General features: G+C 32.0%; 4 protein-coding genes across 7 annotated transcripts; all 4 read left to right on the top strand.

The window, feature by feature from the left end:
• Positions 1-31,739: 31,739 nt before the first annotated feature.
• Positions 31,740-96,282, top strand: LOC126833561 (probable G-protein coupled receptor No18). 3 transcript variants are annotated; one of them, XR_007684965.1, is made up of 4 exons: positions 31,740-32,024; positions 74,047-74,121; positions 91,375-95,704; positions 95,866-96,282. XR_007684965.1 is itself a non-coding variant. In XM_050564979.1 (4 exons), the coding sequence occupies exon 4, from the start codon at positions 91,390-91,392 to the stop codon at positions 92,521-92,523; it is 1,134 nt and encodes a 377-aa protein (XP_050420936.1). In that variant the 5' UTR covers positions 31,740-32,024; positions 74,047-74,121; positions 81,389-81,449; positions 91,375-91,389; the 3' UTR covers positions 92,524-96,282. The 3 variants fall into 3 exon arrangements, 2 of the variants coding, with proteins under 2 accessions (XP_050420936.1, XP_050420933.1); XM_050564979.1 differs by adding an exon at positions 81,389-81,449 and having other exon boundaries at positions 91,375-96,282; XM_050564976.1 differs by having other exon boundaries at positions 91,375-96,282.
• Positions 96,283-103,465: 7,183 nt separating this feature from the next.
• LOC126833837 (uncharacterized) lies at positions 103,466-108,917 on the top strand. The gene is made up of 5 exons (XM_050565399.1): positions 103,466-103,631; positions 103,792-103,978; positions 104,999-105,163; positions 107,632-107,895; positions 108,659-108,917. The coding sequence occupies exons 1-5, from the start codon at positions 103,466-103,468 to the stop codon at positions 108,915-108,917; spliced, it is 1,041 nt and encodes a 346-aa protein (XP_050421356.1).
• Positions 108,918-109,235: 318 nt separating this feature from the next.
• On the top strand, positions 109,236-115,081 carry LOC126833416 (N66 matrix protein-like). Of its 2 annotated transcripts, XM_050564745.1 has the most exons (4): positions 109,236-109,378; positions 113,633-113,992; positions 114,107-114,412; positions 114,899-115,081. In XM_050564745.1, exons 1-4 carry the CDS (start codon positions 109,333-109,335, stop codon positions 114,958-114,960), a joined length of 774 nt encoding a protein of 257 aa, XP_050420702.1. In that variant the 5' UTR covers positions 109,236-109,332; the 3' UTR covers positions 114,961-115,081. The 2 variants fall into 2 exon arrangements, with proteins under 2 accessions (XP_050420702.1, XP_050420701.1); XM_050564744.1 differs by having other exon boundaries at positions 113,633-114,412; positions 114,899-115,078.
• A 10,011-nt stretch (positions 115,082-125,092) lies between these two features.
• On the top strand, positions 125,093-132,399 carry LOC126833483 (ovomucoid-like). Its single transcript, XM_050564853.1, has 3 exons — positions 125,093-125,232; positions 126,064-126,294; positions 131,266-132,399. Exons 1-3 carry the CDS (start codon positions 125,202-125,204, stop codon positions 131,322-131,324), a joined length of 321 nt encoding a protein of 106 aa, XP_050420810.1. The 5' UTR covers positions 125,093-125,201; the 3' UTR covers positions 131,325-132,399.
• Positions 132,400-137,274: the final 4,875 nt, after the last annotated feature.

Below are 137,274 nucleotides of genomic sequence, written 5' to 3'. Positions count from 1 at the left end.
GTCAATAAGTGTCGGTGATATTACTTATTTAATTCTCATTTTTAGTTTTTCTCACATTGGATCTTACCCAATAGTTTCAGCTGACGATAGTAAAATAATGTGAACAGAATAGCACATTGTAATGAAATATTACGGTGCACCGGAACCTATTCTATTTATTAATATCATTATTATAATGAACATATAAAAAATACAATACCTACGGGTTTGCATAACAATAAAAATGATTCCGTTTGGTATATTAAGAATTATGTATGTACTTTTATTCCGAGTAACCCAAGTAATATCATATGATCAACGGTCTGTATCTAATTAGAATAACAATGTATTATGATGTTTTGCTATTGAAAAGTAACATAATATGAATATGCGTATAATATCTATGTATTTGTGTTGTATTCGTTCGTTTAGAAAAAAAAAAATACTCAACTGATACTTGTCTAGTTCAATAACAATTGGTCCGTTTTTGCCATCATTGCAAAATTTCTAGTTATTCGTCTTCAGCCATAAGCAACACTCAGAATATGGCTGGCCCGCTATTCTCATGATAATGGGCATGTAAATATAATCTACTGCGGCTGTTATGCACTACGTCCTACAATAATTATTATCGTTATCTGTCGAAAACACATCAAACAACAGCTTCTGTATGGAATGATGATTTCGGTATTAATAATTAAAACGCGTGGAATACTAAAACCGTGTAGAGACCATTATCGTTTCCACATTACAGCTAATTCGTATTCGTATACAGATATGAATATATGATCAATAGTCATTAGGTATAGTGCACCCATACTAGATAAAGTTAATCATACATTATAATAACATTATCGCAGAGCTAATCTAAAAACATCGAAGCTGACAATAATTACAGCACTCTTCACTAAAAAAATGGTGTCGATGGTATTACTGTTATAATAAAAGTTTTTGATAAAATAGAGTTTATTGTTGGTATTTTTTGGTTCTTGAACGTTTTATCGCAGTAACAACTATAGTGACCGTATTTAGCGCAGTTAAAGCATAGCACGATTTAAACGTGAATAATGTATTACCTATTGTAAATGTTCTTATATTGTAAGGAAGGGTATACTTTTAGTTTTCTACTTGTTCCCGTACATAAGTGTATTTTGGTGTAATTCTAAACTGATTGGGTCGTAATGCCTGGGCATTATGCAGTATTATTGCTTCTTAGCTTTAAAAAACGACACACTAATAATGTTAAACGCTTTTGTTAGCTTTGCGCCAGAGTTAAGAATGTACTACTTTGGTTGATTAACCATAGTGATACCAATAGTATTGAAAAGCATAACATGGCTTGGAGATCGTATGCGTTATTTTAAAAGATTTACCTGTTCTTTGTCGTTATTCCTCGGCTTGGTTCACAATACCAGGGATTCGCGTATTCTGCATTATTGTTCGATCGGAGCGGACCAGAATGAGTATCTTTTTGATTAGATAAAGAAAACGTTGCATATTAAAATGTAATCCCGCTCGGGTTTTCCTTTTATCGGTATTGGTCGAGCGGTTATAATAATATTAGGAGTACATTTAATGCGTATAGTCAATATTGTACTATGTGCTTATATGTACAACATACGGTATATTATAAGTATGTAGGATCAATATCATCAATATCATTTGGCGAACAGTTATTTTATGTATGGATAACTCGACAAAATCCATTATGAAAGGGTCCGCCTAGCATGCAAACGGCGTTTGCGATGACAACATAAACTTTAAGATATGTAAAAATGAATAAATATATCAGCAGATTTATTACTCGAGTTCGTTGTGCGTTTCCCATTGGCGTAATTTGGTTGATTTAAGCTTAATACTTAGTAACGTTTTTTAGTATACAATTTTCTTATTTCATAAAAAAGATGTACATCAAGTTCACCACTGGATGATTACGATGAAAAATCATCTCCACAATCACACATATACTATGTGAAATAAAGACAGAAGGATTGTCGGAGAAACCCCTAAAGGAAGTATTATTGTTGGGAGTCCGACGACAATACAGAGGATTCGTTGAAAAGTAAAGGAATAAGGGTGGATTGGCTGATAAGATATACATTTTTGATGGAGGCGGAATGATGGATTTATTGGGGATAATCAACTGAAGCAAAGGCCCTATGATAAGATGAATTTATTGATAAAGACTAGTAGGACTTAGGAGTCACGACAATATAGGATTGACCGATTAGATAAAATTAAAAGAGGGTAGAATGCTTTTACTTCTCGTCTCGTCTACGTTTGGGTCGAAATCACAATTATTGTTTTATAAAATTAATACAAATTATTATAACATGACCTTAGAAAATAATGTTATGGTGACAGCATGTTGTCAAAAGTTTAGATTTAAATTCAAGTCGTTTAAAGTGACAAAATATACAGCAATAAATTGTCATTAGCCACTTTATAAATCGGTATTTCTGTGATATTTCTCAAGTTTTTTGTACTGTATAATTTTCAGTATAAACTTATACTGAAAACTTATAACTAAAAATAAGATCAACAACTATTATTATACAATGGGTAATTTTGGTTTCAATGAATACTGTGAAGGTTCCATGTACATTTTATATCTTAGTCCGGGAACATTGTTTTGGACTTTTCGTTATTTTATTTTCCTTAGAATTTGTTTGGTAAATTATTATTAAATACAAAACTAATCTAATATTTCTCAGTCTCTCGGAAACGAGCCTATTTCGAAGAACTTCTTACATGATAAATAATATAGTGTTGGGGTGTCCTCATAACTCCAAAGTTTGAAATAAGAATCATAAAGTTTATAAGACGGTTTCAATATATTATATACTGTAAGTAACATGCAAATTTCCTGGAAAAACTAAGGTTCCAAAATAATTTCTTAAAACAAAATGTAGTACAACAGAATCGGTAAAAACTTTTGATAGGTTTTTACTTTTACAAAAAATTTAGACGATACTTAATTATTTCCCGAGAATTACAAATTAGTTACGCTTTGAGTCATACGTTTTAAGTATTGCGATTCAATCTACATAGTAGTGAAAGTAATATATTTATGTTCTAATAATGAAATGAGAAACGTGATTCATACATCACAAATTTTATGAACAAAACAAACAATCTTTCAATATCATTTTTTGAAATTTTAGTTTTTGTATTAGTGTTGAAAAATATTTTTTTTTGTAGTATTTACATAGTAATTGTTGCAATGGAAAGCTTTGAACCAAAATTATTAACTACGGTCTAAACGTCAGAATAGATAAATGGTATAAAGGTAATGTTTCAATGTTTCGACCTTTTATGATCAAACGTTATAGGGTCGTCCATTGCTAAAGCAAAATATAAGTTTTCAATACAACGCTAATAACGAAATTCCAAGTTTGATGCTTTATTACCTATTTCTTTACCATATCGTTTGCTACTTAGTTCAGAATAAAGCAATTATAAAAGAAAACATTTTTTCTTAAAGAAAAATAATTCACAGTGGGTCTTTTTAGCTGTAAACATCAAAGGTACGCTTTTACTTTAATAAAATGAGTGAAATGCCTATAACTTCTATTTTAGTCATCGTACGGTAATATTATGTAAATACTAAATTTGTTATTACCTAAAATATTATTAAGTGACAAAGACATCATACTTTATAACGTTTAAGGTACGTTTACAAGCAATAAATTAAAAAAAGTAAAATGGTTATTTGAAAGATTCACTTGCCAGATATAAATTTAATATTTTATTTGATAAAATTCGCATATTCACTGCTCGAATTTAGACAATAATATCATAATACAAAAATGAATAATTACTGTACAGTGGTAAACAAATTCAATCAAAATTATTGTATTATTCCATTTGTGAATTTATTTGTCTCCGTTATAATAATCGTGTGATTTTAATAAATCAATAAATTCTATTGGTCCCCATGAAATATACCAATGCTGTTAACAGTAACAATACTGATGATAATTCATATTGTCATAATCAGAAAAACCTTTTATTTTACTATTGTACTCGGAGCATTCTATCGAAATAATGGACCAAAAATGTTGTTATAACTATCTGCTAGGCTTTCCATTAGATGCGTTGACCCTATTGAGAATGTTGAGTACCGTGTTCTCTGGTTAAAAACCATTTATTATTTTTGAATGTTCATATATAAATATAATATCTAACAAAACCCATACAGGAACACATACTTCACGAAAAAATACAAAAAAAAAAATACTACAATAAACAGTAAATTCCATTCAAGCTTTGTTATAATTTTTTTTATAAATAGTTAAACATTTCCTAAAAAAGATGAGTTTTCCGGAAAATATGCAAAAAGAATTCGTTATTTAAAATCCCCCCAAACACTTTGCCAAAAAGAAAATATTTCAAACCCACCTTTTTTTAGAATTGAGAAAACATATATTTATAAAGTAAATAAACACTATTTTTTATTTTTTTTTATGTCTAGTTTATTTTTATTTCCAGAATACCTAATATTTCATTTAAATGAAATACATTTTTTGAATTTTAATCTCAAATATATTAAAAAGAAAAAATTAATGAATTTTTTTTATTTTTAAATCTTTAAACTAGGAATATTAAATATTAATTATTATTATAATTCGATCTCCGAATCTACTTCTAATTAAAATCATTAATTCGACAACAAATGTTTAAAACGTTCATAATTATATAACGCATGGTTAGTGGCAAATTATATTATAAAAAGTAATTTCAAATTTACGGTTGAAATATAAAAAAAAAATATATATAAATATACGTCATATAAGTATAATTATACTTTTATCTTCATTGCATTATTTTTGTATTGTACCGTTTGTTTGCGTTGGACACTAAAAAGTGAATAAATCATAATTATCATGACCTTCCTTAAAATCGCATTGTACAGGAAGCTATCTTCTGAAACTAGTGATTGATGATTTTTTAACCTCGCCGAAAGAAAATCATTGTAAATATTATTATTGTTATTATTTTCATTTAAATGCGTCTGCTCATATATTATTCAGAAAGAACAATGACCTGTCCTGATAATGTTGCCCTGACTAAAAGGGCAACTGGCAAGTGTGCGATTTTAGGTTGTATGTCTAAAATTATTATTTGTTAGCTAAATTATTATTTAGTTTACAGCCAAGCGGCCTACAGCAAAGGGAAAAACAATTAAAACAGGCTGTCTGCTAATTTTACATATTATCGTGGTTTAATCAGGCTTCAACAACTAGGTTATTAGGCTTATATATTATAATAAACTATTTTACTAATAATATTTATTTATGAATTTTAATAAATATAGTTCGTAACTTTGATTACAAAGAGAAACCAGAAGATGCAATATCATGTTTTTTGAAATAGTAATTAAAAAAATAAAACACGAGCCAGCTAAATAAGCTCTCAAAAGGTACTTGTCATATAAATGTAGAACTATTTAAAAAATTGAAGTATCTGTTTTTCAATATATATATATATATATATATATAATTTTCAATTTAAATTGTTTTAATATTTTATGAATAGAAAAATGTAAAATTTATATTTAAATATAAGCAGTATAAAAAAAACAATTTTGTTGATATTATTGTTTTTCTTTGAAAATGTATATTTTAAAAATCGTTTAAAATTTAATTAAAATGTTTTTTAAATAACTTACTCTTAAATATATATGGGTCTGAGTTTATAGCTTGCGGCTCTTTTAGATTTTGAGTTGCTATTCATTTATGTAATATACTGAGTCTAACAATTGTGATATACCCTTCTTGTATCATTTTTTATTATGTTTGAGCCAATTATTTTATAGTTATACTAAATATACTTGTAGATTTACATACGAAAAATATCACCAAGATAGAAAGCATGCCTATACTTAAGGTACCGTACCTTATTATTCTGTTTGAATGAAAGTCTTCAGTAGTATTATATAATATTATTGTAAGCAATGTGATTTTAATGATAAAAGGATTAAAGGATAGTTTATAGAATAACTGCTGAGAAAGTAGAGATAAAAGTTTGAAGAAAGAAGCTAGAGAAAATAGTGGAGTAGCTGCTACTTGATAAGTTTGATGGAAACTTATAGGACACCTATTATTAACAACAGACAGAGTTCTGCATTATTAGCTAGATTAGTTATCTACGTACAATTTTTCATCTAACTAATTTAGATAAATATTATACTTATACCTACTATGAAGACTAGGCCATATTAAAGCTAGGAGGGGGGATTTTTTTTGTTTTTTATGTGTTTTAGTCATAATTTTAGGACCTTTTAGTTTAAAATTTGTCAGGAGGTAGGACTCATATGTAACCATAACTTAGTGAACAGGAAAACATAGTCTATATTGTGCCTACAGACATGAAATAATTAAACTAGACGATTTTGTGCGAGGTTTATGTCATCGAATTATTGGAGCTCAGAAAGTTTGAGAGGCCATCGCTCAATTTCAAGACGGTTAAATACACAATATTTTTGTCCGTTAATGTCGATTGTTTAATTCTCACATAATAAATAACATTTTATATATTTTTCAAATTCAATTAGTTCTTGACATTTATTGTTTTTTTCGTTAGTTACTTTTGTTTTATTTTGTTTACTATATTTTGAAATTTTTTTTGTTTTCCATATTATACTTTTTTTGCATTCATTTTTTACACAATACCTACGGTTTTCATATTTATACATTTTTGGTAATTAATTCCTGAAATGTATTATTTATCCTTTTTTAATATATTAAAATATATTTGCTGTTGTATTGTGAACTTTAAAAAATTAAATTACAATAAATTTATAATTTTTTTGTTAATGTAACATTCATATTTTTCTTATCCTTAGAATATTCATGTACATACGGTGTCTGTCTGCGCGATAATCAGTAATATATTTTACAATTTCAAGGTACAAGGTATAAAATTAACAAGAATAGTATAATATATTATTTAAAAACTACAATTGACCTCATAAACCAGTCACTTTTTACACAGTAAACTGAAACATCTGAAACTAATCGCCGCCATTTATAAAACATAGCAATACACTCGGTTTCTGGTCAAAGGTAATTTACGCGGTTTCGACCATTGTGGGTATTAATAATTTAACCATTTAAGTCGATCAAGCGTAGAGCGATATTACATGTACAGATTTACAAACGAAATAAATTGGTAATTTTCACCCACTTAGTTAATTCGATTTTAAAACTACCGAAGAAAGCGGCAAACTCAACCGTGTGTGTGATTCTGTAGCCCGTAGATTAGTTTGAAAAGAATCCAAAAATAAAGTTAAAATTTGATAAATGCCCTTCGCAAAATCAATACTATTAAAACAAATTGAAGTGGAGAAATTCCTACCGAATGCGGTAATAGAAAATACTGTTTAATTTTCCAAAGAAATTATTATTAACGTTACAGTGTTTTGCAAAAATTAAATCAATTAAAAAATTGACAATTTCTATGGAAACCTTTTAATTTTCTCTTGCAGCATATAAGTCGCAGTCACTCCATATCAACCAAAAGCTTTTTCCTTTTGACACTTTCGATCGTGCTCCGTGGCGAAAAAACGGCCGGCGAGCTGTTACAAGCATATTATATGTTATTCATATTATAATCATTCCCACGCTGGCAGCATTGTTCTACACCGTGTTGTATGCATGTTGTTATTATAAATTCTAATTTAAAACAAACTGTAAGCTAAGCACGTGTCGGGTTCAACGCATATTTTTGAATAACTTTACCGAACTACGTTATCTTAAAAGTCGAGAAAAAAATGAATCAAACGTGTTATTCAAAATATTAATTAAATACATTGAAATATGTACTCAACTGTAAAAAACGACTGTGTAGACATCTAATTATAAAACATCGAATTATTTAATGTTTTTTTTTTTCTTTATAATTGATTAATTTTTTCTTTATTTAAAGATAAGGACAGTTGTGGCTCGAGAATATTTTGGAACGCTTAATTGTTTAATTAGCTAACACACTTTGCTCGATTGCAAGCTTAGATACAAAAACATTGTAGGTCTTCTAGAATACTTTCTTAAAACTTTGTCGTCTTTGTTCGTGATTTTTTGAAATCGATTAATTTAATCACAACATTTGATTATTTTTGTGTAGATTAAATCACACTGTTTTTAGCAGCAATACCACAATCCTTGTAACTTTGACAAACCTTAGTACTAACATGAAATGTTATATCAGTATAATGTTTACTTTGTCAAATTTCTGTTAAAAAAAAACCCAAACTATTCAGAACTATAAGCAAGTGTGCCCCGATTGGTCGGGTAAACTTGTCTAAATGTCCGTAGGCTAACGTAGGGAAGAAACTTCTGCAATATCCACAACAGTTATACAGATATTGTACTGGACCATAATGTTATAGCAGCTGTCACATTAATATTATAACCAATTTATTTTACTAAAAAACGTAGAGGTAAATGTTCACAAAACAGTGCCAGGTGTCATTCGTGAAGTTATTGCGCAGTTAAATGGTCCAATGCATCCTGATTTTGTGTTTCTTTACGGTTCCCCAAACAATGACAATTAAACAAGTTAAATAAACTTTAGTTGTGTGTAGTTTGGAACCTCCGCCCAGCATGTTTTGCATGAATGATCGTTAGAAGAGTACCTACTCGACGATGAACAATACAAATATTATGTTGTTTTTGACTCTTGAACTTGTTTCAGATGTAAGACTATATAAAAAATGTTTTTCTCTGTCAGAGCATTGTTTGAACTGGAGATATTTTCAATTCGTTTGCACAACAAACGATATTCGTTGAAAAATTATTATCTTTATCCAAGAAATAACCTACAGGTAAGTCTATGTTAAATCATATTGTTTATTTAGGGTCTTTTTAATATTAATAACCTTTCGCCGAACTGCGTGGAAACAATTGTTTAGAGCTCTAGTTTCTTTTTGTCAATATGCTTGAATTGATAACTCTAAGAACCATGTTATTTATTTAATAGCAAGTAATAGTATGTTATTGATTTAACGTGTTCAATATATCAAAATATTGTTTATCGTTAAATATAATAGTATACGAATAAACATCATTTTTCTTACGATACAAAAGTACTTCGACGTTCCGGCAACTAGTAAAAAAAAAAAAAACACACTTAGAGTATCTCAAAATACTTAATAATTTGTTTTTTTGTTTTTTTATGTTTCGAGCAACAGCGTGCTTATAATATAATAAATCGTTGTAAATTATTAAACGTCGAAGAAAGTATTAATGTTTAGGAGATGGTTAAGCGTGTGTATTAGTGGAAAATAAAGTTAAAGTTTTCCGGCGGAAAAAATTGTTTATTTAGCCATAACGTCGTCCTTAAGTTTGAGCATACCGAAATATGGCTTTCAAGTATCGGCAAAAATAAAAGCAGAAAAGTTTTCAACGATCCCAGTAAATCACTATGCATTAAAATATCACCTCATTTACTTTATGCGCTCTTTCATCGTATAATTACACACCGTGGAAGTTTTCGCTTTTAAAATTTTAAAGAACTTTCTCAAGTGAATTTATCTTCATTTTCGATTCAAAGTCGACAAGTTATGTTAACAAAAAATATAACGTGTATTTTATGTTTTTTTTTTTTTTGTAAATATATAATAATAACAGCATACCTACCGGTTAAACATGTAGATTCTCTATGAAAATTGCTGTTAAAAAATTTAAAACGTTAAAAATATTTACTCTCGTCAAAAAATCAACATTAATTACGATATTTTTTTTTTGCATGGTATTCAAATCAAACAACAAAACTGTTCGACGGTTTTATTTCCTCACCATCGCTCGAATGCTGATTAAGATTCCGCCAATGGCAATTAACTTAAAATTCGATATATAATTTATGTATAGTGGGTACGACCAGCGTTTCAATCAATACTGGCTGTCTTATGAATTGGTGTAATCAACCGAGACAGTGGTCTGTCAAATGGAAAAACGACTTTTCCAGTTGATTTTTCAAGAATTATATTCAGAGCTGAAAATCGTATTCACATTTTCTTACCACACGATCTCGACTACTCGTGCACCCCTGTAACTGCTGTCCGCCTTTAGCCAGGGGCCGGAACAACCATAATTTTATTGGGGGAGTTGGCCAAAATAAGCATAAGTAATTTTTTCACTACAAGCCCATTTTTTTTTTAAATTTCAAAATATTCTCCAGAAATAAAATATTTGTATGTACACCAAAGCTGTGTTTTAATAATATTTTATCGTTTTCGATATTGAGTATAATGAAAACATGCACAATTCAAACGGCAGGGACCATATAATTACACTTGGTTTGCTAATGTGATAGTTAACGGCACAAACAGATCTCGGCTGTCATATTATATTAGCCTTCAAATCCCTATCAGCTGTTATGCATGAGCGATAACAACCTTTCAATATGAGTTCAATGTTGAATCCGTTCCAGTGGACTAATTTCTTGTTAACTCAATCTATTGACGAATGGTTAGGTTATTAAACATAATCGTTTGTACTATGCTGATTTTTACTTATTTTTGTATAGTATGAGTGAACTTCTTCAGAGCACAGAGTCAAACAAAGTAGATGTTAACACATTTTTGTAAATATATTACCTACTCAGCGCCGTGTCTTATTTCATGAAATAATGCAAATAAGTAAAATTTAAACAAGTTTTTTTTAAAGTAGTGTGAATTGTGTTAAACGTTTTTAATTTGATTTTGTTATACATTAATTTCATACTGCCATTGACGACGTTTCATTTGTGTTATTGATTACCGCGGTTTCCTCGATGGTAATTATAACAAATAACACTATTACTGTTCTGTTGCTGCTACTACTATTATTAATGTACTAATTGTTGTTAATACTACTAGGTTAGGCGTCGGATCACAGTTGTCTAATATCCAATACCGATCCGAACAATAATAATAATAGTTATAATGGAGCCGACGACATGACAAATAATCAAATATATTAAACGTGTATCGGAACAGACCCAGCTGGCGGTCATAAATCAACGGAGAGTTTCACAAAGTGTTTGTCGGATATTGGTTAGTTAGAAGGGGTGATCTGCGGTGTCGTGTTCAGCAGTTTTTGCCTAGAAAACATGCGACTGTTGACGGGGGGAGGTCATGGGCCTACAGTAATTATTATGACTAAAAGTGATAAAATATCTTTTAAATAAAAGCTTCGGTGAGAATCTGTTTTTCTCGATTTTTAAGGGGAAGAGGTGAATTTTTTACAGGTACAATTTCTGATCTATAGATTTGCTACACAAAAAAAATCGGTTTAGCGGCTTAGAAGTCACCGTGGGTAGTAAGTACGACACAAAAATATAAAAATAAAAACACATCATTGTAAATAAAGTACCTTCTCAGCTCCTGGTCGAAGCTAAAAATCTCCCAAGGTGAGAAATGGAACGACAGGCAACCCAGTTAAAAATTCTCAACGATACACACCCACACACATAGACGACAACATGTCTAATATGTATAGTTTCTAAGTAGTCTACTACACTTATCTAATAAGTAAAATATATCTCGGTACAGTCGTGGCTCGATAATTTGGCCCGGCGCGATAACGCGATACCAGTGGTTTTCTGTACATTATGTCATTCACTAACTACATTGTTGGTAAACAATTAAAAACTGATATTGTTTTATTAATATTTTAAACCAAATGTTTTGCGGTACATTTTTTTTTGTAAGCAAGATTTGTGTATACAAATTTCATCAATAAAAAATAAAAAATTAGTTTGGGATACGCTTACTGATAAACGCCGCCGCCCTATCAAGTTATCTGGGAGCGACTGCAGCGGTTTTAAATAATAGCGCAGCTTACTCTGCTTGAAATAATGTTATTGTTTCCTATGGCATTCAGGATGATCAGATGTTATGTCACAGTTTTGTATGGGATATGTCGTTTGAAATATTTACTGGGTTTTCAGTTATACCTGCCTATTTAAAATATCGGCTTTATCCACAGGCAGTACCGGAACGACAGCCACGTCCCAACCAACACAACCTTTAAGATGAAAGACTTTCGAGCGAGAGTTGGCAAACTCAATATGTAACAGAAAACCCTGTTAACATTTTAAGTAAAAAGTTATTCCAATTACATTTTTATTTAAATATTGTTTTTATTTGAAATATATTTTAATTTACTTGATCAAATACAATTTGATTTAAAATACATAGGTTTGAGTTTACTGTTTCGAAAAAGAAATTATTTTAAGTTACTTTTTTAGAACTTCAAATAGTTTTTTTAAAACATTTTTTATTTTAAAATAATTATTTAGGGTGGCAAAAGGAGCGTTTTACATTTAATTCATATATTTTTTTTATTTTTTTATTTTTCATTATTTTTTTATTTTTCATTAAATATATTTAGAGTTGAAAGTTGAAATTTCATTTTAGTAAATTAGTTTGTGTAACCGTGTTTTTTACTATGTTGTGTTCGTTACAATTTACATAATTTTGTTTTAAATAGGCAAATGAAATATGTTGGTGCTTTATTTTGACTTAACAGAGATCCGCTGGTCAAGCATAGCTTAGAGTTAACGTTCCTTAACATAAATTAAATATTTTTCGCTTTGACGCGATGCTGAAAAGGAATTGAGCCTACAGCGTTGGTTTTCTTTTTTTTTTTGACAATAAATAACTAAGCTGAGTCAGTATGGTCGTTGTACAAAGTCCACTATAAAGATCAGTAGCTCGCCATGGTCGGCGTGGTTGTTCCTTAAAACGGTCGGTATTTATTTTCGTATATTGTGCTGGACATACGATAAAATGACTGAACGAAAAAACCATTGCTTGTCGGTCGACCGAATGGAATTCCATTTATTTTATTATTGACTTTATCTATTGCCGTTTGCCACCGGGTAAGCGCATTACCAGGGATTTACATAACGGACCGATCGCATTTCTATTGTGGCCATAATAGTTTCCTGTACGCATTTAGGTGTGGGAGTATCCCGTTTATTTTTTTACAATATTTTATTGTTGTCGCATAGGATAATTTAAAAAAATATATATACCGATTGGGTACGATAATAATTATGTACGTTTTATATAGGTACCCACCTCTGGTGGGATCAATTATTATTATTATTATTATTATTATTATTTATGGCAGTGTTCACAATATATTATAAAATGTACGTGGTCTAAATAGAAAGTGAATAATAATAAAGAGAAATATCTTAACTACGTAACCGTCTGGTCTCAGCAGTAAACGCACATCCGGAGCTGCCCAACTGTCCCTCCCTTAGGTCTTTTACAACCCTTAGCGTGTATATCAAAAACGGTGCCTATCTAAAATGCCGTTGCATTGTCAGGAAGTCTTACCTACGTTTCCGGTGCCACCACCACCATCACCACCGTTGAACGTCTAAGCAGAAATGACTTATGGGAGGTCGCAGATAAGATGTCTTTCCGTACATGTATACCCGTACAACAGCATCTTATGTTTCTATTATAGCGTTCCAATTATACAACTTATCTAGAATTTATTAAGATATTAAGAATACATCCTGTACCGTTGACGATGACGACTTCATCGATGCGTAAAGACCTAAGACTCGAGTAGCACAATCAGACACCAGTTATTACTAATACAATTGTTCAATCGGCTAACGATAAAACTCATTAGTCGCAATTCACCCTTCGATTTAGGAACTCTGAATAAGTATATTTATCTAACAAGTCGGGAAACCTACAAAGTTTTAAATTGACTGTTCGGTAGTTCTTTAAGGAATAGCTACAGAAATAATTAAACTTAAAAAATTGACAAATATGCACAGGTAGTCGGTCTGAGAAATGAAAGCGTATTGGATAAAATTTAATTAGTAAATAATATAACATTTTACATTTAAGACAAAAGTTTTGTATACTATATTATGTATTGTATAACCCAAATGTCATGTTACCGACATTTTATCTATAAAAAAAATATTTTAGAAATACATTTTCAAAAAAAATCGATACTATATAAAAATATTTAAATTAGTTTTTCGTATTCAAGTTAAAAAAAAATGGCCACATATATATATTTTGGACTTGTTTATTAAAATCATAATGTTATAATAAAACCATGACAGTTTTATAAGCAGTTTTTTTTTATAAGTTTTGATTTATAAGTTCTTAGCATTTAAAGGCTATTCTAAGACTGAGTTGACTGTAATATTGTTTATTTTTCTACGAAATGTTCACCTACACTGTTTTCCTCACAATAACTATAAATAACCTAACATGATTTAAGTAGTTTACTATTTGACTTTTACAATTTAGTCTTTAAAACTACCCTCAAAAACGTATTGTTTACTTGAGTATAATAAATATAATTCTTGGTAATTTGATTGGAAAGCAATTTTATTTGAACCTTTTTTTAGCTAACGCAATATTATTTCAAAGAAAAAATTACTGTAATATGAAATTTGGATAACCCTGTAAATTTATATAGTTTTTTTTGTGAAAAAATATTTCTCCATTATTTTCGAAAAATTCATTATATTTACCACTTTATCGAAGGTACTTCCGTCGAGGGTTAATACTCAGCAGGGCGTTTTACAATGAACTTACCTACTTCAATTATTATTATGCTAAGTAACGGTGACGTACCCAAAACGTGTCGGTAATTTATATTATTTGTATAAAATAATAGAAAAACTGATTGAAAAATAAATTACTTGTATTAGACGAAATGTTTGTATTTTTTACCGAATTTTTTTGTTTCAGCACTTGTGACCGAGAGAACGGCATAATTGCGTTAGACGTGAGACATTGTCATGAATTATTAAAAATATAAAGAAAGAAGATTTTTTAAAATTATTTGATAAAGAAATAAACATAAAATATGCGTCATTTTTGATAAAAAAATAATTGCCCATTAAATGCAGGTATTTCAGTAAATAAATTTTGTATTGTAAATATTTAAATGTTTACAAGGTTACAATATAACACAATAAAAGAATACCAAATGAGAATTTCACGTTTCACTAAAAAAAAAATATTAATAATAAACGACAAGATTTTAAAATTAAAAAGAAAATAATTGTTTTTGATTTCCAACTATATCTTGACTTGTACAATTATTGCATTCGATCTGAACTCACTCTTTTGTTTTCAAGTCTTGCTCTTGAATCTAGGAATTCTCTATATTTGTATTATACATAAATATGTCTGTTCCTGAAAGACATAACGATCCGGTCCATTTTTTAAACTTTTCAGGATAAGCAAAAAACAACAAAAGTTGCGCTACAATATAAGTGTACGGCTATGTAATCATATGATAACTACGGAATTGGATTATTTTGTTTTTTGTTTGTATCTCCTAAGATATTACCGATAGGACTTAGATCATTGTGAAAAAAATAAGCAGGATTAAATTTCGATTAAGTAAGAAACAAAACCTCATTTTAGTAAAAGGTCGACCTGGATCGTTAAGTCTCTCAGCGGTACGGGTGTATAATATATGTTTATATTGTTTAAACGAATGGTCTGGAATCATTCGGACAAAAAATTATTACTTTTTATTTCGAAGAATATAGAGTTCAAAAAAACCTAATCTAATCATATATGAAAAAAAAACATAATAAATAATTTCCGGTTATTTGAGTATTAAAAATCAATAGACCAAAACAAACATTTATTTCTGTTAAATGTTATTTTAACAGCATGTTTAGTGTAATTCAATTTTTTTTTTTTGGCAATTACCCAACATAAATTACAACATTTGTTTTTTAAAAAAGTTTTTTATTTATCCTTTAAATATTAAAAATAAATTTCAGACTTGGAAGATAGAATGACACTACTTTTTCAAAACTTACTTGAGGGTTCTTGTTGAAATAATGTTAGCTTCTTTAACTTTACCTACTAAATTAACATTAACCAAATATTGTCTTTTATCCTGTATTATAAGTATACCTAATACTTCTACATCTAAGTCATCGAGTCTTTTTCAGATTGTTATTTCAAACTTTGCCGATATATTTATAGGTGATTTATTGCTTGTCTTTACCATAACGGTTAACAACACGTTGCATACATAAAAGCCTCTAAATGGGGTTTCAACGATCTAGGCATTAGGACTTTATGACTTTTTATGAAAACACAGAACAGACCGACTAAATATAATAATATCATAATATTATTAAAGACGGCCAATATAAAATCAACAACAAACATAATGCTATGTCACAAACACACCTGGGTTCTGGTAAATTTACTATTTGACAAAAAAAAATATAGCATTGTTTAAGCATGTTGTTAGTGTAAGTTGCACTGTGTAACTCTGTAAACGTCTCGACAACCTAACTCGTTTGTTACTGCGATTGCCGACGAATTCAGTTGATAATTTATTACTTGTGTTTTTTTTAGCAAAAAACTAAAAAAGACAGTTTAAAAAGTTACCCATTTGTGTTGTACAGACTACAAGCCCAACGAGTACAACTATGATATAATTGTAGAAATGTTGTCCGTTCTTGGCGGTTTTTATTTTTTACAGAACAGTTTTGTTATTGCAAAACCACAATCCACAATATTTACTTGAACTTATAGGCGTGCGTTTTTGGGTAAAATCGATACATTTTGTTTGGTTTTTGTGAAAAACAAGTTATATTAGCAAAAAATATTTTGTTTTTTTCGCTTCCTTTGACGGACTCGCTCGTTAATTACCGATTTAATTTATAGAATGTTTTTAATTTACGTTCAAACTTATCAGTTTAGTTGTTTCCCAGTTATCGAGTAATTTGCGCGCTAAAGTGTTTTTGCATTTTGGAAAATATACAAATAGTTCAACAAAACGTAATAATTCATCGAATAATCCTATTAATTTGCAAAATGATTTAGATAATTTGATCAGTTCGGTGCAAGAGTTATGTGCTCTTATCAAATTCCTCGAAGTGTGCAAGCATTTCGTTTTGCCAACGTCGAACCACTTTTTCTTCTTCGCACTATACAATACTAATGGGATAGGTCATCTTACTTCTACGTTTCATGCTCTAATCTCTGCTCTCTCGTATTTCTTGTTATCGTTGCAATTCCAAATTTATCCGTTTGATATATATATATATATATATATATATTTTGCTTATGCATTGATTTAATGTACTAAGTTCACACTCCTATCTCAATTAGTTTGTTTGAATTTGATTAATTTTATTATTATAAAACCTTTTTTTTTTTACACAACACAATTATTGCGTTGTCTCTTTACAACATGGAGGAATGATGATAAAACTAGTGTAAAAAATTGTCATTAACAGTTGGAAACGAATGTACACTACGTTGCAATTACTATGTAATTATTTATTTAATTGGATATTTTTTCAGCGTCGCTTGGAACTTAAGCTTAACATCGTTCTCGTTATGACACTGAGCACTTTATATTAATACAACTTTGGCCGTTTTCTTATTATAATATTATTCGCTGTTTTGTATATTTTAATGTAGCAAAGGATTTTGACGCTAATGAAAAATGTATTTTTATAGAACGGACGTGATTTCAAACTATATAAAAAAATCAAGCCACCAGACTTAAATAATTCCGTACACATAAAAATAAGTATTTTGTAGCTTGCAAATTATATGGTTATAACTATAATTATTTTGTTAATTGACTTTTTACATGCATTGTGCGTATTATAAATAATAGTATTCAAAACAAAGTATTATATTTACCGTACGGTGTATGTTTAAATTAAAAAAAAATTAAATCAATAATGTATTAAAATACAATAAAAACGAAATATCTTAAGAATAGCTAAAAGTGAACGATAATACTGTATGTTGGTAATTGTAGTAGCAACGGATTAATTGGACTTTAAGTGCTCTCATTCGTTTGTGTGCCCCTTTCTGGTGACGCCACGATTGGGAAACTCCTTGCTACATTAGGGGAGATGTAGCAATTGATGGATTATAATGGATGGCTTCAATAACAAGGGGATAGTCTCTCATCTTTCAACTGGATAATTGAACAACAACGAACCTATTGTAGAGTCATCTTATTATGCTATGTAGTACCACTAAATTACTTTCAATATTCGGTTGCAAAGCGTATCGTTTATTAAAGTATGCAACGTGAGTCATGAGAATAGTTTTAAGCATTTCGCCAACTTATCCGTTCGTCATACAGTGGCTATGTAGTCGACAGATCTAAGCATCTAGCACCGATATCGTTTCCAGGTTATTGTGGAATCCATTTTCTGCATGTAGAGTTTGTGTTGCCCTTTGGTCTGTATAACTTTAATTTGGTTTTGCTTCAGCTTGCTCAATTGGAATCACAATATCAAAGTGATATCCATAATAACAATGGCTAATGCAATTTAATAGCGTATATTGTAATCTTAACAAACTTCATTGAACCGCGGTGGTGATTTATTTACTAGAAGAGATCTAAGATAATTATCACTCGCTGTGGAAATTGAAAACGTAAAACGAGGAAATGTGGTCCTTATCAAAAACGAAGAATACAATTCCTTAATAGAATTTACTAGAATCATTAATTCCAGTCAAGGAATCTCACACCAGCGTGGATTGACTTTTAATGGTAACGGACCTCTCATTAGTCGCGAGTGGATAGCAGAGAGAGATTTAGATTTCTTTAAATAAATAATCCTCTCATTTTACGAAATCGGTTTTGAATTAGTTATTTAATATAAATATGCAGAATGTATTAGAATAACCGAATTGTACAACTCTTGTTCGGAAAGGATATAATTGCCTTCAAAGAATGATGTGTTTTAATTTATAAGTATTGAGTTATTTGTATTAATAGTATTGCTAATTAGTCGTCTTGGGACATGTTTAATTTGTCTTGTACAACATGTATAAAATGTATATTGCACTGATAAAGTCTGCAAAGTCGTACACAGCAAATTTCTTATTATCTCAGTGATCTTTTCGAAGGTTTTTTTTAAATTCTGCAAGTGTTTCTATTTTATTCCATTTCATAAATTGAAAAACCGACCTAGTCACAAAATCCATAACATAAAACGGTGTATGTGTTTCGAAAAAAGGCAATTACTTCGAGTAACATCTGTATTGTTGTATATTAATATAAAACTATTGTTATAATAATAATAATAATAATAATAAAAAGTTACAAATAATAATTATCCGACCCATTAAAAATTATAGCTAAGGAAAGTGCTGCGTTTTAACGTTGTTTTTATATTTGCGTGCTTAGAGCGACCAGTGTGGTCGTGCCGTTTATATACTGTAAAAATATATCAAGTGCAGAAGAAGTCATAAAATTATTTTCAGAAGATTATTCTAAATGGGACAAGGCTGCAATGCAAATGGTTCATATTTTCCAGTTGTGGGGCGGCGGAGCAGGACATCTGTTGCGTCGCAAAGCTATATTGAATTGTAATATAACATTAATAGTTTTTGATTAATGGCTTATTTTTTCATACATCGTTGGGTTTGAAAAATAATATTATACTATTAGTACTAAATATATTTTAACACGGCTTGAACACCATAGTCATACAATCGCGAAACGATTTTGTTGTTTCTCAATACTAAGCCACACAACAGTGCATTAAACGATATTATGATTATGTTGCTTTACTGTCCATGTACTTATGTACCACACATTTTGCAGCTGAGAAATGAAGTGGATGGAAATGTTTATTAAAATTTATACATTTTTTGTAATACCTTCAAAACGTATAGCGTACAAACGTTTAAATTTTTTTAACACTTGTATATATATATATTTTTTTGCAATATTATTTATAACGGATCTCAATGTAGGAAAGACTCGCGTTAAAAGCGTACGGCGTTTATTTGATGGACTTTTGGCATTGGCGGTATAAGAGAAAATATAAAACGGACCTAAAATTAGCCGGCCGAACGCACACCCGTTGGCTCGGAGTAAAGTTAAATCAAAAAGTAGCGCCCGGCTAAGTATAAAAAAATAAAAATAAAGTACAGCGGGCATCCCGTTCTCGAAAAACGGCTACATCCGGCACGTTAAAAGGAACATAATGTCACGGTGTTACACACAGATCAAACGCTGTGTACTACTTACCAACAGTAATTGTACGCATATACCGACCGTGGCCGCCGCCCACACACGGTCATGGTTTAACAAAATTGTAACCCTTTCGCCGTGTCACCAAATACAATTTAAGTAATACTAAAAAACCCAATTACTCAAGTCCCCGGGAATTCGCGACCGTGGTCTAGCTCGAAAACGTCACAAACACAAAAATATAATATATAAAGAATGTTTCAAAAATTTTTCGGAACCTGAAAATTTAGCAATAACTATTTAAACTTGGATAAAAAAAGTTACAGTGCTAGATGTTAAAAACTGATTTTTTTTTTATACTATAGACTGTTTATAGCAATAGTCACTCAGGGAATTGTAAACGTTATCAAGTCGAAATGTACACTATTTGTTATGTAACTACAATTATTACATCTATAAACGTTTCGTTAAAGTTCAATATCAGTTAAGTTATCAGACTGTCATACTACCTATCATTTCAATCAATTTCTGTAGTAGTTATAACAAATAGTGTACATTTTGGCTTGGTAACATTTTCAATCCCAGTAGTTATACTTTCTCATCAAACGAATAATGTTATTTAAAAACTGTTTATATGTTTTTTTTTTTTAATTAAAAATAGGAAAACTTTTTTTTATAGATTCTTGACAAAACCTAATAGTAACTAGTTACGAAAATCAGCACACTTTTCACTTATCTGTTTATTTAAGTAATAGCAGTAGGTATCGGTATTATAAGTCATATAATTTTGGATATTTGGTGCTTTCTTACCATATTGCGGGTTTCAACCCACGCGTGTAAATATGATGTTTTTAGTGCGAGTTTATGAGTTATGAAAAGAAAATAAGACACAATACACAATGGATGTTGTATTCTACTACGGATATAATAATAAATATAAAAAAAAACCCAAAATCGCTATGTAGCCAAGCTTTTTGTTTTTTTAATACCAAAACCGTAATAATAAGATCAAAAAAAAAAATAGTAAAAATTTTATTTTAAAATCATTTTTATGCACAAAAATTTGAAATTCGTTTTACAACCCAATATAATATTATGTATGTATTGAAAAACTATAAAACTGTTTAAAAATATTGAAAACGTTTTTACGTTCAAATATGCTCGTTCGTTCATTTCTAGTTAGCAGAACCGTAGCAACCGAATCTCTTCTGGCGCCTGAAGCAAATTTGAATATATGCTGCCCCCTTAAAAAAGTTGAATAGTATTAAATGGAAGAGCAATGTGCAAAAAACATATAAAGTTTTTCAGAATCACAATTATATTTTTCTCGATTTGATTGTTGCAAAATCGCAAATAACATCCTCAAAATGAATATCTCTAGCATCTTATCTTTTTATAGATAAAATATTCCAGTTTGATAGTCTGTCCTGGCCCATAGTTGACCTTAAATAATTCTTTATTTAAAAATACTTGGGATACCGATGTCTAATTTAACTCTCCACCAAGTCAAGTACTTGGACGCTATCCGGTCACCTAACCTATAAATTCACCCATGAAATTTTTTTAGGACGCAGACTACATTTGGGAAAGAGTAATTTTATTACATTTATTAATTCTGATTAATTTTATAAAGTATTCATTTATAAAATTAGTATGAATCGTTTTGTATTAAAATCGATGTATTTATTTAGTTAATATCTATGATAATAGCGATTCATGTAAAATACTCACAAATAAAGAACTTTATAATCGTGGAAATAGTTGGGACTCAAAGCGGTCTTCTCTTTTGACGTTTTAGATCAAAAAGGCTGACAAAATGTCGACTACTTAGAATGGTCTGATTTCAGTTTTGTAAAAAATATTTGAATTCGTTGGCTACTTTATCAGGTTATGTCGGAAACATATTTTTTAATGTAAAACAGTGGGTTTTAATAATTTTTTAATAAAATTTATTTAATTACAATAAAAATTGACTTTTTTTAAATGAATTCGAATATTTTTACCCAAATACAATCGGACTATCCTAAGCAGGCGTAGTTTTGTCAGGCTTTTAGGTCTAAAATACCACCAAAACGACGTTAACTAATTAAAAAAAAAATGTATAATTAAAATAATACTTTGAAGCTTTTACAAATTAATCTGTGACTAAATTTATTGATATGGCCAACATTTATTGAAATCCCCTTTTCCTTAAATATTGCCCATACAGAACAATAGCTGGTAATCGGCTCAATACAAAAAAATAAAAAGGAAAAAAAACAACACTAAATTTGAATTTCAGATATCGAGTTGTGCTTTTACTGTGGCCGTTTCTATGTTGGTCTTGATTACATGAATTCGAAACAATGCAATGGTACCTACTTAGACTTGGTGTGCTCCTCGGACGATTGCTTTTTCTCGTGTCGAACGCATAAAAACCAACGCCGAGATACTTAACCGTTTTGAGCAATTTGGTCTTTTGCATTTTCCCGGGTCAGCCTGGGTTGAACGGGCAAATGTGTTTTTTTAGAACACCTATTGCTGTTGCTACGCGCTGGTCACTCGTTATAACCACAATAACGCTCTTATGATATTATAAAAAAATAAATCAAAATAGCGCCAAGGTCAGTCGGTAGGTACTGAATTCTCACCAGGTCTGAACGTTCTGGCTGATTGTGTGTCACTCTGCCAACACAATACACACAGAACACTGACACATGTTTGGTAGGTATTGTGTAAGTATTGCTCCACATAACAACCGTCATCGTTGCTTATTTTGCCGCGAAATCCAAAGGGGGGTAGTAGTCTAGTAGACAGCAACATATTATTCATTAATTATTATTATTATTATACTGTAAAATTTTGTTATTTATCGATCAAGGCAAAGCGGATTATGTACAAACTGGAGCGGCAATGGACGAGCACGCGTGTCTGAACACACGACTAAATACTAATCAACGTTGATTAATATATTATTATTGTTATTATTATAGTATAATGTCATAAATATACACACAGACCAATGTAATGATATTATTATGTCTTCACAGCTTTGCGGTAGTCGTGTGTGACGTTCGTGTTAACGGTTAGGTATTATTCCTCTTGACCGATCCGCCCTAGGCGAATAATCGACTAAGTATTAATAATGATCAAACGATAAATACTATAACCTATATGACGGGCGTGTTAGAGTGTAATATGTATTTGTGATCGAATAACGGACGTGAGCGGTTAGGCGTTTGTCGATTAATCCCCTAAATAGGGAATTTTAATATAGTCCTTATTGTTGTTCTTCATAGGAGTCTGTCGTCTTATCTATTAGTATTCATCATTTAGCATATTGACCCAAATAATAGTATTGCTTATTTTGACGCCGACGCGCTTGACCGTTCTAAGTTTTAAGTATTTAATTTTCACAAAAATGTACTGTTTGTAAAAAAATACAGCTAAGATCCAATAAATCACTTTGGAATAAATAAATCTACGAAGCTAAGAAAAAGATAAGATATCGTTGGGTTTTTTTTTAGCCATTTTATTGTGTTAACCGGAAAAGGTATTTTTAAAAAAAATATATCTATACTTTCAACGGGCAAAGAAAGATAAGTTGCCTTACAAATAACCGCGTACGACTCGGTTGATAACACCCCAAAGCGCTCGGCTGGAAATTTGCTTTTACCGTTTGGAACAATGCGAATACAGACCAATTCTGATGCGGCATGCTCGTACGTGCCTCGAGGCTATGCTTTGCATTCCACGCCTTATAATATCTGCAAATTAGTTTTATTACTTTTTTTTAACGTACTAGCTCGTATACTAAATGAGTTTCTTTTCTGAGAGAAAAGAATTTCCAAATTATATCCAGATCTTGCATGTTTTTAATTTTAAATATTTTGTTTAGCAGAGGAATAAACACCTCGATATGACTAGTCGAGGCAGACATTGTATTAATAAATGTTAAACGATTCACTTATATTATAAAACTCAGAAACAACATTAGTACACATAAGTCTGATGTCAAAGTTCTTATTTTTCTGCTATTTCCAATTACCTTTCGTCTCTTTTATTCTATGTTCAACGTTCACTTACACTCATCATTGCTCCTATCACCACAGTCTTATAAAAGTAAAGTATATTATCCTTTAAATGGCATCTCTCTGCCACGCAGCACCCTTGATATCTCTTTCCAACTCATCCGACTGATCCCAATTACTTCAATATCTTTACTCTTATCATTACAAGCTTTCCTAGTAGAACATATTCGTAATTATTTTCTAAAACTTCTGCTAAACTCGAGTTCTAAGTGTTTTTTTTTTAGCGGTCCAACACCGTTTTAAAATACAACTAATTAAAAAAAAAAAAAGTTATTCAGTTTACGTCGAAATGAATGCCACTTTTCTTGACATTAAAATATAAATATAACAAAACAACATTTTATTTTTATTTTTATTTATAAGCGTCAAGAACAAAGTCACAATGTAATGTAATATTATTACAAAAAAAAAAAAAAAAAAATTGCACGACAGGCTAAGCGGCCAAATAATTATCTGCAATATATTTTCCCGAGCATGCCGTGTCTCACATTACTAATTATTATTTGCTGAATAACTTATGACGAGTTTATACGATAATTCAGTTATTTTATCAGGAGGCGCCGGCGGCTCATTTATAATCATGACATACTTACATGTATCGTAGCTAAGGTTCGGGTAATTTATGATACATAATTTTTCTCCTTTGACACAGCGGTGCCACATTAAATATAAATAATTGTATTGCGACATTTGATAATATTGATAACGGCTCAGCGACCGCGGCCGTAAATAAAGTGCGGTAATCATTTGAAGAAAATATCTCTACTTTTCACTGATACTACTCTACTTTTAAGTGATCCACGCAAACGAGTTGGGCATAAATTATTGCCGTCGAATTATTTTATAGACCAAATATGGGCATTGATAAAACATTTAAATTAACTAATTCATCTAATATAATAGTATGTACATACCAAAATCGTATCAACTTCTCACTTGGCAAAAGCTAAGCAACGGAATAATATGAAGGGCAAAGGGGAAAAACGGTAGTAGTCACATTATGAAAATCGTTTTTTTAAATAGTTTTTTTCAATTTATGCCAATAATTTTATTTATTTATGTCAAAAGATTGTTTAAACAAATACATTTATTATTAGAGTAGCGTTTAATGTGATGTTTTTTGTTCTCATGTATGAGGTAGAGGAATTCACGAACTTTGTTTTTGCTATACTCTAAAATGTTCATAATGTGACAACTACCGTTTTTCCCCTGTGCCCTTTATATGTTATTTCCAATCGAATTATACAAACAAGTTTCCATGGATTTTACTTTTAAAGTACAACAAATGTTGTGTATGTGTTTGGACTGTTTTCTTTACATGTAGCCAGTCTGTAAACCAGAAACCGTTCACACAGAACGTACTTTGTTTTTTACAAGTTTCACGTGCAAAATCGCCTTCTTCGAAATCGACATAGTTCAAATTTTTTTAGAGTAATGTGTTATGCGGCTAACCTTTTTTCTCAGAAGGTGTGAAAACTTATTCTTCATTCAATTTTGTCGGGCTTGGAGGTGATACTGAAAGTAGACTTAGTGTGTACTGTGTATATGTAATTTATAACAAAGTTACAATCAGAACTTTTTTTTTTTTATCGAGCAAATAAGAATAGGAGTAATAACACAGAACTGCTTGAGATAATACATATTTCTTACCATCTTTAAATTAAGATAAAAACATTTTAAAGACCTGTGACCGTCTCGACCCTAACACGCTGTGTCCCATTGCTTTGGATTTTTTATAAGCGAACGCCATATTGTAAAGAACGCTATAAATTACAAAAGCCTAAGTAAAATGTATTATTTTCATGTTTACATTTCTAAAGGGTAACGTGCATTTTTGGCCCTACTTCAATAGTTCGTGTTGGGCAATGAGTGCATACAAGCATATTGTATTCGTTATACTTGTTTTAAACAATTTTAAATCATAGAATTTCTCGCATAACTAAAATTAATTGACATTAGGAAAAATCTACACGAAAGAATGTTTCTGGTTAGTGGATTTGCGCGCAGTTTCATTTATAATATTTTTACAGTTTAAAAAATAAAAGCACAAACGTTCTGTATTAGTTACGGACAAACTCATGTATATTATTAGACTGTTATAAATATCTTTGCCAATATCTGTAAGCATAATATAATCAAACGGCACGTTATGCTAATTGGTGCACAGTCGCTGTTAAACTAAGAGCGTAGACATTTTACTGGTGGCCTTTAAGTCGGTCCATTTAATTTCCACCGCATTCAGGAAATACGCAGATTACACCACATGTTACAGCTGTAATTATTATAGTACACATCCAGTAAACTGACAGTACATTGTGTGCGTTCCGAATCCTCTTCCGGTTAAAGTAATTGTGTCTAATAGTGGTTATTGCTAAAACACCGGACAACCGACGCGTAGACCTAACATCTGAACATGTCCAACAACGTTATTCGAACAACGGAACTCCAGTAACATTGTCAAAATTGTAGCTCCTTGACACGTATATGAATACACGCGTTAACCTTTCTGCTAGATTACACGAGTTTCTCAGCGTTCTACATTCCATTAGCTAGTATGAAAACGTCAAGTGGGTGTTGACAACGAGTTTTGACAACTTTTTTTGTTATTGAAGTAAAATTATCGCACGGAAATATATCACAAACAATAATATTAATGGTCAATATTTAATTTAGAAAGATCTTAAGCTCATCCGATATTATTTTATATGTCTAAATGAAATATAACACGTCAAGAGTAACATTTATTTGAAAATATATTGGAAAACAATTGTAATTTATCCTATAGAAATGACTGTGATAGTCTGGCAAAAAGAAAAAGGCAATTAATAAAGTATACTCATTACTGTATTAATACATTATAGGCAAACTATAAAGTTGCCCATACCTTACTCCTTAAACTTGGGTGGAGTGACGTCCTCTTAAAACGAATCATTGTTTAGATATAAATTGATTACCTTTCCTTATAGATTACCATTATAGATATAAGATATTTACTAGGAAGATACCGGCAAACTAAATAAATTACAAACGGAGACAGAAACAATAGCAAAAATGTTATGTTTTAAATATTTATCCGTCCGTGTTTAAATTAGTTTTCAAAAGCGATTATTCAATTTTTATTGAGATATAGATTTGGTTTTAAGTATTTTTAATTGTTTTACAGTTGTTATAATTTCTAGGGTATTAAGAGACCCCTGTCAGTCTCAAGGCGGCCGAATTTGGATACACCCTAAAAAGTCTGCAGTGTTAGTGATTTTACATTGTTTTCGCTTCATAAAATATACAAAGCTGAGTAAAGTCTTTACGACCGGACGCCGTGGCGGTTGCTGGCGTTCGGTCGTTAGGGTTAAAAGTACCTATCAACAACTTTGGAGAAAAGTTTCTTTTGAATATCCCTGTATGGAAATAAAATTTCACACACACACACATACTCGAGCACTACATCGTTCCATACGTTAGCTGATTATTATTGTGACCAGATAACAATTTTCCGATATGATAACAATGGACTGTTTTGTTTCGCTCACAAATTAATTTCTGATTGATTTGTTCAAAAGCGGAGATAGACACGGTCGTGCCACGCGTTATACAAACGATGAGAAGTTCGCCAGATTGGGCACGTGGCGTCTAAAGATTAAAATCAACCACGCGTCGTATTTTGCGTGTTAAAACGTGTTTTGTAATAATTAATTCCATCCGAGAAATCGCACCAAGTGAGCGTTTGAGCGTGCATTGCAAGTTTCGTCCATATGATACTATCGTTTCTGTACATATTTCTATATTTTAGAAATTATAAAATTATATTATCACTCAACGTTGCAACTTTTTAAATCTACTAACGTAGTTCTATGATTTTTTCATAGTAGGCAAAGAGAACAAAATATTGTTTAAAATAAACACAGACATTTGCATAATTAGACATTTTCTCGAAGTTCAGTTGACGTTTGGTGGTAAATAACTTTACAATAAATCATTATATTTTATTAATGTTTGTTTGAGAAATTGAAAAACGTAGTTCATACATTAAACGAAAATCACTATAATATTTAGGAAATATTATTGAAACTTGTGCGTTGTTAACAATTATTGATTTTCCGCTAAAATGTTAGGCAAATTTATATTGACAACTTAATTATAATATACCATTGCTTTCAACAAAATATGATATCATTGTGTGAAAATGTGTGTATTTGATCCAGAACCGCTCGACCAAAACTTTCACACAAAAGATCAATCGATCAGAAAATATGTAGTTTATAAGACAAAAAATAAACCGTCTAAATAAACCGAAAGTATGCTATTTTCACTAAAGTAATTGTAAACTCTAATTAGGGGTTGTATAGAAATATGACTTCGATAAAAATATATCCATTGAGGTTAATAATTAATGTTCTAGTAACGGTCAACAAAATTATACTTCTAGTTTAATATAGTAAATATGCTAACAAAGTTTTCTTTACCGATTAACATAAAAGTGTCACGGGGTAGATCAACCGTTACGGGGTAAGAACAACTTAGGGTATAAACAACTAAGGCGGTGGAGCCTTTTTGGTAATTTCACCGACCCTTATTAGGTAGGTGAAGTTTCAAAGAACAAGGTGGTAAGGCGATCAAGGGAAATGTTTCCAATTATTCGAAATTGTGTTATATTATAGCTGTTGTAATTGCTATTATACATTTTCGCACTACAATTTAAGTAGAACAAATCGTTTTGCGAATGGTTTTTATGTCGTTTGTTGTGACGTGATGTGAATACAAATGTTGGGCTGTACGGTAGATGTTTGTTCAGTAGAAATAATATGTATTGTTGTTTCTCACAAAACACGATTTTTTGTTCTCAAAGAAATAAAATATTGTATTTTTTCGCGATACACGTATTGTTTGCAAATACAACACCTTTGAGTACTTTTCTAAAAAACAAACCATTATTATTTTAGATAGACATCCCCTCAAGGTCGTTTACATTCTACGGAACTATATTACACGAACATCTAAGTCTGGCAAGACCAATTTTTGCAGTAATATTATTGTTTAAGACGATTGCGGTCCGGCCGTGGTTTGGGTTAGCCGTTTGTTTAATCAAGTCGGTTGGCATCGGGCCGGCACCATCCGACCACAATGACACTTCAGCGCCACAGTGAGATGAAGGGACGATAATTATTTGGCAAATTTCCTTAAAGTCGTTCACCCCAATGTAGAGTCTCTTATATTTATTGTTTTGGAAATAATAAAGATAAAAGTACTATATTGTGTAGTTTAAAAAAATTTACCTAGGCGACCGTAGCGAGAACAATGTAATCATACCGAGTTAAAACTATAGAAACTTTTATTTTTGTTACTTTTTTTCATTTGCAATTTTTCAACGCAATTTATTTACGTAGAAATATCCATTTGCGGACTAACTGAAACCGCGTTTTTGTTCTTATTGTTAATCCACTTTTATTAAAGAACCATTGTGTTTTTTTTATTATATAATTCCCGCGTTCAACCCTTTTTTTCTTCTTTTTAACCTCATCATAAAATAAATCACTTACGCCAGTTCTCCCTGACCCAAAATCTGTAACAGCATAGCAGGTGGTCAACACCAGTCACCACCGTGCTTGTGACGTGAAAATTAAGTTTTATATTGTACTAGAGCCGCGGTAGTTTAAAATTACTATACTTTAAAACATGTGTTAATTTAATGTATGCATAATTTTACATAATAATTAGTTTTATCTTTATCTTGTTGTTTTTTAATATAGTACTATTGTAAATGTAATTATTTTTCGGCAACCAACGAGCAAACTTTAACAAACATTAAGAACAAAAGCGAAGTAGATAATTTGATAGCTACAAATGTTTATTTTTTAAATTTATTAACTCTTTTATTTTATTTTAACAAAGATTTAATGTGTTTTATTATTTGCAAAACACATGATTTTTTTTTTGTCGCCATTGCCAAACTGTTGGTTATATTGCAGATGATAAATATTTAACCGAGTAAGTTTATAATTCATCGGTGTGTGGTTTTCTACCTTAGAATAATAATTGTTAAGAGTGTTTCTTTGTTTTGAATTAATGTAACAAAATAACAACGTCCATCTTATAGTCATTACAAATATTGGTAACGCTGAATTATCATCGGTTTAAGCATGACCGTGACAATGGCGTGAAGAACTCAAAATCACATAGAAGCAAATTTAACTATTACAGTTTATTTACGCTGTACAATTATTTCAAAGACAACTTTTGCTCTGAACTAATCGTTTGTCAGTCTACAGACAAAAAGTTTGGTTTGTTCTTGTAACGCTATGTATACTTATACTTAAAAACCTTGATGATAAATTATATTTGGACTTCAAGACGGTGTTAAACTTTAACGTTAGCAATGAACAGCTGTTGCGGTTCACTATCCTAAACAAGTGTAATCAACATTGTCGGAGTATAAGTATTATGCGATTTTTAAATTATTTATAAAAAGGTAACATCAGTGGAATATATATTGATAGGTAAAATTCACCAATGAAGAGATCGAAGGAAAGCTCAAGGTTTAGCTTGTTATATAATTAAGGTAGCCGGAGACATGTAAATTGGAGAAACTATTTGAGGTCATTTATGAAAAAAAAAATGTAACGGTAAAGGAATTGATGAGGCGAAAGGAGCCATGTGGTGGTGGTTAATGATAAAGGGTGAATATTATTATTTTTTTTTCCATTAAATTCTAATAATGTCGACAACGGCGCACGTTTCGAATCGGAATATTAAGCACGAGGAATGATAAGAACGTGGAAAAATGAGAAAGTAGGTAAAATGGAAATTTAAATAAGGACGATTAGTGTATAAGAGGTAATACGAAAGAGATGGTAAAAAATATAAATAGTCGTAAATAACCTAGTTAGTTTGGGCTGAATAACTATGTAATACTGAAGTTTCCAGTATAAGAATAAACAATTTCAGCCAAGTCAACTTTTGGAAATAATTCAGGGCAATCAAATTAAAATAATGCTTATTAGAAGTTAAAAATTACTATCTGCCCAACCCCGAGCAAATCATAAGCAAAATTAACTATTTGAATCATTTTTCACAGTTTACTCGAATAATTTGGCTTGGTAATTTTCAGAAACACTTTTTATTAGAATAAATTATTTAAAAAAACACCGTTCGAAAATATTCAGACGTTAATACGTTATACACAACATTGGTGAAGTGTAACGAGCACTGTGAATCATATCGCAACCGTTTTTTAGGAGATCAGCGGGGGGGGGGGAGGTTAGGGATTTCTAAAACCTCGAAACTCAAAATTAACGCTACGTTTGTTTTTATTTCGACAAATGTCTCGCTAAAAAATAAATGTAGCCCTAATTTTTAATGGGGTTTTTTGCCACCCCCTCCCCCCCAATCTCTGCCAACGAAAGTGTGACCTCTCCGACGTGCAGCAGCAGCTCCCCTTTGCGCGGTCCAAAGGGGTTTCTGCTAAATTATATACATTTTGTCGCCATTCAATTAGGCAGGTGCTCGTCCAGCAGAGGGTATGTATTGTTACGGTGTTGACGTCGCAAGTATTTTGACGCGGATACGCGACGTTTCCGGCTATTGTCCTTGCCGGGACTTGGGCAGAGAGTGTGTGTGAGAGAGAGAGAGGGCCGGCAAAGTTCGGCCGGCGCGGTCGTGACGGCGGTAAAACGCCGGTTTTCAGGGCGCGGAGATCGGTCTCGCGGCAGTGATGGTAGTCGCCGCCCGTACCCTACAAACGACAGTCCGGGACCGTACACGCTCCGGGCCGGCCGACCGACCGACCGTCCTGCCGTCCCTCGTCGTCTTGTCAGCAGTCAGCAGACTAACCGGAATCCGAGCCGGTGTGTGTACTTAAGTAAAAAAAAAAAACCCGTAAAAAACCGCGGTCACCCCCCGGAGAGACGAGTCTTTCGAATTTGGACAGCACGTGTGTCGGCGACTTGAACGCGAGCCCAACTGGTCCACTGGTTCGGTGGTCATGTATTGCCGGCCGCTCGCCGAAAACCCACTCGGATAGGTGAGTTTAGAAAAATTGAAAAAAAAATTCAATACTTGTTAATGCATCGCGGTGTTGTTAAAGATACCCGTGTATATCTGTGTGATACTATGTGCCATGTCCCCCCTCCCCTCCCCCAAAAAAAATCATTGCTTACGTATAATATTTTCAATAAGAATTTGTTTTAAATGTCCATAGTAAAATTATTATATAGTGTCGATAAAGTTACCTATTAAACACTCTACAGGCACGTTGAAGAAGTTTTGGTCTTTTAATTTGGTACTATATAAACGATTTTTGACGACAAATAGCGTTCCGAGTGCTATTGGAAGTGCGAAGTGATTTAATTACCGTCAAGAACAGTCCGAAAAGCAAATTAACTACCAACAAAATACGTCCTAATTACCAAGCTGTTAACTACACATCTCAGTTTAACCTTTAAATTAAGATTTTTCAAAAAATTGCCTATACTTAACTACTTAATAAATAAGTCATATCATTTCCCATTAAGTTCCAGTCCTGTACAACTCGACGGGGTGCATCCGAATCGAGTTCCACTCGACTATTTTCTACTATTGTATAGTAGTGTAGATATGGCCAGTGTACTCCTTGGACAGTGAATAAAATACATTGTTTTTGTTTTAAACTTAAACGTTACGGTGTTTGTCCAAGTAACGGAGTGAAAAAAAATAAACTTTCGTCCCCAAACGACGATAAAGTTTTTTTTTGCACATCACGGTTGGTCACTTAAAACTTTTTTCCCTCACAAATTACAACTACCGTTTTTTTAACCCTACGAGATAGGCCTTTCTTACAAATTATTTTTTTTATTAATAAATATATATTTCTTCGTATGTCATGAACTGTATGTAATATCTATGAAAATCAGAGCTCGATTTACACATTTTAACGTCTAAGTAACAATGGAAAATTTTGGATTATCTAGTTACGCTTCTGTCTCTCATTTCCACTCATCATCTATATATCACTAACACAGTATAATATATTATTTCATCCGAAGTCGTTGATATGAGTCTTAAAATTTATCAAGTAATAGAAAAAGGGTACCGAAAATAGTACCAAAAGAATTGTTTGACAGACAAATTTGTATTTATTTTATTACCTTTGACCGAGTTAGGATAGGTTTTAAGTACGGGTATAAAAATCACTAAAACACGTCTATTACATTAATAATGCCGATATAATATTATATTCCATTTTCATTATTATTTTTTAATACACTTTACTGTTGGAAAACTTGATTTTATGTTTTTTAATATAATATCACACAAGAGAGTTGTCTAGTAAGACAAATATATATATATATATATATATATATATATTCATAAATTACTTTTGTTTGCTTTTTTTTGTGATCTTTTTTCGTAAAATTTTACTTGGGCCTTTTTTTACATTATTAATAGTTCATTTTTTTACAAAAAAATTATGTTTTTTGAATTAAAAAAAATATTGTCTATAAATAAATTTGTATAGTACTGACAGAAAAAATGTACTAATATTTCCAAAAAGACTTATAATTTATTATCATGTCTTGTCAGAAAAATGTCATGTAGAAAATGTTCTTTCAGTATTATGAAAATATTTTTAAGTTTTTACTTCTATTTTAAATATATAATGGTATTTACCAAATTTTAGTAGTATCCTTAAAACAACATAATATAGTGTTATGTGTTTTTTTTAACATTTATGTATGTCTTCTGCCAAAGTATAATTTTTATAATATTTACTAATTTTCTAACAGCACTTTGAAATATTAATCATTTTTTTTTGCCGTCTGGAAGTACACTTTGTATACTATAATAATATATTTTCTATGAAAATGTTTATGTATGTAATATTCAATACAGATATTAATAAAATGCGTGATTTTATTCCATACATCTTCCGTTAATGTTACTGCCATTATGAAATATTAAAACATGTAGCAGACATATGTGCTATAAAAAAGGTTTTTCTTATCGTTACAACTCGAGTTTTATTTTAAAGCTCGACGTATTTTATCATTTTGATAGAACAAAACATAATTCGGATTGAGAAAAAATATATAAATATATAAATGTATATATATATTAATAATTCTATAGACTATCGACCGTTATAGTAATGTTGAATGTGAGGGAAAAATATAAAGACCCGGAAAAGGATGATTATTAATGCAACGTACGGCTTTAGGGAAGTGTGTTTTTGGGGAATGGCCGGGTGTGTCATGTATGTATATATTATAAATATGATTAAATATCTAAGGTATATACCTTAGATATATTAGGATTGTTTGTTTTTTGTATTATTATAGTGAAATTTCTTACCTAGAGTCTTTTGTTGATGGGCGATGGTAAACAATATTATATATTTTATTAAATAACAACCACAGGTGAATGATTACTCAAGGCAAAGTACCCTGAAAACGTATTATAATAATGTAAGCATATTTATGGCGAGTGGTGTAATTTGTTTTGATCAAAACGTCTCGGCTTTTGCGCCAAAAGTACGGATATTATATTAGAATATCAAGAAAAACATTAGCCATCTGATTATAAAAATGTAAATAACGTACACGTTTTAAAAAAAAATAAGAAGGCATGAATTATTTATCGCGAGAGAATAACAATTAATTTGAAGAGCAACCGTACTGTACTGTAAAAATTAATTAAAAACTTACACTGTATAGTGACGAGGAAAAGGTACCTTATAAAGTTGCAGTCGACCGGTTTGTACTAATTAGCCTTCTCGGTTTTGCATACAAAATGTTTACTGTGTTTTCAAAAACCTCTATTACTACATAAAATATTGTATACTTATAATTAACCATCGCATACAACGTCACTACAATATAAAATTAGCTATGACTGAAATAATAAGATAATTAGTTTTTAGTTTAACGACGGCTTGTCGATTTCATATTGCAGTTCTTTATGCTAACATACTGTTGAGATAACTTTTGGCTTAAGTTTTATCTCGATTATTCGACTATTAAAGGCGTTTACATTAACCCAAACGCAAAAAGGTCAGTGGCGGCTCTACACAAACGGGGTTTGATTGTACCATGTACTTGTGTGTTAGTCGGAATGTAAAAATGTTAGAAAATTCAAAACGAGTAAATGCAATATAAAACTCATTTTAATACACTACGTGTCCGCCACGTTAACAGGAATTCATTTAGGGAACACAAACGCGGAAACAGTAACGCTTTAAATTTATCAAGACATGTTTCGTCTGTAACAGGTTCACAGTAACTGGCAAGTCATTATCATTATTTAGTCGGACAAATTGGTTGTAAATCTTGTTCAGTCAAATTACAAACATTAAAAGTTAATGGTTATTCAAGTAAAAACCCGACGCGGTTAAATTATGATAAATTATGCAAACGTTAATTTCGAAGACTACAAACATAGCGTGCTGTTATAATAATAATATAAAACAATAATAATTGTTTTATCGTCCAAAATATTGTTGCGAACGTCAAGATTCCTCCGGGTTGTTTATAGTTCCTTTTTTGTTTATACATTTTAGATCGTTTCATTATTAATATAAACAACATCCTGGATAAAAACGTGTACATACTTGTTGAAAATGAACAGCGTTATTTAATATAATGTACAGTATTACATAATAGCGATATGTACGGTATTGATACAAACGACTCGGTTCAAGAATCGACACTGGATTGGGATTTCAAGAGGAGATACTGCAATGTTATTTATTTGTTTTTCTTTTTGTCAAATGAAAAATGTAGTATTTTGTTGTATAGCGTGATTGTTCCCTGGACAACGAGAGAAAGAACTTGCACAGAATCACTGTCTGCGCAGGCGCATAAGAGAGTAATGCGTTTTGGTTATTGCGCAAGTTCCTTCTCTCGCCGACCGGAGTATTGTAATATGATCTATATCGCAAAATGATCTATTTCGCCATCAAGCGTCAGCAACGATGAGAGTTAGGCAATAACTTAAGCTGCAACGCATATATGCATTGATATTGCATATGTAACGCGCCGTATGATGGAGCAAAATAATTACTCGATGAAAGTACCTAATAATTTTTTCGTCTTCAGTAATTGTTGTCGTTTCGTTTAAAATGTATTCATTTATTAATACTCACTATGTACAACTATAATATTTTATCAGTTCTTTTAGGTTTTATTCAACCCGAATTCGGGACACCAGCTTGTTACACAATATGTCTTGGCTAAAGAAACGATCATGCAAAAAAAAAAAAAAATAATAAAAACTATAAAAGGTTTTCAGAATTTCATTGTACGGTAATAGTTTTAGGAGGAAAATTAAGTACATTAATGCTAGTAGATTAAAAACGTATTACAGTCCACTCCCGTTCCCCGGCTTGTTTGTGCTTGTTAATAGATAAATATAACGTTTAAACTAATATATTTTGAGAAATAAAAACTTTTACGCTCATTTGCCTAAAGTATGCTAAATTTGATATTGGCCTTTTTACATCCTAATAATCAATAAACTATACCATGATAAATAATTATGCTATGCATTTATTGCGCGTTCGAATAAAATATATTGCTAGGATTGAAAAGTAATTAAAATGCATATATATTATGCGCGTTTACATACACCCGTAGGGCTGCTATAGCGAGAGGGGTTTCGACGGGTTGAAACCCTTTTTAGTTTTCCTTTTTCAACGCTCTGCATAGGGCGGATAGGGGTAAACTTTCACGAGCAGTTTATATATATATATATATATTACTGCGAAACTGTTATTACAATGATAGCGAAGAGTTGGTATTGATTAAAGTGTATAATGTGTTCACAAAAAAAAAAAAAAAAATGTTTACTATTATAATACCTATGATCAAAATAATTGTGCCATCAGTTATAGAAACCCTTGAAAAAAGTCACGTACAAAAATTGTTGTCTCTGTGAGAACACTAGAATTTAATAAAGCTGATTATTTCTCTCATTAAGCAACAGAGTGATTGGAATAATCGACTGCATATTAAAACGTCTCCATAATATATTTTAAAGACTCTTATTTTGTTCTATAACGTGAAACAAGTTTTTCATCTCGACCGAAAGCAACTGTTATTGACAGCTGTTATCAATAGCTCGTTGACAACGAGTGTTGATGAAATTAGTGTTTAATATATTATCATATATGTATATACATATATTTTCTCTTGTTGTTTACAAACCAATGTTAATCGATAATAGCAATTTGATTGGTAATTCGATGCGCATGTTATTAATAGGAACACTACAACGATAGTATTATGTAATAATAACATATTGGCAGTTTTGTTTGTAATTTGGCACGCCGATTTCTCTGCCATCTCTTCCCATTACTAGCGTAAACAATAACAGTAAACAGACTAGATAGGTCACAGTGTTTACATTACGTTTATCCTTATTGCGGTACGGGTGGTATGTGTACCGCCATTAACCAATTTCAAATACTGTGAAATCTTTTTTCAGACAGTAATAATTGTTGTTTTTGATCTCGTGGGTTGTGCCGCTAAAAGGATTCCCAGTAATTTTTGTCGGGGACAACAACGGTCTAGGCTGGTCGTCGGACTCAATCAAATGCAATTTCTAGTGAAAAAAAAAATCATTTCACCGCAAATGCCCGTGTATTTACGAATAGGTGTTACCTCGAAGGTCCGTGAGTGTAAAATATTGTCAGACCCAGATTCCAAGAGCATGTCACCATTTATTTTCTCCGATTGTAAGTACGGAGAATGTTGGTTTTTGAAACGAGTTCAACAATACTATAGTATAGTGCGACCACCTCATCTCCAGAGTCATAGTGTTTCGTTTTATTCAAGCAATCCAAGTAGTTTCGTCGTCTCTTTATTATCGTCCATTCAAAGTCCACACTACGAGCCTGTCCACTGGATGAGTTATAATAAATGACGAATAATTGTTCTACAGCAGTAGAACGGTCCATCTTAAATAACTAACAGTGTATTGGCTTCGACGCCTTTCTCTTTGGGGCAAATGTTTACTTTAGTTTGTTAAATATTACAAAAATTACTCGATATGGCGACACGTATTTATATATAAATATTTTTTTTTGGTGACAATTGCTTAAATTTAGGTTTTATGTGCATAGTTGAGTAATTATTTTCTGTATCTGTTTTGCCCTCGGCGTTCGAGTAATTGAAAGTTGTTGGACGTATCGCTTGTTCGACGCATTAAATTTTCTCGCGTTAAACTAAAAATACTTAGTACTATTATAAAATGCTATTTTTAATTTTTCAATAATAGTTCTGGCTTCCGAAAGAGTGCCTGAGGTCAAATCTCTCAGGCGAACGCCGTTGGGTCGAATTGAAGCTTTTTATTTTGGCGTCATGTTCTTCTATTAGTTTTACGGGATTGGCTTTTGCAATATTTTTGGTAGAGAATGAATTCTCCATTTGCTCGAGGCTATGTCATAGTGTGTAATTGCCTTTGTGTATTAGTGGCGTTAATACAGTGAGTCCATATATATGTATATAAACATCACACTATACAGATAGAAATTGTATAATAATTACTTAAACGTTTGCGTGGTCTAGCGGCTAGTGAAATTGTAACACACAATTATTATTAAATTCACTCGTAATGAAATGCAGCAATAAGCTTGAGAGTCATATTTTGTGTAACATTATTTTTTAAAAGTTGGTTTACTCGTCTGGGATTACAATAACTCAATACGTCGTACTTTTGTATACATAATTTTTTTGTTGTGTATGTTATGTACATTTTTTTTTAAACCTAATATTAGTATTCACAAGTCGTTCGGGTCGGCTTGTACACGTGTAATACATTGTACATATAAGGTACTTATATGCGCGATTGATACGCTTGACACGTCAGGCGCTTGAAGAATATAACGTCAAACTTACACTAAGAATGTAAAGTATAAATATGAGAAATGAAGTAGCATTAGGTTAGTGGCTAGGTGTGATTAGGGGTGCGCCCGTTTACTTGGTACGGCGTTGTACTTACTATTTTAAAAGCATTCAAAAGTAACGCATGATGAATAAACTGTGTAGTATCGATGACGATATTAGTCTGTACTCGGCCTTTATTTTTTTAATGTGCTTTTATTTTGTGTTATAGTTCTTTTTTGTTCTCCTTCCCCCGAACACGCTGAGCTTAAAGAAGGTATTGATTCTCTCAAATTTGTTTATACATATGTTTAATTTGTTTACATTTTCTTTTTTTTTAATGAAAATACTTACACATAGGTTCTAGTCAGGTGACAACAAATACATTTTAGTAGTTAACAAAAAAAAAATTTTAAAAATGATACTATTTGAGCCTATAATCTAGGTCAAACGACTTTCGCTGTTATAATAATCATTGTTGTTTATTTTTTTCAATACTAAAGTCGGGTCAGGTTTTGTCGGTCGGTTGTTGGTTTTGTACAATTACATAGTATTGGAATCAATTGTTCTTTGTTAACATTTTAATTGACGTTACGACCACAAGTGCGGTGTCGAATAAAGGCTAAAAGTAGTAGGCCATATATATATTCTTTTTTTTTTTTTTTTTGACGTGTACAGCGTTGGATTTCGATCACAACAATAATAAGTTTGGTCTGGGAACAATGCCGGGGAAAAGAGCAAAAGTTAATTAAATTGTAATCTCTTGCGGGGGGAATTGGAAAGCCTTGCCGATGGAAACGAGAGACGTATTGCGTTTTATGATATATGCGACAGTTTTATTACAGAGCCAAGTAAAAGTAAACCCGTTAAGATCAAAGTTTTTGTGTCGGACTCCAAACCTAACGAAAGTATACGATGTGGTTTTATTTCATTGTTAACTTAACGTGTAGCCTCTGCCTTGGTTGTTTTGTTAAATAAAAACAGTTCAACTTCGATCTGGCGATTTTAATTAGCTTAAAAACCTAATTAACATCTCGCAAACTACAAGTATTTTAAAATATAACTTAGCGATAATTTGTATTGGAATATAAAGCATGCTTCTTAACAAAACCACGACAATTACATTACCGTTGGACTAAGTTTAACTGCTACAGTTTTTAAGTTGAAATGTTTTATTTTTTATTTTGGAGGTTACTTGCAGTATAACTGGTATAGTGAATACAATATTTATATTCTCTAAGTGGTCTGTTGATATAAAACACCTGATCTTCAATGAACATGAATGTTTTTTATTAATGTTTAAATATTTAAAGGCTTGTTCGTAAAAAAATTATAAATAATACAAATTATCATAATTTACTACTACAGTTTATTACTAATATTAGGAGACCGCGTGTTGTTTGGTTAAAAAAGCAACCGGATGCATTTAGAATCAATTGATTATTCACTTAAACTTAACATATTATTCGAATAAAAAATTATGTTTCTGTATATACTGGCTTTAAATATTTTCCAAATGTAGTATTTTTAATAATATAATATTATATTATATATAAATTATAATATTTTAAAATATAATTACTTGAAAAAAACACTTTCAAACTATTGAAATGTATTATATTATAGAAATTATTTGCTGTATAAGATACTCGTGGTTTTTATTTAAGGTATTCAGTGAGTTAGTCATAAATATTTAGTAACGCAATAATTAATATATTATTAAATACAAAACACACATTCTCGGTGATGTACGCGATACAAACCTAATCTATATAAGTAAAAATAAATATGAAAACGTTTGGGTAAAAAAGATTGTGTGGGGTTAGAAAATATAAAATACTCTTTGCGATTACTATAAAAAATGAATAAATGATAAATAAAATGTAGAAAAAAATCAACGAACCATGTTCGCCCACACGTTTACGATGATATTGCAAATTGATAGTGGAAATACAATACAAACAAAAAAAAAATGGTTTCCAATATCCATTTAAAAAAATATAAGGTAATGTGGCATTTTATGACGGCATAAAATTTTATTGCGCAAAAAAATGAACAAGTACAATCCTTTTATATGACTTGAAAAACTTCAAAACGGACGTATATAGGTATACTAAACAACATCTAAAAAGCATCGAATAAAACCGAAGCTTACTTTTATATCAGTAAACTAACTTATGGTACGACAGAATAGCGCGACAGTTTCTATTGTAAGACGCAGACCAGACACAAAGCCAAGATATCCATTCGGACGGGACCAACTGCTTTTACTCGATTAATAATTACAAGTACTTTATGATTGTGTTAAAACAAATTAATTAGCCGTAAGAAATTGGATTACACAAATGTAACGATATGGACAATTTGTTATACCGTTTTACAGTAAAATAATACATGGCCATGCCATTGATTTCTGAGATATTATTTCATTTAGCCTCTCTCAGTGAAACATTTTCTTAAAAAAATAATCTATACCATACTTTTGTAGGACACAAGTAAACAGTTAGTGAAATGTTGGATAAATTATTTAATTACTTTAAGTGTTTTACTACTACAAAAAAAAACTATTTTACATGAAGACCTTTTCGACTAAGTAGTAAATAACTCGAAATTACTAAGTATACAGAATAAATATACTAAAACGATTCTCGAAAAAATCTCAGATGTCGATTTCTTAGAACAATCTCTAGCTGAGTTCATGCATATATAATACATAAAATACTTTTAAAACGTTATGGTCTAATAAGAACATTTTTTTTTTATTATTAATTAATCGTTTCGCGATGAAAAAGTATTAATTAGAACAATTATTATGTAAAAATAAGTTTAAAAACCGTATTTTGCGGTTAAATAAAAAAAAAAAAGTTATTTCAAAAAATACTTTAAAAGGGAAAACATTTTCAGTTTCGAAATGATAATGGTTTTGTGAAATTTTCGAGAGTCCTCTATGTAGTTTAACAATAGAAAATACAACTATACTCCTTGCACTAGAGCTCATTCATTTATAAAACTCAAACACTATTTATGTGCCCTTTGATAAAATATCGAATTTCTGTAACTGAATTTGAAATTATACTAATCTAATTCGTGTAAGTGATATACATATATATATATATATATATATTATATATATATATATATATATACAACGTCTCGATTAAATTCCGTACCGTAATAGATAACAGTTTCGCGTCGACAATGAAAATACAACAAATAGGAGGCCAACCCAAAAAGTTCTGTACATTTTTTTAAAATTTTATAATATCAGGTTACAGCCAACGGGTTTTACTTTTTCACAATCAATCAACACACTTGTCAAATTGATAAAGCGATCGTAGTTTATAATATATATTCGTGTTTGTAGAGAGTCGTTAATTTAATATGACCATTGAGGTCACGGACGCTAGTAAAAATTAAAAAAAAACATTATGAAGTAGTAGTATTTAGTATAAAAATTTACAGTATTTTTTCTCCATTTTTATTTGACGGTAGTATACTTGCTATTTTGTACGCCAGCCGTAAAACTTTATAGCAGCTCTAAAAGAAAGTATATTAAATTGGTAGGTTAGGATATATATAATTTTGATTATGTATGTACTGGGCAATATAAGTAAAACCGCATATGCATATATATATATATACATACATAGAAAATATGATAATACAATACGTACTATTATAGGCAATATCATTTCGCTGGACAAACACATTGACAACACGACTTACATATTATATATTTACATAATATTATTATAACATTTTTTTTTTTATTGTCTTCAAAAATGATGTCATTCGATTGATCGCGCTGTGTTGATTTGGCAACCCGAATAAATGGGCGGCTCGCTTTATGTAATTTTATTAGTAAAGTTGTTTATATATATTTTAATATAATAACCATTGTGGTTTTAAGACCCTTTGTGATAATTTTATATTGTATTATTAATTTTTTTTTTTTTATAGTTTGCGACGCTCCAAAGTTACCAAACAATGTTGGCGGTTATTTTCGAACACCACTCGCGGATGTAATTCTCTTTTCTTTACCGTTTTTCACGCGTTAGCTGATCAAATTCGCGTTCCGCGTTAAACCCAAGCATATATTGACGTTCTCGGGCGAAAGTTTAAAACCGTCCCTTCCAGAAATGGGACTTATACAATGAATATCGTTTCCTCTAAAGGTGTTGGTGACGTTTTCGTTGATCCGATTGGTAAAGCGCAAAGTATTTAGGAAGAGACGATGCCATTAATTCATGTTTGGACGTGGAAAAATCGAGCACCACCTCCGCCGGCTCGTGATAAATAAATATTCTACGCCAAAGGAAAACAAGCAATAGCCTCGGTCGGTGTACCTCGTGTATTACGCTGTCAGCACTGTTGGCGAATAATAATGATCATTATTGTCGCTGCTGGATTCGCGATGTTGATCCTCTAACGAACCACCGGGTCCCACAGCCAAATGGACAGTTAGTTTTCAATCAAAACAGAAGCGAGTCTGTGGCGATCATCAGACTCGAAATCGGCCACGCAGACAGCTAACGAAGAGAGAAGAACAACAGCGATGTGAGACGACATGCAGTACAACAAACACAATTAAATATATTTAACCTAGAAATTCTATTTAAAAGTATGACACGGATATGGGGTTTTCGCATTAATATTTTTCTCGGACGGAGCCCACCCCCGACTGGGTATATGCATGACAAATACTTCATTAACATTTCTCGACGTTGCATTCTTTAATAAAACATGTGTACAGTCTGACAACGCGTATGTGACGGGCAAGGGAACTATGAGGACCTTCCACGCCACCATTTATTTGGAGAAGGAGTAATGTCTAGACAATATTTCAATTAAGTGCGGGTGAACTGCGAAAGTGTGAATAGTAAATTAACAATGTGTTCCGACACGGCGAGCAATGCACTTGTATTGTACGAGTATATGAGGGAAATAATTATAATATGTACACCTCCTTCATGAATGACTCGATTTACCGCGATTGCGACAACAGCAACAATTAAGAAAGATACCGGAGTCAAGATAATCAAGCTATGAGTGTTGGAATTCGGAAGTGATGTAGTTAATACATATTTAGAATAACCTAAAAAAAAAAAGGAAAAACTTGAAAAGTAATGGGGGTAAGTTGCATTGTCTTGTTGTTCGAACGCAGATAGACATTAGAATTGCTTGTTTGAGGCTTTTAAGAAGCTAGATAAAAAAATAATCAATTTTTAAATAGATTTTGTCTTAGGAATTTTGTGTACTTAAAAAAAAAACCTTCAATTCATTCAATCTATAAATCATTTTTGATATTTCTGTTAACTTTCAATTATTTTGTGACTATTTCTTAGTCAATTTTGTTTATTATCTTATTATACTAAATGTTATTTAGTATTGTCAGTAAAAAAAAAAAAAATTGATTTATTGATAACTTCGTCAAATTAATACATATAATTATAATCTTTTTGCTAAGGTTATTTGTAAATTATCTTTTATTTATTAGATTGCAGTTAAACATGTTACGGAAAAATAATTTATTGTTATAATACAATTTTTTGATTATTTTTTTTTACAAAATAAATAAATCATTTTTATATTTTAATCTATAAGAATGCGCAAAATACACACAATCAACTATTTATTATTTATGTTGCAACAAGAAATGGCTGTTGTGTAAAATATTCTGCTTAATTATTCAAATATTCATTAAACGAAAAAAAAAAAGCTGGGCAATGAATTAATTTGGAAAGTCGATAAATTTGCATTCCAATGTAAACGGCAATTAGTGTTTTACTTCATTCATGGTAACAAGGCATTAGACCTTGATGATCCACTCCTAGCCTTACGCATAATATAAAACCTCATTTTGATGTAAAGCTGTCAATTAGAGGGAACATATTTTAATAAATAAGTAGATTTTTTTTAATATATAATTTATATTTTGCAATTAAATGTAATTTAATAACCGTTTATACGTCGTTTGGACTCGAGTACTTGGCCTTCGAATTTTCCGACCCAACGGGGATGGTCAGCTAACTTAATAGTCTCTTTTCGTACTTTCCAAGTTCGTCACCATCCCTCTAATCGTTTTACGCGTTCCTTTACATTTCCATTAATTATACATATATACATTATATATATAAATATATATATATATACAGACTTTTTTTTATGGTCTGTATCTATCCCCAGTCCTAATCTTGCTGTCTTTATTACTTTAGTCGTCTTTCGATTTTAAATATGTCCTAATTTTTTTTTCCTTTAGGGTTTCTCCTGTATTCATACAATTATTATTTTCCTTCACGTTAAATGACACTATTTTGTTACACCACACGCCTGGTTTATTCTTTAACCGACCCCACATTTCCATCTACTCATCACATTTTCTCAAACGGCTACTTCAAATGTTTTGTTTTAAGTAGAAACACTTTTCTACTTTCATCCACTTAAACTACATTATCTCCAAACATTTCAAAACAACCGTACTGTACGTGGGTTAATTAACTATATATAATTACTAAATAATCAAGTAATTTTCCAAAAAAACTTTTTTATCTTGAAATTCAAAATTTAATACTTTTCAAATATATTTGTGTAACTATTATTAAAACTATTAATTAACAAACGTCGGTTGGTGATATTTACATAAAACAACTAGATAGGTTAAGTTATTATAGATAAGAAACAGTTTTTTTTTGGAGACAGTCGAAAATTTACGGCACAATTTCCTAGCATCGTTTTCTCTGCAAAAATAAGAAACAGCTGATTACGGATGCTGATAAGATAAAAATGATACTGTCTCCTGTTAAGATACATATATTATGATAAAAGATCAGCGACAATGAAGGAGAGAAGAGGAAAATGAACATGAACATAAACTTTCTTAAAGGGGTTTTTTTTATTTTTATAAATGTATCGTTTATGAAATTAAACACACAATATGGTCGCGTCTTCGTTTTCTAACGATTTCATTTTTGAATAATATATTTGTTTCCAATTGAATCGCGGGTTAATGTATAGGAACGACTACGGTGATCCAACAGATTTAACACACGAACATGTCTAAGTAGACCCGTCAAAACATCACAACGGTGTGTTCGGTGTAAATAAGTTGCCCGCGTTGTACGACAAGATCAACGGTCATCGCCATTGATTGATGTGACGGGGGATAATGTCCGAACCGTTTGTCGGCGTTTCCTAATTGAACCGACGATAGATCAGCAGTGGATCGGCCGCGTGCTGTACTGCTCGGGAAATAAGAAATTGGTCTGGACAAATTTAAATCGATAATAACAAATAAGATACCTGCGTCTAGGCTGGCGTTAGTCCGTTAGACCGTCGCCGACGGCGGTGTGCGTGATTCGGACGGATTTTTTGGGCGAATCGGTTGAAAAATGACAGCTATACGTTGCAAGTGACTTGCTCCTTTTTTTTTTCTCGGATAGAAGAATTTATAGCATGTCGTTTGTACGGATAAGTAGCGCACTCGGCCAGCCGGAAACTTGACCAGATGTATTGTAAACCGTTTGGTTGCTGGTCGCGGGGCCCGGCCAGTAGTTAACCTTATTGAATTTCATTGTAGCCACATTATAAACCGGGTCGCATCTCGTCGGACTCGTTTTGATTCTAAACGGAGTTTAAATCGAGTTACGAAAAAGTATTTAACTCAATACTGCCCGGACGGCCGATGCAATCAATGTTTTTCGAACTGACGAATAATAATTTACTTAAGGTTCGGACGCCAGCGGCATACCAAAAGTTGTTCAAAGTTGTTCGGCACGACGGCTGTTTACAGAGTAGGCACACGTCCCAAGAAAAAAAAAAATACAATTATCTGACCGGCTTTTCTTCATTTCCGGTGCTTTTAAGAAAAGAACAGCACTTTTCGAATACCTTCGTCGGTCCAACCGTGTAACGATGTGTGAACGATTGTCGTGCAAGTGTTTGCAAACACTTTTGTAACAGAATAACACACTTTTTGCGCATACGGTTTTATTTTGTTATATTATGCCGTGATCCTGTACGGTTAATTAATACCAAATGCCGTTCCTGCGCGTTATTTGTAACCCTTGAAGCTGTCTTGACGATGTACACTTGTGCGAACTGCCCGAGTATGTTTTCTCTTATATTTTTTTTCCTACGATTAGTGCCACTAGGAGGAGGCTGTCTCTGGTGTACGCACTACACACCTTTACCTACGCACTACTTGTACGATCCTTCATCGTTAGCGCGCACATCCATCGCAGCTATTTTTACCTCTACTACGTTTAATACGCCCGCCAGCTTGTAGTCCTATCATCTGGCCGCACTATTATACATAGCGTACCGCTGCCTTTATTGTGTGGTCTTATAGATTTTCCCTTTTAGTAACACCACTGTTGTTTAGTCGTTTATCACTTCAACGGCAACGTATTCAGCCGGGCCTCGTGCCCGTGGTTTGCTAGTAAGTACCTACTGTACGCATCCCTTAATACTGTATTCAATCGATCCTGTTAGGCCTGTCATTCAATTTAGATAACAAACGATGCTGTTGATGAGACAATACAACAAAATATTTGTCTCGTTTTTACCAGGTCACTGCATCGAATCGCTCTAGATGTTCATATCGCAGACAAAGCTTTGGCGGAAGGACGAAATCCCGGAAGTCCGGGAATACCAGTTTTACTACAGCGATTGTCTCTTTGAAACACTTCCGACCACTTTTTTAACCGTTATACCATCAGACAGAATAGTTTAATGTGAGATCTTTATAAATAACTGCTTCGGTCAACGCTATAATATTTCAATTGCTACCTAAGATTTGTCTCTCTTAACGGTACATTCTACTATTTAACTTCTTTTATTTGTGAGTACAACAAGTTTTTTTTGTACATTCAGTTAGTTTTTCATTGAACTGGAATAATCGTTGTGCCCAATTTATTTGCAACAAACTTAGAAGTTTGCAAAATCTAAACTGTTCGGTTTAACAATTCTTATGAATAAAAATAAATACATCTATTCTATATAAAATATTTTAAAGTTTCAAAATTTTATGACAGTTCTCAAAAGTTCATATTTGATTATGACCGGTAATAGTCTTCAAAATACATAATAATTTGTATTTGCCTTGTGTAAGTTTTAGGTTAGCTACAGCATTCATAGTAGTCGATGCATTTTTCGAAACTATTAAGTTTTTGGTTAGAAAGACCTAATTTTTAAATATTTACTGCGTTCACTATTTCTAATTTATTATAAATATTTAAAAAATATATTTTTTTATTTATCTGTAAGACATATACTTCTAGCGTGTGTCTGCGTACAATTTATGAACATTTTCTACCTTCATTATATTTTGTGTCGACTTGAAAACAGGAAACGACAATTCAGTTACTTTAAAACACTCATCGATTTAGTTCACTTGCCATACGGTCGACAGACGGTCTATACGTAGTGTTACTCCATGTTTCAATTTACAATTTTCTCTTGTGAAGGCGGGAGCTCTGCTGCAGTCATACATCACGATGTAATAAATGTGGTGAAAAACATTCAACCGAATAATTTTTCAAATTCAAGGAATTTCCACTTAAATGCGCAAAACGTTTTCGAGCGTATGCAAGATTTTATACAAGAATTTTCGAGCGAAAATTTGTTACAAAAATAATATAAAAACAGCTACTAGCAAGGTAAATAGCCTAAGTCGAGGCTGAGTGAGCTGACCAAGATGAATTTTACTCAACGCTTTCGGTTGGCCCATCCAAATTGAAACATCCCAAAAGGGGTTTGCTATTGAAAATGAAAATCTCTGCTTGTGTTTCATTTGTATCATCAACAATAATATTGATACTATTTTTAAGGACTTAACAGCTAACAAGAATAACTTAATACATTTATTTTTTTTAGAGACAAACATACAATGTAGTTAAACACTTTTAATGACCACAATAAAACAAACTTACCACAAGCAAACGTACTTAACTCAAAGAGTACAATTAAAACGGTATATTAATTAATGCAAATAATACAGTTCTCGTTTAAGGATTTAGAAAGTAAAAGTACAACATTTTGTGTGTTTTTTCATCGTTGATTAATATATAAACTCAGCTAATAGCTAACCAAACAGCATTTGGTATTAGAACGGCTAATTTTGCCTTGGAAATCGACACGCTACAACAATTAATTACACGCAAATTAAAATAACTATCGAGGAAAAAAATGTTATTTAAAATTATAATCTTTAAAAGTCCGAACAACCGCTTTTAAAGTTTTTGACAACGTTGCTTGATTTAATCGGTTTGAGATTAGATATTCATAATCTTTTTTTATAGAAATATTTTTAAAAATGTTTCCCAGAAAACTACAAAACATATTTCAAATATAAATGGTTTTTTATTGGTAGGGAGGGGGGGTTGCATTTATATTATAAAAGTAAGTACTTAAAATATTCAAAATCTTAAATTAAAAAAAAAAAAAACAAGTTGTAATATTATAGTGTTTATTTTAATAATAATTATGAAAATATATTCATCTATACAAAATACCAATTAATTACACTTATTATTAACAATGTAAACAAAATACAGTGCGGCGCTTTGAGTATGCAATATTAGTACATGGCTGTAACGCGGTTAAAAACATTGATTAAGCAATATTGACTTTCTTTGTAATATATTTCAAGATACTAACATTTACACAGTAGATTGTTTTTAAATAAGTTTGCCATGCTTAGGTGCCCATATCATCGAATGTACTTAAACGTTGTAGTATCTTACTTAATTTCTCTTCTCACTCTGTCGGTGTGTGTCTGTGCACTACCGCGTTATTATACTATAAACTTCCAATAATCATTACTATCCATTTTTAGCCGTTAAGTTTAACTACGCTTTTAGACTTTTGTAGCTGTTGTCAAGCCCGCAAGTATTCATAAAACCACACGAGGACACGCCAGTGCAGTTTTAATGACAGGCCGTTTATTAACAATATCTTGGCATTAAGGTTACTAATTTTTTATAACGGCTCTTGCGTTATATTCTAAGGGTGTAGAATGATGTACAACATTAACAAAAAAAAAAAAGTATATAGGTATATAAATTTAATATATGTTGTTGGAATACACATTCTGTACACTGAAGATTATTCCAGTACAGATATTGCGACCTGTATGGCAGGACTGACGTTTACCTTACAATATTATATACAGTTACCTGCGTGTGTGTGAGTATACGCAAACCGAAACGTCTGGGAAAGCGCTATTAACAAGTTTGCATTCTAATTTGAGGAACTTTCGGATAAGAAGGGGCCGGGGGGAAGGGGTTGTGCAAAACCATTTTGTCGGGTAGGAAGTGCAGAACTTGTGAAATCGCCCGTATAAGTTTGTGTTTTGACGTTGAAGTGTAAGTACCAATATGCCACATACTGTGCTTTTGACGTTGCGTTTTCGATTTTTTTGACAGAAAAACATTTTTTCCACACAAAAACGTTACCAAGCCAGCGGGGAAATATATTATTTTTGTTTCTCAATCCAGCGAAAACGGCAGAGCGCGCGCACCTAAACAAATAATATAGATATTAGTAAGGCCAATGTGTTCCGGGGTGATAAGTAGCAAAGTGTGAATAATTAAGTGTTGTATGAATATAATATATGTATATATTATTGTTATCATTATTGTCCGTCCGCCGTCGTTGCCGGCGCGCTTCAGTAATAATTGGGACAAGCAACGAGTTAATGCGGACATTAACGGTCGGCCGACTCCGAAAACAAACTGTGTAACTGCTAAAATTGACGAATTCAAATTTTTTAATTAAAATTAGAAAGTCGGCGGTGCGAACCGAGCTAATCCTTTTTCGTATTTAAGGCATGCCAAATGTTGCCTCGGCGTTATTATATTATTATTATATACATTTGTTTACGGGTCGGTGAACGCCCGAGATAACGATACGTGCGTCAAGAGTTCCCCAAACGGTTTCCCGGGGTACAAATAAAAAGACCCTGTGAAAATAAACCAACAGCTATTTGATATATTTTCAGTTTGGTTTTAGGAAAAAAAAACCGCCGGAGTAGCAGTGATTGCGCTTTTATGTCGCATGAATTATGTTTCGGTCTGGATAAATAAGAAAAATGCATTGGGATTTGCATTTATAGATTCGAGCAAACCGTTTAATAGTTTATGCCATTTCGAACTACTTTGAATACTACCATCGATAGGGATTAAGCGTGATGCAAAACAGTTTTATTCAGGATCACCGAGTCAGTTCTTTATGGGCTTTAAAAAAAATAAAATAAAAACTGTGTAAACAGAATTTGCTGCAAAAAAATGTACATAATATACATATTTATAGCATTCACGATCTGAACATGAATATATACCAGGATCGTGGCACTGGATTACTTTATAAAAAGCTAGTTATTTATTCGGCCAACACCACGGCGAATAAAAAAAAAAAGTTGTACAACGTACTTTTTATTCTCATTCTTAATGAGGGTTAACAGGCCATGCGTTTTTTTTATCTTTATGAGAGCTGGCGTGGTCAGTTAGGATCGATAAAAATGTAAAAAAAAAAATAATAATATACCAACAAGGTTTAAGTACTAGTATTTTTTATATTATATTTCGACAATAAAATAAATATTAATAATGATCAAACAACGACCGATTTTCATTCATAGTTTCCTAATATTGTAAATTCTATATTTTTAAAACTTCAAGCTATTACTACAGCTATACAATTCTCCAAAGACCATTAGTAAGGTTTGAGGAAAGCATTTATACATAGAAAAAATAAGTTTAAATATCTTTTCATCTAATACATTTTTTGTTCTACTTACATCCATTGTGCAAATGAGGGTTACTGGAAGTGGAAATGTTCAATGTTTTCTACTTCAAAGACGTTTATATTTATTATAGCGTGACCTTTCAACAAACTCGTACATTTCTAAGAACAATAACTATAAAAAAATCAGGCGTTAGCTTTTGTAAGGTTGTTTTATTGCAACGGTTTCAAATATTGGCAATTATATCAGAGGCAATACGTGGGGACCGCTTGAGAACGGAAACATGCAAAGTAAAAAAACATATTTTTATAACACAAATCATATTTTTACTAAACACGAGTATGAAAAATGAATGATGTTATTTTTAAGAGAAAACGTCATATAATTTGTTTCTTGTCAAACGGAAATTTTTTTAATTAAAATAAAATACATATTATACAATATAAACAAATAACTTAAGTATAAAAATAAGATATATATAATTTACATTAAACAAAATCATATTTATACTTAATTAATAATAATATTAATATCATGTTTTATTATCATGCATGAAATACTTAATATAACATAAGCAGTACGTTGGAATTTTGGAATTTTAAATAATATATTTGTATTGTACAATACTAATAATAAAACATACATTTTCTATTAGTTTTGACTGAATTAGTTTAGAAAAGTTTTGAAAAAAAAAGTTTTTCCGGACTATCTTAAAAAGCAGTCAATTTTAATTAAAATGATATTCTGTATACAAATTATGTATTATACGATTTTCCACAAAAAGGGTTTCTAAAGTATACTAATTTATTTCAGTTACTTTTATTGTAGAATAAGTTAACCCTCTATAAACCATTTGTTTGTTCTGTTATTAGATACGCTTATAAATTAATTAGTTTTAAATTAATTTAAAAAAGTTTTTACATTTAAATAACCATTGGTGGTGTTTTTTTTATTCTTTCGTTATTTTTGCACATAAACAAATTGTGTCAACAAAAACAAATGTTAATTGACGGTCAAGTATTTGATGGTTTTTTTTAATGGCTAACGTTTGTTTACAAAAAAAAGCACTACTATGTTTAAATTGCGCCCAACCAATTGTACTTAATCGAATACACTATTGTTATTGTTTACTGAAATTGGAGTCTACGTTTATCAATTTTTGTAAGTATTTAACTTCATAGAAGACAAAATATACATAATTACGATTATCGTTTTTTTTATCCATTAAATAATACTGTTAACTTTAAACAAAAACTTTATTATTTTGTTTTATTTGTAATCTTTGAACATAATGTGTTTTAATTAATAATTTATGATGCACGATATGACGTTCGCCTTACATTATGTCTGAACACATTTAAATGAAAACAAAAAAACACATTAACCTATATCTTATGAATAAGTTTTCCTTTTTTGCTGAAGCGTTTTGGTATGTCTTCCCAGCGTCAATAGTGTCTGATAAATTGAGAGCATTCATGAAAACAGCGAGTCGTTCTGGTTTATAAAAAAATAATGAGTGCGTTCTCTTTTTGTCGTCTGGTGTTAAACTCACCCACGCAAGTATTTGTACACAAATACACACCAGACGCGAACTGACGGTTGATAAAAATAAAATTAATATGAAAATACCCACTCCTCTTTTTATACCTTTGGTAATTTCCGGAAACCATAAAGTGCTGGTGCAAAAGATTGAATTTCACAAGCCAACCCCATCGACCCGGATCCATTACTAAATGTTTTTTTTCTTCCATTCTCTACTCGATGTAGGTAGCCGGGTAGTTAATGAACGAGTAAAATACTTTTTCAGATGTACCGTGTCTGCGTTTGGTTACAATCATAATATATTGTAGTACCTCGACGTTTTTAAATAAGTGTTGCGACAACTATTATAAAATACAAAAGCCACAAAAGCTTACAGTTGTCTGTTTAGCACAGTAAACGCAGTAACTACATACTTTGTTTCTAGAGATTGTAATTGGATTCTATTTGTGTACTATATGTCTAAAATGTAGTCAATTATTTTGGGTTTTAAAAGGCTTATAACTACACTACGATTACAATAAATGTTTGTAGACTTTTTTTTAATTTCATTTGCCGAACGGAAAATAAATTAAATTGTAAAAATGTCTATAGTTGGAATGCAAATTTAGTTAAATTGGTGTCTTATGTTTAAAAAATGTCGATAGATATGTTTAGTTACATTTTCTTGAAATCTCAAAAGTCTCAAAAACCCAAAATGTATTAACATTAAGCTCGTCCGAACTGGTATTGTTTTGCTGAATAATCGTAGCGCAGAGTAATTTCTTTATGTCGGTTTTGAACGAAAAACTTTTTTGGAGCTCATGAAGTTTTCTTTAAAAAATGTTTTGAAATATTCCTGTCACTCATTTTTTTCTTCTTGTAAAAACACTTTGTCGTAGTGGTTGCTTACAAATAAAGTTTCAGAAACAAAATAAATTTGCATTCCGTCGAATATTATTTATTTTTTTTTTATAATAAATGAATAATATTTATTTGATAATATAATATTTTTGTAATTCCTATTATTTAATATGAAAACAGCTCAGCGAATTTCTCGTTACTGATGTATTATACAAATATATATACATTTTTTTTTGATAAAAAAACAATGTACAAAAAACAAGCAACATGTTGTTTAACTGTACCATATGAAACTAAAGTATTATTATTATTTTTTTTTTTTAAATTAAAAACATTACAATGCGTAAAAAAAATCAGCTTAAACACGAAACTACTAAGTTCGGCACATTTATGTTTATCGATTATTGTTTCAAAAAGTTCATAACGATTTTCACCATATTAATTAAATAGCGCATACATTTTTTTGTTCCTAATAAGTTTCCCTTACGATAATAAATTTGGTTTTCTGTAATTTATTTTTCTACAGCCAAAATACTTTGAACTTTAAACAATTTCATAGGTACTTTTAGTAGTAATTCAGCTCATACGGAAAAAAAACCATAAAAGAATTTTCAAATCGATTTACCTCAAAAATGCATAAATTTTTATTTTTTTTTTTTACTATCTGATGTAACATGTCTTACGGCCGTTTACCTGCGAATACTTGTATACATTAGCTTTCAAGTTATGGAATCTTTTGCTTATTAAAAATGTAACTAAAAATGTTTTTGGAAACAAAACTTGTTTTCAAAATATTGCTTGAAGCTTTTTAACAAATTTTGTTGTAAAATTGTTGTCTTTAGACATATTTTTATTAATAAAAAACATTGTCGATACTTAAAACAATTGTTTTTTTTTTTTTTTGTATCATTTTTAAAGGCCCATTACCAAAAGCTAGTTTTTTAATTATTATGTTTCAACGTGACATTGCTTCACCTGGTATATTTTTCGGTAAAAAAAAATAGGTTGCGCGTATATACGTTGAATAATAGTAATATTTTACTAATAACGCTGGACTTGCCGGACGAATACTAATACTACATCAGCTGTTCACATGGTCAAAACGATTGTCAATATTTCAAACGACGAGCACAGTGGCAAACGGAAACGTTTAGCAAGACTTTAAATAATGTGGGTCGGTGTTGATTAACAACTCCACAGTCGGTCACGTGCGCATAGGTACCTCTCTATCTCCCTCTCTCTACATATGCCCGACACTTTATGTGAAATATAACTTTTTACAATTTGCAGACAGAAGAGAAATAAAAACGGGTTCATCCCATCGGTCAACTCGTGTGTAAAAAATGATGGGTGGGGGTGGGGTGAGGAAGGGTATCGATTCGCGAACGGATAAACAGAAACGCTGTAAAACCTTAGTTTTCCGAACACGAACACGGTCAGTGAAGGTTTTATAATAATATGATTCCATTCGCTTCGACAACTTGACAACACTTTATAAGAAATGAATAATTCGTTTAATTAACGAATAAAAAAAAAAAATGCAATAATTGCTCACTATATTGCTGTGGAAAAGTAGTTTTTTTGTACGGTATTTTATTTTTTATTACTTGTTCTGGTAGGCATAGAGAATATATATATGGTACGGATAAGGTAATTACAGACGGTAATAATATTAGTAATTACCAACATAATATGACGGTGAGAGAATCTCTCAACACGCGACCAATTTCGGGTTGCAATAGACAAAAATAATGCATTTCTACAAAAAAATACTCGTGCAGAGAAATCGTTGATATGGTTTTTTTTCAGAAAGGCTTTGGACGTAAAAATCGTTTTGCTTCTTCGTGTGAGGATTTTCTTGTAAAATATAATAATATGTCACGTCATAAATAGTACCTTTTTAGGACGGCTATTTTAATGATTGGTTAAAATTCAAGATGTTTTTGGTTTTTTTTTATTACATGTCCACTCACGCTTATATTATGTACTCGGGTTTTATCGATTTCAAGACTGGTAAAACAAAAATTAAACGCTGCTGATAATATTCCTACACTTTCATATGCCTATTTTTTGGTCGAACGTACCGTGTATTCTTCGGCCTTTAGGTTTATACCGGCATCGAGTTTGGTGCTTAGCCAGGTCAGGCGACATTTATAATATGCGTATCGAGTTTATATTAAGCGCAGTTGAAGTTATAGCGGCCAATCGAAATGTTATTGAGCTCAATGTAATACATATTATCTCATCGATGTCGTTATTGGACACTCGTACATCCGTGTAGTAAACTAATTAGGTACGCTTATACAGCGGCTATTACTTTACCGATCGGTTGATCACCACGATATAGCGGTTTATAGGTATGCAATTTGTTGTTGTGCGATTCGAGATGATTTATTGCGACACTTGCCATGTCCTACAATATGCTGTCAGTGCTTGCAAGTATAATTATTACCTTTAAATTATAGTGACCGTCTAGTGTTTCCATATTTTGTTATTTGCATTAACATTAAGCTGTGTTCACATACAGAGTAGTAACAATTTAGTTATTTAAATGAACGAAAGCTCAAAAATCAACAATAAACGATTAAAAAAAAAAAAAACAAAAATCGAGACTCAAAATCTTTTAGTACTTGTTTTCAAAACGCCCCAGTCGATCACTGTCCACGATTATAAAGCCCACTTAAAACTTTGTAATAACATGTTCTGAAGTTGGTACTCGACAAAATATGCATTTTAATAGTTTATGATAATATTACGGGTTTCGTCGTTGTCGTTTTTATGGCATAGCTATTTGCAAGAACAAAATGTAAAGAATTTGTACCAATATAATGTTGACGACAAAAAGAAAAAGTTTGTAGTTGAGCGAGTGTGTGTGTGTGAAATGTGAACTAAGCGAGATTTAAGATCCTACGTCTTACTCGCACGATAAGTTATATTATCTCAATTTTTTTTTTAAAATAAATTTAAAAAGTTCTATAATAATATTCTAAGCAACACAGCATAGAATATCGGTACCGCCTACCGTGTACAGCTGGTCACCATATTATATTATTGTTTAACAACCAATGGCTCATCCAGCAGTTGGTTTTTAAAAAATTCATAACCTAAGCCTAAAACACTTTAATAAAACAGAACGCATTACGCATTAGACGGGTTCTCGGGATTTCAATTTTATTTGACTATATAATGATTACGGGTACCCTCATTATTTGTACGTCAGGACTTGCCATATAAGGTTTGCATATTTCACTGGCATTATTCATCGTGGCAATTTGTCCGCAAGTCAAACATATATAATACAACACAAGCATCCATGGACAACATTGTCATTGGCGCACGTGACTTTCATTTTAAATAATCAAACACTATAATTATTTCCTACGAAACGACAATGATGATGATCCAGTTATCACGCGTGTAGTTGCAGTTTTTAAAACAGTTACTATCAGCCGAGTAGAAATTATTATTTTTATATTATAACACATCAAAATCAAATTGATTAAAATATGGCCTAAGATCGTGTTTAAATCAAATTTAAAAACAAAATAATAAATTTCCCAGATATTTTACAAGTCATCCGCGTTTACTTTTTGATAAGACTGTTTAATTAAAATTAAATTAACGTCTAAGGAGGACTAGCAGCGGCACCTGTCTTTCTGTTTTCGTTTATACAAAGTATCTTCTCATGGTTTATGATATAAAAAATAAATAAATCGAGTTAAAAAAAGATCATGCATCCAAAGGTTGAATAATTTAGTTAACTTTTTTAACGCCCCTTAAAATATATGTTTATATAGTATAATATATATTCTATTATAATATATATTTATTCTACCATTGAATAAATAATTATTAGTACATAAGTGAATTATATATTTGTTTACTTTTAAATTAACAGTACCTACCAAAAAAATAAAATGTAAGTTTTCCACTTCGAAACCGACACTAAAGACATTCACGGAAATCTACTACAAAAATATCAACTATTTCCAAATCATTCAAAGTATGTTTTAGCTGACAACAAAACAAAACTAGTAGAAATTCGATTTGAATTGTCTAAAAAAATTGTTTTTTTCAAATTAAACGGCCGTCAAGCTTATAATATTACATACTATTTCCTTCAGTTTTGTGCATGAAAAATATGAAGAAAAAATATGAACTGCCTACATTTTAACCATGTTTATTATTATACTGACCTAAATATAAAGGTTAAATTAATATCTGATTTATTGATAACGATTTTATGATAAGGAAAAAATTAACATGCTTTAACAAATGCGATTTTTATTTAAAACCCAAACCCAAAGAATTATTATTTTTTTTTTTTTTTACGAAAACCTCTAAATTATTAGACCAAGAATTATTACTTTAATTGTATAGGTATTACATTTGAATTTAAACTGGCGGTTTACCGTGTTTTTCGTGACTTAAAATTACTTTAAATATCTAGATCGTGGTGTAGAGTTTTGTGTTTGGGGTAAGTTTTGTGAATACTTTAAAAGCCACTTGGCGCATATGGTTTACATAAACAGTGGTTTGGGGATATTAAAAATGAACACCGCGTAGCCGTCACGTGAGGTTGATGTGAAATAAAAATGCGCCGCGTATTGTGTTTATAGGTACATTAATTTCCCATTAAAGTGCTTCCACGAAAAAAAAACCCTTCAAACATTTGAACAACGTCAAAATTTAATAAAAAAGAAAAAACAATGAAAAACACTTCACAACTTGAAAAGACTTACCGTAATAATAATAGCTTTCTTATATATAATCAACAAAGTATATTATCGACCGGAAGTGGCCGTCAAAACATTAACAGTTGAAGCTGCACGGATTTACACAGTGATTCTGTTTAAACAAAATTTTATTTGTTTGGTATCACTCGCAATCAATCTCTAAATCGTAAAGTATATAATGTATATTTTGTCAGTAGACAAAACCAATATTTTTTTGCTATCAAATTTTCATTAAAGTATCTATATTTATTATCAACATCATCACATATTATGTCTAGCTTTATAAGCTATGAAGCCATTAAACATTTAAAAGTTCTCATTATATAAAATAGTGGTCCGTAGTTTAACCAATACGTTTTAACATCAGCAATTTAGCTTGCCACCCGGTCGCGCCAGATACGGTTAGGTTAGGTTAGGTTAAATTCAAGTTTTTTAATTTTAAATTATTTTCCAGACCTGTATCAGTTTTTAAAACTTAAATGGTAACGTATGTATATAATTAACTTTTTAAATTAAGAATATTTTGCAGACAATTTTGCCTGGTCGTAAACTATTGTTTATTTATTATTAAAGTTTAAAATTTAGAACGAGAAGTGAAGAACAGTAGAGTAATGCTTGCAGATATAAATAATACTGCACTAGACCCATTTTAAACTGTAATGACTTTAAAAGTAATTATCTATACAAAAATAGTCATCGACCAGTCAAAATTGTTAGTAAATTATACCCAATTTACTTTGTTTTTTAATAATTTACATAATCTTTTAGGTTTCCAAAATTGATAAATCTCCGGAAAACACTAAAAAAAACAGTAGGTTTTTAGTATTTTTTAAATATTTTAAAGTAAAGTAAACAAAAATGGTTTCGAAAAAGAAAGACAAAGAGGTTTCAATAAAAATAAAAAATAAATTATTATTGCCTTATCCTTAATTAATTGCCAGTTATTTAAAGATATGTTCAAGTAAATATAACAGTTTGATCGCTTAGACTTTTGGATAAGACCGTTCATAGATGATATTTTGTATTTGATGTAACAAAAAATTATTCTCGTTTGTATACAACCCAAGCTGTATTTCAACCAGTGTTCTGTGTTCAAACTAAAATGCTCAAACTACACAGTATTAAAAAAACATGTTATAGAAAATCGTATCGAATATCATTTTTGAACGATATGCTCATTACTGTTTATTCAGGTTTATGTTTGGCAATTTGATCATTTATACTATTAGTATAACCGCCAATAGTCATGATATTATACCCTTGGCAAACAATGAAGATGTCTGTTTGTTCATGCGAAATACGGTCGTCTTCTAAATAGCACAAATGTAAAATATATGTACCTCGTTAGTATTCTACTTTTCGCATAGATTGTACGTTTTTGGTAGTTGTCGATCAAGTAAAATTGTGCGTCTAAAAGACTTAGAATGGAAATAAATGTATTTATAACGATTTTTGTTCCGTTCGTTTTTACAAACTTACCACAATGAACCAGAGGTTGGCGCCAAACCATCAAAAGCTCGAACAGACTTGTTGAATCATCTAAAAAAAGAACACCATTGGAAAGATATGAGGTTCAAATATGTGTAATATAAAAAGAAATGGTTATCTATTAAGAAATAAGAGAAAAGAGATACTAATTTTGTGGTAGCGAGTAGATTGCATGTGTTATCTTTAGTGATAGGATGCGCTTATGGCCCAAATTTGAATTGGTTTCTCTTATTGACGTTTGGAGCAATTTTTGAATGCAATAAGATGAAACAAAGGAACAACGAACACGCCAAACTTGAAGAAAGTATGTTATATTTAAGTTGTTGCTTACATTAAGGTACATCGATCCTCTAAGCCATATTAATATGAGACATAATGAATTTTACCAAATTCTGGCAACACTATATAATTTTGCGACGGGACAAGTTTCCATAAAATATTCTAACATAATACTAGGAGGCTTAGTTATTAACCAATTGTTATATGGAGCCGTTGAATCGTTAAATGTCGACCAACTTACAAATTATACAGTATAACAGAAACCAATAGAAAATATAATAGTGTAATTTATCAAAATGGAATCTACTCTTTTTATACCGAAAAGTTAAATAGTTACATCGGCTACATCGACAGACACTTGATCCAACTTGGTTTTCATGAAGTGAACAAGTACCAGGGCCCGGATCAGGGTGAGGTTATCTTTGATCATACCAGAAGTATCTGCCAAACAAACAGTCAATTCAATCCTGTTATTATTTCGTAATTACAATTATTTTTTTTTTTATGATACATAGGCCATAGCTGTTCAATAAATTATTTACGGTCTCTGAAGAACTTGTTATTGTCGAAAACGTATTTCGGTGTTTTTTTTCTGTAGGTACCTGTTAAAATGTTTTTACCTGTGATAAATTAAAGAATGAAGACGAATTAAATTAATTTATGAAGTAATCGGAAAATATGAACACAATATAAAAAATGAGTTAACTAAAATACAACACATACGCAGGTAGAAAAATGCTTTTTTTAAAGTATTGTTATAGGTTTTTTTTTTTATAAAATTTGTATTGGCTACGAATAATATTTGCTACAATATGGTACGATAATGCAATCAAATTTTTATATGTTAAAAAACACAATTAATAAAACAAGATATGACCAAAAAAAAACTTGTTTGTCCTACAAAAATATAGTGAAACTATAAAAGTTGTATTTGTAAAGTACAACAGTTCTGTTAACGTAAACACATTTCAAAAATGTGTGAAGCTAGCAGTTATTTGTATTTTGTCTACATTATCAAACTATACAGAACATATCGTTGGTTTTGTACAATACAGAAATTTTAACTAGAACTAAAAATATTAGTTGAATACATGTAAAAACTGGTTAAAGTGTTAAGAGTCATTATGTATGTATAGATAGAACCACTTTCAATTATATACATCGATGCAAAACGTTTGGGCAATGATTTATAATCAGTATACTTTTATAACAATTCTAGTAGGTCAGCTATAATAACAAAAGCACTACAAACAATGTGTTTACCGTTAAAGGCCTAACAAAATAGCTTTTAAATATTTAATCGCGAGTCCTATTCATTACTACACAGTACACACCTATTTGGCACAACACTTTAATAATAAAAAGTGTAGCACAGCTATTTCAAAAGAATGGCCTTCCGCAACGGAATAATTCAATGTAGTATTCTATTTTTTTCAAGATAAGTCAGCTGATCATTATTATAAATAATTATTATAATTGACAATCGGATAATTAAATTGCCTAACTTTTTTTTTTAACTATTGACATTTATTTTATTAATTTTTGTATTTTCCAGTCAGCTGTCTTTATTTTGTATAATATGTTGTATTCATTGAACAAAAGTTTGTTGCCGACATTCTGTGCTAAAGTGGTTCCTTTTTTACAAGTTTCTCCCCGTCAAGTAGTTTCAAGAATTCCATTGTCTTTTATATAGAACTATTTATATTTCATAACTTACATATTCAATTGCCCTGTTCCGTTTTAATGAATTTGGTATGGCGTATGTATCTTAATATTCCCTCGCTGAAAAATGGACGCTATGCGTTTTATTAATAGTTCTAAAAAATATATAACGGAACTGCAAACTTATCGTTGAATACCTAGACCGATCAACCGGGAACCTATAAATTCCACAATATTATGTTTTGTCTGGTTGACCCATTGGAAGATTGGTTGCCGTTGTTCTGGACCACCGACCGGGTAACCGATTATGGTAGGTAATGTCCATCGATACCTCACAGGGTTGCACACGTGACCCTCGCAGTTTCCACTAGCCGATAAATTATCAACACCGGACCAACGACAAGCGTGCCAACGGAACGAACCGAAAGCCGTTTACGGTGTTACCGACGAAGAATTACATTACGAAGACACCCGGAGTGTTATTGTGACGGCAGCGAGCAAAGCTAAATCAATTTACCGACAAGATAATTTGATCGGAGATATAATGTATTTATTTTCTCCCCGACCGTTTTATGATAATATGCTCGGCACATTCATTGGTTTGTAATGTCTTCGTTTCGTTTGTCGTTCGCCAACAGAGATATTTTTAGTGTAAACCAAGTATTGGTTTTAGAAATTTAGTCTGTCAGCAAAATTAACGTATACCACGCCATAGAAAAAAAAATTAAATACCTTTGTTAAGTGTTAAATTATGTGCCTTAGGTATGTTCCGTATATCTGTTTTGGTATTGCACTGGGGTTTATAAAAATGTTACAACATGTTATGGTCAAAATACACGAGACATTGTAAACCCTTCATTGTCCAAAAGGATGGTAAGATTGCTTCCACGGCGATGAACGGCCGGCGCAGTTTTTGAAAATTTGGATTTACATTTTGAATTATTATTATTGTTTTATGATTGGCCCGTTACTTTCACAACCATTCTAGTAGGTCAGCTATAGAAACAAAAGCACTACAAACATTGTGTGTACCGTTAAAGGTCTAACAAAATAGCTTTAAATATTTAATCGATTCAAGTCCTGTCTAATATGACAACCCTAATATGCACAACACTTTAATAATAAAAAACACAACACATAATTTTACACAGCGATTTCAAAAGAAATGACCTTTCGCAACGGAATATTACATTGTAGTTTTTATTTTCCTCGAGGTAAATCTGCTGACAATTATTATAATTGCCGATCAGAGAATTCAATTGGATTTTTTTTTTTAAACTATTAACATTGATTTATTTTAATATTTTATTTTCCAGACTATTTGTCTTCATTTTGTATACGTTAACAAAAGTTTGTTGTCAATTTTCTACACTAAAGTGGTTCCTTTGTACAAGTTTCTCCCGGTCAAGAAGTTTCAAGAAATCCATTCTCTTTCCTTTAGAACCATATTTTTAGTTCCTGACTTACGTATTTAATTGCCCTGTTCCGTTTCAATGAACTTGGTATGTATATATCTTCATATTCCCCTTCGGTAAAATGACTGTTATGCGTTTTATTTTAATGGTTCTAAAAAATATATAACGGCACTGTAAACTTATTGAACGACTGTTTATTACCGGACTTTAGGCTTCAGCTCAAATCAAGTCTACACAACGCCTATAATGGCATTATATTTTATTTAGTGTTTTGATGAATATTTGTTTGAAATACGACATGATTGGTAGTTTAAAAAATAAGTCGATATCAAATAATATTTTCAGTTTTTGTAGTCACGAGTACAGCAAAATTTTAGTGTACATTTTCTTGAATAGTTTCATTTTTAATCATTTCTGCGTTTACATTTTTCCTTTAAAACTAAATTCTTCGTTCTTTTTCAAAAAAATAAGATATAATTTTCTTCTATTTTAAATGGGCGATTTAACACTTTGTTTCAATAATATTTCATGTATTACAAATTACAAACAGGTTCCTTCTGTCCACAGGAACAAACGCATTGCCAGTGATTTTGTCCATTCTAGAAAAAAATTATTCTTGCAAACTAAATGTTTATATACTGTATAATAATGAAAATACTTGGCCTTGCATTGCACAAATCTGGCATCTCGCCAACCATCTGAAATCCATCTAAAACTTTCATTGCACTGCACTCAGAATCATCGTCTTAACTCTTGTCTTATATAAACGGTCATATATAACGGTTATATAACGGTCTCACAATTATCATTGCAATAAGTTTCACAAGTTTGCCACGAACAATTTTCCTTTTAATTTAATTCTAGTGCTATCACATAGAGTAAATAAAACAATTCAAGGCTTAAATGGCGTCTTAGTCAATTTAACAGACAGGCTTTGTTGGAGTGCGCATTTATTTAAAGTATAAATATTAGACTAGTAGTTTTTAAGATGACACCACAAGTAATAATAATTTTCAAATTCCACAAAAGACATTTTTTTCTTTGCGATTTTTTAGTACTCTTTTAATTTTCACCTGTTCTATAATATAATATAGTGACAAAATTCAACTTTAGCAGGATTATGATGAACATTCAAAGCGTGTTGAGCGTCAAACAGTATGATAAAAAATTAATATCAGAGAAAAAAGATTGAAAAACAAACGAATACGATAAAATCGACCAGTAAAAAACATTTACAAATACAATAAAAATAATAAATCATTTTTTATTCATTTTTGAAATAATTTTCAAAATGTTCAATGAAGAAATACTTGTGAACACTGAACATAAAACATTAACTAAAGTTAACTTTAATTTAAAAAAAAATCTCCAGTTATTAATTTTGTTAAAGTTCAAATTGGTTTCTCCTTTTTAAAAAAAAGTGCAACCATTATTAGATTATGCGGTATCTGATAAAAATACAGTATGAATTGATAATTTTTACCGACACACTGTCTAAACATAATTCTGTTTCAAAGAACTATTAGATGATCAAGCTTTTTAGTAGAAGAAACAAAAATGAAAGTTTTAAATACCGTTTTTTCCGATAGTTGATGAACGACGGGCCACGAATTACGGAATGCTACGAAATTATTAGATATTAAAAAGTAGTATTAACAGCTTAGCCGTAGGCGTGACAAGGAAGTTGATCGCATGACTTATAAGACACGCCGATTATAAGTATTTAGTGAAGTGCAAATTCCAGAGATGGCGAATGGAGTAGAATACCTATAACATTTTGTACGGAACGGCTCACAAATAAAAAATAAAAAATACGAGATAGTACAAATGAAGACTTTCAGAAAAACAATTTTTTTAATAGACAATTTCAATTAAAAAAAAAAAGTTCACAAATGATCGACAACAAAACAAATTATTAAAGCAACTTCTGTATTTTTTTTTATTTGCTAAAAACAAAAAGTAGATTCCATGTAGTTTGTTTTTTTTAAGGCTTGCACATATTTTAAAACGCCATAATATTAATTAATTATTGCAAAAAAGCAATAATATTAATTATAAACAGTCAGCTGGTGTACAGTTCAATATAGTAGACGTGCTCAAGGGCCAATTTACTAAAGAAATCTCTCGAAAACGGTAAAAAAAAAGGATACGACAAAAATAAACGTGTAATAAAAAAGCGCCAAGAAAATATACCATTTAAAATTTCTTATTTTCTCTCAGCGACTTAATACCGGTGTACTTAAAAAGTAATTATAGTTTTTCGTTTAAGGTCAACAAAATAATGCATTTGAAGTTATTTATAATAAACCAATATCATACGTACTTTAAATTATAAGTAAGTCATTTGAAACATTTTTTTCTATGGCTTGTTATTGAATTTGTAAAAGTTGGACACTTTTAACAGCTCTGCATGACATTTTAATAAAAAATTAAAAGTATTTTCCCCAAAACATTTGCTCTTATTCGTTTTGGTAAAAATGCTTGAACGTGCATTATGGTTCCACACTGGCAATATATCACTTGAAAATGTTGTTTTTTGCTGGGTTCATTTCTTTTTTTTACTCCTCCGAAGAACGAAACGTCAGGTTTTCCCACAGTGGTAGTAGCTGCCTTGCCGAGTGCGGTTTTTTTACCGAACCGACGGACAGATACGGAAAGTGTTAGGTAAATAAATAGGTAGGGAAAAAAAAGTAGTAAAATATTCCTGCACACAATATACACCAGTGGAAAAAAAAAACACATTTAGAATGGAAAATGTAACCGACCATATATTATACGTGTGTAAGTGAATAGGGTTAAGGTTAACCCGAAAGTCAAATGTCTAGAATACCCAACGTCTTGGAATTCAAGATCAAACATTAATTCAATTTCCAAAAGATAGATTGCCATGTAGCTTGCGAGTGAACTGATTGAATATAATGTTATTAAAAAAGGAAAACTGTATACGTTTATAATTTATTGTTAATAAATGTGGTTAAAATAAAACGGCAACGTCGTTCCCAGTGAATAATTCAACAATATGGACATGTTTATTGGATATGTCATATTTACATACACACAAATATTGTAATAACTTTAGTTTTTTTTTTCAATTTCGAAAAAAAAATAAATCCTAAGTATACACATATGTACATATTATGAAACCGGAGTACGATGAATAACGACTACATGCATAACAATATGAACATTATAATCAACACGCAAGTTTTTGATTTATATTCTCAAAGTAAAATAACAACGCTGGAAAACGTGTGTACTAATATTTAAAGTTGCTATTGTTTTACTATAACAAAAGAGCCGCACTGTGCTGTAGTATATACGGAAATTTTAACGCAAAATGTAAGTTCACGAGAAATATTCACCAAAGAAACGAAACCACGCTTTAGACTGATGTACTCGTAGTTGTTGGCAAGTTATAATTGTTTTACACTCAATGGAAGTCCTAATATTGTGTAGTAATGAATTGCCGTCGTTTTTAATAATTTTTCAAACAAAGCGTTTCGTATTGCGACCTAATTGTCTTATTACTCGTCGTGTTCAAGGCAAACACAAACCTAGATGTCTCTTCAACATTTCATGAGACGGTATGGTAAAAAATACATAAAAAATTAAAAACCGTTACTAACATTAATTACGCTAGACCAGGTCAGTTAATAATGGACGTTAACTCGAGCAATGGGTGTAATTGACCAATTTGACGCAATTTTGTGTGGCGTAGATAAAATGATTTTCCATGAAATTAGTTTGGAGAACGGTCGCAGTTGAAATTGAAATCGAACTTAGTAATTAATTCATTTTTTTTTTTTTTTTATATCACATATTTTTCATATTTTTAACGCATCTTGTGAAGCATACGAGCGTACCTATATTATTTTGTTAAAGACAACAAAACTCACAGCTAAATGCATGATTAAATATATTAAATATATTCGTTGTCATCTGGAAATATTCGCAACGCAATTATTCGCTATAAAATCTAAAAGTTCTCAAAACCATAAATTATACGTCGCCCCTAAAAAAAAAATCCACAGTTCGTACCGCTACGGGTAGATAGGTTCTAGAATATGCTTTTAACGACAATCCGAAAGACCAAGAGACAATCCATATTGTTATAAATATAATTTATCGGAGACAGGCGGGGTTAAACTGGTGAAAAATTACTAATATAGAACAATTTCGTCGGTATATACAAGATAATAAATAAAAAATATGTCGTGCAGTACATATTATTATAGGTAACACGAACACGTGGCTAAGATTTAACAATATATATATTATTTGCGAGTTCACAATTTTTATTTTTATTATTGTCCGTCAAAAAATATAATCGTACTATTTGCAAGCATAGTCGTTGCCAATATTATTATGGGAGACCATTAATAGGAGCTCTGATAACCCGTGAGTCAGTGAATAAATCAAGTATCAATACATCAAGTAAAAAAAATATTCTTCCTACTGTGTATAATCTACCTGTATACAAAGTGATAGTTTTAGACCACTTCCTATTCTTTAGTTGAAGGGAGTATGGACTACTATCATGGACCTTTTTTTTTTTAAGTTATAATGGATGTCGTAAAAATATTAAAATATATTTCTTTGTTATAGCATGTACACTGTTGGATTGTTATTGTTATTAAATAATGTATTTGTGTTATTTAACAGAAAAAAGCTCATTACAATATATGGACCGTGTACCGCCGAAAGTATTAACTTGCTATGTAGTCATGCTTTCTTCGTTCTATGTAGGGATGTTTTTCTTTAACATAATTAGGACGGTCGAGAGCTATAAAATAAAAAACATGCAATATGTTAAATAAAGTTTAGAAGTCTACGAACACCGTTATTAAAACTTAAATGTGATCATAAACAAAAGTGGACATCAAAATATCTGCACCTTTTGTAAAATAGACATAAAGCTGGTGGACTATTCCTATCTTGGAGCCGTAATTTTATCTGATGCCAAAAAACGAAGAAAAATGTCCACAACGTATTTTTTAAGCGAAATTTATATGAAACGAAACAAAAATAAACATAAGACTAACTTAAAACAAATCTCGGCAGTAACACACCACACACGTTTCTATATTTTTACATAAACCCTAGAATAAGGAGTTCATTTAAAACAAAAAAAAACTAATCAATAACAGCTTATCTTTTATCCACGAGACCCTATTAATTTACATTTCTTTTACTATCGTACATCTTTTCAGTTGTGTTCTCCATTTTTTCTCCTCGCCGATCATCATTTGTATCACTACATTTTCACTTATCTGCTGATTTCTCCCATTAAAAGTTTTTCAATATCATTCGATTCAGTGGTTAAAGTTTAGTGTCAATATTCTCGTGATGACTGTTTTCGAAAGTTTCCACAGCAAAAACATATATTTTATGGTAAAAAAAAAAAAAAATCTTAAAGATCGTCATTAAAGTTGAATATTCGCCAACGGTCGAAACATCAATCACTAGACGTGTCAACATACAAACACAACTATATTAACAAATGTCGTTAAATGTGAATGGTATTTTTTTATCAGTTATGTGTTTTTTTATACATTTTTCACGATATTCAAAACGGCCAACCGTTTAATATTACTATCATACATAGTCGACAAAACGAATTCATATTTCGCGTTAAACGGTTAAAGTGAACTTTGCAAGTATGATATTTTTATTTTGGCGAGTCTCGTATATTGTATTTTTCAATTTTTTTTTTTTTTTTAATAAAAACATAATTTGCGTTTTTCATCATAATAAGCGCGTACCAAAAGTTGAGCCGATGTGCCCACAAAATATAACTCCTTTTCATGAACCGAGACAGTATAAAATTACTAACCCCGGGGCCATTGTTGAACCGTCGCAAACAATATTAAAACCATACATGGTTGCCATACACGTGGTTTCTACAACCACGTTTCCCACGCAGGATGACATGACAATGAACGTTTTGCATACAGCGTATAAAAATATATCATATAATATTATGAAAAAAAAAAAAAAAAATACAAATTTAATAAAACTTTAACGTTTACAGTGTGGACTATTTTATTAGATTACAACCCGATGTGTATGTAATTTCAATAGCTATTCATTTTCTTTGTATTTAATTAAAACCTACAAAACGCGCCCATAAGAATTTGTGTCGAAAAATAATTTATACAATGCTGTATTTTTAAAATTGTAACTTAAAATTGTATCGTTTAACGAATTCAAAATTATAAAAAAAAAACCCATCCAATATTCCCCTTTTGGTCAAATGTTTTTTTTTAATTTGACGCGACGGGAGGCTTTTTGTCCGGTATTTTAGAATATGGTCTCGTTTTAATCCCGTTATCGGCTATCTAGCTAAAATATTAATACCAACAAAGCAATAATTCATTATTTTGATTTGGACTACATAAGCGTGAGGAAAATAGTGGAACTTAGAATTTTGGATTTAATGCTAACTATTTTTGAATATTTCTTCTAGTAAAAATACTTGAAAATAACGAATAAAACCAAATTTTGTTTATGGAAAAATATGTTTTTCTCAGAGAGAAAATCAGGAAATTTTCTAATTTAAAAACAGTGGCAACCCTGTTCTATAATGCCCAACCAGTGGAACTTTACGAAAAAGGTCTTTTTTTAGATTTCAGACAATATTGTGAGTCCTATTTTTTTTCCAAATAAATATGACCACTGTCCATCGGTTAGGTTAGGTTAGGTTACGTTAATCTTCGGTTAGACGATAAAGCGAAGTATCTTTGTATTTTCTCGAGCGAAACAAATTGGCTGGGACTGCAAATTGGCTTACCGTATTCAATGGTTTGTCTAACAAAGACACAAAATTGAAGACATTTGACTAAAAATAAAATTACGTTCAAACCGATTTTCGGTTTAAGTCCGAGTGCGTTAAAGTAAAAAAAAACAAAACTTTTAAGTTTCTTATTCTCCACGCGGCTAGCATACTTAAATCACGGTTTTGTTTTAAGGGGTTGTTTTTAGTAGTTGGTCCGAAACGGTCTGCGCACTAATGTTGTCTTTCGAGGAATTCCAAGTTTATGTTGGCGATTAGCCGGGTTAATCGACATCGCTATTTAATTGTATCGATAATGACTACTTTAAAACTGACTAGCCAACAATAATAATATCGAAACAATAAAAACATTAATAATACAAACATAGGTCTAACCGTAACAATATACTCTCTCCTGCGACGGACTGATGATAGCCAATCCGTCGGGAAACCTCTACCCCAGGAGTAAGGGGACAGCGATTGCCCTACTTGGGATGCTTAAGCTGTTTCCGTTAAAGTTCCATAAAATAATTTTGCATTGGAATTTTTCCATTTAAAGCACTATGGAGCATCTGGTGCGTAAGTACACGGGCTTTGGGTCGTCACGGCTCTAATAAGTTTCATGTAAAAACTCAATTGAAAAATTATAAGGCATTTTTACCGAACAATCGAAAGTAATTCAACCAAGACAAAATTGAATTAGTGTAGTTTAGCGAGACCGAACATTAAAAACGGTGCTTTTGCTTTTAATCGAGTTTAAAAAATATTATACAAGACCTGTAATGTAATAAAAATATAATAGCCGTTAAATAATTTCCAATATGATCTGTCGTTCCAATTAGATTCTAGTACAAATTGAGCTTTGAAGATGATAAGATAATGACTGTTTCGAATGTATTGACTGTTTCGCAGTGATCCGAATATTTGTTGGTTACAATTTAAGATTGTACTTCTTCACATCCCAAAGAAACCATCCTAATAGTAATACAATTTTTTTTGAAAAATAACTGGAATTATTTCCCCCATTAGTTTAGGAACAGAATGTTATCATAAAATATAAAGCATTTCACGTGAACGTATTTCTATCCGACTGTGTGCTTTGAGAAACTTTAATAATACACGACTAAATAAAATACGAAAGATGTTAATGAGTTGTAAGATAGCGCCTAATTGACCATTGGTCGATTAATATTTTTATCGTACACTGTAGAACGTATCTTTATAGTGTCTGATCGTAAAGAAAAAACAAAAATTTTCTAGTGCCTCCCCTCACTAGAATTGAGTTTAAAGAAGTCCTCGGGCATTGAAAGCCCCAACCCCTATCATCCAAAAACCGCTTAAGCGCAGAGGACGACCTAGTGTGTACGGCACGGCGACATTAATATAGTATGTTTGTAAGCATTTTAGCCGACGTTGATCGTGATGTCACCGTGGCCGAGTCGGATTCGGCTGGTAATCGTTTGAAATTCAAAACTGCTGCCGTCATAATTCACCGGCCGGTCCTGTGTTTGGGCGATGCCGCCGAACCTAACCGGAACCTAAACCTTTGGGTCTAATGACGCCCGGGGACCGGGGGATGTATCTGACGGGGTTTTGTCTCTGTTTATGCCAATCCGACCGGCAACAAACCCGATAACGCGTTCCCGTGACTGACGCCACACCCCGGGGGAGACCGGACACACCGTCTAATGAACGCCCGACAGGAGGAGGCCAACCCGAATAAGAGACAGGAAATTCGATTCTTGGCCGACAGGGATGTAGGTCGGACTTACATTATGCCCGAAATTCAAATGCACCGACCACTTTGGCTTTGGCGACAATGAATTATATATAATATACATACGAGTTATCCGAAAAACCTCTTCGGAAACGGTACCGACGACTCCGTCTCGGCCGTGGTTGTAAATATTTAATATTTTCCAAAGCGTCACTATGCGTCTGTTGAGTTTTCAATTTTATTAGCTCGGTTCAAAGGACTTTGTGCTTCGAGACGTGACCATATTTTCAACGACCGCATTACACGTGCTAAGCAACGAGACAGAAGTCTCGGGAGTTGTACGGAATAACTACACACATTTATATATATATATATATATATATATAATATATATAATATGTAAAATGTATAAATTTACATTATGGCAACACAGTGCTTAGGTTTGTCGTTAACCCATCTGGACGGATACGGCAATGATTTATATCCGAACACTATTTTTAACGTTGTACAATAATATACAAACCAATATTGACATAATATTTTCCTTTGTACCTTTTATACGCGAAAACTGCAAAAATCAGCTGGTACTTTTTTTTAAATTTTGCAAGACATCCTATACAGAGTGCACACAGTTTTTTATGGACCGACTATTCACTTTTTTATTGATTAAGTTTGCGTCGTTTCAACGATAATATTATATTATGCTACGAAAAATACAGTTTCGCGAAGAAAAAAATCCTGATTTAGCGCTTATGGAATGAACTTTCTTGCTGTGTTTTATGGGCTAATTTATATTTATAACACTTGTAGGTTTTATTGTAAAATGTAGTTCGTTATTTTCTGTGACGCCCAAGAGGGTGTGTGCAGCGTCTAAACAGCTAGCCAAAGATAAGGTTAAAAAATCCTAAGTAGAATATCGTGAAATTTTAGTGTACGCGATAGCGTAGTTATAAACGTTTGAATATTAAGTCAGACTGATAAAAAATTTTTTAAAAATGTAATGTCACGCTGTTAAGGTGTTGATGGCTAGGTTGCCGAAGCTTTTGTTTGATTAAAAATGGAAAAGAAACGGACCGAGTTATTATAATGTTTATAATGAACTGTTATTAAACAAGTTTTGGAAGCGGGCAGGTTTTAGTCCCTCGGAAATTTGCATAAGCTTAACGTGGATCATCTTAAACGCAATGAAATTAGTGAGGTATTTATTTTGTTTTGCTTGGTCGGATACTAGAAACACCAGCTGTAACTTTCTATGTTGTATACTTTTATTTTTTCTACAAAACTACACCTTATGTGTTATTGACTATTATAAAATTACATATTCGGTCGGTGAACCCTTCATAGTTTTGTCATTGAATATTAATTTTAACAAAATTCGACTATATATAATTGTATATTATAGCCGAGCTGAAATAACATTGTTTTTACTGCAAAGTGTACTATCATTTGATCTACAGTTGTAACACTTGGCCGTTTGAAAAAAAGCAAACACAAAATAACGATAATTTGAAATCTGATATTTTTTCCGACATTTCTAATTTCTGTTTAGCTCTTTGAATTACTTGTACTGCTTTTTGTAACAAGAGCCGCTAGTGTCGGTAATGATAGTTTTTCATTCTATAAATGGAACTCGTGTAATCTCTTCGTTTCTTCGGCACACTCAGTCGGTCCGTAATAACTCCTTAGGGGAAACGTACAACGGGTTAATAGCACTGAACGACCGACTTAACTACCATGTGGATAGTTCCAAATGAACAAAATTTGTAACGTCATTAGGCAACACGTTCGACATTAATTTCTTCAGTACAACACAATAAGCCGACCAGCCGGCACGGCGTTTAGACAATCTGTACAAAATATTTAATTATAGATACTATAAAGTTAATTTTAAATCCTTTTTTTTATACATTTTTTTTTAATAACAATTTTTTTTTTAAATGTATATAATATATTTGAATACAGCGTTGATACTAATTTACTATGTTTTTTTTTTGCAGGTGGAACGTTTAAATTAAAAAATTAAATTCTCAACCATGTCTGTGTGTGTTTTAACGGTCACCTAATCAGCTAAGGTCAGTACAATATATTATGTAAATTATGATGTATTAGTTTGACTCGACGCGTTAATAGTGTATATAAATATTGTACAACAACGAACACACGGGTTTCTTATCGACATCTTGTTTCGATTAATCAATTAATGTATAATAATATTTTGTTGTAGTTAAATTATTCCAAGAGAGAGCTGACAAGAGTTACATTTTCTTTACTGAATGATCGGAGAAAATTAATTAGGTCACGTGCCGATGTCACGTTTATTATGTTTTAAAAAAAAAAAGTTAATTGATCGTCCAAAATTGCTTTCTAACAATATTATGTACTCTTAATCAATGTGCCATTTCATCGTCCACCGATTCGATCACGTTATCAACAGCCGTTGCCGAATAACGTTTACAGAGATTGACCGAGCGAATGTTTCATTCAATTATTCTGTTGAACTTTTACACGGGTTTTTTTTTGTTTTGTTGTGTTAACTAAACCGATATCGCTCGTTTATATTTTTAACTGCCAACTATCTATCTATCCGTCTTATTGGGCTTGACGTACCAATCACTGGTATGGCAAGTGATTGACTAAAACTCCAATATAATGTATAGAAAGACTTCAGTGCTCACGCGACGAAACGATTTGTCACGCGAAAGCTTATCAACAGAATTGCCGTTTTTTTCCGCCACTTTCTTTAACGCGTTGTTGTTGTGTCGCCGGTACACGTACATTTACCTATAGATTAGTTTAATTAATTTTATCGACGAAAATCGGTATGCAATTATTGAAAAAGTCGCTTCGGTATAATAATATATTGTTTTGTTTTGTCACGTGAAAATGAATGTCTTACAAATGCGCACAACACTCGAATTTGTTGTACTGTTGGCTGTTATTTAAAAATACTAATATAACTAGAAATAATTTCAACAAACAAGATTCGAAGACGGATATTAAATGAAACTGTCATGACCGGTAGGCTACTTGCGCCTAAATAATACATTAAGGCAATACTTTACACGGTTTGATCTCGTAGAACGGACAATCAACTATTTCTGTTTAAGAAGCGGACCTTGAAAGGAAAATAATGATTGTTAAAAAAAAAAATGAATAGCCTTAAATTGTACAAAAACAAAATTAAACGAGCTTAAGATTTATGTTGACATTATCGAGCCAAAAGAAACGATATTAAGTACAAGGTGTGAACACAATGAAAATTCATTCGTAGTGGATTTTTAGATCGATAGTTTTCTACGGTGTTGCGTTCATAATAAAATATTTATTTTTGAGTAAAAACTTGAAAGAATATGTGTTTATATTCAAAAGCTATATATATATAACAATGTACCTAAGTATTGTACATGTAAACTTTGATGTAGAAAATTTGATTTTTAAACCTAATCATTTTTAAAACTAAGCAAAATGAGACCTGTATGACCAAGCCTTAACATTGACAAAAGTTTAGAAATAAGAGCGTGTGGTTGTCAAAAAAATACATTAGTTAGAGATGGACGTGGGTGCATTTTTAAGATATAGATTTTTAATATTTGCAAATAAAAAAAAGATTTCAAAACTGTTAAAACAGAATTATAATGTCAAAAAAACTATTTAACTTTTGCTGAGCGTTCAAACACATTTTTTTCCTTCAAAATGTATTACTATATGATAATATTTTGTAATGTATAATATATTATGTTCTGACACTTTTACTACTATGAGGTTCGCTGAAAGAAGTATAATATACTTTGATCATGATAACTTTTTTTTTCTATGAATATTTGAATACAAGTACTTTATTAGCCAAGTGGCAAACCCGATTCCCTATCCGTTACTGCACACACGGAAACATTCAGTGACCTAAATCTATAGGCCTCGCCTGTTTTTTACCCTCATACTTGAGCAATAAGAGTCAGGTTGGACTTCAATTTTGGTATTCCGGCACACACCGATAAATCGTTCTAAGTCACGTTACACTGCTGACAATTTCTAAAATATTATTATAAACTAATACTTCAAATGTAGTATCCATTTAGGGATCAGTTCACACTGATCAATAATAATTGGACCACGCTGGACCTTTCTTCTCTCGCCTATATTATATTTTAATTAATAAACAATTAAATATTTTATTAATATGTAGTTTGAATTTATATGTAAATATATTTTTTTAATGATTGAGATACAGTTTCAAAAACATATTGTTCTAAACCTGCTGTTATTTTAACTCTTAGAATAAACATTATGTTGAGAACATTTTAGACGTTTTTTTTTTTAATATTACCTTTCGATTGACGTTTGTTTAAAATGTATCTCTGACGAAACACTCAAATAACCATTTGACAATGTCTTATTAATATAATTTTGTGCATAATAATTTAAATAATAATTTGACGATAATAGCAACGACGGTGGAAAATTGTGTAAGAATCGAATTTCGGCACTTATTCTGTTGACAAATGACCGTTTACGTTGTATAATATAAATTAGTTGGTCGGTTTGACAGGAAATGATAGTAACTAACCCCCAGCAGCCGTTTGTCTCCAAAACACACGACCGAAGAAGGTGTTCGCGTTTAGAAGGTTTTGCGAGCACTCCAATCGCATTATTATTCGAGTAGCAGTTCGACAAACGATTATTTGCGTTCAGGAACAATACAATATAGAAACGTAATGACAACTCATAAAGCAAAAAAGCAAAAGAAAAAAAAAAGTAGAAGGAAAACGTCTCACGCTTTTAACGATCGAAATTTATAGCAAAACGTTTGTCACGATTTTCGTTTTATTTCCCGAATCGTTTTTTAACTGGATTTTGCACGATGCACGATTTCGATAGATCATAGGCGAAGGTGTGTGCGCAAACGATGACTCTGAACGTGTAACGTCTCAGAGGACTGAGCAGTGCCAAACATATTATTACCAGAGATGATGGTCCAGCGATACCGAATATAGTGCTAGCACCATAGTGAGCCGCTGCTTGTTTTTTGTTCGTCTTCCGAACGGCGGTAGCTTTTTATTCTTGGCCGTTATTCATGTGTAATATATTTATATATGTGTCGTACACGCATACCCGTACAATGTACGCCGTACCGGCGGTCGTCGGATAGGGGCCCCTTATACATTGATGTATGCAACGGAAACACAGTTTTGACATTATATATACACGGTGAATTACAATGAAGTGATAAGTATAGAAATGTGTTTGCGCGCGACACGGCAGTATTAATGGAGATCGTACGCATTATTCTACACCATCGCATGGCGCGCCCTTTGCCATTGATTCCACGCGTTCGTTTTCGATCTCCTTTTAGGTAGTAGTACCATACACACACACACACCTCATTCGCTGTATTTCTTTTCGCTCTCTCCGTTCTTTATCCCTTTTCTTTCCTCGCAAACGAGAGCTTGTTTGGGTCTCCGAGTAGCGGTTCGATCCGTGTTTTCCCGTTACTTTGGGTAAAAATTCTCCAAACAAACTGCGTTCGTGCAAAGCCAAATTAACGGCACCCGGTGGAAACGATTGAACCGTGTTAATTGAACCACACCGTTGTCTTTGTAACTTGATAAAACTCATGTGAATTCGACTGGCTATGAAATTTCACATCGGTTCGAACTTAAAATTAGCGAGATAATTTGAAATAAAAACGAATGTAACACTAACCTAATGCCCACGCCTAACGATTGTTTTTTGATCAATGTCAATCGAAACTCATCGTATCCTTTGTCGTGTAGCAGTGTTTAATTTTAACGGTAACCCGTCAAAGGACGAGGCTAACGGGATAAGTTTATGGGTCGTGAAGTATAAATTAACAAAACCCTTTCCCGAAGTTGTCGAAGTCGATGTAAGGCGAGGGACGATGGATAATCGAGAACGTGTCGCTTACACGTGGTACATCACACTAAATTAAGACAATGCTAGAAAATTAATTGACCTGACAAATCCCTGGTGTGAAATTAGTATACTTCATCTTATCGCTATCATATTTCTTATTTTACCCATTCAATTCAACTCGTGTAATTTTTAAACTGTCATGTCATGTGATGAACGCAAAAACCTGTTCAAGGATATGAAATTTTGCATAGTTATAAAGTTTGAGAGATGGACAATAAATAAGAAAGAACAATTAATGCGAATCACGTTAAAGAATGCTGAAAAAAAGTTGAATACCTTTTTTTGGATTGGCGCAGAGAGTATACCGAAATAAATCATGAAACTATAAAACAATGGAAGTTGATGATTAAAACAATATAGTATATTATAGTCAGGGAAACTTTAAAGAAATTGTGATGGAACAGAACTCTTGAAGAGTAGTCAAGTCAAAAGAATAACTTTAAAATTACAAAGTAACCGTTTCTTACTAAATTAGTTAAACCATTTGTTTGGCACCGGTATTTTATCGTCGTATTTTCTACAAAGCTATTACGAGAGCGGACCTTTATTTCTAGAGTTCACACCTGGACCTCAATCTAAAAGTTTTGGATTAATAATTTTACCGAAACCTAATTTTTGGATACATTCTGCTTAGTTATGAAACGGTATTAAGTTATTCAATTCTCTAAACGACCGTACGACTATTTTGTGCCACGGCGAAATCGCAAACCGCAACAACTACCTCATAAATACCGGTTGGTAAATTAACATTCGTATATTTAACTGAAATATCAAGCTCAAAGTTGTGTTGGCGCTTTACACGGAATTGAGTTAACGATAATTTTCAATCTAGGGAATAATATTATTGGATGTCATGTCTAAAAAAACGATTCGGTTTAGGAAAAACCACCAATAATTCAGCGTAGGGTGCTACAGCAAACGGGCCTGGCCGTCTAGTGATAGTAAAAACTAAACTTAGTAATTAATTTCGCCAAACTTTAGAGAGATTATGCGATACCCGTTGTAAGCCGCACGCGGGAAATGGATAAGAGTGAAGAGGAGGGGAGAAGTGGATACGGTCGCTTCGCCGTCGTTGTCGACTTGATTACTAGAAAAGGGGAAGAAGGCGTTGAATCGAACGGATTCGACCAAACTCTATATTGTTTACTATGGGGGGGGGGGCCTTATTTATTTAATAAAAGTCTATTTAATTTGTACCTTTTCGCGCTCTCTCTCTCTCTCTCTCTCTCTTTGTACAGGACCTAAGTATATATACCGTTGTAGGTCCGGTAAACCTCAATTATTTATTATCTCCAGACCGCAATAAATCTAGTATAACCTCTTTATTTTGGACCAAGCGCCGCCACAAAGGTACGGCGGCGATATAGAGGGGCGTGATGAGTGCAAACAAGTCGATCCAAAAAAGGTGGAACGCGTTTGAATAAAAGGATTTGAAATCATTATGCGTACATTTCACTCAGCGGCAAAGGCGTAAACCGAAAAAGGCTTCAATAGTTGGTTAGCGTGCTCGATGGCCGAAGAGTTTTGGTTTTAAAATAGTAATACCGGAAACATTCAGTTCGAAAAGCGAAGCTCTTTTCATCTCGAGATAAGATAACTTTAAATAAACAACGGTTTTTAATTTATCTTTCAATGTCGGTTTTATCAATGAGAAAATAATAAAAAAATATCTATTATTTAATTCGTAATTTAAAAAAGACCAAATTTAAGCAGCTTTCCGGTATAGTATTGTTAAGAACACATAATTATGTAAAAAAAAAACAAATTATAATAATGGTACCCCCTGAGCTTCCCCCCCCCAAAAAAAAAAAGTTTTCTACTCCCTTATAAATGTAAATAAAGTAGAATTTCTGTAATTACATGATATATAAGCCTATTTTGAGTAATTAAAGTTTCAAGCTCAGGACATTAGGAAACTCTTATAGTTTTAAAAATAGTTGTCCTAAACTGGTTATCGACCAGTCAACATTTCTAGTATATTATTCTCAATTTAAAAAGTTAATGAAATGTAATATATATATATATATATATATATATATATATTTCATATGATATTTATCATCGTCAGGTAACAAATAATAATGGTTATAATCAATTATTACGATACTAAAATTGTCTATTTTTGGCCAGCTAAAAGTTTGTCTGTTAGAATTATTTTCCTTAATTTTTTTAAACATTTTAATTCGTTTGTCATTTCCTATGGGAAAAAAAATCTAGACAAACGCATGTTGTGTGTTCCTGACCGCTTGGAATGAAACTAGGACAACTATTTGTCGAGTAACCTGAAAATACTGTATTTTTTCTAAACAGTCGAATAGACGATCCCGGGGGGGAATAGTTTTTGGCGTTACTTTCCCTCGGGTTGTACCTACATAAATCTATCAAACCGCAGTCTCCCCGTATAGCTAAATGTTTCTTTCTGCTTAGAATTTTTTTTTTTTTTATGGTCTAAAATCCATTTTTTCTTTTTTCATACACAATATATTTTTTTTTATTAAATTTGATACGATATAAATTATTATATACCAAACATTGTCCGTGAGTGGTGCCATCTATTTTTCTTTATGATTATTATGATATGTCAACTTTTCAAACAACAGTCCTCTTATATACTTACTAGTCTCTAATCCCGTTTCCCAGTCGACCGACTGTGCTTCCGTCACGGCTTTCCTTTTTAAAAAATATCCTCTCCGCCTTCCGATTTGGTCTCGACCCTTCGTAATCCTTCCTCTATAATATCCCCTCTATGGTTTCCGATTAATAATACTCATCGGTTTGTTGTTGTTGTTGTTGTTATATTATATTTAGCTTTTAATTTTTACCTGGGAACTCAAACGTCACTTAAATCAAAAGTCAAAACAATTTCCTTACCAACTGCATTAACGTTTCGTTTGTATTAGAATGCGTACTTGCGTTCAACATAGTTATAAAACTCAAAATACATAATATGAAATTCAAATTAAAAACCAAACTGCGATTTGTAATAATAATAATAACTACGGTGTTTTTGACACTAGACGTGCAAGTATGAAATTTGGTTTATTAAATGTTGAATTATTCGAACTATAAAACATAATTTGTATAATTAATTGAATTCTTCGTAGTGGTAAACGTTTTTATTATTTATGTAAATGCAACAATGCATTTTATTATAAACCAAACGCGCAAATAATAAACAACGATTTTAATGACATGAAATAAAATGTAATATAAAATAATTAAATATTCAAATAAACCTTAACCACAAAAATGATTCTCTATAGCTTGAGAGAGAGAGCTATAGAGAATAATTGTTGTGGTTAAGGTTTTATTTATGTAAATATTCAATTATTTTATAACCACAAGTGTTGCTTGAGTTTTTTCTAGATAAATGTAATATTTTAAGTAAAATAAATATTTCTTTTTCAGACAGGCGTCTTTTTCGGTGTTTGATCGTTTATTAATGGAATCAAACGACTAAATTTATCAAGTTAGTGTAGCATTTAGAACTCTCATTTTTTCACTAACTTAACTTAAAAAATTCATAAAGAATTTTGCAAATAACAAAAACGTATATAAATATATTCACTTGTCAGTTGTCATTATGCATATGAAATGTTATGTCTGAACGCTACGAACCCCGCCTAGCCATTAACGCGCGGCGTCGAATGAATAAATCAAACGGTATAATTGGAAGACCTTTTTGGTTTGCCTTGTTAAGTGGCTCCTAAACGATACCAACGGAATCGCGTGAGAACTCTTATAATCACATCCCAGAGGAACCGTTAAACCAATAGAATATAAAGTTTACTCGGCGGCCCTCGAGGTCCATCTGCGTACTCAAAGGCTGAGAATTTTAATTTAATTTCTAAACCCAAGTGCACGCAAAACCTAAACGCACCGAACGCGACGGCTACTACATATTCAGCTTCAGCTTCCGTATAACCGTGTCCATTCATTAACTACTTGATAATTTATAAATACATAGAACGGTTGACGTGCTTTAATCAGTAACTGACTCGTTTGAAAGCGTCAACAAGTTTAAGCATAGGTTCGAATATTTCACAGATCATGTTAATTTTGTCAATTTCAAATTAAAAATAAAAATGAAATGTAAACGTTACAAAATATTTATTTTGTTGATACCTACTACATAACACCACACAAAAAAACTAAAGATAGAATTTTTTAAAAATTGTTTTTGCACGGAAATTTAATCTTTCAAAAATATACAAACAATATGTTGTTAAAATATTATGGACATTTTTTCAGTTATACGACTAATTTTTTTTTTAACGGACTACAGTGAAAATTATAGTTATTTTAATAAGAAAAACAAAGCATTAAAAAATATGTAACTGTCCAAGCGGTAGGTATGTGTTTGAAAGCATTTGAAAAATATTAACATTTTAAAGCTGTGATTTTAAAAAAACAATAAAACTCCCCATTGAATGAAAATTTGAATACTTGCGTTGTAAGTACAAAGTGTAATGATTAATCTTTAGTTTTGAATTTAAAACTTTTCTTTTAAATTGTGACAGTTTGTTTTAGTGCTTTCGGTTCCCATGCTAACCGTCCAAAACTGTTGTTTGCTTTATTTAACAGATAATTAATAGTTAAAAATATGTTGTGGTTAAATTTATATAAAATTAAGTTTATTTATTTATGTTAGGTAGTAAATTGTCAACCTATCTAGAGAAAATATAATAGAATTGTATGAATACTTTTTTAAAAAAACAATTCCATAACAACACAGGAACTCTAATGAAGATTTTCCTGAGTCACTGACTGGGAGTGCTGATATTCTCCTATTTTGTTCCAAAAAACTTGTCCAATGAACTATCCAATTAAGATGTTATTATGATTTTTAATTGAAATGGACGGTTACGTTTTTTACTATCTATATTATATATATATATATATATAGGTACGTTTAAAAGTTCAAAAGTACATTCACGTCTCGGCTATATATATATTTTTTTATTATTTTCCTCTTTAGCGCCGTCAAAAGCGTCGACCGTTATTCTTAAGTCGGTCTTTTTATAGCATAATAATTTCACCGGACCGACGGCAACGCGGTTTGATTTATAATCAACCACGCAAATACATTCTTATTAAAGGTTATCCTCTGTATAGATATAGCTATCGCGCTAAGCTGTACGGATGAAAACAAATGCGGCAATAAACGTTTAGACGAAACGCAGGGGCAATGTTAGACTATAATATATTATAGCACAGCATTATGCCGTTTAATCCTGCACCGGTCGTATACATCTATCTTGTTTCGTGCTATGGTACACAAAACCAATACCAGATACCCTGACCTCGAGTCTAAGGTTAAGGAAAATCACTCAACCGCGTAGCTTTGTCGCGGGTTTAAAGCTCAAAACCCAGCAATCTCACACAGAATATAAAAAAAAATATATATATATACTATTAAACGTCGAGCAGTCATAATATAGTAAATAGCCGTAATAATAATAGCAATAAGTCATATGGTCATAATATAATGTGGACGGACATTTTCAAAACCAGCTCAAAAGTTTCCAAAGGTGCAAGTACAGAAATTGTACTTTCCAGCTTTTAACGATTATTATACTTCATGTTTTCACAACTTTCAATTTTTCATACTCACAATTCTAAGTCATAATTTAGACTTAGATGTTGACGTTGCGAATTTAGACAATTCAAAACCATTTGAAACAATAGTGTAACAACTTTATTAGATTTTATAAACTAAATTAAACTGACGGTAAATTATATTGAACATCAGACAGCGTTCGTTAAGAGTTTGAAAACATAATTTTTGAACAACAAGAATATTTATTTGTCTGCAGTGACAATGTTCGGTTACAGTGGAGCACAACCACCGTGACGTACCCTGGTTGAATCCGACATTTTTCCAAGGAAGAAGCGCAACTTTCTATAATCTATAATTAATGAGCTAAATTATAATCAGCCTGTGTATGGGAGTCTTAGAAGTTAAGCGATAAACTTAATAATTTGCATATTATGATAATGTTATGGAGATCATCTGAGCGAAAAATTGAAACGACCGAAAACCGATTTTAGTTAGACTCCATTATAAGCCGATGAAACTTTAAACTTTCCACGTTAAATTGTTAAAGCAAAAATTAAATCACTATAGAAATTAATGGCCGAGAAAATATTTGCGCAGTCATATATTAGGTTTAGTTGCCTTCCTCCATAGTACTAATACTGAACAACATATTTATTGCCATCTCCAACTATTAATTTCCAAAGCTTTTCATTCAGTTTTTACTCTTAAACGCTATCTTCTTCAATGAACTTATTTAATTGAATTAATGACACACAAGTAGTTCTTAATCGAGCATTTATAGCAATAATAAAACATTAGGCCAAAATGCAGCAACAACAAAAAAAAAATGGACAAAAGGTAATAAAATATAACAATATTAATGAAAAAATTGTTAAAACTGCAAAGTTACCCGACAAATACTACAAAGTGAAATTTTACACAATAAAACGATAAGTTGGCTTTATTTTCCAGTTTTATATTTCTAAATATAGTACTATAAATTGCACACAGCATAATTAGTGGAAAACATAGTATGAGGGGATTTATTATAAAGGACTCTTCAAAATTCAAAGATACTAGTTTTTTTTTTATACTTCTCAATATTATAAAAACACACGAATCGTAAATCACACGAATCATTTTTGAATTATTATTATCTTAATGTTTTCTACTTACTCGGTTGAAAATTAAAACGAACGATAATTTCACGGGAATTTCGTTTGGCAAACGCTTTTCCGATTATCGAGTTATAGATCCCATTCGCGGTATACTTAAGACAACGATGCGTAAAGTTTTGTACATAATATGTATACATGTTTCCTGAAAATACGGTTCACGCTACGTCTTGACAACTACAAAGACAAACGCTTGACTTCTTGCACCGGAGCGCAAATGAAATGGGTGGGGGGCGGGAGGGGGTAGGTTGTTTTATTTGTCGAGTAAATGTTTGTGAATGTTGTCTTTCTGTTAAAACACACACACACACACACACGCGGTAGGTAGCGGTATAACATAATAATATATTAACATACATTTTGTCACGTGCCCCCGTTTACCCGTTTGATGATGGGTTTTATATTATTAATGGGAAACATATAATATTATGCAGAGCGGAAGTAAATATCATACTAAAAGTGCTTTGGCCGCCCGACGCGTGGGCTTGTTTCTATATACCTATTCAAAGACATAGTATCGGATTTGAGTGTGTTGTTTCGACGGTCTCGACGGCCGCTTTTGCAAACGTACCTCTTATACCGTAATGACGCGTTCTCAAAGGCGTTTTTAAAGGCTCCCGGAACGATGGCGCAACACCACCGTGAATACAAATTTCCAAACGTGTGTCATATAGATTGCTGCTGGCTACGTGCTCGGCCGGGAGACGGTTAAAATAGAACTTCGTCGAAACTAAAAAAAAAAAAATAATAACAATACCTTCTCAGCTCCGCGTCGAAGCTAAAATCTTGCGCAATTTTTCGGGAATTTAATAATAAAAAAATTAACCGGAAAAAATGTCCAATAATAAGCGCATGCCCTTACAAACGCTATTCCGATGACTATAACACCAATTAGTTGTTATTATTATAATACAACACGAACCCGCCGTTATTTCCACGTGCTTTGCCTTTGCGGCTTTCAAAGGTCTCGTCGGACGGACGGCAATATTTGTTTCCTGCGCAAATTGAAATTAAAATAAAACTTTCTCCGTCTAACGCCGTGGAAATTAATATAAATTCAAATGTAACGGGCACAAAGGACAAAAACACGGTGAAAAAAATCTCTCTCTCTATCTTAAGATGAAGACAATATCGATTTGCATAGCCACCGTGCTCTTGTAGAACTTTTCCGAGTAGCAAGATATATTATATAGAACTTAACTGCCGCGGGGAAATATGGAGAGATAACAAAAATTTTCTCACTCACATAGCGTTTTCATAATATTATTGTGTTTTCCATTCGATTACAATACAAACGAAAATATTTTACTGTGTTGTTCACATTAGTTATTAACCTTGAACGTACCTTATCTAGTTGAAATACTTACTGACGCAGTCCCGCGCAAAAATCCTTTACCGTAACGAGCAAATTAAAAACCAACAGCTAAAATCATTAGTTTTGCCGACCAAAATACAACAGTGATCTGGTGAAATTGTTTTTTTCCATAGTGGTCTGAAAATTTCACAATTTGATTCCAAGAAGCGAACGGTTACCAAATGATAAGACTTAAAAAAGAACTACAATTATACAAGAATAGAGTTGAGCGGATTCTCTTGGTTCTTAACGAAATTCGGCGTTGACTTGATGCGATTACCCGTAGCTTCCCTCAATCGGCTTATGCTATTTTTTTTTTTTATCATTTTTTCCATCCAAAGGTTCACCTGCAAGCGCAGGACGACGTGGTATAACGAGAAAGGGGTCATTTTTATGATAAACCATAAACACGGGACGGTGATATTGTTTTTTCATTGTCTGGGCACGCTCACACACACGAATCGGATGTGTTTAATATAACATAATATTGTGATTTGTACAAGTACGCGACAATAGCTATTATAATATTTTCAATAATCAGACAGTGCTTGGGAATAAATGTATTTGTAATAACATTATGACAATTAATTGCAACGACGACACTCTCTTGTATGACGCTTGTCCCCGACGGCCGTTTGTCACTATTGCCGTTTGTCTTTTGACCACGAGGACGACGATGACGGGGACTATACATAGTAATAGTAATGATAATGATTATGATAATAATAATACACTAACGGCGAAACGGGAAATTATACACAACAGGTGCTTCCTTTGGCGGCGCGATCAATAGAATAATAGCCCGGCGGCGAGTAATATATGGAATTTGGCAGCTCAACGGGTTGAAGGTGGTGGTGGCGGTATTGTCTGTTAATGACAACGGCAATGATAGTGCACATTTCTCGTCGAGTTATCAGAAAATCGATCTGCTAACGGACAAGACGAATTGGGGCCGTCTTGGCCCTTGGGGGGCGGAAATAAATTCGGATTTTCGAAACGCGGGGGAGAATAAAAAAAAAAAAAATTGCTTTTTTTAAGAAAACAATATCGCCGTGTGGCCGCCGGCTAGAAAAGGCGACACAAAAAATGTACTATATACACCACAGGTAGGAAGGAGAGGCCCCGTATACAGACACACCCCGAAAGTAGAGATGTGTGTGGGGGGGGGGAGTGAATTTTGACCGCCAGAGTCCATTAGCGCGTTGTAAATAATACAGTTTCCGGGCTTAAACAAAAGACGCGTTTCGCTCCAAAATATTCATTAATCGTCAAATCGCGTTCAACTAAACACAGTAGCCGCGCACAATCCCTATCCTACCCGGCCCGTCCGTGATAAATTAAAAATAATAATAATAATAACAATGATAACAATTAAAGTGTACGGGGGCAAAAAAAAAAAAACCTCGACCCCCGAAGAAAAACCGTTCGACCACATAATTAATATTTGATATTAGCAAATGTTAATAATTTATATCGTCCATGAAGACTGCGCTAAATTAAAATATCGCGTGGGTTCAGTGCGTTATAGTCGAACGGTTTTAATCAATTCCCAGTGTTCGTTTGAAACATAATTAATATGTAGATTATTTCGTTGTTGTACAGTATAGGTCGAACGCACAATAAAATATCCATGGAAAACGCCGTGTTTCTTTAACGCTTTGTCTGAAACAATATTATTATCTAACACGCCAAGTTTACATGGAAAAAAAAAGCTATTGTAAATCGACTAAAACGTATCCGGTAGTATACAAATATATACAATATGATGAGAATATACAGGTTTAATTTTTTCTGATATTTATGCCACTCTAAAACTATGTTATAACCCATTCTTAGTTTCGATATGTAACGCATTCAGTTGAAAAATCAAATCAAAATAATCGGGTTGATAATAGAAAGTTCTCGTTGTCCTCCCAGTTGCTTGGTGCTATTCAGGATAGGAACATACATTTAATTATTGCACACAACTGTACTTTTTTTTTAAAAGTCGATTTGTTCGCATACCGAACGTTTACCGGATAATTTCCATTTTTATTATGTGTGTGCAAAAATGACAGAAAAATCAATGACAACTACATTTTTAGCCTAAAGAAAAATGGGTAAATAGACATACGACAGCTTATCAGTAAATTATATTAACCGTGTACAAGAATTTTTATGTATATTATAAGAGAAATAAAAGTCACGTCGGTTTGTATAACGATGTCAAGATGTTAATATTTGCCGGCGCAGTTAACGGTTATTCATGTTTTTCCCTATCAGCCGTTATACAGAGATAACAACAACAATAATCATTTACATTTTTTTCTCTCTCATATTATTATACATAATATTGTTATCTCGTATAGTATATCGACCACTGTTAGCGCTATATATGTTTCTTCTTGTTGAAAAAGCCAAGAGACACAGGCCGACATAGTATTTTCAATTGGGTATATTTCTTCGGCACAGCATTTGTAAAGGGCCTAAACGACGTATCGGCAGACGGGCGCGTTGACCCCTCGGGTCTATTATCCTAGAAACCGTCGAGACGGGACAAAGACGGACTACTTAAGTAGATAGAGCAGATGGGCCGAATCATTACCGATCGGTTAGCCGTGTACAGCCGCTGGCAGGTATATTATCTAAGGCATCGGTTAAGACACGCATTTATGATAACGTACTGCGGTTATTAATGTTGTTGCCCGGTTGAACGTTCGTTTTGACATTTTCATGTCTTAGCTCTGGCACATAACCGAAAAAAGCGTTCGTTACAAAAGCGTTACAGGGGGTAGGGGCTAGGGCGGGAGATAGGGGCGGGAGATAGGGGGTAGGAGATCCGGGTAAGAGATAAGAGATTTGTTGTACGTTCAACGTTCAAATTAGAACTAAATGATAAATTCAAAATAGTGTAAGGGCCTAAATTCTCTATGAATTTTTTTAAGCCAAATGTTAAACACTATAATATTAACCAGAAACTTGATGTTTTAATATACTAGCTTGTTACTGCTTCTTAATATACTATATCATTATCTATAATTGCACCACTACTCTAAATTTATTCGGTACTATTTAACGAGACGTGAAAATGCTCTTTCGTGGTTGCACACTTGGCTGAAAAACTTTTTATTAAGGATTCGCATCAGAATTTTGGCAAATATCCCTCCGTTTAAACAGTCACGAGTACTAATCTGTATGGTAGATGTATTGTGTACTTTTTTATTCCATACGTTTTGGTTGTGCGGCGGATGTAGATTTGATAGCCCGGACCGTTTGGCATGGATTCAATACAAATGCATTGGTACAACAATAAATAATAACGACGATATAAACTGGCGGCAAGACCGGCATCGTACGCGGCGGAGACGGCAGATCAATGTCGCATTACCGATGCCCAACACGGGATACGATTATCTCCCACGTGACGTACACTATACACAATATAATAATATACTCGGGCCAACAACGCGGCTGCTATTATTATTGCCACCGCGAGTGTTCCGCATCGGGGTATGCCACGATTTAAACCCTTCAATCGCGCAAATGCTCCATTAATATAATACAGAATTGTAACGACAAACGCTTTGAACTACCCAATTATTTGCCGAGTTCACCGGTCCTTATGTGGCAGACTCTATTCGAGCTAGCTTTTTGGTCTAGCTGTCGTGGATCAAATACAATCAAATGCAGACGATTGAAATACCAATAGGTTGCCGCCGGCCTCGATTAAAAAAACCTCTCCAAACATTTTGGCAATCGAGTTCCCTTATAGTGGTTAAGACGCCATTTAAATCACATTGGAGAAATAATTCAGAATACCTCGCCGCGGGCCGACCGAAAGTGTAAATGTATAAATTCCAGCTACTAGAGGATTATTCGCGATAAACACTGATCAAACGGATGCGAAATCACCTTAATCTTAACACGGCAGTTACAAAAACGCAGTTTCGAGTCGAACCGGTGTGCTTTTCCAAGCCCACAAGACTCAGCTAGTCTGTACCAACGGGAGGATAAAGTTGGCGAACAAGTTGATTGAGATTGGTAAAAAATTAAAAATCGTATCTCGATTGTCTTAGAAAATAACTTGTAGGTTAAGCACAACAAAAAATACCCTCTCAGGCCTCAGCTATGGCGACGAAGCTAAAAGAAACAATATTTTCCAACGCCAATATACATTTTAGGCGGTCATTTAAAGTAAAAACGCCAAAGTCAAGGTCACGCGAAAAAAACTACAAATCAAATAACAGCAAGGCGCGTGATGGAATACGTGCATTTCGGCTAAACGTTTTCAAGTGCAATCATACGGTGTTCGAGTGGGGTCAGTTTTTTAAATTTATTACTTTTTGCCATGAACTGTCATGAACGCGTCTTGGTTCCATCAACATCGACTCGATTGATTGCAAATTTTCGTGTAATAATATATGCAAAACGTTATTAAATACTCTGCTTAATATAATACAGAGTACAGAATCTGGTGTTTGGCACTGAATACAAATTTTCTCCGCTGGATTAATATACAAATTCTTGAGTTCGTACGTATTACATCACTGGCCATTATTACTTGGGATAAAATATACTATTTTTATGTTGGATCGATACTTCAGTATATAGTGTATTAGCTAATTGCATATTATGGATAATGGGCGTTTTCAGTGACAAAAACGATAATACTCTGGCTTTCAGTTAAGCAATGAGATGTGGTATGAATATTTTCCGGAGCACCTACTTAGCCGAACATTTGACCGTTCTTGTTGCACTTAAACAGTTCCTGAAAACGCTTTTCATACTATTTTTTTCCTTATGAAAATCAAACTCGTTATGCATAATTAATTATTAAGACACTTGTACCTTATTGTCGTTATAACAAATTACGGTCCGCGCGCAGTATTTTACTATGCATTTTTCATGGAATAAAAGTCGAGGTCGAAAAGGCCGTTTTACCTTTTGTATAATGCACGGTCTACACTATATTCAAATGGGTTTAAAATGTAATCCCAGCGAAGGCTATTCACTCTTTGGTAGGCTGATATTTTTAGTTTGTAAGTAAGTAGTACAGTAATTTCCTGATAATGCACTGTTGGTTGTGATTCGCTTTTATTCGTAGATTAATTATTTTTATGTTTTTCGGGGGGGGGGGGGGGGGCGATTTGATTTAGTTGTATACAACTGGACTTGAGAAAGAGTGGTGTCTGTTATGGATAACGATCAGGTTTTGAGAAAGAGCGATTTTAATCAATTTTCAAACCGTCTCAATTATCTGTTTTCTCTAATTTTCCCTGCTATTGTTCTCCAAACTGGCTTTTACAGTATTTTGTAATAATATATTTCGACGGTTGTATTTTTACAGGAGCAGCCGGGCAAAATGGTGAATGATACAAGCTGCGTGACGGACCCCACGTCTCTGTCCAGCCCCGTGATGGTGTCCATAATAATAGCCGCCGGCGCCGCGATCATAGTGACGCTGTTCGGCAACATTATGGTGATAATGAGCGTTGTTCAGTACCCGCCGTTGCGGTCCGTGCCGAACATATTCATAGTGTCGTTGGCCGTGGCCGACCTGATGGTGGCCATCGGAGTGCTGCCGCTGAACGTGGTGTATAACGTGACGGGCCAGTGGCTGTTCGGCGGCGTCGTCTGCAAGCTGTGGCTGACGTGCGACGTTCTGTGCTGCACCGCATCTATACTGAACCTGTGCGCGATCGCACTGGACAGGTACCGTGCTATCACGCAGCCGATAGCATACGCTCAGAAGCGCACCGTGTCCCGCGTGCTCTGGACAGTGGCGCTGGTGTGGTTGGTCAGCGCCATCATCAGCTCGCCGCCGCTGATCGGCTGGAACGACTGGCCGGAAGCGTTCGACGAACGCACTCCGTGCACGCTGACCACTCACCCGGGTTACGTTGTGTACTCGTCAATGGGCTCATTTTTCATACCGCTGGTGGTCATGAGCATCACCTATTTGCGGATCTACGTGGCCACCAGGCGCCGGCTGAGACGTCGGGCCCGCGTGGCGCTGCCTCAGGACAGTCGACACCAGGTCCAAGTGGGCACCGGGTCGTCTAAGCAACACAAGAGCGCGTCGTCCAAGCGCACGGAAACGACCACAATGACAGGCGATTCGGCCAGCAGTAGCGACGAGGTGGACGGCCCCACTGGCGGCTCTGGCAAGACCAACCAGCAAGTGTCGTCGGGCGGCTGCAAGCAAGTCAAACAACTGCTCGAGCACAAACAGCGCATATCGCTGTCCAAGGAACGGAAGGCGGCCAAGACGTTGGGCGTCATCATGGGCGTGTTCGTCGTCAGTTGGCTGCCGTTCTTTTTGATCTATCTGTACTTTCCGTTCTGCAAGTCTTGCTGCCCCCCGTCCAAGGTGCTCATCAACGTGGTCACCTGGTTGGGATATCTGAACTCCACTATCAACCCGATCATTTACACCAGGTGCAACATGGACTTCCGGAGGTCGTTCAAGAAAATCCTGCACATGGACTACAGATGAACCAGCGTTCAAACTTAACTCAAACACTCAACACATACATTTAAATAAAACCATTAAAAAAAAAAAATCCTTATACCTTAACAGCACAAAAACATTGGAAGCTCCTACTTAGACCGGTGTCAATTTATAGGTAACTTTAAGTACAAGCTCGGATCCATCCATTCAGTCGAAATCGGATATTAAGAAAACCCTTTTAGAGCGTCCCAGGCCGTCACCCGGAATTCCTATTATGTATTTGTGCTGTTAGGGTAATAACAATAATATTACTATTACTGTTGTGTACGGGTAATCGGTAAAAATATCCGAGGTAATAATGATATCCTGTGGTGAAAATAGCCACAGACAGTGTAAAAATTCAAAACGCTAATAGCTAAACACAAAAAAATGGCCTATTCTATAATATGGACACACTTAAGGAAAATGAAACTGAAAGTTGGCCAATGAAAAGTTTGCCGGCGTAAAGTGAGACACCCGTGAAACGACCTACCAACACTATCTAAAATGTACATACTATATGAAGTGGTGGGAATCAAAAGGGTATAAGACGTGATTTTGATAAAAATTGTACACATGAAAATTATACTTTACATGTATTCTTGTATACACGGTGTTTGTTACTTTTCTCCGCTGATATCTTTTCAAACGATTTGTGATATTTTTTTATAGTCGTAACATTTTTGAAAAACTTTTTTTTTGGGGGATTTTAATAAATATGCTTAGTCAGTTTAAACCACGGAAAAGTAATTTTATAAAATTAATTTAATTAAAAAAGATATGGGCGTATTATAGTTGCGGGGATTTGTGTGATGGAGATTTATGTTTATTTTCGACAATGGATATTATTTCCTCGGATATTTTATTTCATTGCCGTTTTTAGTAACTAGACATTATGTAAGTGGAAAAATTTATATTAATGCTGTTTAATTTGTTTTCGCTAATCAGTTTGTCATTGGGCTTAGAGGACGCAAAACGTGAAGTACAAGTAAATTTAATGATAAAACTAGTTGTGGAGCGAACATTTGGCTACACATATTGTTGCTACGCCACTTACAATTAAACGTTTTATACGAGGAACGAAAACCGACATTACAGCGTTATGTTAAGTCAAGCTCGTGTGTTGTTCTTAAGTTAGGACCGTCCAAACATAAAATCAACCCTTACCGACATCGGTTTTTATAAAAATTATAAGAATCTCAATAGTTATAAAGATATTGTGTTTTACAAAATTTGATAGGTTTATTACTTGGCTCTAAATTGTTGTTGTTTTTTTTAAATCACCCGTATTGAAGTTTTACTCTTAACCTTGGTATTTAATTGTGTTTAAGTGTACTCAGTTTCTCGGGAAATTGCATCTCTCTAGACATATTTTCCACGCGAAAAATGTTACTGTGGCGCACTCTAACGTATTCCGATGTTTCATTACAAAAACCCAAATAGTAGTATCGATGGATAAAATAAACTAAAATATATTTTAAAAGGTGCTCGCAATGTTGTGCAAAATATCAACATAATTATTATTAAAAAATAATCGACATTTTAATTTTGATGATATAATGGCCGTACGAATAGCGTGGAAAAGTTGGCGGTGTTTTTAAGTGTCTTATCTCAGAATTATTGTACTGCTTCAAAGATCATCCTTACATACAAATGGATACTTAATTGCGCCAAACAAACTTTTTAAACTTGAAGACAAATTCTAGATTTAAAAAAACATTATTGCCCATTGCTGTGACACCAACGTGTGAAAAAATTAAATTCCAATATTATAATTTACTTTTCATGAACGATGCACATCGTATATTACTCAACTTTTCATTAGCCAAGTAGTTTACTACAATAATATTTTTTACATTGTTTATTGTTCGAGTCAAATCGGTTATTGAATAAATAAATTCTGAGGCATTCGTGTCAGATTGAAAATGTTTTCTACGTCAACTAAAAACCGCGTTACTCGCTTTAGAGATAGTAGCCGGTGTCCTTATTAATGGACGATTTCACGACGGTTTGTGGGTGATGCGATTATCATAGCTAGTTGCCTTTTGCACTATGTATCATTAATCGTGGTCAACACGTGTCCACGCACTTTTCAGTTTTGTCAGATAATTTTCCAATTCAAGCACCCAAACACACTGGTGTTTCCATTCCAAACGAACCGCGTTGAAGGAAAACAAAAACAACAGCTGTGGTTGTTCGCTTGTCCCATAAAGAGTCATACGAATCTAAAGCAAGACTCGACTAACGGTCAATATTAAGATTTCGATTGCGCTTTGCTTTGGGTCGTCAGATATAAGACATCTGTTGAGAGACAAAGGAGACACGCCGTTAACAGCTATTTGTTTATCGGTTTAACGACAGCTCTTATGTAGCGCGGAGAAGTACTTGCTCTACTCTTTTCCTTCCAAGTGCACTTTATTGCTTTTCTGACTTTAAATTCTTCTATTAAGCTTCTGCTCTCTGCTTTACGTATTTGTTAAGGTATTAATGTTAACCGAAAACATTGTCCTCTTGCCACCGACGACGACTCGGATGGGAGACGGTAAATATCGGCACGTGACTGTTTGGCTGCTTCGCGTTTTCGCAGACTCGGCTTGGAATATAATAATGGAATAAAAAAAAAATCAAAAATCAAAATAAAACGCAAAAAGCATATTATTGCTCGCTCCGGAGAAAATTGAATATTTATTCTTGCGTCCCGGCCGCTGTCAACAAACCGATACGGGGACATTTCTATTGTGATTCGCGTTTATTATTAATAATATTATTACTATTATTATTATCATTGTCGGCGAGGCCACGACGTCGTTCGACAACGGTCCAGTCCGTTCTGACAATACATAAAAACCAATATAAAAAAAATATATATTATACAACAACAAAAAAAAACCTTCCCAATATCCACATGAAATGTTCGCTATAATATTGAAAACCGAGCCACACCGCCAACGGCCTCGCGGAAACCCTATACGCGGTGTTGTTCCGTTCGGGAAGCACAACCATAATAGTAGTAGTTTTCGATTAGACTTATCTGGTTCGCACACTCTTAACGGACACTAATGTTTATCGACATTGATATTGTTTTCTAACCGAAACACTATTATAGGTCACGGTTAGCCAGCCACCGCGTGTGTCGACCACCTCCAACGGCTTGTTGTAGCACAAGTAAGCTGCTCTCTAACTGTCGGTGAGACTTTTTCCATAATATTATGTTTACCGAATCTTATATCGTTGCTTACATTATCGGTAACAACTTTGCTACGGGCGTTGCCGACTTTTGACAATTTTTTTAGGTAATTCGCAATAAATAGATAGAAACGTTTTTTTCTGGATGTGTTTTTTTTTCAGGCGAAACGTTATTTTCATTTGATGTTTATCCGGCATGATAGTAAGGTCCAAGAACGGTTCATATTTGTTTATTTTGCCTAAAATATTATATTGATTTTTCTGCTTTAACAAGAATTGTATTGTTGCCACGCTCAAAACAACTGTAACCGTCTTTATGATTTAATAATATGCGGTTTATTTAAATGTACATTTCACAACTTAATATTATGTAATTAATAATACGCAATACCAAAATTGTCGTATTATGTTTCTAATTTTATAAATACACACACACAATATGACAGCCATAACTACATTATGTATTTGCTCGTTTTGGTCCGATACAAGTCATGATGACAGAATTAGTTTAAAATCTTAGTATTTATTTAATTTGTGTATATAAATATTATATATAATACGATTGTTTTCGTTGCTGTAAAGTGTTAGTTATTTTTTATTATTTAATTCTTTAATATTATAAATATTATATTATAATAATGTTATTAAAATATGTAACCTACAAAAGGTTTGTAACTATTTGTAAAAGTTTGTGATCGTTTTAGATTTTTTTTTTTCAATGCTGATATTAAGTTTTGGAAAAAAAATCATAATTATTAACATGTAATTTACAAATGATGAAATAAACGTATTTAAGTTACATACCAATAGTTCGCGTTGGATTTATTTTATACATCATGATATTGTGTTTTCATGCTGAACCGTATCGTTTTACGTTAAAACATTTGGAATAGACATGACATTTCAAATGCGGTATAAAAGTATGGAAATGTATGTATTTAGTTAAAGATTATAATCGTTTTTGGCAAATGACATATAAAAATTGAACATCTGGAGATATAAAGTCAGAACAAGTTCGGTTACTAATGTTAGCCCCCGAAGATGATGTACTATAGCAAACTTCTGACGAGATGTACATTTATTTCAAAACGTCGACGGACAGAATTTCATAATATTTTGAAAGTTTTTTACGCTTTTGGAAATAGCTAGGATTATTTTTCTCACTGCTGCTGTAGCTGCGATTCACGACACCATAAATCAGCCGAACGTTTTACCGAGTACGATACTTGACCGGCCCAAAAACTACATTATTATTATTACATAAGTAATATAACGTTGTTATATATTTTGAAAAATCACACCGTGCACTCGACGAAACTATACATTTAGTAAGTGTGTGTTGAGCTGGGATTTACGAAATAAAACCCAAAGAGGGTTTTCTTGGCGTTTAGGAAAATAAAAACCATTACAAAAATAATACTTGTAAGTTTTTCCTGCTCGTGGGTCGGCCTATATGAACTGGCGAACTGTGAAATTAAACGAACCGGCTGTGTAAAAACAGCCCTACAACGAGATTCATTGCCGTGACGGTCACGCTTGATACATCCGTTCAATCGGTAATGCAATGCCTATTATTATTATAATATATTGTTGTAACATAAAAGTCAGGTCTGATTTATAGATTAATCGTTACAATCAATTATAAAACGTCTTGTGAGTGCACCAGCCACCACGAGTGTTCTCTCAACCGGGGCCCGATTGGCTAACACTTAATTATTATTCTCTTTATTTGCATATTTTAATAGGTAGGCTAGGTTATAATATAACGTGATGACTTCCAAGCTTAGTCCGATATTACGGTCAGCTGTGCAGAGATGACATTAAATTAATGGATACGGACAAAGAGTATTATGTTAAATACATGGCAAAGGGTATCGCCTAAAGTCTAATGCAACAACAACAATTTAAATTAGAGGATTTCGTCTCTATGTACGACAACTCACGTTTCAAATGTAATTGGTGTCGTGATCTACTTAAAATTCATTCCAGGTGCTGTGCCACGCAGGTTTGATTACCAGAACTATACAGGGTATTGCATTAAGCATAAGACGCTCATAATTTGTTAAAATAATTGCAATTTCATAGTATATCTTATTTAACTATATTAAAAAATCATACTAAATTTTAGGTATGGTGGACTTAATTAGGGAGGAGGAAGTGTGGAGCGCAATTTCGAAAGATGAAAAAGAAGAAAGCGGTAGGACCGGATGGGGTACCAGTGGAGGTATGGCAGGTGTTAGGCCATTTTGGCATAAGGTGGTTTCCTTAATAAGGTGTTACTAGATGGGCAAATGCAGGAATTGTGTAGAAAAAGTATTCTGGTAACAATATTTAAGGGCAAGGGAGATGTGCAGAGGTATGAAAGTTATAGAGCTATACAATTAATTGGTCATAGTATGAAGGTTTGGGAAAAGGTGATAGAAAATAGAATACGGAGTGAGTAAAATATCGAAGAATCAGTTTAGGTTTATGCCAGGGCAATCAACTATGGAACCAATATTTTGTATGAGGCAAAATGGTGGAAAAATACAGGGAGAAAAAAAGAATATGGTATTTATAGATTTAGAAAAGACATATAATAGAGTTTCCAGAGAGGTTTTGAGGTGGACGTTAAGGAAGAAAGGAGGGTCGAGGGTGTATGTGAAAGTAATATAGAAATTGTATTAAGGGGCAAGTACAAGAGTGAAGAGTGTGTGTGGAGAAACGGAAGATTTTAGTGTAAGAGTTGGTGTGGATCAAGGTTCAGCGTTGAGTCCTTGCATGTTCTCTTTAGTAGAGATTTCGAAAGATATTCAGGGGAGGTGCCATGGTGTATGATGTTTGCGGATGATGTAGTGTTAGTGGGGGAAAGTCCGGAAGAATTGGGTGAGAGACAATGTTGGGCAGTAGATAAGAAAACTGAACAGAGAATGAGTGTAGCGGAGATGAGAATGTTAAGATGGATGAGTGGTGTGACTAGTGCGGATAGAATAAGAAATGAATACATAAGTGGGAGTCAGAGAGTTGCATCGGTTGTGGAGAAAATGAGAAAGAATAGGTTGAGATGGTTCGGTCATGTTATGAGACAAAACGAGGCAGAGGCAGTGAGAGGTGTTATGGAGATGAATGTAGAGGGGAAAGAGGAAGACCGAAAACCGAAGAAATAATGGATGGACTGAATAGAGAGTGATATGAAGATAGCTGGGATGATTGAACGAGATGTAGAAGACAGAGCTCTATGGAGGTGTAGGACTAGAGTGGCCGACCCCATGTAATTGGGAGTGTAAGGCGAAGATAAAGAAGGAGATAAAAAAGAAGAAGAAATCATACTAAATATTTGCCTTTTTTGATACCTAATTTCCAGAGCTCTGTCGACTTTTGGAGCTTAAATGTTAACTGTGAGTGGTCAATATACATTGAAATGTACACATTCACACCTATTAACCTATTTCATAGACCACGAATATATTAATTATTAGTCTTCTTTAGTAATCAATCCTAAGATTGGTTTTACAGCATTCTTCCATACTACATCCACTCTTCTCTGTTATGTACAATACTGGTGTGATTTTTTTTTCACTGTAAGTAAACCCCCAATTATTGTTTTTAAATTTCGATTAATTGAATTTGCGTCCACGTTGTTTCATTCCGTCCGAATTTTTTATCTAAAGTTCAACAATACATTAATGTATAATAATAATAATAATATTTACCGTCGCGTCACTCGGACAGAAACATGTTTTCTAATAGTTAATCATTTTTTTTTAATAGATTTCCTGCTATTTTTTACTGGGCCCACCGTTTTTAACTGGCTAAATCGAATAAAAATTAAATATAAGACAACATCACAGTAAACAAACGTTGTTTCACCGCACAACCAACGACCAAACAACCGGGACGTAAACTATGAGATAAAAATTATTTTGCTTAAGCAAAAACCATTATAAAAAATTGTTTTCCACTCGCGTATTATAAAATATTTCACTGCCGTTGTCCAAGTGTAATTCTCATCAATTTCCCATACATAAGTCGAAAAGCTACCGCTAGGACCTCGGTACGTCCAAGGGTTCAAGGGACAAGATTAAAATCCTTTGCACGTCATCGGAAGCATGGTGTGAAGAATGTAATTTCGCCCTTTGCCAGACGGTCGGTCAATTCCGAGTGTTCTGTTTCTCATAAGTATTCGCGTAATTGAAGGAATACCATTAGAATTTTGCGCGTTCCGCCGGACTCCATAATAAATAGTTTGTATTAATCGAATATCAATACACATAGTCCTATAATATCGTATGGTAATATCAGTAAGCCACGCCGTAGTGTTTTCGAGTAGGTATACCGGGTGAATCGAAGCCATAATGTATTTAAAAAAAAACAAGCCACCTTAGTATAGTAATTAATCGACTTGTTTATGTAAAAAAACAGTTGTGGTATGTGTTGTACTGGCATAAAACAAATACAAATGAAAAAGACAAGTACAAAAATACAAAACTCTATAAATTACTTTTGAGTAGCGTTTCGTGACAAAATATGATATTGTCATGGTTATCATCGTCAATTTGATTATAAGTACACGTTTGGTATTATTATAAACATTGTGAATTTACCTACATCAAAGATTTTTTTTTTTAAAAGGAAGGGCCAACGGATAATCTTGAGCAACACGAACCTTATGAACTGTAACCCTAATGACCCTATAATAGTATTGACTTGAATAATGTTGGATTTTTTTTAGCAAAATACTCTTCAATCCAACGATGTATCTTAATTTATCGCATTTCCCGACATAAATCCACACGTTTTGCAATATTTAAGCGGTCATAACAATAAAGCTGAGTGCAATATGTAAAATACAGACTTGACTTGCGTTGAATACAAAACGGGTTTACATATGGCTCAGGCCTCAAATATACGTTTCCATACGAGTAAACAATCCATAGAGAACATTCGACAAAATATGTTGATACTATGTTAATTTCCCAAAAGTCAACCGCCGCCTGTTGTGTTCAAACTTATTTTGGTACCAAACGTTAATCAGCTATATGCAAAATGATATACGTCAGTGTTTATTCGACCCTTTAGGTTTAGTTAATTCATCGTCATATTCGATAACACTTATCTAATAGAACCCACGAGAATAATCCCTTCAGTGTGCTTATCGTCAAGGTTTTAGACTCTAATTGTTTGCATAATATTAAATTGCATGCGAACCCGGGTCATGTATAATATCTGCATAAACAACGTCAGTTAAGTTATATCGGTATACTAAGTCCGTAAAATAGGCTTAATAAGAAAATGCTGTATGTATAATATTGTAGGTCACCATTTTGTTAACACGGAAAATCAATTTTGAAAATTGTTGTTTCTTGTATTCAAAATTAAATAACACTAGGTTACCATTTGTAATGGTATTTTATATAATATATAACCCCATCTCTTATGTGTTAAAACCCTATGAATTTAAGGGTTTTGAATGGTTAAGTATAATTTTTTTTTTTTTTAATTAAAATAATTTGCTGAAAATATTTACTGGCGGATAACCATTTATGGATGGTAATTATTACTTTTAAAGTCATTTAAGACTGTAGGTGGATTGTGGTAGAATAATGCTCGGAAATTAAATATCCAAAACCGGTTATCAACCAGTAAAAATTGTCAGCAAATTATTCGTAGTTTAAAAATTTAATAAAATACATAGAGGTTCTATTTAAAAAATTTAAGTTCATTAGGTTTTAACGCTAAGATATGATGTTATATTTTTGTAACAAAAATTTAAATTAGCCGAACTATTACTTGTAAAAGTATTTTCTGTGCGTTTAACACGATGCGAAACGCTTTGTTGCTAACGAGCATCGTTAATAGTGAACAGTTGGCAAATATTAATTTAAGCTCTAAGCAATAAACATTTTTGCATTTAAAACCCACATTTTCATAAGTACCAAGATTCTTCTGAACACCACCGTAATTTGACTTGATATACAGTAGTATAGTTTTTAGTTTTCTTTCCAAATGTCTATATCTTGATAGTTCATAAAAATATAATATATAGGTAATATGTTTTTGTTTGAATTGGCTTGTCGGCCGTTTTATAAAACCAAAGAAACGCTGAGGGATATGAGCGGTCCACGTATTAAATCCAAATTACTTTTCGAAATGCCTTGTGGATCACTTGGGGGAATTTGAAACCGTTATGCGAAGGACAATTTGTACACAATCTAATATTTATTAAATACCATATTATACTGGGTTTCTTTGTTTTATTCAGTGGACAGTGACCGGTTGTTATAACGATCGCTGTCCGCAAATCCCTGCGGGTTGCCAGGTCTCTTGTGTACTTATACACTCTCGCCATGTCCCTTCTTGTCCAGTCACATCTTCTTTCTTGTGATATAATTTATTATTTCCCGTGTTTACCTTTACTCGAGATCTGCGTAACCTTTTTTCTGTCCCTCGACTCGAAGCATTTTGAATTGTAAATAATGTTTCGTCAAAAGCAGTTATATATATGTCCACTCGGGTCGTTTGAAAAACGAAACTACTGTCAGACGAAACAGCTCAAAAGCCACCGTTCCTTCGTTGAAATAATACTTGCAAAATTTGCCAATAAAATTTATAATTTAATCGAACAATCTTACATCATGTTCATTGTATTGTTTTATAATACACAATTGTAAAGTGCTAACACAGAATAGATAAACGGTGCCAAGTTAAGAAATGCACTTATCGTTTTACTTATTAAGTTTGAACAACTTCCGCGTCTCGCTTTTGTTTTACAGTTGTTCAATAACCAGTTTCAAAAGACACACTGACCAGTACAAAAGGTCTTAGTATGACTTAGCGTGAACTGTAAAACTAAAATATAGAATCTCGACCCCGGATGTATGATAAAATTATACTTTTACTGGTTTATTTAAAACAGCCAGTTGCTCGTTGCTGCATAATATTGTGATTCAACAGTTGACAAGAGCTTAGTAATAATTATAAAAAAAGAAATGTTTAATATCTTCTTACGTGCATTATAATTTAAATTACAATATGTACTGTCAAATATAGCAATAATAATAGTATCCTAGATATCCTAGTAATATATGTTCACCGTATCATGTAAAATCAAAAACAAATATTTTCTGACTTCTTTGAATTTTGTACATAGCAGCTGTTATGAGAATCCTGTTGCCATCATCATTAATGACAGGCATGCAAGTTTGGTTGCTGACGCTCCGCGACGAATATGATTATCCAAATCGTAACCTAAACTTTAAATTTCGTTTTTACCTTTAAATTTAATAATATTAATAAAATACAATGTAAATGGTGTAATAAATTTAGTTTTATTAGTTGAGTAGTTAAGTGTTTATAATTAATATTTATGATTTAGGTTATCAAAAGTCTAAGTCCTGTCCAAATTGTGTTTCATAGTGTTTTTTTGTTTAAAAAAACACATTTGTTTTTATTATAAACACTGTGATGTTCAAATACCTATTGAATTTTATCATAAATTAAAATTAAATTAATTTTAACCATTTTTATACACATTTATATTATATTTTGTATTTTTATTTGTACGGTGTTAAAGAATTTTACTACAGTCTTTTTTTCTTCGTCAATTTAATCGTTTAAAATGTTTCCAACGCGGTTTATTGTGATTAAACAATAATAATAAATGAAAATATAATAAATCCATGGTTACATGTGCGAGGAAACTGTGATGGCCAGTTTCAGTCATATTGTTATTTATGTACATATATATTTTTAATTCAGAATTAATTTAAGTGCCAAGAAAACCATGTTGCAGCGTAATTTTGTTGACGTCAGCGACTCGGTCGTACTGCGGACCAAGACTCCTTTGTTTCCTTCTTCTCGGTGGATTCCGTTGAGAACGGGCAGCTATTACAATGGAGACTGGAACGAGCGAACCATGTCTGGACACGGAAAATATCACATGGCCGACGGTACACACTAATAGTTAATAGGTACCTAACGTCTTCGTTAGGCGTCAACAACATTGGAGACGTCTATAAGTAAAATGCTAGTTGGTTAAAACTATTCGTATTATGGCCTTACTCACAACAAACTATCATAGCATGAAAGTAAATATTGTTGTTACAATAGGTGCAATGTACGTGGGCGGATTCGAAAACGGTTTATTTCACGGATCGGGTACGATATACTACCCGATTGGGTCACAAATCAAAGGCGTTTGGGAAAACGGCAAATGCCTTTCGCGCAAATACATCTTTAGCGATGGTCTCGAATTCGATTTGAACAATTGGAAATACTGTCAAATGCCGGATAGAAGGTATTCGCCAATTAGGCAAAAAATAATAACTCAATGATTTTTTGTGCACGGGATAAAGGGTTTAATGTCATTGACAACACATTTTTCAGTGTCTACCAATTGGGCACATTTTAAATAAACTTGCAAGACCGAGATTCGGTCTTGTTGAGATTCGTGGAATTTAAATTAGGCATACAGACTTTTTTATTTGGTATTCATACAATCTGGTGCTTAAATATTAGGCGTCTTCGCATGACTCATCTCCGATAACACAATTAAAAACAATGAGTCAACCTAAAAAGTTAAGTTAACCTTGAAATTACAGCGATGTGAGATTTAAATCTTATAGCACAAGCGATGGACGTTTTTCTCTGTATATTTTTAATAAGCGAAACTCGTTTTACAAAATAGTGTCCCCTTATTCATGAATTATTTTGTGAATCAATCATTCTACATCATATTTATAAGTTAGTGCTTTCTTGGATTATTATTAATTAACTATTAGTATTGTTACAGCAAATTGTGTACAAAACTGAAAAACACACGTCTAGCTCCACTACAATCGTAGTTTTTATTTTAAATTATTTTTTGTTAGTAAAAATTCTAACCGAAACTGTTCTGTATACATTTAATTTTTTAATTATTTCATAAAAAACAACGATGAAGGGTGTTCTGAGGACATTTTAATTTTTATCACCCTGTGGCGCCAAATTTAATGTAAAACATTTCATTCCCAAAAGACATTATTTTGAATTTTAAATGAAATTCTTATAATAAAAAAGCATCCACTATAGAACCAAAATAAAATAAATAACCGTTTACAAAGACATAACGGATCGAAAGTGATCGGTTGATGGTGTAGAAAATAATGTATTGTAAAAATTCCAAATTAGTTTTATAGAAAAAGCTAACGAAACCAAAATCCAGTACAACCAACACACACGACTTAATATTAGTTGGTATAAAAAACCAAAAATAATTCCGAACAATGAACAGTGTGGTGTCGATGGGAATAACAATATGGGCAACTTATATTTTCAGATACACTCCAGAACACTTAAGAGGTTTACGACCGGCGGCCCATTGTCGAATCACCAACCGCGATCGACCGGTTCGACTTCCCGACGGGTTGTATGACACAGGCTATGGGTTTTACCAACCACTGACCAACACCGTGCACGACTATGAAACCAATGAATTAATAAGGTGAAAAAAAAAAATTGTTAATTCAAAGTCACCGAACAGTGCAAAATTAACGAATCCTCAGAAGCGTTTCTTGCGCGTTTTGGCCAGTTCAAATTTACAAAACGCTTTGAATTTTCCACACCAGTAGAAAAACTAGTGGGAAATCGATTTCCATTAAAAAAAAGTCCTCAATTCGTGTTTGGATTGAGTACATTAAAGCGAACGGTGAACACAGACATAAATATCATATTTCAATTTGTATTATAATATATTCCCGACCCGTTATCGCTTTGTGATCTAAAAGTTGCGATTTGAATACCTAGCATTTTTTAAATGATTCATTTTATTTATAAATATTTACATAAATTATATAGCAATTTTATGGATGAAAAACCCGTAAAAACCCGTTTTTCAAATTATTTGTAATCGGAATAATTACTACTTTATATTTTAATGTATTTCCAAAATGAATGAGAATGCATTAAGTTGTTCAGTGTAAAACAGGAAAAAAAACACTGATAATAAATGCTAAACAAATTAACATTTAAATATATAATATCAGTTACAATTTTTTGTACAAAGTTTTGACAAGTTTCACTTGGACATCAGAATCTGGAGTTCAGCCAAACTAAACTTACATTCATAAAAAAAAAAAATATTTAATAAAACGAAATCAAATATCATCTTGGGATGAAAATTGGCGCAAACAAAAAAAAACAATGAGCTCGAACAATAAAAATTTTAAATGTAAATAAACAGAACTTACCCGGCAATCTTAACGGACGACGATGCATTGTATTAAACCGAGTTAATTAGTCTGACCTTGTTAGGTAAATAAACTATTGTTCAAAATAAACAGTATCCAACAAGTATCACTTGTGGAAAAAGACTAACCGTCAAACACATCATCAAAAGCCCAGCTTTCCAAAAATCTCTTTCTACAATTCAAACAATGGTAATTTGCTAATTTTAGACTTTTCCAGTATATTTTACAAATCAATTGTTTCTTTGGTAACACAAACAACACATTTACTTAATGAAGTTGTTAAAACTTCTAGAACTATTGTTGAATATGAAAATGATATAAGTTGGCGTCGAGAAGCAGGGATTAGGTATTAGTTAGTCAGTCCAGCTAGTTGTGTCTGTTAGCTGATATCAACTAAGATTTTAAGGGAACCAATTGCTGAATAGAAAATACTTAGAGACTTCAATTTGGAGCACATATTGTTTAAATAAGTTTTACATAAAAATATGATGTTAAGTGACAGTTAAATTCTAACGCATAGTAATTTGGTAATTTTTTTTATTTTTGCTGAATTAAAGCAGTTATGAATATTCTATGTTTTTGATTTTTTAACAATAATTTATATTATATACACATATATTTTTTTTTATCGAAACGTTTACTTCTTGGTTTAATAGTTATACCAATATTATTACGATGCTGCACAGATTCAAAAGAAAATACAAAATGTGTTAAAAATTAAAAAAAAACCTATTTAATATTTGTGTTCATTTTATCCAGTTGGCATTGAAATAATGAAGTTATTTTTTATTATGGATATCATAAAAGATGATAGTTCATTACGTTTTAAACAGGTTTCTTGGTTAGACTAATCATCATTCAAAACGTTTCCTGTTAGCATAATATTTTTATGATTACCTAAGTATATTTTGTTTATTATTTTATTTATTTATTATACCGACATAGTTCTCCATAATATTAATATATTTCATATTGTATGTTTTTTATGTCAATTAACCTGAAACATTAGTACAGCGATGCTAATATATTTTGTAATACTTAAGTAATAATATTATAATATTAATATTAATATTGATAGTGTACAGAAAAAAATGTACGCCAAATTATATTGTAGACATACTATGGTGGAATATATTAAAACATATTATTATTACAACAACTGTATAGAAATTAAAAGGCATAAACTACTTATAAGTGGCGTGACAAAGTTTAGAAAAACAGTCAATCTGATTTCAATAACTTTTCTTATTTAGGTATATATTATTTTTTTAAATACAATTGTTTTTATCAACAGTTTAATTATTTTAATGTAGAATTTCCGTTTTTTACCATAAGTACGTATAAGTGTAATTATATATTTTTTTTTTAACAATTTAGTATATTTTCAGAATTTGTATTCATATTAGTATTTTGCTTACCTCTATAAACATCAACAGTTAAGAATAACTATGCACAATAATTAATGTCATCCTCTGTGCTGTTTCAAGCGCAAAACGTTTTACATCTGGCATTATTATGTTATAACTTTTACTATTATTTTTATCTTCCTGTTCGATACAAAACAATCTCGCCGGGACATCGATATGGTTAATGTTTGTTCAAATCTTTCTTGCTTATTGACATTAAACCGAAAATTGTAGGGATTTTTTTTTTGTTTTCATTTGTTTTTTCCCCAGAGACACAATAAACTATTGTTGTCTTGTACGAACGATACCTTGTGCAGGGTACCGACCAAGGCCGGCGCCAAGTGGATAATGGACAACTGCCGGAAGGGTGGCGAAACCGTCGTAGGCTTCCGGCCGGAATTCTATGAAAATTGGTACGAGACAGACGTCCAGACCAACGTCGAAATGAACGATTCAACGGCCAAGAAAGCTATATACGACCCTGTCGCGGATCAAACGACTCGAGATATGAATGGAAGAATAACGATCACGACCAACTTGAAGAAGCCCGTCGGCCTGAGCTTGGCCAGTCACGACTTGAGGTACGAAAGGTTATTAAGTATGTATGTATACCGGTACCATTGTACTTGGGTCGAAAAGGTCAGGTTGGCCCAATATCACTTTTCTTAAGTTTCGGTGAAAATATTCCCATTATTTTGCGCTGTTTTTTTCGATCTAGAAACGAAAACAGTAATTTTTTTATATTTAGCTTTACAAATGTGCTAATTAGGGCAATTTATGCACCTATAAATTGTCCTATTTTTTTATTTACTATATAAATTTAGAATAAAACAATAGCCGGATCGAATTGAAATGTTTATAAACTATTTATTTTCAGTACTTCCATTGTGTAATATTTGGAAATCTAAAATCCGTCTAATAATCTCTAAAATGAGCTCACACATCCGATAGGTAAATATTTTATTTTTTCAATAAAAAAACGTTTTGCCGTGTTCAGAGGTAAAAACTGCAGACGGGTACTAATTTTTTAGATTTTTGGTTTTGAGTTTTGTATGGAAAACTCTTTTTTTTTCATTTTTCTAGCTGCGTTTTAGGTGTTTTTTTTTTTTAGGTAACCTGGTTTCTAACCTAGTATTGAACCTGTTTCGACGACTCGTTGTCCATATTATTATGGATATTTGACAACAGTCAAAACGTTAATATTCTTTTTGATTTTGTCACAAAATATATTGTAATGTTATAAAAAATTAGCTGGAATGTTATACCTATAGAAGGTTCTCCCAAGAGTGTTTTTGTTTTTTTGTTTGTTGTTTGAATATAATAAAATATATATTTTAAACGCAGAGGGCCCGAACCCAGCGCTGTTAACTGTGGTGGATCATCTACCCGATCGAGACAGCTTCTCGTGATGAAAAATTCGGATCAATCGCTTAAATACTGTCAGAAAATCATGAACTTGATACAGAACGCCGCGAACGAACCGAGCAACATGCAGTTTGGCAAAATCAAACACGGCGGCAAAGACCTCCGCTTGTCGCGGCCACAAACCGCTAAAGAAATCGCCAAAAAAGCCGCCCTCGAAGACGATCCCGGGTTTTGGTAATCACCGAGTCACCGGTTATCCCTAATTATATTATTCTTGTGTGTAAAAAAAACGTTGTTAAAAAAAATTACACCTATTCATTCGACAACGGCGTACCTACAGCTGTTGTTTATGTAGTTATACGATTTTAAGACTACAATCGATGATAATATAGAGTTTGTTTAATAATAATAATCACAGTTAATGATGTAAATCACAAATGATCAAAATCGGTTCCGCTCGAGCCAGTTGGATTTTCCGATTAATTAAATCAGTACGGTTCGCCGCATCTGTGGACATTTTATTTATATTTTCATCAACAACAACACAATAATTATTATTGTAATCTCCGTAGAAACCGGTTTTCTACAAACGCCATCTTGCTCAGGTAGGTATCACTGACGAAGTTTGCCATCAGCTCATCAGTCTAGTGCAGATGTGCGCAGCCGTGTGTCGTCCAATTATGTTTCTGTTGTTATTCGGTAAGAACCCTTTTATCATTAATAATAATTGTATACGTTCAAATGTATAAATATTTTATTTCAATAAGAGTGGACGTGAAGCCAGTCAGGTTGAGCGAAAATGAGCATTTTTAATTGTATAAAGTTCTACAGAAAAAATTTAGTTTAGTTTTCTCAATTTACAATAGTCAAAATCGCGCTTTTCGCTAAAATCAGTCTTAAGTTGTATCATGCTAATAGTGTTAATTAGTAGTTAATCATTAACACTTATAACTTAACTGATTAAGGCCGGTAGTATTATACATTTTTGTCGGAAGCGTTGTACTTAACTGTTTACAAAATTTACCAAAAAATTGAATACTTATAATAATATTATGCACAATAATTATAATATTATGTGTTTTATATTATTTACTACTCGTCTATAGTATATTATGCATTTTCCTTTAAAAAATTACAAATATATAAAAATACTATACTTTTTTGTCATAAGTGTCATTGTTTTGTTTTTTGGAAATCAAACAGTTTAATCATACAATTTTTAACTAATTTCTGATTGAACTTTTGTTCGCTGAACTATGGAATTTAAAACCAACAATATAAATCAAAAGTCCAACTGTAAAATATCTATGAAATAGTTAAAACAACGACGTCGCTGAGGTGAACAACGTATGTATCAGACATCAAATGTATTGATCAGTTAGTATAAAATATATTTAAAAGTGATAAAAAGAAAAAACGTTCTGAACAATGAAATTATGAGTAAAGTGTAAACATTCATTTCAAAAATTTGTTTTGTAGTTAGTTATATACATAAATTATATAAAATTTAATTTTTAATTATAAATAAAATAAATCTGTATAAAACAATTTCGTGGAATTTTGGGAAAAGGTAATTTTGTATCAAATCCTAAGTGCAGGAGTTTAAAATTAAATTGTAAGTAAATTAAAATATAAACATCAAACTGAAAAACTAAAGAAATTAATTAATTAATAAAATAATTGGAAACAAAAATAATGTTTCTCTTTTATTATTGACTCAAAGCTAGGAATTTTGTTTACTTAGTATGCTTACGATGTCTTAAGCCAATTCTTTGTATTTATTATATTAGTGTTTTTTAAAATTATTTTTGTTTCAAATTTTAATTATTATTCATTACAAAAACACAATTTTAAATGGTTTATATAAACTTATATTTTTATAAATTTCACTTGCATGTTTTTACATTTTCTTTATTTCAACTGAACATATTTCTACACTTTCTGACCCTTAAATATTGTGAAATTCTGATTCACGTCAATGTTATGCCATTAAAACTAACACCTTAACAATAATATATAAATTGTATAATAATAGAGTTTTAGCCTTCACACTTAATTTCAACCTTTGAACCTTAGATAAATCAAATCACTGAGCTAGACATCTATCAATATTTTTCTGAATTAGTTATTTTTATGTATCAACAAATTATTTATTTCCTAAATCCTACAAATCAAACTTTATTAAAATTATTGTATGGGTTTTTCACACACGTTCTATTGTAGTTCATTATCTGACACTCGCCAATCGCAAGATTAATTATTCCGGTTTTTACCAATGGGAAAATGTTAAGGAGGAAATAATATTTTCTTTTACTTCTATACATAGTATATTTTTATAAAGTTCACCTAATTTATACTGAAGGTCAAGAATATTATCAATAACTCGACTTTTAACTCATGTATATATTGTTATACATAAAAGCAATAATAATAAGCGTTTTTTTCTTTTTTTTTTTTCTTTTGAAATATCAGTACAAACTATTTATTTCTACAATTATAAGTTAATAAATGTATGAATTGATGCTAAAAATTAATGTGTACAAACTGGACGATATTTACAAATACAAGCAACTTAAAAAACAATTATTTACAGCAATTACAAGGCAATAAGCGTTTTAATAACTTGATTCCTTCATTTTATAAAAATATTATAATTTAGTTTTAAATATACGTTTAACTATTTTCCTATACTCACTGAACGATAAATAAACCACAATTACAATATCTACGAAATGTTTTATCAAACATTTCAATTATGATTTTAATTATATTATGGCAAATATTTTGTTCTTATCATCGTTTGTAATGACGTGTAAATATTTGTTGATTTAAATTATTAACTTATATGGTTTATTGCATTTTCAATAACGATAAATTTATTGGGTCAATATCAATAATGAATTTTACAAAATAAAACAATTTTTAGTATATTATACATTTTGTTTTTTTGTTGAGTGCAGCGATAATAGTATATTATTATCACAGTATCAGTTTCAGTATCAACAAAATTGTTTATTGTATGACCTTAATACTATTCAAACGTGTACGAGCTCTGCTTTGTTTTTAAATAATACTACTACAGGGCCCAAGAATATCATCAAAAATATATTATTAATTAAGTTAAAAATATGACGGACGATTTTTTAGCTATCTCTGTTAGGTCAAAGTCATGTACTAAAGGCCTAGTTACCATCGTTAATGACCATGTGTGTTTTCCTGGGCCCAAGATGATGTACTTTTTGGTTAATTCGGTTCTAATTGTAACTAACTTGTCGGTGTTTAAACTTTATCCGTACAGTCGCCCCAATTATATATCTTTTTTTGCCTATTTAACTACATGTAGTCAACTAATTTAGCTTACTTATTTAATATTGTTCACCAAACCTAAAAAGAATTGTGCTCGGAAAATTCTTGAAACCTGAAGGTCTATACTAGGTAATAAGTTCTATCCCTCATCACCATTATCATAACTGTATAATTAATATCGGAGCTAACTTTATAATGCCAAAATATTTATGAAAAAAACATGAATAAATACATTTAAAATCAAGTTTGATTTGGATGTCCACTAATCTCTATAATATTAACTATGAAAACGTGGACGAAGAAGACATTAATTTTTTTTTTATTGAAAATTTGCATAAACACAATTTAACTCTACAACTATAGGGACATTTAGTTATTCAAATTCAAATAAACATACATTTTTATAATAATAAATTGCGATAAACTGCTGTGGAATGAGTGTTTTCATAATTTATTATAACGATTTTACTGAAGTACTTTTATTGTAGATGTCAAAATAAACCATAGAAATATAGGCATGTCGACGTCGTTTGTCATTTTACGTATAATAATAATATTGTTCCTATTACAAAATTTAAATAATTTTATTAACAAAAAACTTCATTAATCTGAATGTCCAAAAAAATATCATACAATATAGATTATTTTTGTAAATAACAAAAAATTAATTTTATTTATTGATGTTCAATCATTTATCATAACATACTTGAGGCATCTAGTTTCAAAACCAGCCCTAAGACATTTTGACAACGTGTTTGTTTTTTAAGTGACCACCATGTATTACATGTTATGTAAAACTGTTATTGAATATCAAATAAAGAAGAATAACTAATTCAAACTGTGTTAGTTTGAAAATCTTGGTTGGTTTTATCTGAAGAAATTATTTAATATTTTGTGAAATTGTTCAAAAATGTTATAGCTGGTTTTGAAACTAGGCGAGTCAATTTTATTTGTAGTCTTGATTTTAAAAACATTCGTCTTTTTGGTTACCTACAGTCGCAATCGCATAAGAAACACTTAATAAAAATATAGACTTTATATTTAGTCAATACCGTAACTTATGAGTCATGAGTATGAGAGCCATTAGAGCATATTGAAGAGTATGAAGACTTTTTTTTTGATGATTAGGAAAAATAATGATTTAGATATATTGTGTTTAAAATATTAAGTTAGAAAATCGCACTAATATTTTTTTCCAAAATGGAAAGTAAAATTTTAATGTAAATAAAGTCAAGGTCTCAGACATATGTTTAGTAGTTCAGTAGAGTCGTTTTAAAGACGTTTTTAATTGTGTATACAAATTAATACTACGCTCGGAAGTGATAAAACTATTTTTCATTTTAATAATAATATACATTTTTTTTTTTTATGAAAAAACCTTTTAAATGTAGCTAATTGTAATTTTTCTAACACCTAACATCAAAGCAACAAAATAAATTGTTTTTTATTGTTAAGGCACTTAAAATTGTAATTTATTTTTTAATTTAGTCATGAATAAATAATTAAATAAATAATAAAAGTATAAAAGTTATTTTTTTTGTAAATTTTTTAAATACAGTTTTACCCAACTTATGCCCTACTCCGTGGGTGAATATTATCTAGTTTTTTTATTTACGTTTGAATTAATCTGATAAATTTTTTATTTAGTATGTTTTAGTTTCTCCGCGCTGTCCGTCAACGGACGAGCAGCAAAGGACTCCATAATATTTCCAGATGCCGTTTACGGTCGATTTAACCAGAGAATAGCAGTATCTAATAGTCAAGAGGTGCTGAGACCTTTAAGACAAATTAATCGTCGTCCAACTGGAAACAATAGACAAACTAACGGTGAGGACGAGGACATATTCAGTGGAATCGACACTGACTGGGTTAATAATAACAACGGACAGCAAAATTCCGGCAACAGGCCAAATGGTCAATGGTCGAACAACGGTAACCAAAACCAAGGTTCCGGTAACAGACCGAACGGACAATGGTCGAACAACGGCAACCAAGGTTCGTCGCAAGGTTTTGGCAACAGACCAAACGGACAATCGTCGAATAACGGTAACCAAAACCAAGGTTCCGGTAACAGACCGAACGGACAATGGTCGAACAACGGCAACCAAGGTTCGTCGCAAGGTTTTGGCAACAGACCAAACGGACAATCGTCGAACAACGGCAACCAAAACCAAGGTTCCGGTAACAGACCAAACGGACAATGGCCGAACAACAATAACCAAAATCAAGGTGGGTCGTCAAACTCGAATAGCCAAAATGAAAGCCAACAATCGTCGTCCAGCTCTCAAGTTGGCCAACCTGACCGTGATGCCTGTAACGCGCGATGCAGAGAAAGAGTGACGGGTGAATACAATCCTGTGTGTGGGACTGACGCCATGACATATCAAAACAGGAGGTTCCTAGAGTGCATTAGCGACTGTGGAATCCGTGAGTACATCAGAACTATTTCATACTTATACTAACCAGATTTGTTATTCATATTTTTTTTTACCAACGAAAATTAAAGGTAAACTAAATCTTTAAAAATATCACTTCCTGAAAGTGAGAGAAAAAAGTTATTCTTTAAAATCTGTTTATGACAACCTAGAACAGTGGAACACAATTGAAATTGGGCCTTCTTTGGGTAGTTGGTGTTAACTGAAAAGCTCCTTAGTTCGAAACGGCACAAAATCATTACTGAAATTCTGAGTTACCAATATTATTGAAAGTTTCGGCCTAGTTAATCTAAATCAATTAAACGTATAAAATAACTCAGTAAACGCGAGTAGTCCAACTCTGGGCCATGTAGAATGTTATTAAACTATATACTTGCATTCACCAATCACCATAATGAATTGCTTACGTGTCTTAAACAATATGATTAGGTTCGTTTTTGAGGTGTGCTTTTAATAATAATAATTTTTTATATTTCAGAAACAAACTTGAGCTACAACGGCAAATGTATCACAACGACTGAACGCGTTGCAGTTCGTTAATCATTTATATCGTAAAAAAGACCCCTGCGTTCTTGAAATTAATTTATAATAACTATTAATAATTATTATTGTATTATACATTTCAACTATATTTTGTCATTTGAACATAATATTATTGTAAAAACAATTGTTTCTCAATTTATATTTTGATGTTATTATTTTTATTTTTTTTTTTTTAATTTTAACTTTATATTTTTTACGTTTTAATAAAATTTTATTTAAATAAAATATATTATTCAATATACATTGATTATTTATCTGTAACGCCCGCATTGGGTTTTAGGCAACCTGACAATGCGCTAATTTGCCACTAAAAACTAACACCTAAAAAAAAACGTTAAAACTGAGTCGTTAGAGTCAACTTTAAAAAATAACCTATGTAAACCTATTGATTTTTAATATCGTGGACTATCGGCAGGAGCCATTAAATTGTTTCAATGTCGAGAACGTTTGAGTTATTATTTTGATTGCGTTCCACGATGGGTTTTTACTAATTTATAAAAAAAAAAACTCCTTAAACGGATAAATTGTCATAATTTTAGGCTTTACTGGCGAGTTTAAATTACTAGACATATTTCTTTTGACTGACACCGTAGCTTACTGATACATTATACTAGATCTCAGTACTTCGGTAGTGTAGATTCACAACACTAATTTTTGCACATCTGTTAAGTGAAGCTTTAGTGGGTATTGTAAAAACTCAAAATCGTGTACGCCTACATTGACATAATTCACCCTGACGACTTCTGTAACACTGCTAAGTGCCATAATAGTTAATATTTATATTTTTGAATTGTTTTAACTCAGTGGTGCATGTCCGGACAACAAGTCGTTGATCTGCAAAAATAAATGCATTAATTGCATAAGCAAACTTAACCATTAAAAAAACTAATTGAATAAGTTTACGGTTTTTTTCTTTTAAGATAAGAAATTAATTATAACTAATACTAAACGATAATACATTTATTAGTATCCGTTTATACTATTTCCGCTGGTCGTTTTAAATTAACAACTTTAAGTAAGGGTATAAAAGTTCAACTCTGCCGTGTAAAACAATCTACTAAACCAAAGTCCGTTATTCGGTTATCAAATTGCAACGATATTGATTTAGTGCACAAACTTTATTGAACGAAACACTACAGGCCAACTAACGACACCATCATCGTCATCATGAGATCATTACCGTTAATCTTCCTATTAGGTGAGTTGAAAAAGATGTTTTAAAGTAACGTTTAGTTATTTATTGCCATTGTGAACAACGTATATGGGGTTTCAACGAGTCTTTATTTTTCAGAGACATTAGCTATTACTGCTAACTTTTTTTCGTTATTGATAAAAATTTGTATACTCTCCAGCATTTAGGTTTAATCGCAGTGGTGTTTGTAAATTCCACGCCGACTGCTACGTAAGATGGGGATGACATGGGCGACAGTATATATTGCCATAAAGGTGGTTTTCATGTTTGTGGATCAGACGGTAAAAAAATACTGTCTTTCGATTCCGATTGCTCGAGAAGGACATACAACTGCTAGTTTGAAGCGAGTAAGTAACGACTACATAATTGGACATATATATTATAAGTTTTTTTTTTTTAACGATTACAACTCTATTACTTGAATGTCTCAAGACCGATGACAGGACTCCCATAGCTTAGTCTCTAGTGAGAGGTTTGATTATGGGTTTTGTTAAATTAATAATAATAATAATAGTAATTGGAATTCTCTTTGTTTTTTTGTAGAGTTCGAACGAATTTCCGATGAAAATTGTCCGGACATGTTGCAACGGGGCACGGTAGATATCTATTAAACCATTTGCCAACTGTGCAACGACACCGTCGCGATGCATTAAATGATTCGATGAAATACTAAGTCTGAAAAGAAAATAAGAAAATATGTTTGTGTTTTTGTTTTATCGAAATTTTTAATAATAGTATTTTTATGTTTTATTCCTCTCATACAAACACTAATAAAGCACAAATACCGAAAATTACAACTGTATTTTCTTTGTGTTTTTTATTTTTCTCTGTTAATATTCAAAATGTTTAAGTACTGCTGAAGATCTGAAGAGTCATATTGATTAAGAAATCATACAGTGTTTACACCTAATTACTATTAATTATTTTGAGCTTACTTCAACGCATTATTTAAAAAAAAAAAAAAGGAAAGTGATTATAGTTGGGATAATAATAATTATGAAATTCTATATTCGTGGCTCTTGAACGGATTCACTTGAACATTTTTTCGTAAAAAAATGGAAATTGTTTTTCCACCCAATTCCGGTGGAAATGCGTGACTGACGTGACAATAGGGAAACCTGTTCTGCATGTTAACACCGTTTAACGGATCGTGGTCACTACAATAATACAAAATAGTAATAGTCGTCACGTTCCTCGTTTTATTTACAGAACTTACGGAAACCAAACGCCCTGACAGCAATGGTAACATTAATTTTGAATACCGCCGTTTGGCGGCCGTGGATCGCTATAAAATGATATTCGTGCCATTTCAAAGCAAGGTCCAAAAATGAATAAAACAAATTAAATTTTTTTAATTATAAGTCTTATTTTAATAAAATATGTAGGTTGATAGAATTTTTATCTTTTCAACACACTAATAAATTACAAATATTCATATTACAGCTGATAGACGGTTGCTCATTAACGGTTAAAAAGTATTCCACTGCACGTACCATTCAAAAAAATTTCATTGTAATTGAAATCAAATATTTTCGTTTTTGTTACAAAGTTATTGTGTTTTCAACAATTTTAACGTGTAAGAATTAATTTTAATTTGTCACATATTTTGCTTCTCGTCACCCCAAACATCAAACAAATGTTTTCAAAATTATCAACACTTCCTTCCATCGCGTCAACACTTTTGTTAGGGCTTAACCCATCTACTAAAACTATATTATCCGCAAACAATAAGCACCATATGTATATGACCATAAATAAGGAAAACGAGAATAAACTTAATTATTCCAACTTTGATGAACACCTTATCTCACAAGTCCCCTCGATGTAAGAGTATTACTATGGTTAGATGAAAATAGTTTAAACAGAAATAACTTTTGATGTGGGTAGTAACTTGAATTATCAGAAAATAACTGTGTTCTTCATTAAATTTTACAATATTTTCAGTTATTTGACACATTCTCAGCTATCGAATCGAAGCTAAAAAAAAACTATTAAAAAGTATGCGAAATAAAAAAAAAACGGTACGGTAATAAAAAACAATGCTTAGACAAACGATAAACGCAATCATTAAAAAAATGCTTATATCTTAACGGTAATGAAATCTATCCAGTAAAAATATTCGTTTCTACTATAAGTGTTGGTCGTTTTAAATTAACAACTGTATTGCAGTGCCGGAGTTTTATAAGAATAATAAAGTCAAGTGCCACAACGTTAATCGAAAAACGTGTTATTACATTATGCACATGCATTTAGCGTACAAATAATTACCAAATCCCAATGTCCTTTGTGACAGTTCATTCTTGAATGTTGCATAAGTAAATAATAATTGTATACTGGAGGTTTTTTTTTCTAAATTCTATGAGCAGTATAATAAATCATTTAGATGTATAGTATAATAATTTAATTTTTTTTTTTTATATTAACAATATTACTAAAAAAATTATTATTTACATACATTACATGTTTTTGTCGTCATTTATTAGTTATGAAACTGCAACAAAAATTTCACAAGTAGACAAATTCTTATTTTACTTTCTAGGCACCATGGAATATTTAACTCCAATACTCCAATAGTAGGCTGGTCAAATATTAGTATTGTCGTTCTCTTATACAATTGTACCTGTGTTTTTTTTATCATTTTGAAAAACGAATAGAGAAATATCCAGCATACTTATTGAAGTTTAATATCTCATCAACAGTTCTTTTTAACTTCACAGGTCGTTTTACACCCATTTTTTTATGAGCCTTATGTAGACAATTGTTTGAAAAATCTTAATTTAAGGTTAAACGGTGATGTGTAATTATCTATTTGGTAATTAGGACTCTACTTTTGGTAGTTTATTTATTTTAGGTTTATCACAGCATTTTTGACAACGAGTTTTTTAAAAAAAGTATAGAAAGGTGATTCTAAAAGTTAAATATTAGGCAGTAGTAACTATTGTAAAAACTCAAAATCGTGTACGCCTACATTGACATAATTCACCCTAATGACTTCTGTAACACTGCTAAATGCCATAATAGTTAATATTTATATTTTTGAATTGTTTTAACTCAGTGGTGCATGTCCGTGCAACAAGTCGTTGATCTGCAAAATAAAACCAATTAATTGCATAAGCAAACTCGACTGTTAAAAAAACTAATTGAATAAGTTTACGGTTTTTTTTCTTTTAAGATAAGAAATTAATTATAACTAATACTAAACGATAACTTATTAGTATCAGTTTATACTATTTCCGCTGGTCGTTTTAAATTAACAACTTTAAGTAAGGGTATAAAAGTTCAACTCTGCCGTGTAAAACAATCTACTAAACCAAAGTCCGTTATTCGGTTATCAAACTGCAACGATATTGATTTAGTGCACAAACTTTATTGAACGAAACACTACAGGCCAACTAACAACACCGTCATCGTCATCATGAGATCATTACCGTTAATCTTCCTATTAGGTGAGTTGAAAAAGATGTTTTTAAGTAACGTTTAGTTATTTATTGCCATTGTGAACAACGTATATGGGGTTTCAACGAGTCTATATTTTTCAGAGACATTAGCTATTACTGCTAACTTTTTTTCGTGATTGATAAAAATTTGTATACTCTCCTGCATGTAGGTTTGATCGCAGTGGTGTTTGTAAATGCCACGCCGACCGCTACGTTTTTACAACAAGACAATTGCGACCAAGTCATATGCGCTTATAGTGCTGGCGCAGTATGTGGATCAGACGGTAAAAAAATACTGTCTTTCGCCAACGAATGCAGGAGAGTTAGTTACAACTGCATGTTTAAAGCGAGTAAGTAACGACTATAAACAGAATTGTACCTATATACTATTTGTTTTTTTTCTTTTAACGATTACAACTCTATTACTTGAATGTCTCAAGACCGGTGACAAGACTCCCATAGCTTAGTCTCTAGTGAGAGGTTCGATTGTGGATTTCGATGATTAATAATAATAATAATAATAATAATTGGCATTTTTTTTTTTTTTTTTGTAGAGTTCGAACGAATTTCCGGTGAATATTGTCCGGACATGTGGCGACGGGCAGATATCTTTTAAACCGTTTGCCAACTGTGAAACGGCACCATCGCTTATTAATCGCTATGCATTATATGTATAATTCAATGATGTACAAAGTATTCTTATTGTTATTCCTCTCATACAAACACAAGCAATAATCAAGCACAAATGCCGATGTTATGTGATGCATAAATGTTGTGTTATTATTATTACCCAGTACAACAGTATTTTCTTTAACTAGGTACTACTGAAGAACTGAGGAGTAGTATTCTAGGGTTAGTTGAGCTTTCAAAAGCACTGCAAAAACTTGCACTGTAGCAATTTATATATGTATATATTTTTTATGTATTTATTGATAAAGAAATCTTAAAGTGTTTATACCTAATTATTATTAAATTATTATGTACTTACTTAAACGCATAGTTCAAAAAAAAAAAAAAGGGAAGTGATTATAGTTGGGATAAAAAATAAGGCCGATAAAATAAAACCGTTGAATAAATTATTCTCTATTTTTTTTTAATTTTTAAACAAGCACATTTGAAGGAATCGTTTTGTAGTTATAAGATAACTTTAGTTTAGTAAGAACGTTTCACGAAAACGTGCAATGTTTCCGGACTAAGCTTACTTGTTTGTCAACGATTACATTAGACATTAATTTAGTAGTCATTATTATTAAAACATAAAATGTATAATATAATAATATAAATGATAACTGAAATTTGGACACTTCAGCAGCCGCTTTTATTTTTATTAAAATGTATTTAATTCTATTTTAATATTTCATAAAAGTATATAACTACTTTGTTTCCAAAAGTTCCGCCTCAATCTCAAAGAATGGAGGAAATCAGACGAAAGGGAAGAGTTTCAATTTCACATTCTTTAGTTATGGCAGCGTTCATATTTTAATTTATTTTCAGACTTCTAAAGTTAACCGTTTATTCTTTACGAACCAACGCACTTAATATAAAATATATAAAATATTTTAATGACTACAACGATACTCTGAGAAATTCACTAAAACGGTAGTTGTTTAACGAAATTTGAAAATATAATAATAAATATATCGTGTTGCATATTTGTAAAATTTAATATCTCATCAACAGTTTTTTAAACTTAACAGGACGTTATACCTCCTATATTTTGTCGAGCCTTAGGTGTAGGCAATTGTTTGGAAAACCCTAATTTAAAGGATATACTGTAATGTGTAATTATCAGCTCGGTAATTAGGACTCTTTTTTGGTAGTTTATTTATTTTTGGAACTATCACAGCAACAAGTATTTTTGCTCTAAAATCATCTCAGAGCGAGTAAAACGCATTCTGCTTAGGTATGTTGTAAGTCTAGAAAATTGCGTGTATAACGTCCACTTAATGGCGTCTTCCTAGTAAATTTTCTTCACAAGCCATTCGTGAAATTATGCGATTTTACTTGGAGTGCCTATTTAAAACTATCAACATTATGTAAAAATCTGTGTATTATTGACCTTTCGCAGCGAGTACAATATGGTAACAATATTCAACTGCCGCAGAGAAGCAAGTAAGCACTCTGCAACGATAGCTTAATTTTCCAAAGTCTCGCCGTTCAGTCCCCGGAGGGTGGTTGGATTTTCGACCGTCGTATTTTATTAAATGTACCTATATAAAACCGTCAGGGTAGAATGTTAAACCTTTGATCGATTGAGTCTGTTCTCCGTTGAGTTATTGGCCGTTGCCGAACTTACAAAGCGCGTAACGCCGAAGGACAGAAATGAGAATGGTATAAATAACTTTAAATGTATAGTTTTCTTCCCCCTTGCAAAAAAAAACCCAATAGTCTTACGCAAGTTGAGCAAGCGTGATCACTTCAATAACAATAATAACCGATAATAGTTCATCGGTCGTTGGTGCTCCTCAAACAAAGCCCATTGTCTTACGAGACTTATGATATTATGCGGTCACTTCAATAACAATAATGGTCATTGATTGTTTGTTTGCACAATTGGAGTTGCTACATATTGTACAAGCTTGCCCAGAGCGATTCCACCACCAAACCAATGTGCAGCTTATCCCATACAAAGTCCGAGCAAAAAATCGTATTTTTATTGTTTTTTGCAAATCAAATTTATTTCAATAGTATTTTCATCGCGTATGGCAATTACTCACACCTATTGCAATGCTACTATTATTCACGAAAAAGTATATAAATAAAAACACAAAATACAATATGTTGTAGTTGTTGCCTTTCAGAGAATACTAATTGTCAAACTGTACTTACCTAGCCCCTAGGTATCTTTTGTTTTTTTTTACACATGGCATTTGTCGTCCGTGGAAAGAACAAAAATGAAACAAAACTTATATATTTTCGGATTTTATTTTTTTTTCAAATTTATTGTAATACAAATCATTTTTGTTGTTTACACTTATCAGTCACGCCTGTTTTACTCAAACATATACATGAAGCACTAAACAAACACTAATAAATCATAAACATCGATTGCTGATAAATTATTGCTAAATTAATAAAACATAATTGCAACTGACGTTTATAAAATGTTATTATGTAATCAAGAATTTTCTCTTGACCATTTTTATGTAATGTTCAATTCGCCAAATGTAAAAAAATATAAAAGAATTGCGATATTTTGAATTTCAAAAAAAAGGCACACGTTCAAATGATTTTTTAAGTTGCTTTCAACCATATTTTCTGTTCATCTAAAAAAAAATTTTTGCTCAAAAACTACCACGACATCTACAAGTGTAAATATAAACTTTGTACAATAACAAAATGGAAATTTTTCTATTTTGTGGACAACGATAATACATAAATAACAGCTAATCAAGTCGATTTTTTAAGTATTTTAACCAGGATCTTATAAAATTTTATTTTCGCGCTACACCTATTTTACGACCGTGGCCCGTGGATTCTGAAGACCCTGTACTATACATATGTTTATGTACAGAATGCATATAAACATATGCGCATGATGTATTCAACAAAATATGAGTAATACAACGTGTAATGGTTTAGCTTTGTATTGGACGGGCTAGTACACGTTCTCAATGAGCGAATCATCGCTAAATAAATTCAACAACAAAGACCGGGTAATAGATTAAATTATGTGTACGGTATGAACTTAGGGTCGACACACGACAACAATAACGCCAATATAATCCATTTAACTCGGTTTCCTCTGTGCTGTTGATAGAAATTGCGTCGTTGACAACTCACGGTGATGTACCGATGCACATTTTCAAGGCCACCTGTAACCGATTATTACCCTTAATATAAGGGTATAAATCTAATCTAATCTGAGCATAAAAAAAAAAAAACAAAAGCCGGTAGAAACAATATTCCAATATGAATGGCATTTTTTGTTTATAGTATACAGTTAAAATGCGCCCTTTTGCCGTTTTTACGGGGGGGCTAGGAACACACAAAAAGCTAATTATTTAAATTTAGAGTGGTCGAATTGGTCGTACTTATTCAATAAAAAAAAGACCTACAACATTACAGAAATAAGTTAACATACTTAACAACTAATTTGTAGTAATATAAATTTCGTTGTTGATTTTATACTGTTCCGGCTTAATCATAATAATATGGACACAAACATATAAATCCTTGTGCAGCATAACCTGTACTTATCGTTGTGTACATCCATGTAAGCTTAGGCATCTAGCTTTGGGTACTAGGTAAGCCTAGTAGAAACGTTGCACTAGGTTCGGAGTATTTTAGTTACAATATGTGATACATAATTCAACGATGAAAAGCCGCACCTAACCGTATACTGACGTCAGTCAGTGATTAGCAGAACAAAATCGCATACTCGAGCACAAAATAATCAAATAAAACTGACTACACAACTTCTTCTCGGTCTACCATAATCTAATAATTTATGTTCAATACTTTACTTAATTTATAACGTGTGGCGCCTGAATGTATATTCGTTAACAAAGTATGACATAAAGCAAAACGTGTAAGAACACTAATGAGCTTCAAAAACTTACTGCTTGCGCACTTGAAAGTGATGACCCATGGGGTGTTACCTACTTAAATATTCAAACATTTAGGACAGTAGGGATTTTTTTAAATTTTGTATTTTACTTATCCTTATTTGTTAGACTATAAATGTTTCATATTATAAAGTTTATTTAACATTTTAAACATATTTTGTAATAACTTTTTGGCTAAAAATGTAATATTTTTTTACAAAATGCTATTAAAATAATATAGAAACATTCTAATAATTATCAATATTTCTATAACATTAAACAATCGTAAAAGTTTAAAACTCAAAAGTATAGATTAAGACACAAAAAAACAATCTTAATCATGATACCCTTACCTTCTTGACTCCCCGTCGAACATGAAAAAACAGTTGAAAGCAAATTTGTATAGGTATATTATATTGTGCAAAATATATATAATATTAAACAACCCGTATTTTGTTAAGAAACTTTGGTAAGTATTCCGATTCGGTTGGTTTTTTTTTCACAGCAAATATTTTTTTTTTTACTAGATCTTAAGAACTCCAAGGCGAGAAGATTTATAGATGGAAATCCTATCTAAAATTGGTGGGGGGGGGGCTTACATTTTAGGCGTAGCAAACAGATCCGCGGGGTCTTATAATAAAGCTATTAAGGAAAAAATTATTTATTTTAAACGCTAAAAATCACTAGTTTAAGTAATGTTTTGGGGGGCTAACATGGGCTTAGCCTCCCCCCCCCCCGTTCTCCGCCTATGAGAAGTGCATGTGTCGTGACCAATATGATAATTATATACGTGCACACAACACCAATGGCTATAATATGATACCGTGACTGTGTGTGACCGTTCAAACAATATCAACGTAACAATAATTGTTGCTAAAAAAATATAATAATATTTATACACGGTAGGCAGATAGGAGAGTTGCATCTGGTGCGTGCGTTTTGGGTAGGAGAAGAGTCTATATAACAGCTCTCGCCTGTCATCCGGTTATCAAATCGCAACGATTATTGTACCCGTGCACGAATCCGTATTGTACTACTACCACAGCCATCGTCTTCGTCATCATGAAATCGTTAGCATTAATCTTCCTAGTCGGTAAGTAGAACAATATTACTATCGTCGTTCTTGTTAAATAACTCCAATTATTATTGTATTATAATATTATATTATCTTTGCGAATAACGCGTTAGGATATCCGACTAGCTTACTTATTCGACGGCACGACTGCATTGGTGGCATTGCATTCTAGTAGCCGTTTTCAATTAAACCGAGATTAAGATATTATTATTATTTTCAGTCGACCTCTCTTTCGTTGTTATAATTATTATATTTGAATAAATATATTATCGGAATTCTAAGCCCGTTTGAAGGCGAAAAATTATAATTCCTCGTTCATCCGCCAAAATTACAGCGTTTAAATTTTAATTAATTTTCAAAAACACAAATACCTTTGGGACAAACGAAATTTATCGCGCGATTACCATCAGCTCTATAACACGCCCAAAATTCTATTACTTTTTCCAAATATAATGTTATACATTAATTATTATGATTTGAAATATTCAAAAAAAATGATCTCGATCACTCGAGGAATTCATTAAAACGGGCGTTTCCAAACGTAAACAAGCTATCTTATATTTATAAATTTATTTAGGAATAAATTATTATAGACAATTTTTCACGAAATCTTATTATTAGAGCTTAAACTATTATAGTTTCAACTTATTGATACAATAATGAGAGAACTTTTCATTAGTAGTTTTCTTTTGTCAGACCGTCACGACCAATTTTTGTTTACATAATACCTTTGGTCGAATCTTTGAAAAATCTTGCCTACCCATTGGCCCCTTAATAAATATAGCCCTTTCCGTTTTACTTGTTTCCAAACTGACAAATGTTAACTGGTGCTTTTTCTCGGATACTTAGGTTTGACCGTGATCGTGTTGGCAAACGGCTTGCCGGCCAACGACAAGAAGGTCGGCAATAGCCACAAGCTAAAGGCGTCCACCTCAACCACTACGATTTCACCGGGCCGCAAGTGCGACACGGTTTGCACTCTTGACTACAAACCTATTTGTGGATCCGACGGCCAAAAAGTGAACTTGAGCTTCGGCAACAAGTGCGTGATGGAGAATTACAACTGCGAACACAACACGAGTAAGTAAACCGCCTAGACTTCTCCCAAGTCCCGGGCGAGTGTTCGGATCAGCCGATCTCGAAAAACCGACAAAGTCGGAGTTGCTGTTAGACCTTATTTGATCGATACAACTATATTTATATAACATCCTTCCCCCCAAAAATAGACCAGGTTAATTACGGATAGTTTCCGGGGTAGTGATAAAGTAATATTAAGTGTTTTTTAGCACGAAGCACACCAATTATGTTCGGTTATTTTTTCCGTCGGTGAACACAATTATTACAGAGCCGTAACAATTCTCAGAAATCGTGCGCCCATTAAAAAATTATATATAATACTATATTGTTACAAAAGATTTTCGTCGTCGACACAATAACGTCTTGTGCGCTAAAATCGAGGAGGCGAGGGGGAACCCCGGAACACCGTTTATTCGGATGGCCCTGCGTGCTTCCCAACCAAACTGTTCGCCATTACAACGGTCATATAATTCATATAGTTTATAACCCGTGTAGTTGTTTGAAAGCTTACAAAAAAGTACCACGACCGACGCCGTAAAGTATGGCGGCAACAATGTCGTTTTGGGCGAGCAAAGGGGTGTTTCGCGTAAATCACCAGAGACGTACATCGGCCGTGCTCGGCCTGCAGGTGGGCACGCCGTAAAGATACCTTAGGTCTTAACTGTATATACATATTATTACCTATAGTGGCAACCAGACCGAAATTGCGGTTAGGGGCGTGTAAACCCCAAGTGACCCGGCACGGTCCAGGGCCCGGGATGCGGAAGTAGAGAAGTCTGAATCGCATATCGCAATATCAGCAGCTGACATTTGATTGCTTATAATATTGTACGTCTCGTACGTGAGCTTAGACGCGAAATCAACAATAGTAACATTGTTCGGCTGTAGTTCACAAACGGTATTAATTTCCATCGGCTACGGTAGCCGACAATCGTTTACCTCATAAGCGTCCATAACTTGTACTCGAGACTTGCTTACATTTGAGTTTAGTTCCACTCTACAAACACTCTTGATGTAAAATCTAGAAATTTAGAAATCGAAAATATATATATCTCGGTAATGTAGATCCCCCCCCCCCACTCCAATCGATCTTGCCTTTTAAAAGCTTCCTCTCGTGTTTACCTGTTTATTAGTATACTTTACCTATTGTTATTATACAAAACTTGACTGTACGCAAACTTATAAATTATAGTTTCTTTGTTTGTGGCGATCAACCCGATGTGACGGTTGGTTTTACACGGGAATGATTTAGACGGATATATTTACTTGCACAGACGTGTTCTGTCTGATTGATGAGAATAAGTTTTGGTCCTTCGGACCGCATACGTTCCCTTCCCTTAACCTCCCCGTAAGGGATGGTCAAAGAATCGAATCCGTCAAACGCGTGAATTATTTTTTACCATTCCACGCCAGTAGCCTTTCTGGACCCTCTTGCCCGCCCCTTCTCCTTACAATTGGTGTCACGCGGGTACCGTTAAAATATAGTCACCGGAATAACACGAAAAACAATAAAAAAAAAATTATAACACGAATATGATTTCTGCCGATACGTGCTCCTCGCTTTCTGACCTTTGTTTTTATTTTTTTAACACGAGGCTAAAAAACAATATTCTCTTTAAAAGAAAAAATAAGGATGGAGATACAAAACGTGCATGTCACACGCGCCCCACACGATGCTTTCGATTTTTAGGGTGAAATTATTCAGAAAACGTGTTCGCTTTAGGCTATTATTTTTTCGTGGAAGCCAACACACAAATTTATTGTTAGCCCGACATTATATTATTATCATTCGCATGTTCGCTTCGAGTAGTAAAAAAGTGTTGTTAAAATAAATACAAAAAAAGTTCCACTTGGCAAGTCTTGGGTATAGTTTTTTTTATGACATATTCCCCTTTTTATATTTTATTTCCTAATCGGTCGAAAAAAAAGAAACGTTTTTTGATTAGTAAAAGTCCTAAATCATCTTTTCCATTATCTATCAAATTTTATGAAATTTGTCACTTATTCTCTTACAGTCAGAATTCAATATAATAGAAATGCAGATCTTGTGACAACACAGTTAAATCGAATAAAACAATATTACATTGTGTAAAAAAATATAGTACAATGCTAGATGACAGCAAATTATAATTCTAAGCTGATATAACAATAGTAAGCGATTAATTACAAATTGTCGTGAAAATATTTAAAAAATGTTTTTATTTTCGCCTAAACAAATTGTTTATGAAAACTTAAACTACAAATACACTCGAACTCAAACAAATTAGATTAGTAAACATGATTCAAATCGTGGTTAATTTATTTTTATACGAGTCCAAAACAATTATGAATTTTGATTGATTTAAAAATACAGTTCTCCTTTGTTTACTATGTTAAAATGTTTACTATGTAGACAATGGATTCAGAGCTTGTTTGAATTAACAATTAGTATTATTTATTTAATATCCAATTTATTTCAACTTATCAATTAAATAATATTATTTGCGCATTTACGAATTATTATTTGAAGTACAAAATTGATCGACTTAATAATATTTCTCAAATTAAAAAAAAATGTTATTTACAAATTAAAACCTATGTGAGTACGACCTTCAACTGGTATGCGTTGTGGTGGAGGTTGTGCAACTCTGCAAGTGATAAAAGTATTTTCGTGTGGATATACATTGTGCAATTTACTTTTTATTAATACAGGGTCATATTCATTTGGAAAACATAATATAAACGGCTCTTTATAAACAAATCAAATTTTTTTTTTAAATTGACTGAACAATAAGTATAGCGGGGCGTTATTTCCGTACTAATAATTATAGTGTACTGAGAATATATTATTATTCATGTGGGATTAGACTAGTCATACTATATTAGTATGACAGTATAATAGTTAGTATTATGCATCTTCGGGACATGATGGATTGGTAGAGCACATCAGACAAGGTTTATTGCCAACTATTTATTATAATAAATTGTATTTGTCGTTATTATTATTATTATTATTATTGATATGGTACTCTTGCTACTTTATTAGAAATATATATATATATATATATTAAAGGCTTACTACCTCGCGAAAATAGTGTATTCAAAACTTTTGATTGTCCGTCGAGGTTTGAATTTTTTTTAAAATTTTTTTTTTTTTATTAACCTTGTAATTGCAACAACGATTTTTATTCAACACACACCGACCAAAGGCTTGACTTGATGAATTAGATATCGATCGATCATTGTGTTCCACACGACATCCAATCCATTACCCTGACAAATAAAGCATAAGCACAAATCAAACACTGAAGAAAAAAATTGGTAGACGTCTAGATCGCAGTAAAAATACACAGTGAAAACTGACAGCTCGGCTCGTAAAACAATTGAAAACGACTCTTAATACAATTGTCAATATTGATTTCTCGTCCGTCGATAAACCTCGGTATTTTTATTCTACATGCTCTTGTACGCTTTGTACTTAACTCGCCACCAATATTTGAAGAACAACGAAATTTGTTTTTATTTTTTACAACAAGAACAGTGAGAACTTAGGAATACATTGACATAAACTTATGTTCATTTAAAAGTTGTTTTAATTTCTGTCTTTTACTGCTGGCGATTTTTGTAAACGTCTCTAAAGTTGTAAAAAATATTTGGAATTTTCTTTTGTGCTTGAAAAAAAATATATAAATTCTAAATTAAGTTCTAAGACCAGTTCAGAACGGAGCAAAGAAGTTAGATACGACATTTTGTTTGAAAACAATTTTAGAAAATAATTTAAAAGTTCAGAACATTTTGACAAAATAACAAGATTTCAATAACTAGAACAAAACGTTTCGGATGAGGTATCTCAGCGATTTTTTTTTGTTATTGTACAAAAAAAAACATATTATTTCATTTATTTATTTGTATAGTACTATTATTTATTATCAAACATTTTTGTAATACTTTGGAATCATCAAACTATCGATTCCAATATATTATTATTGCTTGTATTATATTTTGATATCTTTATTTTATTATAGGCCATTATGATTATATTGTATTTTTATTTTTGACTAAATTATGTAAATGTGGACGTACGGCGGGTAAAATATGATATTTTTATAATACATTTTTTTTTTAGGCGTAAGGTTTTTGTTTTTAAATATATATAATTATTGCTATTATTCAAAGCGAGCCGCGTTACCCTTTTTTTTTTGGGGTCGAGAATGAGTTGGCTGTATTTCATTTTTTAATCATACCAAAAGGCGAACAGTGTGACACGACGAAAAGTGACAATGCATAATATTATTTTTGGATAACCGAACGACCCAAATGCTCGGTTTGCATAAATTGTATAATGCCTTTTTTTAAAAAACCCTAGTGAAACTGACCTAGTCTGTATTAAACACACAAGAAAATTTGTCTGTTGCTGGAAAAATAAAATTATAAAACCAAACGGATTGTACAGATTTTATAATCTCAATGCATTTCCTCGACATTTTTTTTTTTCAAGATGTTCAATATTTTGCACTGTGAAGTCTGAAGACACGCGTCTTCCACATCAATGTTTTTTTGTGACCCGCGAGTAGGCACTTTATTACCTCATGTTCAGTAAAAAAAACTGATTACAATTTATTTTTATGTGGGTACACAAAGATGCAGTTAAACGAAGTAAGATAATACACTACTAAACGTAGGCTGCATTCTAAATAATATTAAACTCACAATTATTATATGTCAACGACAATTTCTAGTCCAACCGCCGTTTTTAAAAAGGTGTAGTTCATCCCAAACTTGAGTATTTTTTAACTGTATTTAGACGTTTAAAGGTGAAAACGGTCATCGTTAGTCTTAGGTACAATTAATCACATAAAACATAATAACTATTATGGAAATGATGAAATGTCAATAAGGAAAAAGCCTAACCTGCAAGTCAATAGGGTTTAATGGACCGTGGCTAATTCTATAACACGATAATAATGATGGTAACGTTTTTTTTTTTTTTTACAGAACTTACGGTGAAGTCCGAAGGCGAATGTCCCAACAGCAAAGGCATCCGTCTCGCTTAAGACCGCGTTTGGCGGCCGAAAAATGACACCATCGCGCTGATCTAATAGAAAGTCAAATAAAATTTGTGTATTGTTTTTATTTTTTAATTTTTATCGAGTTTATAATAAGAATAGTATTTTTTATTTTATCCATTGTGTCACAGCTGACGCCTATTACACACTAAAAAAGTAGTTCACAAGCACCAAGCAAATGTTGCGCTCAAATTCCAAAAATCAGATTTTGCTGTTTTTTTCTTTATTGTAACACACTTAGTCCGTCAAAGTCCTCATGTTTTTTTTTATAAACAAAAGTGTCGTTTATTACTAAATTTTATTACGATTTATACTATTGTTTTTTTTTAAACTCAAATTTAGCGCTGGCTTATTTATTTTGTTTGTACAATACTAGTTTATATAATTTTCCCAAAATCCGTTGCAAATACAAATTATTTGTTTATCTGAAAATGGTTTTCGGTTAGGTGGAGTAATAATTTAAATCAATTATATTAAAAACCTAGTAATCTAGTGTAAAACTAAAAACGTTAATAAAATGTTATATTGTGCTGAAATATTTTCTTTTATTTAATTAAATCATTAAAAAATATTATGGTATTTCAACTGCTGCCTGGAAATCAACTTGACCTTAAGACTTAATTAGTTATTTGCTTATAAAAAAAAAAACAGTTTCATACATATACTTTGATCTATTTGCCTTTTTAATGAGTCAAATAAACGTCGTGACTAGTAGGGAAATATTATAAGTTATTTTTTTGTATTATTTTTTATTTATAATGTCAACATGATGTCAACAAGAAAGCCATTCGGTGGACCGTAATTGATAAATTATTTTCACCATCAAAAACTACCGCGACATCTACAAGAGTGAATATGAAGTGTACAATAAAAATATAATACCCGTTGCCAAGTATAACGCTACAGAAATAAATTTGTTCTAATTTCAGTTATATACTTTGCTTTACTATTATTATTTTTTTGTATAATAGGTACATTCGTCCGATTCGGTTAGTATACAACTGAAATTACAACTTTATGTTTGTAAACTGATGAAATCCAAATAAATGATCTTTGAGTTAGACTTTAGCAAACGAATAATTTCCTTTTTTCTTATTGTATTTTAAACGTTCACTCGAGGCACATAACAATATGTGTTGTAAAACCAAATTACAGTGTGGTAAGTTTTCCGGAAACGCTTTAATATTCGAAGCGTCAAACGGACCTTGAAAGTGTAATAAAATCGACATTAAACATAATACCTAATATTGTTGTTGACGTTATCGTTAGTTACGTTAGGGAAGCGTGACACGGTTTAGAAGTGCACGTGACTATGCGGTTTTCAATGTTAACGAGTGGCGCTGAAATTCTCATAAAACTATATAGAAAATAACTACACCCCACAAAGAAACCTACCGGTTCAGATTAAGTTCCAGGCAAAATTAGAAGGAAAAAAAATCATTTATTTTAAACAAAAAGTTCTTAGTTAAATATATTTTGCACACCTCAAAATTTTTTTATTAAAAAGTCCATTTTTAAAAAAAAATTAGTGTTAAATCAATTAGTCTTGTTAGAAAATTAAGTATCAATTGATTTTTATATCTCAACGGCTTATAATGGTTCTAAAAAAAAAAAACTGAATTGCTAGTATTACAAATTTAATTGGTTATAATATTTTTCACAATTAATATATATCTGTATATTAACACAACTTCTATTATACTCGAGAATAGCCGACCGGATTAGGTAATTTACCTTTTATCATTTAGTATAGGTTTACTCAATGCTTATTAATTGTATATGTATGTACAGTCAGGCCCTGGACACTTCTGGGCGGCATCCCGATAACAGAGAATCATTTCGTTTGAAGACGTTATTATCAATGTTAATAATATATGTATATTTAAAAAATTCACATGTTAATTTATATATAAAATACACTGATAAAAAAACACAGTTTTATTAAGACCACGATATGAGTAGAGGTTAATTAAACTATCCGTCCCTTTAAACTATACTTCTTAAAGCGCATGAAAAAAAAATATGTAAAACTCCATTCCTAAATCCTAATTATAGAAATAATATACATATGATTTAAGATTAAAAATATAATTTATTTTTGTTCACTAATTAAGGCGTTGCATCGTCTGCAACCGTCAAAACAAAGTAACAATGACATATCATATTATTTAAAATCATTTCCAAATAATTTTCATTAATAATAAATTAAGTTTTACATCTTTCGTTCGATCAAGTTTAAGATTATTTTTTTTAATAAATAATTATTTGAATAAAACGTATGTGCATACTGGACGAGCTACTATACCTACACCCTTCTATCAACCACAATTACTCTATTAATTAATTCAATCTATGCTAAATTAATATTAATAATGTAAAGCAAATTTTGTGTTCAGAGAGATCCTTTATTATGTATAATATAATATAATATAGGATCTCCTTGAACACAAAATTAGCAAATCTTTGCCGACTCTATGTGTGTTTTTAACGGGTGAAATCAATTCGTTTCTATGTGAATTTCTGCTTGTTGTTTTAATAACAAGTAGTGAGTAACAAATGTATATTGATGGTATAATAAAAGTCAATACTTAGGTTACAATATTTTCGGCGAACAATATGCATTGTGTCGAAGCGTTTTGCAGATATATTTTACGTTGAAACGATTACTATTTTGAACGACTTAAACATTACTGGCATGTTCTACCATAAGTTTGGACGTAACTTCAAGCTATTCCAAAAAGAGATCCGAAAAAGGCGACTAAAAACTCAAAGGGGTACCTACTTGATGGTAAGTATTTCGAACACATGTCACACACAGTTATTATATCTAACATAATATGGGTGATCGCCATTTTTAACAACTGTTTCTAAAAAAAGGAAAAATTTTATAAGAGCACTTGGAATTTTAGAAGTTGGTGAATTAATTTTATTCAAGAGTCTAACAGGGCGAATTCACATTTGGGCTTCAGAGTAGGTGATGCGATAACCCAGCATGCTCTATGGAAATCTCTTAATATATAATAATTTAGATACCAAATCTAAAGTCCAAATCCAATTATTACTAAATACTATTTACTAATACTACGTTCAATTTTTTTTTAGATTTAAGTGCTCTTAAACTTAAGGTAATACCTACGCTAAAATGTCTAAACAATAGAGTTACCTCCCCTCCCCTCTACTAAGTCAAGTACTGTGTGGATTAGGTCTATGTACGATGATTCCATTTTACTCTCAATTCTTTATTTATAAATTATTTTGGACAACCACACAATTATAATTTATTTATTCACACATTTTAGCATTATTATCATTTCAGATAATTGAACTATACTACTTTAACAACTTTTTCGTTTGTAACTTCTCACTTTCGCGTTGTGGTCGTTCTTGTTATAGTTCATAAACCTCTCACATTTTCTGCTCAGTAAAAAATAATTACTTACATTGAAATTTGCGTCCAGTTAATCAAGTCACTACATTTTGTACACCAACAAGATTGTTTTGTAAATCAAATTACCAATATCTATTCCGTGATCCTACTGGATAACCTCCTTCGTACTCTGTTATACGCAAAGTCTGTCGATACCGGGATATTTTAGTTATTAAGTTAGTCTTAAGTTAGTCATTAAGTTAGTCTTAAGTTAGTCATAAGTTAGTCATAAGTTAGTCATAAGTTAGTCTTAAGTTATGCCCGGGTCGACTTCGATGCGTAAGTCCACCATGTCTGTTGCGTGGCCGCCCAGTCTGTCGATACCGGGATATTTTAGTCATTAAGTTAGTCTTAAGTTAGTCATTAAGTTAGTCTTAAGTTTTGCCCGGATCGACTTCGATGCGTAAGTCCACCATGTCTGTTGCGTGGCCGCCCAGTCTGTCGATACCGGGATATTTTAGTCATTAAGTTAGTCTTAAGTTAGTCATTAAGTTAGTCTTAAGTTAGTCATAAGTTAGTCATAAGTTAGTCTTAAGTTATGCCCGGATCGACATCTATGCGTAAGTCCACAATTGCTTGAAACGCCCCTACCACACATTTCTGGTGGTTGTACAGTAAATACAATTTGAGCATCATCGTAGATGGAGATACCACATTAAAAAAAACGAGCCAAATACTCTACCTCATAGGTGGTTTGGAAACGAGTATACAATACCTAATTGTAGCAAAACACGTAGTAATTTATTTTAAATATTAATAATAATTTAATTGTATACAGCTGTAAGGGTCCGGAATTAACTATACAGGCGAAATAATTGTACTTAAGTTTCTCTGCTCAGTAAAATTCTTACATATTAAATTCAAAATAAAATAATTGAAAAAAAACATTTTTTTTCATGACTGGTTTGTTAATTCTAGACTCTTTTCTATTGCTTGATTTTATGTAAGTAATGTATTCCTCAAATTTATTTAAAAAAGTAGTGTTTATATATTATACTCTGGTTTAATTTGGAATAATAACAATAATGAAAAGATTAAATATCTGAAAAACACTTGGGATACTGATGTCCAATTTAGCTCCCAGCCAAGTTATCAGTACTTGGACGCCATCCGGTCGCCTAACCAACAAAATTGCTCATTTTTTTTTTAATTATTAAAATTAAAATGTTTCAGTATATTACATACTATTACAAGTTTTCTTACGTTCTAATTACATATTAAAAATTAAGTTACTAATTACAATTAGTTTATGATATTGTGATAATGATGTTCTCATGTTGATATTAGTTAATAGGTTATTTTAGTAGTAATTTAAAGTTGATCTTCATCTTCACTTGAATCTGATAGAAGAAGATCTCGCGGTAGACGTGGTTAAAATTGCTCATGAAATTATGAATACTTTTTTGCAGGGTGCAGACTACATTTGGAATAAAATAATTTTATTACATTTGTTAATTATTACGTAGTATTCATTTATACAAAAATAATGTGATAAAAATATATGGCAAGAACCTAATTGTACACTAATTATTACAAACATTTAAGACACATACGGTCCTCGGACGAAAAGATGTGTGATAGATTGGTTAATGATCGATCGTTAAGGGTGGTTCGAGCATATATTAACACCGACCAATCCATTAGGAACCCTACTAAATAAACCACAAGACACGCATGATAAATCACTGTCTCCGGTAAACAAACCAACACAAAATAAAAACCGCGTGCAAATATAAGAACCCTCAATTAGGTATTATTCACTATATATACATTGCACCTTGTCTGAGATGACTATAAGGTCTATTGTTAACTTAGTTCTTAAACACGCGTTAAAAGCGTTTAGGTATAATTTAAATTTGTTGTTGTTTTGCCAATCAATTTAATTAATTTTCCAAAAACTAAATTAAAAATCTTACATTTTGTCCATATAATAAGCCTTTCTTATTTAAATAGCAACACATTTTTTTTTTTTTTTTTTAAATAAGATTTACATTTAAACAGTTAGGTACAAAGTTTATAACAGTATTTCAAATATTCTGATTTGTTGAAAAATATAATCATTTTATATGTTATGTTTTTGCCATGTTGGCTAATAATATAAAACAATAAATATAATTACAGTATGCAATGTGCATGTATACCTTCAGTTTTTACTACATTACCTCTTGTAAGTTTTGAACTTCAAACACGTTAAGCCCCAACAAGTAAAAGCGAAAGATGAGCAAAAAAAAATGTTTAACTTATTAACTTAATAAATTTCAGCTATTATTATTGTTTTCATAGTATAATATATTATTATTATAAACTATAATATTCGATCCGGGTATGTAATACGACACGTTTGGTCGCTGTGAATATAAACGGCCTTTTTATTATTACTGGAACGATCATAATAATATTACCCCATGAAATATATTATAATAATATGATATTATTCAATAATAAACATTTTTAAATAAAAACCCTTTGATAAATATCTGATAAAAATCCTTTCGATAACTAGCCAAATAT

The sequence above is a fragment of the Adelges cooleyi genome, unplaced genomic scaffold, assembly GCF_023614345.1.
Source record: "Adelges cooleyi isolate 19-005CV unplaced genomic scaffold, UGA_ACOO_1.1 ACOO_flye_CR_arks_rails_tigmint_CR_PRNA_2, whole genome shotgun sequence".
In the NCBI taxonomy this organism is placed as follows: domain Eukaryota; kingdom Metazoa; phylum Arthropoda; class Insecta; order Hemiptera; family Adelgidae; genus Adelges; species Adelges cooleyi.
This window is presented reverse-complemented; position numbering and strand designations above follow the sequence as displayed.

Bases quoted from the DNA above. Each gene is read 5' to 3' on its own strand.
- LOC126833837 (XM_050565399.1), top strand. From the start codon at position 103,466: ATGTTGCAGCGTAATTTTGTTGACGTCAGCGACTCGGTCGTACTGCGG. The intron at 103,632-103,791 runs GTACACACTAAT...TTGTTACAATAG, and splicing joins AAAATATCACATGGCCGACG to GTGCAATGTACGTGGGCGGA. The intron at 107,896-108,658 runs GTACGAAAGGTT...TTTTAAACGCAG, and splicing joins TTGGCCAGTCACGACTTGAG to AGGGCCCGAACCCAGCGCTG.
- LOC126833416 (XM_050564744.1), top strand. From the start codon at position 109,333: ATGTGCGCAGCCGTGTGTCGTCCAATTATGTTTCTGTTGTTATTCG. The intron at 109,379-113,632 runs GTAAGAACCCTT...TTTTTTATTTAG, and splicing joins TATGTTTCTGTTGTTATTCG to TATGTTTTAGTTTCTCCGCG. The intron at 114,413-114,898 runs GTGAGTACATCA...TTTATATTTCAG, and splicing joins CATTAGCGACTGTGGAATCC to AAACAAACTTGAGCTACAAC.
- LOC126833483 (XM_050564853.1), top strand. From the start codon at position 125,202: ATGAAATCGTTAGCATTAATCTTCCTAGTCG. The intron at 125,233-126,063 runs GTAAGTAGAACA...TCGGATACTTAG, and splicing joins AGCATTAATCTTCCTAGTCG to GTTTGACCGTGATCGTGTTG. The intron at 126,295-131,265 runs GTAAGTAAACCG...TTTTTTTTACAG, and splicing joins CAACTGCGAACACAACACGA to AACTTACGGTGAAGTCCGAA.
- LOC126833561 (XM_050564976.1), top strand. From the start codon at position 91,390: ATGGTGAATGATACAAGCTGCGTGACGGACCCCACGTCTCTGTCCAGC.